Below are 120,992 nucleotides of genomic sequence, written 5' to 3'. Positions count from 1 at the left end.
TAATCTTAAATTATGAATTTATATTTTAAAAAATTGAAGAAAATAAAAATATGTGTCATTTATCAATTTTAATGAAAACAATTTAGAATTTTTCACTGATACAGAGTGTATAAATAAATGTGTCCTCTTTTCTATTAAAGTATCAATATAGTACCGAAATATAATGTTTTGACTCTGATTGTTTCCTTATGTTATGGGCCACTGTCTGCATAGTAGGGTAACTCCGGGTCAGATGGCCAATAGCTCTCGTTTTCACAATAGTCAATACACTATACACTATGAGATAAGTCCTAGGAAATATCTTAGGATTTATCTGATGAAAATGTTGCGACATATCTTGTAGAAAATCCTACGTTTTGTGTCATACACTACACTACACATCCTGCTGATATTGATACCAGGCGCTATATTGCTAAATTGCACACCTCTAGAAAGCATAAAAATTAGCATCTAAATTAGGAAAACATATCTCATCAGTCCCTGCATCACTCTTCATTTTGTCGAGTATTTTTGCTCTTTCACCCAGATATGGCTGGCGGGGAGAAAACAAATTTGTTTCTGCTTTCTCTCACATGATGTCGCTTAAATCGAAATTTTACGAATTTCCTTTTTGAAATAGAGCGTCCTCTAAACAAGAGAAATCTCATAGGTTCAGAACATAGGAAATGACATGCGATCTGATGCCATACACGTTTAGATTTTGACTAGGAAAAATCGTAAGAGATTTTCTAGGATCTATACTATAATGTACAGTATAGCAGGCCTTCATGAAAAAAAAAAACAGCGTTGTTCTTTTCAAAAGCTGTCAATTATCCTGTGCTTGGAGAGGGACGTAAGCAAAAGTGCGACGTTTTTGCGAGACGATTATAGGAAATCTATTGTTCAAGGTAAGAGATTACATCATGTTCTATATATACATATGTAACCTATGTAACCTCTTCTAACTTACTCCTGCTTTTGTCACGTAATATGACAATGTGACTTTTAGATTTGGGTCACATTTTACGGGGAGAGTTGGCCAATACATTTTCAAGACATACGTATACCTTGACAATACGTTTATATATATATATATATATAGTAAATTTTACGAAAGGTATTCCAAAATATACTTACCAAAATTAAAAGAAAAATATGAAATGTATATGCGGAAAGTAATCATAGCATCGTGGTCAATATTTGTAGACAGTTCATTTGTAATTGTATTTGAAGGGTTCCTTTAATAGGAAATACCTTGATTTCATTATATTTAACACATTCTGGTAAAGAGTTAAGATTATATAGGACCTGTAACGGAACGAAATTTAATTTTGAAGAAAAAAGTCTTTGAAGCAAGGACTATTAAGTTCCAGAAAGAGTTCGAGTAGTAACTTCAACAAAAGGAGAAACTATAACAGTCGTTGAATGCTTAAGGGAGGACCCAGCATCGCTAAGATTTGCAGCAAATTGTAATCAATTTTAACTTAGTTTTGAATGAATACATTTTCACTCATAGAAATAGACTCCTATTTTTGCTTCTTTTAAGCCTTTTTCCCGACTAGCTGAGGTCGGCTTTTCGGATGACACCTTTTTCTATCATCTGTCATATCCACTGTGGCACCACACTACACCATATCGTTTTTAACACACTCTTTGGCCAGTCTCGCGCTCATTTCTCATTCAGTTTTATAGCATCCATTTGAAGAGCTACATATTCCAAAGGTGGTGCTTGTGGTCCTTACATGTTCAAACCATCGAAATCTACTTTTTAAATATAGCTTTTCTACTAATCGTCTTTCTTTTACTACTCCTCGCTTCACTTCACTCTAAATATTGTCACTCAGCTTCAGTTCACACATTCACTGCAGCATCTTCATCTTCACAACATCCAACTTCTGTTCCTGTCTCTCTTCTTCATCGTCCAACATTCCGCTCCGTATAATATAACAGGTCTCATTACTGTTTTGTAAACTTTTCTTTTAAATTACCCTACAGTTACACAAAACTTCTGCTGCTTCTCTCCATGTGGTACAACTGCTACTAATTGTGCTATTTATATCTTCTTGTATTACTACATTTTCCTGCAGTGTTGATCCCAAGTACTTGAATTTCCTCGTCATTACCATTTCTTCGTCCATTAATATATGTTTATTATTAGTTACATTTTTCCTGAAAGGACAATGTAAATATTCTGTCCTGATTTTACTAATTCTAAGCCTTTTACTCTCCAAGTATTTAATTTCTCTTGCAGTGCTGCCTTGGTTTCACACATTAGCACGATATCGTCCGCAAACAGCACAATTCAGGTTGCTAACTCTTGGTTATCTATGTAAGCTCATTCATCACAATTGTAAAAAGGTATGGGCTGAAACTAGATCCCTGATGAAGTTCAATTTTAACTGTGAACTCTTCTATTATTCCACACGCACTCTTCACTCCTGTTCTACATTCATACCTTGAATTATACTTGTTGTAAGTGTTCGGAACACACTTCTTTTTCATTGGTCACCAAATAAGACGCAGTGGCTGTGGCACTCTCATACACTTCCTCTAGGTTGATGAAAACCTAAAGAATCAGTATTCTCTGTACTTTTCCATTAGCACCTAAGTACAAATATTGCATCCGTTGTCGACCGTCCTGACATGAAACCAAAGTAATTCTGTGTTGTTTCGGTCTCTTCCCTTAATCTTCCTTCTTTCTGTCTCTCCCAGAGCTTCTGCATGGCTCTTAAGTTTTATTTTCCTATAGTTACCACATTCTTACACATTTGCTTTGTTTAAAGGCACAACGTAGCTACTTCTCCAGTCTTTTGGCTTATTTCATGTTTCCAATATCCTGTTAAAAATTCGAATAAACCACTACATTTCTTCTTTATCTATATTTTTTCACTCTTCAATAGACATATTATCCAGTCCCCTGCTTAACCACTTTTCATCTTTTTTCATTGCATTTTCTACCTCTACCATGGTCACAGGGCGAACCAGTTCCTGATTTGTGCGATGTTCCTGTAGAGTTTTACACTTTCCCTCGGGTTTTATTCATTAAGAAATTTCTGGAAATACCGCATCTACCTCTTCTTTAGATAGAATTGAATTTTTCCTGGCGACAAGAGACGTAACTCTTCTTTATCTTCTCCTCACTTGTCAGAATCTCGTTATCATCCTCCTTGATGCAACTCACATGAAAAATAGCTTTCTCACATGAGAAATAGCAGCTCTTATCTTCGAAAATTTATATATAATCTTTTCTCTCTTTCGTTTCCAGGTTGTTGTACAATTTATCATAAGCCTTGCCTTTTGATACACTTACTATGTTCTTGGCGTTCTTCTCTGCTTTCTTGTGATTCTTTAGGTCTTATTGATTGCGAGAATTTTGCGTTTATTTCACTACCTCGTTTCCTTATCAATGAAGCATCTTTCTTTGTTTTTCTCCCAACCATCAAGCTTTTTGTCAGAGTTCTCTGGTCCACTTCTCTTCCACATGTATCTCTTTTTCCTTCATTTGCAGTACTTGTGATATGATAATTTCCTTTCAAATCTTTTCGTCACTTCTCTCATCTATTTTCCACTCTTTCTAATAGGAACACATTGTCGCCTTCTTCCTACTTTTGTCTTGATGCAGATATCGTCTACTACGAGGCGGTGTTGTTCCGTTAGACCCTTACTTGATACTACTTTGGAATCTTTTGCATCATGTAAGGAGCCTCTATAAGATAAAATTGATCTTAGATCTTGATACGCTACTCTTATGTGTAACAGAGATGGAGTGGGTCAGTGGGTCAAGTTTTCTGAGTGGGTCAGTGAGTCGTGGGTCAACATGTGACCCACTGTGATCCACCACCTACCGTGACCCACTGTGACCCACCGACTCAGTATGATCTACCGACCCTCTCTGTTCACTGCATTGTTGGCAGTATCTTCTGAAGACTGGTAAATTTGTCTCCGTTTTACTTTCAAGACCTTCATTTCCCTTCCTTTTCCACTTGTTTCTGTCTACTTACCTGAGGTGAGTATATCTAACCAAGTGAAAAAAGAACTTCAGGCACTTTTGGATATTGATATTTTTAATAGTAATAATAGCTATAGGACTTACACTACAACTTGGCTTTCGAGACCTGTGAGTTTTTAGAGCTAACTACTGGAAAAAATACATTTTTGAATCACTGTAATATATAAATTATTTATAAACAATTGAATGTAACTATGTGTGCCTGATCATCACGGTCAAATTGCAAAGTCAAATGAAATTACTTTTGGTATATAGTTAGGTCTTAATCCAAATTGGGATGTTATATTGCTTTTATTATAATGCGTAACATCCTAAGGAGGTAGTGAGGATCCAAATTTTTGCGAAAAAAAAAATGAGTAGGTATCTCGCAAGCCTTTAAACTTATGGAGCTGAAATTCTGTGTATTAACTCTTTATTGAAAATAAACAGAATGTGTCCTAGCATTTTTTTAAATTCTCCTTTATGTGGGGGGGGGGGCACTTTCTATATATGGAAAATTGGTAATGAGTTGGTTTGTAAAAATGATCGAAAACGATCGATGTTATTTAAGAAAAAAAATCAGAAACAAAAAATACAGTGCTTGGCTTCATATATCCATTGCTTTCTGCTATAATAATTGCTGAAGCTTATATTTCTTATATGGAGCGCTCACAGCACAGGGCAATCAACACATAAAGTTGTGAGAAAAGTAGGCATAAAATTTGTACTGGAAGCTTAATTACACGGAAATTTTAAGTTTGGATTGTACGCATAATTGTATGGAAAATTTTACACTTTTTTTTCCCTTTACGTTGGTCTACTTACTTTGATTTGGAACTTTGAAATTTCATCCTTTTTTCCACTGAAAAGTATTGATAATTCAACAAGGAAATAATTACACTATGATAATTTAATTGAAATTCATCGTAATTTGGCACATGGCAAACAGCAGTGTGGTAATTGAAGTTGAAGAAGGAGGGAAATTCCCGTTCACCTCTGAACACTTTCCAGGAACCTCATTCCCATTCGCTTTCTAGACGGGGGAGGGAACTTGGTAATGGTATCAAACCTTCATGGTAACTACAAAAATTAAATTTATAAACAAATAATAAATCATCAGTTTATCAGGCTTTAATTGATAATTTATTCACAAGATTCCCTATCAAAGGCGTGGTAGATGAAATTTCTGTTCTACATGGGTCGACATTGCCAACTGACATGGTCGATATGGAAAAGATGTTGTATGGTAATAGAGAGATGATACTTCTTGCTGAGTATTTCAAACCTGACCAAGAAAAATCGTTATCAGACTTAAGTCTAACAAGTAGATTGTCGATGAGAAGTTGCAGAAATCGGGTAGAAGTATTATCAATTTCCACGACAGAGTACGAACGGGGATTTCCCCTTATGAATTTACAGATGACTGATATTAGAAATAGACTAAGTGCTCAAACATTGTCTAACTTGTTGTTCATCAATATTAATAGCCCACCGCTAGACAAGCTCAAAGTAGACGAGCTAGTTATTTCTTGGCTGAAGGATGGACATTATTCCACTGCGGATGATTTACCGCCAAAAAGTTACCAGCAGCAAATAAATCCGATTTCAGATTTGTTTTAAAGTGGAAAATTACGAGTTACGGAAAATGTATACTTGTATTACTAATGACTTATTTGTGTTATTCAACTTTGTACCTAATTTTTAGTAAGTTTCTTCTTTGCTTTAGGTAAACTACTTTTGTATAAATATTCATAATTGCAATTATGCATATTCGTAACTTAAATTTAACATGGTGTTTTAGTGATTACACAAATTACAATTATGAGCATACTTTATGGAGATGCTTTCACATAGGGTACCCGAGCACCTTTATACCCTATGAACAACTGCTTTTTCAAGTCTTTTGTGAGAAAAATACTGTGAACTGAGAAACCATAACCTTTTCCATATTGTACAGGGGTATTTTCCTGCGAATAGAAGTTTCTTGTGGAATGCGTTCAGAAATTAACACTTGCAAGAATACTCTCTTAGTACAAGTATATTTTAAGCACACACTAATTTCCCCCCATCTCGAACTGTTTCGATTTCCTCACTGACAAACACTTTACCATTTTATATCGTAAAGGTCAGATCCACCGTTATTGTAACTGAGTGGTGCTTGAGCGATTGACTAGAAATCCAAACTCCGATTAGTGACAATTTCACAGTCTTGTTTTATTACAAGTGTAAACTCTTTAGTCAGTTCAGAAGAAGCCGTGTATCGTGTTCAGAGTTGATGACGATGGATTTTGGTGAGTCAGAGTAGGTCAAAGTGGATGAGAGTGGTTCATGCTGGGTGGTGGGTCAGAGTGGGTCATCGTATGTGGTGGGTCACAGTGGGTGGTGGGTCGTGGGTCATGGTGGGTGGTGGGTCACGGTGGGTCGTGGGTCAAGTTTTCATGACCCACGCGAACTCTGATATGTAATATTGCTTCCTTTATTCTTCTTGTACACGGTATTCAGACTAGTAAGATTGTATGCTTCCTTCACTTGTAGGATACTCATCTTCCTTATTTTTGTCATCCAATGTATTCTTACATATCCTGATCTTGGTCATCCTACATACCCACTTAGATCTTCTGCTATCGCAAGCTTTTCACATAGCAAACAATTCTGCCGAGTACTATCTAACTCCATCCAAAATCCTTGCTTTGTCTCTTCATCATACCCAATTTGAGGGCAATGGCACTGAATATATTCAAGGTTTCTCTTTCTCTGAACTACGAACTTGACTATAATAATTCTGGCGATTATTCTCTTAAGGTCCACCAATTTATCCTTCATATTCTTATCCAAGACAAATTCAACGCCGCTGTTTCTGTTTTTATTCCCGCTATATATAAACTTGTATCCATTTCCTATGTCCTTTAGTCGTGAATCTTCAATTTATTCTCCTGGATGCGTGCTATGCTTACTCTTCTTGCCAGCGTCTAAGATAACTCGTAGTTCTTATCTGTCAAAGTCACAACATTCCACGTTTCTATTCTGATCTTTTGCTGTTTCTGGTCCATTGTTAATTCGTAAATCTTGCTTACTTCTCACGGCCTTAAGGCGATCGGTCTGCGGTTCGCTTCTGGGATACCATCTATCATTTCTCTCACTCACATTCCTTTCTCGAACTAATTTGAGTTTTAAACCGACTGTCTGCCTGACGTCAACCTCCAACCTGGATGACCAGAGTTTGGGCTTTCTCTCATAATTTAAAAATACTACTACTGCTAAAATTAATCAAATTACTGGTAAAATTGTAAAAATTACAATTAAAAGTTACAGACCTGTTACTAAATGTACTAATTATCACTGTAAGTTACCAAATGATACTGAAAGTTAGGAAATTGCCTACTGATTGTACAATGTACATCATTTTCTGTTTCCCGTAATTAGGTTAGAAACTATAAAATTTATCTTAAAATATGTATTTTTTTCACCACCTTTTCTAACACCTCTCATTCGTTTTCTGTTCGACTTAAACAGTTTTTTTTTTTTAAATAAAGGCTTTTGAAGATAAGTCAAATCCCCTGCAACCTTTTTTTTATCCATCGAAATCCATCACACGATCGTCACCTTCACACACATACATGTATAAAATCTGTACATATTATGATCTGGTAGGTGTGAAATGTGCCACCAAAGGGTATAGACGGATGCGGGGGTGAAAAGTGTCCTTACACGAATTTCTGTGATATTTGTACCAAAGGTACGTCATATCCAGAAACAACTTTGAACAGAAAATTAACTTCAAATTTTTTCGAATTTAAAAGTTCTTGTTGAAAATTAGAAAATCAAAATTGTTCATATCTCGGAAACGGCTCAAGTTATGAGGGTGAAACAAAATATGAATATACTCTGCTCGAAGGGACTTTGTTTTTTCTCATTTTACACCAAATTGCACCGCAGGTATCAAACCATGGTCAAATTATATTATAGGTGGGTTAGTGCTGCTCTTATAGTTGAAAATAGAAGGTGGTCACTTAATCATAAAGCAAAAAGACTTGAATTCGAATATTTTCGACGCTCTTTTCGCTAGGACTTTGATTGGCGAAATACAGTGTTTCTTGTTTTCTGTGAGGCCCTTCGAGCAAAGTATATTCATATTTTGTTTCACCCTCGTAACTCAAATATGTTGTACCTTTGGTATAAATATCACAGTAATCAGTATAAGGGCACTTTTCATCCCATTATCCGGCTATACTCTTTGGAGGGCTCGGCAGTAGTTCCAAAATTATCCAAGTTCTAAAGTACATAAGTCCTGATCTATATTGAACCTCACATGCACTAATCCTAAAATGCAAAAATCGCAATATCTTTTTACTGTAGTGCGCTAGTCCAAAAATGCACAAGTCCGAAATTGATTTTCCGTAGCTAACCAACAGGTTGCAGAAGATAAGCGCACATCTCTATATATATTGTGAATAATATTTCAACGTATTTAATATGAAATTGAAAGTAGAAGAAACTACAGATATAGACTATTATTTTAATTTATTACAGAATTACATTTAAAAATATAATATTTTACAATGTTGTGAATGTTGTAACTTCAATTCAAGAAAGTTATCAATTTCTTGTGAAATGTTTAACATTATCCTGGAGAATCTATTTTCAATAAGATACAACTTCATTCGCCAGGTTTGGATCATACTTGAGTCGTCCAGTTCCGAAATGGCTCTTGTCCATTTACAGCAAATCCCAGAAAACTTAGAAAAATGTAGAATCTGCATGTTTTGTAGAATTAGGAATACTTCAATGTGTTCATATGAAAAACTTGAACGTCCTCAAATATTCCCAGTTCTACAAAACGTATCGATCCTAGTCTTTTCCTAGGTTTTCTGGGATTTGATATAAATGAACAAGAGCCATTTGAGAACTGGACGACTCACTTGAGTTGAATAACAATAAACAGAAAATCTTAGAAAAGGAAAAGATAAGGGAAACTTCTTAGTAATAATGGTTTTATTCAGTTTCTCAGAAAGAATAATTTTGCGATAAAATAAACTCCCATATGTGAAACAGTGTGATATGGCATATAATAGAGATGTATGGTATTTACGAAGTGACCAGCAACTCATGATGTTTACAAACTATTTCTCGTTTTACATATTGAATATTGATAAGGATCCTTTTTGCGAGTCACTATAAGAATAGTGATACCAGCAAAGTATAGAGAAAGGAGATGTATTAACTACCTTAACTAACTATCTACCTTTTATGATATTTGAGTCATTTTGCCGGAGAAATTCCTGATATATATCCTAATTTTCACAGGACTTTTTCATAGATACATTTGTGTTTTAAATTTTTTGTACAATGGTTTGTTTTCCAATTCGGAAAAGTTTTAGCTGTAGTATTGCTAAACATTTCGTAAAATATTTAACTATTTGCATGCGTTACTACTTTGACTCAAAGTAACCTGTCAATTATTTTGCAGGTATCATTATTTTGCAAGTATGCATCAAATCAAATAACAAATATTTTAAACAAAAAATAACAAATGAAATGTTTTAATAACACATGTCTTATAAACCTAGAATTAATTAATTAAAATAAGTAAATTGGGGAAATAAATAACTGCAATTATCAACAATCCTAACTAGATAATGGTATTTCGTATCTAGTTCAAATTAAGTTCATCATCATCCCTACGATAATTGAGAAATCAAAATATAAAACATTTAAATACATTTGAACTCAAAATATACAACACAAATGTTATAGCATAAATATATTTAACAAAAGCATAAATATGTTAAATAGCGATGCAATCAAATACATTTAGTTTGTATGCATCGATTAAAACAGATTAAACATATGTAACATATAAATAATTTAAATTCTCCTCGCCTGTCTTGAGTGTGTGTGCTCAGTTTTTATGTTTACTATTTTATGCTTTTGAATCCCTAAGTGAATTTTAAACAAATGAAATAGGACTATTATATAGAAATAGGATTATTATATGAGAATTATAATATTCATAAATAACTCTTCTCAGAAGTAACGTAATGTGAATAAACGGAAACAGTTAAATTCATTGTCTTGGTCTTTGATGATCTATTATTCCATAATATTGCCTTTTGTGTATAAAAGTATAGTTCATCTGACACATTATATCATTAAATGGACGTTTTTTAGAAACATCATAAGCTATCTGTTTGGATATTTTTGTCTGTAAATAGAACTTAGTTAAGCAACAAAGAGTACTGGAATGATGGGAGCAACTGCTTGATAAATATGTTAAAATTACCTATTGTTTGATAATTATGTACTAATTCATTATTCATATAACTATGCTAAATATTGACGTACAATACTGACTAACTTTTATGCACAACTTGAAATAATTACAAATAAGCATAACAATATTACGACTTACAATTACAATACTGTACTGGGCAAGAAAATAAGAACAGTACATCATAAAACATAAGAAAATAATTCTTATTTAGCTTATCGCATTCCCTTTAAGCTTCTTCATCCTCCATTTCACCTTCATATGGAGTTTCTTCAGCAGTAGCTTCTTGGTATTGCTGATATTCAGATATAAGATCATTCATATTCGATTCTGCTTCGGTGAATTCTATTTCGTCCATACCCTCATCAATATACCAATGTAAGAAAGCTTTCCTACGAAACATGGCTGAGAACTGTTCTGATATACGCTTGAAAATTATCTGAATTGCAGTAGAATTACCAATGAAGGTAGCAGACATGCGAAGACCTCTAGGTGGAATATCGCAAACAGCCGTTTTCACATTATTAGGAATCCACTCCACAAAATACTCGCTATTTTTATTTTGAATATTACACATCTGTTCATCAACATCTTTCATGGACATTCGACCTCTGAAAACAACAGCAACTGTTAGATAACGACCGCTTCGTGGATCACAAGCAGCCATCATGTTTTTAGCGTCAAACATCTGTTGGGTAAGTTCGGCTACTGTAAGAGCACGGAATTGCTGAGAACTACGTGAGGTCAGAGGAGTAAATCCAGGAATAAAGAAATGAAGACGAGGAAATGGAACCATATTTACAGCTAATTTACGAAGATCAGCATTAAGCTGACCTGGAAACCGGAGGCACGTGGTAACACCAGACATTGCAAGAGATATCAGGTGATTCAAATCCCCATAAGTAGGCTGTGAAAGTTTAAGAGTTCTTGTACAAATATCATACAGAGCTTCATTATCAATACAATATGTGCAATCAGTGTTTTCTACCAACTGGTGAACAGTAAGAGTGGCATTGTAAGGTTCAACAACAGTGTCTGATATTTTTGGAGAGGGTACTACAGAAAATGTAGAGAGGATTCTATCAGGGTATTCTTCTCGAATTTGAGAAATAGCAAGGGAACCTAAACCAGCACCTGTTCCACCACCAAGCGAGTGAGTCATCTGAAATCCTTGGAGACAGTCACAAGCTTCAGATTCTCTTCTCACGGCATCTATTATTCCATCCAAAACTTCGGCACCTTCTGAGTAATGCCCCTTGGCCCAGTTGTTTGCTGCTCCAGAAAACCCAAAGACAAAATTATCAGGTCTAAAAATACTTCCAAATGGTCCAGATCTCACCATATCCATAGTACCAGGTTCCAGATCTACTAGTATTGCACGAGGTACGTATTTACCAGCACGGGCTTCATTGTAAAATACATTGATCCTCTCCAACTGTAAGTCAGAATCACCTTGGTATGCTCCATTTGGATCGATGCCATGTTCATCGGAAATAACCTCCCAGAACTGAAAATAACAAATATGAATATATTATAGGTATTGAGGATTGCATATGAAACATTAGAGACAACACAGATAATTAAGTATACGGCTCATTGTGTAAATAACCAGAAATATGTTTTTGCAGAATATTTAATACGAGCAGCAAAATTACTATGGGCTACTATTTCTGCAACACACGCAGCTGGTGTGTGTTTGGATCAGTGGAATCAACCCGAAAGTTATACAAAATTTAATATATATATATATATATATATATATATATATATATATATATATATATATATATATATAGGGAGAGAGAGAGAGAGAGAGAGAGAGAAAGTGAAACAGATATAGACATGAAACCATTGTATGCCACACTTTCTTCAATACTATATCAGTGAATTATTCGTAAATTTCCATCTTCTGCGTTTACCAAATAGTAACAAAAACAAATATATTTTGTTGTCAGGATGCAGTATTTGCATTATGCCTTTGAGTCATCATATTCTAATGAACATAACGACACTATATGAACTTTATTCTCCGATTATTTTCTAAGGAACATTTTCCAAGTTGATTGTTTCTCACTTCGTATTCTATTTTTTCCCAAATATTTTTTTAAATACCAGAGCACGATTTCCATGTTTTGGATACCTTTTTTTAAATCACAAGTTTCTTTTTCTGCTCTAGCATGCAGACAATTTCTGGTATCAAAATTTGAAAATTGGCATTGATTTCAAGATAATTGAGAACTTATTGGTCTATCTCACGTCCATAGAGAATTTTCTTCCTGTCAATAAAGTATATATATAGGGTGGCCCAAAAGTAGATATATATACAGTACCGTACTGATCAGCTCATTGCATTTTATATCAATGTTATATCAATTTTATATCAATATTTATTGTTATCCATCAGTTAGACTTAATTTATTATTTGTCTTTAATGCCTTTTTACTTATACAATAAGCTCGGAACAGCCGAAGCAAACAAACACATAAACTAGAATGTTATACTTGATCAATGCAAGGGTGTATACCCACTTTTCGGCCACCCTGTATATCGAAATGCTTCTAATTATGACAAAAATTCCCTTTATCTTTTTTTTCAAAAAAGTGTCAAAAATCCCACAAATGGGACTTTTTCCCACGACTTGGCATCCTTGGTTTGGATTTCATTCAACAATAAATATCGCGTTGGGGAAACATGCTTTCAAGTGCAAATTAAACCTGAAACCACCGAGAATCCGTGGCATGCCCAGAGGGCTGACCGAGCTCAAGCCCTTCCCCCTTAGGGCAGTGATATTGAAAGTGGAGTCTGCTTATATAGACTATGCTCCATTTGTGATCCAGATGTTACGTCTTACTTATTTATTTTATTTATAGCTTTCAGTGTAAGCATATGCGAACTTATAATTTCACTTCAGGTGCATGCATAGGATATTTTATTTGTTGATAACTACTGATCGGATCTACATCAAATTTGGTGGGCAGGTAATCCATCGTCTAAGGGATATTTGGTGGCCGAGCTCGGCTAGGCACGGGCTCATTTCGTAGTAACTAATTTCCTTCTCGGTAATAACAAAGCCGGATCTGAAGAAAATTTAGTGGGCAAGTTGACCATCGTCTCAAAAGTACAGATCGCTATATATGGAGGCCAGACTCGGCGAGGGTGAGGCTCCACTGTGCTTTTAGGTTGTACTTTGTCGATAACTACTGGCCAAATCTGAACGAATTTTTTGGACAAATAGCCCATTGTCTAAGCAATGAAAATCACTATATTTGGCGGCCGAGCTGGGCCAGAGACAAGTTTGACTCGGCAACAGAGGCTTTGTTCCATAGCTTTGTATACCGATAGATTCTGAATTCGGTTCATCGACTATGTTGCCATTTTTATAATTTATCAAAGAAAAACATTGCATAAATAGTTTAAAAAAAATACTTCCCGGAAGCTCCATATACGTATTTAACCCTGCATAAGATTGGAACATTTTAGTTGTGTACAGTATTCTTAATACTATTTTTCGATCTCTTTCTCTGTGGCATATACAGGGTCTCAAAAGTCCCTGACATAAGGTAACTCTGTTATTATCAGAGTTACAACAAACCGTAAGAGAAAAACCGTCTCCAAATATGATGTTTTCAACCTAAAGTGAAGTTTTTTTTTTTTTTTTTTTTTTAATCGAACGAGACGTTTGGGCTGTACCCTCTATGTATCCAATGTAAAATGAAAATGCAACGTTGCCATTTACCTGGACCCACAACATAAGTGAATAAAATTACTGTCTTTTACGCTAACGTGTCGATGGCAGGCCCCATTTCAAACATGCCCCTATTCTAGAGATGCAAGGGCTCGGAAAAAAACCGGCTTTTTTGGAAAAAAACTCGGTTTTTTCTGCTTTGCTTTTTTGCTTGGGAAATTTTGGGCTTTTTTCAAAATACTGCTTTAAATTGATAAAACATACTTTGTATCGCTTCTCTATAACACAAAAAATCATTTAATTAGTGGTTGATGCTGATAATAATATAAAACATCGAAAATAAACTATGAATTTCGAAAAAATATTTCAAACAATTTTTCTTCAACATATTTACATTATGAATTCCACAGGATTAACCAATGTATATAATAAGAATTTTTTAACCTCCTATATACAAAAGTAAGCAGAGTTGGCAAGAACCGTGGTTGTTTTTGAAAATGCCAAAAACCCGTTTTTGGGGGGATGTTTAAACCAGGCTTTTTTGGTTTAAACCAGGCTTTTTTGGTTTAAACCAGGCTTTTTTGAATTAGATTTTTTGCTTTATGTATTTATATTACATATCCACAGAAATAAGTTTTTCGCCTTGATGTTATTATGCAACAGCGGGGTTATGCCGGAAGAACTCCTGTAAGCTTAAAGAAGTGCGGTCAGTAAATTTCTTAAGTTGAGAATCTCCCGCCCTAGCCATTGGGAAAATCCCGTCATTACTTGAAATGTAAGACAATAACGGGAAAATCCTGTTATTGCTTTGCATGTAAAATTTAAAGGTCAACGTACCATAATCAGTACGCTAAAACTGAGGTATTAAATTACAAATTTAGTACCGGTACGTAGATATCATTGAAAGTCCAATCCAAGCTAATGTTGGAAGCTACGTAGTCAATCGATAAATTTTGCCAATTTCTATCAATATATTTAAGCAATATTGGCTTCTTTATAAAACAACACGCATTTAGGCATGCAGAAATATACAATTTGGTTTGTTTCGTATATTTAGGCTTAACATCCTTACGGAATACCGAGGTTATCAAGGAGAAGACTTTCGCTTAAACTGACATCCGAACCGCTACTTGGGTTACGCATGAAAGAAGGTTTGTGGTTCGACCGAGAATTGAACATGGGACACCTTGATTAAAAGGTGAAAGAGAAATAAAACTATTGCAGGTGGTTTGATATCTGGAAACGTTACCATGAAGTTCACACGATTCGCATTTTTCATTCTTTTTATTTTTGTGGTTTAAACCAGTTATTTAAAAAAAAAGTTGGTGTAAACCAGCCAATCCTAAAAGTAAACACTTCTTTTTAAAGAATACACAAATAACTAGCAAAATAGTATGTAGTATTTTTACTTGAAAATATTCCATACCCTCTTTTTGAAACAAAATAAAATTAAAATAAAACGTAAGAGAAATACTTAGATTTATATGATACACTTAAAGGCTGCACATCTAGAGCTTTTGGTTCTGTATATTCTTGAAATTCTACAGTTAAGTTTTATAGAACCACCATCACAGTTTACCCAATCCTCAAGTTTTCTGAATTTTTAACAAGAGGGATTCAACATATCATTACGGAACTCCCCCCCCCAAAAAAAAGACTACGGAATATATTTAAGTTAAGCTAAATACAACTGCACAACAAACATGACTGAGTGATTAGCTTTTGCGCTTCTATCGGGAAGTCCGGGATTCAACCAGCATTCGACCATTCTGACAAAGCTTTTCTTCATTCCATCTGTGAATGTAGAAATAGTGCGTGTACTGTGAGTTGGGCGACTTCCTTTTTTATTGTTCTTAAATCGTTATTATTACTAATTACCAGCAGTGACGGTTTTGCGAAGGTTAGGGGGGCGGTCTTTCGGACTGAAGCCCGTTCCCCAAAGTTACGGAATGTCTGCAACAAACGAAATATCTATTATTTATGCCTTTACTCATAAACTTTAAGCTCCCGTCAAATAAAAATTACGAATGTTTAAAAAAACTAAACATTAGTAAGAAACCCTTCCCAAAATACTTTTCTAAATCCGCCACTGATTCTCAGTATAAAATGATTTTTAAAGTTGTATCCGGAAAATTATTGCTAAACATATAAACGAAATGAAATATTAGTTATGCCTGTACTCATAAACTTCAAGCACTTCCCAAATAAAATTAGGACTTTTTAGGAAACGAAACAATCAGAAAAAACCCTCCTAAAGTACTTTTCTAAACCCGCTACTGATTATTTGTATAAATTGGTATTCAAGGTTGTGTCCGGAAAATTATTGCTAAATCACTTCACAGATACAGTATAACAGAAATGTGGAAGTACGGTTTGACGGATATATTGAAAAACGTACGCTTTGACGGATAAATAGAAAAACGGGCAAGTTTAACTTTTGCGCTAGAAGCTAGAGTACTAAAAGCTCTTAGAAATGAAACACGGATGACAAACTAGAGAAGAAAAAAGATGTCGTTAAAATAAAGTTAAATAGCCTCTAAAATTACCCTTAAATACTACATTCTTCATGTTAGCTTTAATTCGTAAAACATGTGCTCCATCCATCTTGATGGTGAATTTCAGAGCGAAATATCACATTCAGGTCATGGAATTCTTATCTAACTATAGAATATACTATAAGAAAGCTATTTAGATAGAAAAATCATGAAGTTGAAAAAAGCCAAAATTTCCAAAATTCTCGTTTTTTTCCCAAAAAAAGCCGGCTTTTTATGTGAAAAAAACCATCGATTCAAAAAAGCCGGCTTTTTTGCATCTCTACCCTATTCACCATACTCTAACAAACTTTATCCACCTCCTGGTATATAACAACGTTGCATTTTCATTTAACGTTGGGCGCATAAAGAGTGTACAGCACAAACGGTTCGTCCTACTTAAAAACTTTCTTCACTTTAGATTGGAAACATCATATTTCGATACGGTTTTTCCCCTGACATTTTGTTGTAACTCTGATAACAGTTATCCTATGTTAGGGGACTTTCGAGACACCTTGTATATAAAAATTTACTACGTGCAGTTGCGTTAAGAATTAAGCAATAAAATGGATGTCTAAATTTTAAAATCTCTCTCTCTCTCTCTCTCTCTCTCTATATATATATATATATATATATATATATATATATATATATATATATATATATATATATATACGTAGTTCGTCCAGAAAGTAAGTTCCGTTTCAATTTACCTCCGCTGCAGCGCTGCGATCGCAGTTCCGCACATGCGCGGTAGACGCTCTGTATCAAGAAGAAACGTGCGCCATTTGGAGATCGCTTTCAGTCACGTACGCTTTGTTGTGCTTGTTTACAATGTCGGTGTTGATTGAAAATCCCGCCGCTTGTGAAATCAGAGCGGTGATTCTGAATGCGAGGAAAGTGAAACCAAATGAAATTTATCGGCAAATTTGCGATGTTTACTCGCTCTCGGTATGGAATATGGTATGCTTGGCGGTCAACACTTCGACAATGACGACGAGCTGAAAGAAACTGTTTCCAACTGGTTGAAGACACAGGCGGCAAACTTCTATGAAGAAGGTATACAAAACCTTGTGCCACACTATTGCAAATGCCTGCAAAATTTCGGCAGTTATGTGGAAAAGTAGTTTAAGAGTTGTAGAATTTTGTGCAATAAATAATTTTTCTGTGTTTGTACACAATTTAATTTTATTACCAAACGGAACTTATTTTCTGGACGTGTCTCGTATATATATATCATTAAGTTCCTGCTTATCCTCGGGAATTTCGCTTGCAAGGCCACTTACTTCCGGTAGGACCACTAAAATTATTCTGCGTTGATCGATCTGCATTAAAAAGAGATCGAATCATAAAACTTCAAAAAGAAAAAAAATTCAAAATACAGTAGTAAATGAATTCAAGTATTTAGAAGTGTGGATTGATAAACAGTTAATTTAAAAAAAAAAGAAAAGAAGAAACAACATAAAAATCGAAGAACAGTTGCTAATAAATTGTTGACAATTGCAACAAGATATTTTAGATTAGACGAAAAGTTTTTTTTAAAAAAAAAAAAATTAAATAACAAAACAATTTTAATGGCAAATTTACAATATTGTGTAGACATATGGGACAGGATTTTTATGAATAAAAAATTAAAATAAACCATAATTAGGGTGCAAAGATTAATTTTAACAAGAAAATATAACATTAATTCCTCATAATCACCGTCTCCTTTAGCCTAGCCGACATAATCGTGGGACGTAAAACTCAAAAATTTCATTTTTTTTTCAAAACAATCCCAGCCGAAAATATAAATTTTAACATATGAAGAACCAATACATTCCAAATATTTAGAAAATGTATATAAACTTGCATCAAGAATGAATGAACAAAAAATAGTGGAAATTACAGGACAAATTCCACAAACAGATAACGACATTGAAAAAATAATATCAAAATGTCAAAATGAATGGAAAATTCCCATAAAGGGGAAAAAGGTAGGAATATCATTCCAAATCTAAAAGTACAGGGAAATATAATCACGGGATTGATAGAATATATTTCAGGTGATGAATCATTGAAAATGGACCTAAGACTAAACATAATTACGATAAAGCACATATGGTGGTTAACACAAGAGCACGTGTCTTGGAATGTGATATATACAAATTACAAACAATAAAATAAAATAACTAAGAAATAAATTAACACACGAAAAAACTAAAACAATAGATAATAATCAAAAACTCGAAAACCTTCATACAATATCGAGACATGTTTTAAGAAAACTGGAAAGAAGGACAAAATGAAAGAAGAAATAGATAAAACCAAATTTCTATACTCGAAAATGTTTCTAACATTTAACCCTTTAAAACAAAGAAATCTGGTAAAGAACATACAAGGTGCGTCTGAAAAGTTGGGCGTATTGTGCCATATGTTAAAAAATGCGCTGGTGAGGACTTGGTGCCTGTGTATACGTATTGAGAGACATGTCAACAAACGCTCCTGTCGTGCAAATAACCGAAGTGAAGCAATGGTGTACCTGCGATCAAGGTAACGGAGTCAGTGTGAGAAATCGTGTCATTGCAAAATGGAGCACAAAATTGAGCAATGCGTTACCATGATATTTTCCTACAAAATATGGAAAATGGCGATGGAGAGTGATGGAATGTTAGTGCAAGTGTTGAAGCAGTGACTAGAAATTGTGTTTGAGTGGTTTAAACATTTATAGACGAAAAGGAAAGTGGCGAGAATGAGCTGAGTTCAGGTTGTCCGTCAACAAGCACAGTCCGAGACAACATCGAACGAGTGCGACGGATGCTTGGAGATGATCGGCAGTTGTCTTTAAGAATGACAGCAGAATAGTTTATAAACAAAGACAGTGTAAGCGCTATTGTTCACGAAGATTTGAAAAAGCGGAAATTATGTGCCCAGCTTGTACGACATACACTGACAGACGAGAAGAAACAAACTAGGATGAAAAAGTTTGGAGATTTTATCGACATGTCTGACCAGAATCCAAGTTTTCGGAAACCATCATTACAGGAGATGAGATCTTGTGCTACCAATACGATCCGGTGATCAAGCGACAGTCAATTGTATGGTCTTCATCGTCTTCCCCGCCTCTCAAATAATGTCGGCTGATAAATTCCAAGATTAAGATGTTAATCGCCTTTTGCGATAACAAGGGCTTGATCCATCATGAATTTCTATCCGAGGGTCAAACTGTTAATGCGGTAGTTTACAAGGGAGTTTTGAAACGGCTAGCAGGTTCGGCCAGAACTGTATCGGAGTGGACAGTAGAGTTTTCTCTACGACAATGGCAGTCCGCACACTGCGATTCGCGTGCTCAACTATCTCGCTTAACGCAAGGTGACTGTTTTTCAACACAATTCTTATTCTCCAGATTTCGCGCTGGCAGACTTCTTTTTTGTTTCCCCGCCTTACGCTATCGTTGCGGATATCTAGCAACGTGTGATTACAGTGCTTCGAGCGTTTCCACAAGAAGCGTTTGCCGACAGTTTCCAACAGCTTCAAAACCAATGTCAGAAGTATGTTGTAGCTAATGGTGATTACTTTGAAGGCCAGTAAGGGTAGTTTGTTTGTAACTCTTGTTTTCTTTATACTCTGAGTCCATTCAGAACAGCTTAATACTTCACGTTCTAGAGTGTAGTGTAATGTAGTGAGTGTAGTTTTAGTGTTTCGTTATGTCATTTTAATGTGTTTTGTTTTGTAAAGTGTAAGATGGAAAATAACAATAAAATACAAATAAATAAAATAGTTGTATAGGAAATAACAAATAGAACATCTGGTGGCCTGCTTGGTAGCAAGTAAATGCCGTGTAAGCCGTGTTCTTTTCATTGAAGTCTGTGTGTAGGTTGGTGTCGTCGATATTAGTCTAACAAGTCAAAAAATGTTCTGAGAAACATTTAAATAAAGTCTTATTTAGAATTACTTCAAAATACTATTCGAGCTGAATATTTTTTTTTTTTTTTTTACTAGAAGAGCAAATAATACACGGCCTAATTTTTAATTCAACCTCCATTAAGCCACCAGAGGTAAACAAACCACTTGAGTCGATGAAGCATGGTAAGACAAAGCTGTTCATTGAACATCGACCATGCCTCACACTGATAGACAGTTTGTGCCATTCAATCATATGAAGTAACAAGTTTGAAAACACGTAGAGTGTAATCGAAGCGCCCAAAAGTAAACTACATCTTTCTACATCTTTCACGAACCCACACGATACCTGTGTTCATCAAAATTGTCGACAAATTTTCACCTTAGCTACTCTTGTCGTGTGCATCGGTAAGTCATTTAAACTCTCTGCAGCATTTGTGCAAACAGCAATCACTTAAAAAGTTTCTACTGTAATCGTTACTCATTCGATGATGAATTGTGGCTGTATTACGTTCTTCTGCCCGGGGAAATGTGTATTACATTTCGTAGTTTACACTAGGCGTGCGTTTCAATTGCATTTGATGTGTTTTCAGTTGCTACTGTGCTCGTTATTTTACAATAATTGGATGGTAGAGTCTGTCTATTGATATGAGGGATGGGGACGTCCAATGAACAGCGTTGTCTCATTCCCATTTCGTCAACTTACGTTGTTCTCCTCTGGTGGTTTAGCGGAAGTTGAAGAAAAGAAGAGCCCTCGTACTTTATGATACGTTTTCTCCGAAACATTAATCTGGCCATATGCGTTTCTCGAAAGTATTCCTCGGAACAGTGAATTATTTTATGTAACTCCGGGACCAGGAATTTCTCCATTTACTCTTATTATGGGAACATCATTTCTCTAAGCCAATGCTTCAAGCCTCCTGATTGGCTGCAGTGCTCCTATTGAAAAGGAACCAGTAATAGTGAATGTGTGAATTGTGTGCTCTTTATTCTAATCAATAAAACTGCTTTTAATGATCTTGTTTATTACATAGAGCTTATATTAAGTGTTTTCCCTTGGCGACCTTTAGAGTGCGGCACATTATCTGCAAGTGCTGTGCGATTCGGTTCAGTGAACAACTTGATTAGAATTGGCAAAAGATAACATTAGAAATGGAATATATACAGATGGTGATCAGAAAAATGGAAACACCTGAACGAAATTGAAACTTACCACATTAATATGGTGTCGGGCCACCTTTCGCCTTCAGAACAGCCTTGATGCGATGTGGGATGGAGACATAGAGGTCGTGAATGGTAGCAAGTGGAATTTTACACCATTCCTCATGCAGGGCATAGGCCAATTCTGTGAGAGAGAATGGAGGTGGAAATCGTCCGCGGAGTCGTGTTTCCAAGACGGACCACAGATGTTCTGGGGATTAGGCGGGCCAGGGGAGGTGTTGAACTTCATCCCGATGTTCCTCAAACCACGCTGCAACAACGCCAGCTGTGTGAATGGGTGCATTATCATCCTGGAAGATGGCATCATTGTCCGGGAACAACATCCCGGACCATAGGATGCAAGTGGTCTCCTAAAATTTCGACATAATCGTTGGCAGTGATTTGTCCGCTAAGTGTGACCACAGGACCCAATGAAAACCATGGTATGGCGGCCCACAGCATCACCGAGCCACCGCCATGTTTCACAGTTGGGCGGAGACACTGCAGATCATAAGCTTCTTTGGGCGTTCTCCACATATAAACACGGCACGCTGGGAATAGAGTGAAGGATGACTCATCCGACCATATCACACGTTTCCAGTCCTCAACGGTCCAAGTTGCATGGTCGCGACACCATTTGCGGCGTGCGAAAGCGTTATGGTCCCTAATGAGCGGTTTGGCCCGTGCAACACGACCCCGCAAGTTCATGTCATGTAATTCGCGGCGGATTGTGATTGTCGAAACAGGGTGGGGTAGGTGCTGATTGAGTTCCTCCGTGGCACGACGGTTCTGCGGAACAATGCGCTTTAATACCCCGGCGGCACTCATGATTTTCTTCCGCCCACTGTTCCTCTTCCCCGATGTGGTTTTCCTGTTCGTTGTGTAGGCCGTCATCACCTTCGACACTGTCCCACACGACACACCTAACACAGTAGCCACTGCCGTCACACTCACTCCACATAACCGCGCACCAACAATTTGCCCTCTTTGAAAATCTGAGAGGTCTCCCATTTTATACTACCACCGTCTGCTGCAGCCACTGGACACTGCTGTTCCACTGCGCCTGACGTAGTATGGAGACCGACCTAACACACCACCACCAGCGGTCCGCCGCTGCGGGCGCCACGACACCACTGCCAACCCATACATCTGACGTGTTGCCAACTACAGGTGTTTCCATTTTTCTGATCACCATCTGTATATATATAATGTCTTTCTTAACTAAAAATTAAAACTAATGAATTATTCAGATATAAATATTAGCATTCTTTTTCTTAGAATCATTGAAAAATGTATCGTATCTTACAAGAGTGCCAATCCCATCTTCTTAAGAACTTAGATGAAAACTACCGTATTCTCTCCACCGTATTCACCATCCTGTCCCACAAATCTATAATTTTCCAAATTTATTGTATTAATAAAAATTGTCCCCCGAAATGATCTCATGGACGGAACCTGCGCCCTAAAACCCGCCTCCACGTTCTCTAGGCAATCTCATGCTACATACTTCCATCAGGGGCTAGGAATGTAGCCTTTATCGTATTCTCACTCAGCACGCAAAGTAGGCTTGTGTATGGTACAACACTTGTAGATTAACAATCTGGTGGCTTTATTGTCTAATAGCAAGAATGAAATAATAATTTTAATTTCGATTTATATTACATTAATATGGTTATTATTAAAAGTGTTTATGATTTCAATTCAAAGGAAAGGTGCTATTTAAGATGAAAAAAAGAAAAAACGGAACGCTAAACTCTAATTACCATTCAGTTGACGTTCTTTACAAACTGTACTACTTGCCTATCTAAGTCCCTACGTGCCGTAATCTCGGTCTCGACCGTAAGGAAAACACGGATGGTATATTGAGCGATATCTAACTGCTGGAAACAGCACGGTGGCTCATTGGTATAGCGTTTGTCTCTGGTGCGTGGAAGTCTTGTTTCGATCCCCGGCCAAGTAAGTTTGTCGTGGACAAGATCGTGCCCGTGGGTTTTCTCTGGGTACTCCTGTTACCTTCTACATTCTCATTTCACCAATTTCCCATAATCATTCTTTGCCTTAATCATCTGTCTCCTTTCTCGTAAAAGGTGTTCCTCTTCTTCAAGTGACCAAGTGGTGACGAGTATTCCTGTCTCTGCTTCATGTAGTAACTCGTAGTAGAAGAGCACGTGGGTTTGTTTATAAATAAAAATGAAAGAAAACATGATGTTTACGAACATACAATATGATATTACAATATTGTTGATTGCAAACTGTATGCTAATGATGATTAAGAACCTATTTGTAACTAAAAGTTAAGAAGAATATAGGCGTTCAGAACAGTAGCCAGAACACTTAAGGCAGAAGGGAGGCGAGATTAGGCCTACTTTCGGGAAAGATTGAGTTAACATTTACAGTTTATAACTACATAGAAATAAATGTTATTATACTGTATAAAATACAATTTTTCTTAATAAGTTACGGTACCGGTACGGATTGAAATACATTGAATGAAATAGGACAGTTTAATGTAATTTAGCGACTTCTGAAAATTGAACATTAACTACAAAATGAATATACAAGTCGATCAAATGAGTATGAGACTATCTGTCTTCAAAAGACCAAACCATCAGAAACTTTCATGAAAAGAAAAAAGGGGAAGTGGTGGAGCAGTCAGATGAACAATGCATAATGTAATGGTGCCTTCGCCAAAACACTTGAATTTCTGAAAACAAGTAATATTCGATTCCGTCCTGTCCATCCCTCCTTCAGGGAAGGACGGAATCGTTGTCAAGCCAATAATATCAAACACTTCTGACGTAACAGAGCCAGTTAAGTTTAATAATAATAATAATAATAATAATAATAATAATAATAATAATAATAATAATAATTATTATTATTATTATTATTATTATTATTATTATTATTATTATTATTATTATTATTATTATTATTATTATTATAGACTCTAATAATAAACTGTCTTGTCTTGTATAGAAGAAACGATACTTAACTATTGATTTAGGTTCTCTATTTTGACCAACAATTAAACAGGGACATTTTTCTTGGAATGAAATATTCGATTAGAATTTCCTGATTGCTTATTTTATATATATATATATATATATATATATATATATATATATATATATAACACGTTCCGAGGTTAAGGGAGACCATGATGAACTGAATGATAATGGTGGAATGATGAATGTGGGAGAACTCCGAGAAAACCTAAGCGCACTGTATCTGTACACCACAAAGTCACTTTGACGGAAGCTGGGATCGATACAGGGACGCAACGTGCCAGAGGTGTGCACTTGATCACCAAGTAACCGTGGCCCGAGGAGATATGAAGTATGCAAGATTTGCGAAAGGGACCGCCAGGTAAACAAGGGTGGGAACGACTTATAAACGAACAACTGAAATTTACAGAATGGCGGTAAACCACCCTGCCCGTCCCCTAACTGCAAATCTGGGACGTTATGCTTTTATTTCTATCTGCTTTTACACAGCGAAGACTTTTAATTCAAGTTACACTCATTTCCTTCATATTCTACCGAAAAATATGTAATTGTATCTTCAATTTTTTTTTTTTTTTTTTTTTTTTTTTTTTTTTAAAGCAACGGTCGATTCTGTTTTGGGACATCTAAAAATACAGTTTGAATCAGATTATTGATATTGGGGGATAAAATGAATTCCAATATGACATAGATATCGGAGTTCAATAATTTAAAATGAGACAATGATATCCCCATCTTCACCCCCCCCCCCACAACACACACAAATATGATTATCTGCCAATATTAATAAAGAAGGAATTTATCAAATCAATAAACTTGGCAACAATAACTAAATTAAGGATATAGCCTTGTCTGAGATATTTAATCTTTCCGAATGAGTTTCAGTATTCGGACAAAGTACAAAAAGTATTTTACCTTGTATATGTAGAATGTAAGACTCTGCCAGTTCATACATGACTTCGTTTACGTAGTTAGTATAATAACGTCTCCAAATTTATCTCTGACCAGAGGTAAAGTGAGGGGGAATGAGGGGGACGCCGTTACCCCAGTTCCAAAAAATATCTACAACGTCCTCCCACTTCCTAAAAAAATTACAATGGGCAAAGATAGGCACGGAGAACAGCGTGACGTCATGGGTTCCCCTACCTTTTCAGACCCATTTTTACTTCTGTCACTGACGACGAACTGAAGGGTATAAGGATACAACTGCAAGTGACAACTACAAGGACTATAAAATAGTCGAACTCGGCGACAGTGAAAACATGGAACAAGAGTTTTAGGAATGATCAAAAAATGGATCAAAAGCTTGCGATCTTGGCCAAAAATTCTATAAATGATCCAAAAAAAGGCATCAAAAGAATTTGATCTTGGCTAAAAACTGGGTTTTGGGTCAGGAGCCACAACATTTTTGAACGGACCCTAAGCCGAATTTTCGTTTTTCTTTGTTTCTTTCTTTACGGGATAAGCACAGTAAGTTAAGTGATAGAGTTCGGCTGCAGTGGTGTATTTAAGGGGGAAGCTTCTGGGCTTAATCCCCCCGAAATTTTATTTACTATTTTAAAGTAAATGAAATATCTTACAGAAGTTTCACATTTCCTGGAATATAGTTAGCAATCCCCCCCCCACACACACACACACGAAACAAAATCGTAAATACGCCACCGGCTACACTCTATCTAGTTCTCGAGATAGAGGGCGTACAAGAACATTTTTGTTTGAATGAAATATATTGGACTTTTTGGATCAGGGGCTACAAAATTTTGGAACGCCCCTAAATAGAGTTTTTTTTTTTTTTTTTTTTTTTCAGAATAAGCACATCATACTGAGTTAAGTGATAGTTTGGGTTTTGCTAAAATGTATATAGTTCTCGTAGCTGGAGGAGTAGGAGTTATAAAATAGGCTATGATACACTTAATACTGAATTACATTACTTTAGATTAATATAATCTTTATCAATTACTGTATCATATCGTCGCATGAGAACCAGAGGAACGTAGCTCCATTTTCGTAGGTTTACAGGAGAGAGGACAAAAATATTATTTTCTTAGAAAGATGTGTTTTTAATAAGATGATAATTGAGCTGCATTACAACTGATGATCGACAAGGAGAACAGATGGCGTTATGTTCCATTTACACCAAGTTGGGCTTTCAAAATTATGTCCAAACACGAAGAAAACGAAAACTACATTTTTGGAGTTACGTTCCTCTGTTTCTCATGAGACAATATGTTACATTATTCTTTATCACTTTATGCAAATCGTTTGTAAGTCAGGTAAGGTACTAATTCAATCAAAATCAGGACTGGTAAAAAAATCCAATATATTTCATTCAATCAAAAATGTTTCTTTTGTTTGTTTTCTTTTATGTAATTTACAAGCAGAGAGAGCACCATACCAATTTGTCGGAGAAGAGGTATTATGTTATTTATATATATCTTTTTTGTTTAACGTCCTACGATTAACCTAAGGGAGATGTGATAACGATAGTGAACGAAATGGTGGAATGAAGAAAGTAAAAAAAAAGGGAGAATTCAGAGAAAATCCACACACGCCGTGTTTGCTCACTACAAAGCTCACTTGACTTATACAAGGGAGGATCATAAACTAAGTTATAAGGCAGATATTAATGGAATTTCGTCTGTTATAAAGGAACGAGGAGTGTGCGGTAAATTTACTAAATGGAGTTGATAAATGTGTAGAGTTTCAGCCATCGTCAACTACGGCGCTAGTTGGAGGTAAAGACACATGACAACTCGTTTGGGAAACTGGTCTCGCGAAGGAGTCCTCTCAGTTATTCGATTTGTGTGGGCGAAACATGTAATATGTCACCGGCAGCCGGTAGAGATTTACGAACAGACTGTAATATCACATCAACATGTCGCAGAATTGTGTCAAAAGTTTGCGACTGGTAGAGAAAACGTCACAGACGAAGAGCGCAAATGGCCGACCCAGCACGACATCTGATGGCAGAGTTGTGAATCTTGTTCGGATGCGTTAATCACATTGTGTACGATATTCTGCTTCAGACGAGGAGATGAAACACTTCGTGACAACGTGGCTGAACATGCAATGACAGGATTTTTACTCAGAGCGCATCTTCAAACTTATTCCACGATGAGATATGTGCCTCAACTCATATGGAGACTATGTCGAAAAATAATGCAATGCATGTACTATCTGTTTGCTGTATTGGTTGCATGAAATAATACACACACGTTTCACTGCAGGCTTTGTAACCTTAGTTTCTGATCACTCCTCGCAGATATCTGTTGCTATAGACGTGTACGTGTATATGACCACGATTTCCACTATAGTATAAGCCAGCGTTTCCCAATCTTTTTCAACTTGCGGCACACTACGGGTGTAACTTGAATTTTCGCGACACTCATAGATATTATTATTATTATTAATAATATTATTATTATTTGCAAATATAAAATACCATGGTCATTTTTTCTGTGATTACTGATTTCCTTCTCACAGAGATGAAAGCTCGATCACTGGTTTTCCCCTATGCTAATTCATTATGCTTATTTTTTATTCTAATTTTAAAATAGGAAACAATTGCAATGAAATATACGAGTCAGATTTTTAAAAATACGCTTTCTTTTTCGAAAACTGTATCCAACCTTTCACTAAGAACGAAGATTACTAAATAACGAACGAACAAACAAATGTCTTGTACATTTAACTTTGCTGTTTTAACCAAAACCGGTGCATATTATTGCAACCACACAGCTTGCGATGCGTCGAAGTCAAAACACAGCTGTTGAACAAAGTGTTGTTCTGTCATTTACTTGCGAATGAATGTTCTATGAACGTTCATTTGACGCGTACCGTACAAGAGCTTCCATTTCTCGGTGTTAGTGTGACTCTCAATTGAAGCGTAACATAGCAGCTAACCGTGGAAATGTGTACGAGCCGAAATACTGTCTGCTACACAGTAATAGATGTAGAATAATATATTACAATTACAGTATTTTTTTTCCGTGGTAGAAATTCATAGTAATGTGAAATACAAAAATATACATTTTTTCCTGTCTTGCAATTTGGTTACTATAGAATTAATAATTTTGTTTCGATTTTCTCGCGGCACACCGGTTGGCAAACGCTGGCATAAGCCATTATTTTAAAATAAAGATGCTTTAAACAAAACTTGTTTTAGTTTGTTATTTGATTACAGAAGAGAGCCGCTGCGCCCATGCAGTGTAGCTGTAGTTTAGCGAACCTTATACGCGCCTTCCCACAAGAGTATTCTGAGTATTGGTCCAGAAAAATAACGAAAGTATTTTACGAAAATTTATTCATTTTCGTCATTAAATATATTTTTGTTCACTCAATAAATGGAGCAATGCATCGAGCAATTTAGCTGGCAAGTCATTCCGCCTCTGCTTGCAACATATCTCTAGATCTCTAGATCAATTTAAGAATGAATCACCGATAGATTTCTATGGCAGAACATTTACAACATTCGTCTGTCATTGCTCAGGTTTCGAACTACTTGGAGGAAGGTAAATACGAGGCGCATCCAGAAAGTAAGTTTCCCACGCGTCCCATAGCTAGGAAATGGTATGTTGCGCGAAGCGACTACCTGTACGTGAGAGAGTAAGGCCCTAGCATGGCACATGCACTAGTGGAACTTCCCTAGTACTCTCAGTAGCGTCGCGGCAGTTGTTGAAGATGAACGTTCCTATTTCAGCTCCCGCCGCGTGTGAAGTGCTAGCAGTGATAAAGGTTTTGAATGCACAGGGCATAGCACCAATCGAAATCTATCGTTAGCTGTGGCAGGTCCATGGGCTTAACGGCATGAGCAAGCAGTTCCTGCCAAGAAGTTTTGTGTTGAAGCAACTGACTCTAGAGCACAAAGCAAGGCGCACAGGGTCAGCATTGACAATTTTGCAACGATACAGCTGACAATGGATTTCAATCGGTGCTATGCCCTGTAAATTCAAAAACTTTATCACTGCTCGCACTTCACACGCGGCGGGAGCTGGAATAGGAACGCCAATCTTCAATCACTGCCACGACACTACTGAGAGAATTAGGGAAGTTCTGCTGGCGCATGCGCCATGTTAGGACCTTACTCTCTCACGTACACGCAGTAGCTTCGCGCAACATTTGGTTTCCTACCTATGGGACGCGCGGGAAACTTACTTTCTGGATGCGCGTCGTATTTTAAATATTAATATAAAGGTTAGAAATTCAATTTTCAATGATCAAGTACACATCTCTCCTACGAAGTGCTTGGGCTCAATCCTCCTCAAATCGACTATTCATCCCTAAAACAGGAGAAGAAACTGGAGTTCGATGTGACAAGACCAGATAATGTGCGGCTCAATGGAAACTTTACTCATGACCCTCTACCCACCGTGACCCACCCTGATCCATTCTGAACCACCTTGACCGACCAGCCACACTGATTCACAACCCACCAAAGCCCATCGTCATCAACCCTGGCCCATGACCCTATTCTCCACTGAGTAGAGTTTAAACTTGTAATAAAACAAGGCTGAAATTATCACTAATCGGAGTTTGAATTTTTACGGTCAACCGTTCAAGCACCGCTCTGTTACAATACCGGTGGTTTGACCTGGAAAAGGCCTTGAAAGTAAAACGTAGACAAATTCACCAGTGTTCAGAAGATGCTACTATGCACTGAGCAGAGTGGGTCGTAGTTGATCGGAGTAGATCGGTGGTTCAGAGTAGATCATGGTGAGTGGTGGATCGCAGTGGGTCACGTCCTGTTGACTCACAACTCACTGTCCACTCACAAATCTTGACCCACGACCCACTCCATCTTTGGACAAAACCAAGAGAGCTGATTTGCTTTGCAGACTAGATTTTTATCAATTTCGGAACTCTCTTAGAGTTCTTAAAAACATCATTATGGTGTAAGTAATGTCCGATTATAAGATTTTAATGAAAAATTGTCACTCCCACCCCCACAAAAACTCATAGGCAGAAGCTACCCCCCAAACAAGCATGTTGGCATCTCTCCATGAATAGACTGAAAACAATATGTATGATCTAATTATATAATATTCCTTCTTTAAACTATGAAATTATTGGGTTAAGTTTAGAGTTACCCCTCCGCTTTTTATAAAAATCAGGAAAATTTACAGGAGAAATGAGGTAAGAAATGATAATTTGAAGTTTTTATTTGATGTTTAGGAATGTAAGTTCAGCATGAGAGTTATGTTTAATACGAGAAAAGATATGTGGAAGTTAGTACTATTTGCCGGATGCGGAAGGTTTCAAGATGTGAAATAAATAATCATTACGAAACATCTTTGTCTAAAGTTTAATGTGAGTTAATTTTGTATACTAGATTACTTGAAGGATTTTACATCGAAGTACCAGAAAATAGTTTTTGTTATCGTGAACGTATCTAACAGAAGTAAAAGTAATTAATTTGGTGAAATACGAGATACATTTAATGAACTTTTGTAATGTTATTAATGAATAAACTTACAATTGAATTTCTGCTTCGATGCTAGTATTTTTTTAAAAATAAAATATGATAAATGAATGGATTCGAAATTTTGACTAAGATATAGCAAAAAACATTATAGATTTGTTTTACTCGGAACAAGCTTTTTTTTTTCTTATCGAAACATTAATTAGGTTGATTACAACACAAGCTTATCACATAGACATTACCATGATTTTTGGAAGTTACGCTTAGGTTGGGTTGGCTTACTTTTGTTTTCGATCTACACTGTTCGAAAAAAAAAAAAAAAAAAAAAGAATTAATGAGGATATGCAATGTTTATAAATTTACAGCTAGTAGATAATTATAGGTAATTGTCTATTGGAACATGTTATTCCCCATTTACTGCTCGGATTTTTATGATTTGTTTCCATGATTCACCACGTAGTGAAATTTTTGGGTAAGAGTGCATTTTGTGCAGAACATTCATAGAAACCGATACAATAAATTGCCTTACAAGCAATTACACTTTGTTCATTTTAACAAAATGGGTACAACTTCATGAATCCTAAGCTAACCCGACCCTACCTTACTTATTCCTTATTGTTGCGTCATGTCAACAACGTGGCAAAAGCATTTGCTGTGTATAAAATCCACTCTTGCTCATTTTTGTAATCCGAACAATGAACCGGAACATTGAATCATGTTTGCCATAAACTATAACTGTTCCATGTCATAGTAAGAACATTATATGCCCGCAGTAAATACTTTTTGATTATATTGTTTTCCCAGCACAATATTCCGTACTGTATAAATGGCAGAATATTTCATGTAGTTTTTTAAAATTATATTATTTATTTCATGAGATTATAGATGCCATATTTAATTTGCAAATCTCTTTCGTCAAATGGGTATGCTAATATTCAGTTGTGATTGTTTTCTCATTTTGTGCAGAAAGCTCAGTAACAATGTCATAATTTGTTTTGAGATCTTATGAAATAACTATTGTTTAATATAATACCAAAAACAAATTTATTATTTTCGTATAAAGCATTATTATAGACTACTAAATTAGACATCATAATAGTAGAAAGAACAGTTCGTTAACAACGACCTAGATATTTAATAATTATTCAACAATTAAAATAATACACTAACCTTTGCTCCGACTTGATTTCCACATTGTCCGAACTGAATATGAACTATTTCACGCATGATAAAGTATAATATACAATATTTACTCGTTACACTATATCGAGTACTTGCTAAAGTAGTTTATAACCTGAAAACAGTGTTACCAGCTGCTTCTTTCATTTCACCTCCCATTCTGAAATAAAGATTCCACAACTTTGGATAACTATAATTGTTTAAGCTCGTATTTAATATTTTATAGCTGCTTTTAAAATTAAAAAGAAGTGCTGAATTAGTTACTTCTCTCCATAAAACAAGATATCAGTCTGAAAACCACACCTTGCAAAGTTTATATGAATACCGTATATCTTTCTAAATGAACTCCACTTATATGTTTAAGTTATTCAAACATTTTTTTACAAGTATAAATAAATAATCTGAGCTCATTTCTTTTGTTTCCAAATTAAAATGTTTTAAATGTAGATTGAGATTAGGTGTACCATTAGAGATACTATTACAGAATAGACCGCCATAAGCATAGTAATTTTACGATTAAAATGAGTGAGTGCATATGAAAGAGAATTGTCTAGGATATTAATTTTCAATGTCAGAATATTTCTGTACGTTATAATAAATCAATATGTTTACTAGTGTAATAATAGTGTCAAACCATTACAAAGGAGACCACGGTGGATGAGTTAGAGTGTGTTCACATCTGGTGCCTGTGGTCCCGGGTTTTCTCAGCTCGCGGTATGTGAGTTTGTGGTAGACAAACACTGTGTGCGTCAATTTTCTCAGGGTTCTTCCGTTTCCACCCACTTTCTTCATTCCACCATTTTCTACCTGCTCGTCATCATCGTCACATGTAGGTTACACGGCATAACTATCCGAAGTAAAATAACACCACAACGGACTGTATTAGTGTTAATGTAAAGGGTTAGGTTAATATCTATAAGCCCCGCAGCGAAAACTAAATAGTATTTTCAAATCTTAATGGGAAGAATCAGTGAGTGTGGTTGTTGTAGAGTGTGATAGAATAAGAAAACGGTAGTAAATTAGTCATACATAATCATAAATATTAACTCGAGAATGTAAGCCTAAGACTATATGCTGGAGGTAAGATCAGTTGAATTTTCTGGAATTCCTGGAGTCTATGCTCGTTCGCAGTACCGTCTCGTGAGGGGGGGGGGCAGCGAAGCGATGGCCGCAGGCACCGAAGGGGCGCAAAATTCGGGAGATAAAAGGAAAAAGGAGAGGGAAAATCACTTGGAATATGTGTATGGCGGCGCCGTCGTATGCTCTCGCCCCGGGCACTGATTTTCCACGACACGGCACTGCTGGGTAGTTTGAGAGACATGAGGTTTCTCGTTGTCTTGCTGTGTAAGAACATGCTTTCTGTTCATTAATACTTCGTAATTTTGGTGGCAAGCAGCATGCATCCGCTCGAATTATTCCTAGTACAGATTGGAATTTGTGGTTCAAGTTCAACAATCCCGAACGTATTCCTAGTGAATTATTATGTTGGAATTCCTTCAGGTGCAGAGCATCACCTTGTGTTCGAGATACCCAGGTTTTGTGATAAGGACATGCACCTAGCCCTTGGTTAAGCACTACTTGTATGTACTTCTAAAAAAAAGAAAAAAAAGAAAAGAAAAAAGACCTCATAGCACTTTATTATTCTCTTCAGAGAAAGTAGATCACACTGGTTTCTGATTCTCAGTAGTTTCTCTCACACATCCACTCACCTCTGTGCTTGAAATAACGATTAGAAAAATTCGAAGACTCTGGATTTTTTTTTTTTTTTTTAACCGAGGTCGTCATGACAACGAATCACTGGACTGCGAGATGCTAAGCTCATCTGATGATTTACCTTATTTGTCTCTACGGACTGGCGCACGAACTCGAAATCCACTGTTTTCGAGCCCAAACTCACTTTAACTGATCAGCGAGGAGGTTCTTCTAATTCAAGCGAAATTCCTTGAATCATATAACTGTTGTTCTGTAATGAACTGCCTATTCGTCTTTCGTATAGCAAAATCTTTTTATGTTTTAAACTTTTACGTCCCACGATTATGCCGGTTAGGCTAAAGGAGACGGTGAAGATTAGAGATGATTGGAATGGTGGAATGAAGAAAGTGGGAGGAAACGGGAGAACCCCGAGAAAACCCACGAGCACGGTTAGCAACATTTGAGTTGCTTTCCTAGTATTATGGCTTAATTTCAACTAGTAAAGCAAAATATTCCAAATTAAGCTTTACTGAGCCTTCATCTTTGCTATATCTAAGCATACACGGGTAACAATACTGCATATTTTTCAGGGCATAAACCACCACCATATAGGCTATATACCCATGCTAGCGAGCGCTTTCGATACCCTGAATTGCTTCGATCTCGTGACATACAAAGATAAACATATGCCAATACAAGGTAATTTATGACAGCGTTGCATGGTATCCAAAACGCTACAACTATATGTAGAATTTCAAAAGTTGTCGAACGGCTTGTCCGAACCTACTAACCTCCAATTCAGGGGCGTTTTTTGAAGGAATTGCAACTGCTTCCCCTGAGTTACAGATTTATAACTAACTAACTAACTCTATGGCCTATGGAGCTCGGAGGTTCAATGCCGCGTTCATAAAAACTCTCCATTGACTTCTATACTTAGCCAACTGGATCCAGTTTCTACTTTGTATTCCTATTTCTGCGAGATCCATCTTAAAATTGTTCTCCCATCTGCGCCTAGGTCTTCCTAATGGTTCTTCCACTCTGGCTACATGACCTGCCCACCTGAGACTCCTAGATTTGAAGACAATAACAATGTGTGGTAAACGGTATAAACTATGTAGTTCATCGTTATGAAGTTTTCCCGTTCCCGTTACTCTTGGGCCCGAATATTCGTCTCTAGATCTTATTCCCAAATACTTCCAATCTACGTCTTTTTCTCTCAGAGTAAGCAACCATGTTTCGCAACCATACAGAACAACAGGCATGATTATCGTTTTATATATATTTTAAGCTATATATTCCTCGACAGAATTCGCGACGATAAGAGATTTTGAACTGAATAATAACGAAATCATTGCTTTTAATTGACATCAGCTTCTTTTCGTGAATATAGTTTTCACCTGTTAATATTGACCCTAGATATTTGAAAGTATCTACAGTTTTATATGCATTTTAATTAATAGAATAATAATATAAGCATGAAAACCGTGAAACTCTACTTTATGTTGTATGATCTTGTTCTACCCCTCTGAAATTATCCTGCTGTTCTAATCGTAATTACGTCCCCCTAAGGGCAATTAAGTTAGCTGCGCTATATACTTCTTATGCAAATCACTTGATCATTTATGTACTAAAAGTATTTTAAGTTGTATGTACTTGTTGTGTGTACAAAAGCGACGACGCCAACTTTATTTTTTTGGGGGGGGGGGACGGAGGCAGCAAAAATTTTGGGGGATAGCTCTGTTATACACTGAAAATAATAATTTCATATTACTTCAGCTACATTACAATACAAAATGTGTAGGGAGGAGTTGGGGGCCGATGTAGTCACCATGAGGTGGCCCTCCCCCTGTCCTTTCTAGCGTCATCACTAGTCAACTAAGTTTTATTATTTGAAGATATATATATATATATATATATATATATATATATATATATATATATATATATATATATATATATATATATATATCGGGTGTTTCAAAACAACACCGACAACGTTTGGGAGGTGATTCGTGACAGCAAGATAAGACAAAAGGTATTGACCAACCTGGGTGCACAAATGCTTTCTTTCGGAGTTATAGGCTGCCGAAAACATGTAAAAATGAACTTTAAAGGTCCATAACTCAAAAACAACGGGACCTAACGTAGTCGGGTCAAGACTTCACTTAAGAACTAATATGTGCCGTATCCAAAAATATGTTTCAGAATCGTGAGGTACTCATGCAACAATTTTTAAAGAGGGAGTTTGGCTAAGGGCATATAATTTGAAGTACTCACCAACTATCTCTATAAAAATTGTTGCGGAAGTACCGCAGGATTCTGAAACATGGATATTTGAATAGGGCACATACTAGTTCTTAAGTGAAGTCTTGACCCAACTAGGAAAGGTCCCATAGTATTGGAGGTATGGACCTTTAAAATTGATTTTTCATGTTTTCGACAGCCTGTAACACCGAAAGGAAGCATTTGTGCACCCAGGTTGATCTATACTTTTTGTCTTATCTTGACGTCAGGAATCACCTCCCAAACGTTGTCGATGTTGTTTTCAAACATCCTATATATATATATTCCATATTTGTTGAAATATATATACATCACGCTTAAAAATCCATAGAGTATGTATCCTATCTGTTAATGAAGTATATTTCATTTCACTTTGTAAAACGCAGTGGAATCGATTCGGGGAAGCTTTAATTAAAATTATGATAGCGAAAATAGGTGATTTTCCCATAACAGCCAACTGGAAGGTCAGGGAATTATTATTTTTTTTAAAATTTTATTTTATTTTATTTTATTTATTTATTTATTTATTTATTTGTGTGTGTCTATGCATGTGTTTAGCTGTGCTGCTGATCGCAAGTGCACGAAGAACAAAAAGAGGAAATGCTTTAGTTTATTTTTTTAAAAGAATTTTACCAAGATTAGTAGACGCATTGTCGTGATTCAAAATTTGAATTATCTTATTTTATACATCAGTTTCAAATCCGCATTCCTATGTTGATTATACTTGTATTTTCCATATTTGTTGAAAAATGAAGGAAAATTTTCCATCTTATCAAATAAATAAGTAAAAGAAGAGACACGACATTCATATAAAACAAACTAAAGATTTCTTTGTATTTTTCTTAAATTAACTTTTCGTGGTTACTTTAATGTTTTATTATTTGTTTCTTCTTAAGTTTATGGCGGTGCAGTGCCTCAACGGGGGGTCGTAATCTTCAATGGTGGCATCAACCGGTTTGGCAACCACATAAAACGGCTATTACACGCCAGACAAATTTCTTGGGAAACAAATCAATCTCAAAGGAAATGTTAATGATAGACTAAAGAAGATGCCGACATTGTTTTTTAATGAACTTCCGTTTTATACGCCAGGATATTTAGTCTAGAATTGGTGAATTATTAATTATTTTTCAGCTTTAAAATATTATAGCTGACTATTCTTATCACATCATAACTATTTTTTTTTCTGAAAATAAATTATCAAGTGCTTATTAATATATATTCTGAGGAACGGAAAAGGTAATTGTAGTGAAAGTAACCTGTCTGAACAGAACAAAGACTTAACGTCAGTGGACAGAGCCCGCTTCTGATGTCAGGAGTTCTTGATAGAGCTCAGTGATATAGCGCTCACCTCTCATACCTATCTCTGGTTCGATCCCAGCTCCTGGCAAGTGGACTTTCTGGTGGTCAAACATGGGTTTTATCGGGATTCTTCCGTTTCCTCCCACTTTCTCCATTCCACCATTTCATTCATGATCATCAAAAAATCTCCTATAGCATCAATAATTGTGAGACGTTAAACTATTAATTTCCTTCAAAAAGTCGATGAAACATCAAACACTTAATATTTATAATTTGTCTCATTTGGATCACTGAGCATAATCAAGGAATATTAGAGCTCTTCTATCTCAACTGTGCCCCTCCTGGCGCTGGTGTCGATCTCGATACGTTATTTCCCGTACCTCCCTCGAAAGAGGAGGGACAAGTTGCGGCCGGGATCTTTCAATTGTTGAATGCGGAAGCGTTGCCACAATGAATTAATTCACTGACTTCGGTGTGCTCTGGCTTATTTAGCCACTAGAAGTAGCCTATGATCTTCACTCATCAAGACCAAACGACTGAATGACAAATTGACAACATAGCTGAGGTCATTCACTTCTTTTCCCTAACCAAAAAGATGGTTTCATCCGCCAGAGGGTTGGCGGGGGTGGGGCCGAAGTCGAGTTTGCATAGCTTACGAGGGCACAGGTGGAATATACAGGCTCTAGATATTTTATTTCATTTCTATTCAATGTTGTTCATGGAAATTACATACGAATTACCCACTGGTTCATATTAGTTTACTATCCTAAATAACCTAAACTAAAATACAAATAACTGAAAAGTAACTTTAAGAAAATAATAACTGTAACAATTTCCCCAATTAAGTGAACATATTGGCTTGATCAGACACTGCCGGACAAAGAAAGTGAATCTTGTGCAAAATCTGTATACACAAAGAAAATGAAATGAAATGAAATCTTTAAATTTTACGTCCTACGTTATGCCGGTTAGGCTAAATGAGACAGTGATGATGAGAAATGAGTGAAATTGTGGAACGGAAAAGGTGGGAGGAAACGAAAGAACCCCGAGAAAACACATGCACACGGTGTTTGTTCATCACAAAGCTCACTTGGTGCGAGCTGGGATCAAACCAAAAAGCCTATGCAACAGAAGTGAACACTTTACTAGTGAGGCACCGCGGTCCCTTGTACACAAAGAGTCTGCTAGCAATATTATTATCTACCTCGAAGGTAAATTCGAAAAAATAAAAAAAAAATAAAAAATCTCGGACTACGAGAGTGTGGTAACACAGTGCAAAGGTAAAATCTTTCAGAACAAAATGTGGAAGTATTAACAAATTTGTCCTTCGAGAAGAGACGACAGAAAAGAAACTGGATGTTCAGTACGAAGTGAAGCGTATAAAAATGTATATTGAAGCATTTTTTTTTTTTAATTACAATTTGCGCTTGTGAATTTTCTTTGTGGAATTGTGGATAAGGAAGGAAATATAATTTTTTTCTATTTTTAAGTAAGCTGCACAAAATTAATACAAATTATATTCTGTGTAAAGTAATTTCGTACCAAGCATTTGCCCATATTTTCCTCAGAATTTATGTGAAAATTCGTGATGAAGTACGTACACATTGGTCGGATACCTGTGATGATGATTTTTTAAGGTACAGTAAGTCTAAGGTTATTGTATATATATATATATACAATATATATATATATATATATATATATATATATATATATATATATATATATATATATATATGTGTGTGTGTGTGTGTGTGTGTGTGTAAATAAGAACCACGAATAATTTTATTTCTTCGCGAAAAATAGCACCGAATTCCGGTAAAGAAAAAATTAAACCAAGAAAACTTCAGACCACTCGTAATGTTTCTGTACGTACATTTCATAAATTTCTACTCTACAACAATTCGTAAAGTTTATAGTCTTCGAATTAAATGCCAGACATTCCTAACACTCCCCTAAACTCTCTCATTCATTTTTCTAAAAACTAGATTTATTAAGTTGACTATCTTATTCATTATTTCATTTTGTTGATTTTTACATTCTACGCTTCAGCCCTCTAGGCAAAAGAAGTCGATGAGAAATGACTGATCATAATGAAACGAACGACAAGAAGATAATTCATAAAGTCCATGCTCATACTGAGATTTGAACCACAGATAGCCTTAGATTGCTTAGTTTATTCAAGGACTTGTAAACCTATGATTCACTTAAACTAAATTACGTTTGAGTCATTATTCCGATCGTATAACATAAAGTTTCAGGGATGTAGGCTTTGAGCACAGTTTTTTCTTCTTCTTCATAAGCGTGAGATGAGGTTTCTACTTAATGATTGAACCGTTTGATCAAACGGTTCGGTCATATAGCACCTTAGTATGGCGATGATATATATCCAAGCTCTCAAACTTTGTAAGATACGTTGGTGTCAGAGTCAAATTTGGCAAACACACTCCTCCCATCTTGCTGATCATATTACTCGCTTCCAGCATAAACTAAAGTGCCTACGACCTTGCAAAACTCGTCTGGAGGTGATTTCTTTATAGATTAAAAAAGGGTTGGGTCATTGATCAGATCAGGAATACTTTACGCAATCAAGATTCAAAGGGAGGAGGTAAATCAAGATTCATCAGCAAATATCAACATCCTGTTTTCATAGGTGAAGCAACTAAAGAAAATCCATTAGAATGTATGATACAAAGCTAAGATAAGAAACTTATCCCTTTGAGGATGCTCTGATCCTCTAAAATATCTGTCTGGAAGACCAAAAAACGAACATTAAATGGTGGTGCAGAAGAAAGAAGATGAATTAGCTTAACCATGAATAGAAATAGCTAGATATACTTCTCTGTTACATCTTGCCGTATATCATCCACCCACCAGCTGTTTTGCCAAAAACCGGTTTCACTCATGGAAAGTACAGATATACCCCTGAAGACAAGCGTTGTTGCCATAGGGTATATAAAGGTTCAACAGTCAGTCTTACCTTGAATACGTTTTGTTTCTGATTTTTTTTTTTTTTTTTTAAATTTTATAAATGTTTTGTCTGTTTGTCTGGAGATGTTTGTGTGTACTTTTCCTTGTTTTGTTTGCTTTCTTGTGAGTGGTTCATAGGTGCAACGCTTTAAGCATTACTTTAAGCTTTAAGCTTTTTAAACAAGGAAAACATTTCTAATTATTAGCTGGACGAATGAACCTACTTTGTAATCAAAACCCAACAATGATGTTTTGATCAAATTGAACAACAGCAATAAGAAAAAGAAGAAAACATTGTTGCGTGCGTATACATGTGGCTAACTGGCTATTTTGTATTCGGCAATTCACTTCCGACACTTTACACTCCAAATGCTTAAGAAAGAAGATTGAAGCAAACGAAGAAGAAAAAGACCAACGAAAGAGTGAGTGAGAGGCTCATCTCATTAAAAACAAAACACGAACGAGGGGCCTCAAAAAAAGAAGTGTAGTATGTATAGATGTGTGTATATGTATGTGTGAGTAAGTGTGTTTGAAAGAAAATATCAAGTCCCTCAGGAAAGTGACGTCACAGAAAACATACCCAAAGACCACGAAGAGAGAGAAAGAAAGAGGAACCTACCAAAGACCAAGAGGGCGTTCTTTGGAGAATCTTTTCCAGCAAAGCCAGCTGGAAAGCCTAATCAACTTTTGGTCGGCATATACTACTGGTACCAGTATCCATCTACCACCACTAACACCAACGTCATTGCAAAGCAGCACCAAGACGAGATAGTTTAAGGACATCATCCATCGGTGTTTTTAGTGTTATTGGTTGGTTGGTGCGTTGACTTCTTTCCGTTTGGGGACTGTCCTTGTGCAACAGAAGAAGTCTCATCTTAAAATCTTCAGCATTCGTGCAAGGGCTTGTGTTGACGACCTCTCTAATTCTTCTTCTTTTTCTTCTTCTATTATCTTCCAACTACTACAACAAAACGCACACTGTTTTAGCTGACAAGTTAAAAAGCTGAAGAACGACAAGCGTTCCTCACCATTGCAGCCTCCGGGTTCTTCTCCTCTCTTCCAGGATATTCGAAAATGCATTTACAGGTAAGAAAAGTAAATTCTTTTAATAGTCATTTATAATAATTCCACATCTTACGTTTCACTTCCTATTTGTTGCGTCAACATTCGTTTGATTGTTTATTCTATACGAATGGTTCGAATTGCCCAATCGACGATAAGAGCGGACATTGTCCAGCACATATAGAAGAGCGCAAAATGCATACCAAATAAGAATAATCGAGTCTGTTTTGGCAACCTCAACGGGTTTCACAGTAGCATACGACTCGTAAGCAATGCTAATGGTTTTGCAGACGACATTTACACTTTAGGGAAGGAAGAAGAAAAATCCTTGACAATTTACAACTTCAAGTTTTCAAGGTAGCTCATTGACTTTTGAAACATTAAAAATACTTCATTCATTGTGCTATTACATACTTTTTTTCCCTAGCATATGTATGATTTGTTTATTTTTAACATTAGTGTATACAAAAATGACTGTTAAACTTAATGAGTAAAGAATGTTAATTGCATTCTTTTTGTTTACCACTTATACCATTACCTACAGTTTGCAACACATGTTTTTTTTTTTTAAGTACCGCGCTCGGTTTAAAAACATATATTGCAAAGAGGGAATAGTTTGTTGAACTTAGTATTACGTTGTTGTTGGGTTTTCCATAAACACCTGTTACAATGGAAACAAAAACTCTCGTTTGTCATCTGAGAGTTACCTTCAAAAGGCAAAACCATTTCTCACCAAGATCAGTTCTCCGAATATAATCATTAGTGTGTCTTATTTCAAATTGCACCATAACAATTTTCTATTGCCTGCAAGCTGTTGCTTAAAACTATTTCTGCCTCTGGTTATTGACAAGTCTTTGGTTTAGAGGATTCAATGTATACTGAACATGTATGTATGTATTTCGTGTTATTACTTAAGAAAATATCAACATCATTTAAACAATTATTGGTATGATCATTTGTACTTCGTTGCTAACATTATTATTGTATTTATTCATTTAATTAATTTTGCATTTATTTATTTATTTATTTATTTATTGTTAATGATTGCGATTGAGGTTAGTTTAGAAGTCGTATTCAAAGCCAGTTCTAGATCATCTTCAAGCCTACGTTTTAAATATTTCGATTTCAAAACATACTATATACGTATTATTTATAGAATTACATTAATCTATACTTATCGTTGTATTATCAAAAATTTGTCTATACTAAGTTCGTTGAAATATTATTCACCTAAATCAAGAAAATTCTAGCCTATCATTAACTTTGATATGGTGTTCTTACGTCATTTTTGTTTATTTGTTTGTTTGTTTAATATATTTTTTAAGCCCATTGACTTACATGAGGATTTTTTTTCTGAAATGAAATTTTAATGAAAGTATTTTTTTACGTTGAGTTGAGTTGATTTTGAGTTTAACGTCCCGTTCAGCAGCGAGACTATATGAGACTTGGACCTACTGATTAACGTGGAACCCGAACCAGATGAGCTCCCGCCGGGAATCGAACCCGGGTCCCCCTGCCAAAGGCGCGTACGCTAGCCGCTTAGCCACGAAGAATCTCAAGTGATTTTACGTATTTTATTCTTCATGTCTAGTTAATATCGCTTGCTTTTTTCAAACCCATTTCCATTATTTAAAATTTTATTAGCTGAAGAAAAGAAAATAATTGTTAATATATGTGAAACTTAGATCCCATTTCCCAAGAACACTAGCGTTAGCCATGATCTGTGTTTGGGGAGAAAGAAAGCCAATAAAGAGAAATTTATTTAAATCTATCAACATCTAGTTTAAATAATCATCAACTGTAGAATAAGATCCCTTAGGCTTGGAACGGGAATTGGAGTCGATGTTTGTGAGCCCTAGTTATATCAGCTATAAGCATATAGCTTAATGTGAACCCCAGTTACACTGAGAATCGAACAACAATTGTATTTCATAAACCAGTGGTTCTCATACGGTGTGTCGCAGTCTCGTGGGGATAATATAAAAATGATCGAAAATGACCGATATCAGAGAGCGCTTTAGTAATAGTAAACAGTAACTGACTAACGGAACATATTACTATATTTTTTCTTATTATTTAACCCAGCGAAGCTTAGACATTAGTATGTACTAAAATCACACTTATCCTGAAAGGATATAGAATTGAGTGCTTGATCACCCTTGATAAAATTCTGCATACGTCAATGAATCTCACACTATTATAATTTATATTATTAATAATAAAAGTTAAAAGTGTAGCGATGTCGTAGGCAATTAATAAAGTGTGTTCTCAGTTAAAAAAAAAAGCTTTGGAAACACTATCTTAATAAATAAATTAATAAATAAATACGTGATAAAAATAAATAAGTAAATATACTCATGTGGTGATACAACGATATTGTTTATCTACGAGATAAATTACTTCCATTTTCTTGTAATTATTTTGGGCAACGGTGCTTAAAAGTACACAATCTGTTGAATAGAAGAAGAAGAAAAAAGAAAATATATGTTGTTGATTCAAAATAAGATTTAATCTTAGTAGTTAAAAATAGTATATGTTGATTTTATATGTATAAACTGTACTAGTTATGTACAGTTTATATGTATAAACTGTAAAAGTTGCTATGACAACCAAAAGAAAAAAATATTATTATTAATGGAGATGTAAAAGAGAATAAAAGGGGAATTCGACAGTGGCCGTCACGGCGAGTGTCTCGTGTGTGGTGTGCTCTGAGGAAGAGAGAGAAGTGGGAATTCCTATACACCTACGCTACACTTACACTTTTTTTTTCATTTACACGTACATACATCCCCTTCTTTTTTTTCTGCTCTTCGTTCTTTTTTCGTTTTACACTTCCCACTTTCCTCTAACTTTTTGCCCTGTTCAACTTGGCTTTCAGCCCCCTTTCACTATCTGAACTTCTGTCCCGATTTTGATCTGTTCCTGACTTTGACCTTTTTCCTGATTGTGTCCTTTCTTCCCAATTGTGTCCTGTATTTTATTCTATTTCGTTTCTGAATCATAAATCCTCCGTGTGAGGTACACATTTGACCATTTTGCAATTGTAGCATACATGACTAGCGAGCTGGTGCACCTACCTATTTGACCAGTTATGGTCTAAGACAAGACAAGAATAAAAAGTAATGGTGTTACAAGATGACGTGTCTGATTCTTGTAGTATTGAACGTGTTGACATATTTTAAAAATTACGCAAACTGTGGGCTAATAACATATAAGCATATTAAGTTAATCGTTACAGTGAAAAGTCCGCGGCCTACCAGAAAAATAATTTTGCTTATAAAATAATGTTATTCATCAACATAATCTCCTTGAAGCCAAATGTACTTCTTCCAGTGGTCCTGTAACATTTTGATACCCCTGAAACAATACAATTCATTAAACTCTGCAAAATAGGCATCCGTTTCCGAAATTAACTTCTCCTTAGCGAGAATTCTCTATCCCTAGAGCCATCTTTTCAAGTTAGAAAACAAATAATAGTCGCTGGGGGCCAGATTTGTAGAATGCGATGAGTAGGGAAGCAATTCGTAACCAAAATAATCCAATTTCACCATCGCTTTCATGGATGATTGCTCAGATGCTTTGTCAGTAGGGAACAAGATTTTTCTTGTTTGAATTTGGTCGTTTTTTCTTGGTTGCCTGGTTCAGTTTGTCCAAAATGTAACAATACTTGCCAGTTGTTGGTTTAGCTTTCTCCGTATAGTTTATGAATATTATGCCATGCTCCTCCCAAAATACACTGGTCTTGCCGAACAAATATTGTGTCTTTGGGCAATTCGGTCATCTTTACCTCACTTGCAACCATTCTGCAAAATATCTGTTGGATTCCTGTATGAAAATAAATCCATTTTTCATCAGCTGTCACGATTCGGTACAAAAATTCCGTTCGATTACGCTGAAACTACGCCAAAGCATGCTCCCAATCAACACGCTAGTGCATCTGTTTGATAGAGTTGAGTTTAGCGTCCCTTTCAGCAGCGAGGCTATATGAGATGGGACTTACTGCTTTTCGTGGAGTCTGAACCACATGAGCTCCCACCGAGAATCGAACCCGGGTCTCCCACGCCAAAGGCACGTGCGCTAACCGCGTAGCCACGAAGGAGCTCGTTTGATAGAAAACGCTGCACTCTTCTCGCAGACATCTTTTTCATACCTAAACCTTCATTTATATTTTTGCGCACATCTCTTTGTGTTGATATCATTATGATGTCAGCTCTCTTAATCACTTTAATGTTTTGATCAAACCAATACGATGCATTATATATATAAAGGTAACCAAAAAAGTTCTGTCGCTTTTTATGGAGGTCTGTGTTCAATTGGCCCTCACACATTAAGTTGAATGCGAATAGATATAAGGTGAAGGTCAATTGTTGGTATAGATACGTGCGTATATCCAACATACTACCTGGTTGTGGCAACTCAGTTACTTCGTGAAGCGTGAGGACTGACTAAACATAGAACGTCCAGAGAACGTCATAAGGGCGTGTATGCTGTACGAGTTCAAATGGGCTCAAACACCGCTGCAGCAGGGCGTAAGATATGTCAGGCCTATGATGAAAGTGTCGTGACTGCACGGACAGTGCAGCGATGGTTTAACAAGTTTAAGGACGACGACGAAACACTCGAAGACGCACCACGTGCCGGAAGACCAACATATTTACGAAATGAAGATCTTTAGGCAGCAATTGAGGCGAACAGTGGCCAGACAGGTGAGGAATTGAGACTACAATTCAATGTGAGTGGAGAAACCATTCAGCAGCACCTCCACCAACTTGGAAGCACTACAGGTTGGTTCGATGGATTTGACTCTGGGCTAGAAGGCAACGAGAGCATACACGCGTGTTTCTTTGCTGTCTTGTCTGACGAAGAAGCCTTTTCTGGACAGGGTGTTGACATGTGATGAGAAGTGCGTCCTGTACGAATCTCCATGGCGCAGTCATCATTGGTTAGCACCCCAGAAACCGGTTCCAAAACAGCCGAAACCAGCACTCCACCAGAAGAAGGTAATCCTACGTGTTTGATGTATTGGTTTTGGCACTATTGTATCCGCCATACTCCCCGGACGTTGCATTGTCCGATTATCACCTGTTCCACACTTTGGACAATCACCTTAGAAGACGCCAGTTCTAATCCCTAAAGGTGCAAAATCCCTAGAGGAGCAAAATTCACTTGAAACCTTTTTCGCTGCACGGCCCACCAAATTCTACAGCGATGGAATCCATGGTCTTTCAGAACTTGGCAGAAGGTCTTGGTATTTTTGATCTTCTAGGTACGTCTTGTGTGATATATCTATGTTCGAATGTTTTGGGTGAAAAAACGATTGAACTTTCTTGGTTACCTTTATATATATATATATATATATATATATATATATATATATATATATATATATATTGCAGTAGCTGCCCCATTTCGACAAAGTGAACGTCCAGCATCAAAGATATACGTACAGTCAGGAACAAAAGTTCTTTCCGTTTTGGCAAAATTTATTTTGAGGATAACGGTTGAATATACACCGTTTCAACGAGTTTCAAGGCTGGAACGTACAGAAAACTACATTCTTTTTAATTTACCGAAAACTGTATTCAAATTGTCCTTCCATTTGGAAGATATTTACGAAACTAATTTCATCAAACGGAAAGGACTATATATTTCGTGTGATTTTCTTTACTGTCTTTAGTAGAGTTTATTTAAGTAGTTGGACCGTTATTAATTGTTAAGAGGTTGGTTCTGCATTTCTGTTTAACAGGTCACATAAAGACCATGTTATTTTCATAGACCTCTGAACGAGTTTGGGCTACATTTTTGTATCCATCCAGGTTCCATCGCAGGAGACCCAGATGAGGTTTCCGGTGGAAACTCTATCCTTAGTTCTCTAGTCCAGCTCTTGATTTCCAGGTTTGACAAAGGAAAGAAACTGATCATCTAAGCTTTAATCTACAGGCTTATTGTTACTGCTTAGCTAAGTTAATATACATGTGCTAGACTCTCCGACAGAACACTTACTAGACATAGACATATTTTCGCATTCTAAACAAGAATACGTACAATTATGATCTTATGATCTAATTCCGTACTTTTAAAATAATTTTATTTCATTACTTCAATATTTATTGTGTAATTGTTTCTCTTTTCAAAGTTTACTGTAAATCTGCTGTAAGGAGACATTTTACCTAGTTATGTTAACTAAAATACAACAGCAAGTACATCTGCCATCAGAAGAAACGACAGTAGAACATGGTAATTATTGCTTCCTCAAATAGTTCGCGATTTTGATAGTTTTCAATGTGGCATATTAAACTCCACAGGAATTAATAACTAAATAATATACAGTGAAACCAACCTCAACTAGCATCTTTTAATAGCGAACATCTTAATATGACGTACAACGTTTTTCGTATCGTCAAAAGTGCAGGGTGTCTCAAAAGTCCCCTGACATACGGTAACTCGGTTATTATCAGAGTTACAACAAAATGTAAGAGGGAAAACCGTCTCCAAATATGATGTTTGCAATCTAAAATAAAGGATTTTTTTAATCGGACGAGCCGTTTAGTTTGTACACTTTTTATGCTACCAACATTAAAAGAAAATGCAACGTTACCATTTACCTGGATCCACAACATAAATGCATGAAGTGACTGTTTGAAATGGGGCTGGCCATCGACACGATAGTGAAAATGACAACAACTTTATTCACTTATATTGTGGGTCAGGTAAATGGCAACGTTGCATTTTCATTTAACATTGGGAGCATAAAGAGTGTACAGCTCAAACAGCTCGTCCGATTTAAGAAATTCCTTCACTTTAGATTTAAAACACAATATTTGGAAACGGTTTTTCATCTTTCATTTTATTAACTCTAATAATAACAGAGTTGCCATATGTTAGGGGACTTTTGAAACACTCTGTATATGTATTATTGTAGGAGAGAAGCTTTCCTTTCACGGACACTCTCAAATACGGACAAGGACCGTCTTCTTTTATTTCCAACGTTGTAGTAACCTTTACATAACAAACAACAATTATTCTCAGCCTAAAAACCATAATCGTTTTTACCACAGAAAATGCATTCTGCAATCAGAAAATAAATCTTTAATTGGTTCCTGTTGTGCTGTACGGTTGCGAAATATGATCGCTTACTCGGAGAGAAGAACGCAGAGTGAAAGTTTTGATAATAAAATCTTGAGACGAATACTCAAGGACCCAAGAGGAACCGGAATGGGGATGGCGGAAACTTCATAACGAGGAACTGTATAATTTATACGGTTTACATTATTAGGGCCTTCAAGTCTAGGAGGAAGCTGAAGTGGGCAGGTCATGTAGTTAAAATGGAAGAAAGTAGGAACGCTTTCAAAGTTTTAACTGGAATCCAATCAGAAAACGACCATTAGGAAGATTTAGGCGCAGATGCGAGGACTATATTAAGATGGATCTCGCAGAAATAAGAATACAATGTAGAAACTGGATCCAGTTTGGCTAAGAACAGAAGTCAATGGAGAACTTTTGTGAACGCGACATTGAACCTCCGGGATCCTTAGGCCATAGAATTAGTTAGTTTGTTAATTGGTTCCTTCAACTGGTCCACGAGTTACAACCAAATTGAGACCAAAAACTAATAACCACTAGATTACAAGTCAGACAACTATAAAACTACTGTAGATTTATCCCAATGAATTCATAAACCGTCATGATTGGTTAGTTTCGTCTACATTTTCAGTATTTGGTAATAATTAGAGACCGGATGACAAAATGCCTATTCTTTAATATTAAAGATATGATCAAAGATAACATTTTAAAGTTTATATGGGGGGTTATAGTTTCGATTTAAGCCAATTTTATTTTGCCTATTTCGACCTTTACTGCCTAAATAATTGCTTTAGTGCCTAATGTTGCCTATTCTATACATTTTCTTCAAATTAAGCCTTCATTGGAAAAATGTAATTTATAGAACATAAATAATAACACATATATATTAGGTGTTTGTAAATACAAGCCCGTGGTACGTTGCAATATATATACAGAGTGAACTTCAAAGATGTGCACATACTTCGGGAAGTGATTAGTGATATCAAAAGAAGACAAACAGTCCTCGTGTATTTTGTCTAATTCCGTGTCATGTACAAGTGATAGAGTGCCAACTTGGAATCGAAAATCGAATCCTGACAATTGGAACGAAACCGAAAGATGTGCGCATACTTCGAGAGGTGATTCGTGACATCAAAAGTAGACAAAACGTCCTCTTGAATGTCACCAATCACCTCCCGAAGTATCTGCACACCTTTATGTCTCGTTCCAATTGTCAGGATTTGATTTTGGATTCCAAGTTCGCCCCCTTGTCACTCCTATACGACGTGGAATTCGACAACATGCAAAAGGACTTTTTGTCTTCTTTTGATGTCATGAATCACCTCTTGATGTATGTGCACATCTTTCAGGTTCTCCCAGTATATATGAAAGGCATAACAAGCTTCGTTTTTATATATACAATAAAAGAAGATATTAACAAAGAAGTATGTTTCTATATTCTTTGAACATTATCTATGACTTGAATCTAGTTTTTAATTATATTGAATATTTATCTTCATTATTTCCAGTTACATTTTAGTGCCGGTGTCTTCCCACTTGCGACAGTCCTATTAGCGACAGGAACTGTTAACTGTCCTATGAGCGACCGATTCGATCTGTTAACTGTCCTATGAGTCACCGATTCGTTCATACTAAGATAATGGAAGAAGATAAATATTGAAGTTTTCTTCTTTGACTTGTTTTATTCTTAATGTGATGTAGAACCTAACAAAATGTACTATGAAAAATTTCGCTCTACCTGAATTTAATACGTGAGAATGCTCTCATTACATTAACAATCTTTTATACGTTTGTCCTAATATTATATTTTTGAATTAATTTATATTAATATATTGGCTCTATCAAGGGGAAAACTGACTAAATAATTAGAGTAGCTCCGCCTTTGTCTATGATTCTAATATAATTAAAACGGGCCTGGACGGGTCGCGGACAGTAAAGTTTTAACCATACAATCATATTTCTCGGGCCTTTCGAGCCTAACTTTGTAAATATACTGTACAACGAAATTTATTGGACCGTTCTTTCTGGAGAAATTTTAAAGCACAACTGCAAAATTAAACCTCTAATTACTGTAAATAAAAACACAATTTTACCGTAATTATTAAGTTTCTGCAATTCGGGCTTATTTCGGGCTCATTTGATTATCACACGAGCTCGGGCGTAAATGCTAAAACATATTTCGGCCTCGGTTCGGACCTCATATCATAAATTCACGGGCCGGGCCGGGCCCGGACTAAAAATTCCGGCCCATGCAGACCTCTACCTCGAATTCTCATAGGTTTACGAATTGCTACTATGTAAACTTATTTGTGTAAATTCAAGAAAGGCGTTGAAAACACTTACTTTCTTAGCTTAGTCCATGATATATCCCTAACAAAGATCGTGTTGTCCTTGTATAGCCCCTTATACAAGAGACAATGCCTTGCCGTCTTGGATTATTGTTATGCTAAACAACTCCCCTTCAGCGCACGAAATACATATCTCACAAGAGACGAAATGTTGCGTGTTGAATAAAAAATGGTTTTCCACAAAATTAGTATATTGAAGTATTTCTTAAAGGTTTTGACAAACATGTTTCTTTTGGAGAAGAAAAAAAAACTTAGAAAACCATTTATTTCAAGTGTACTGATACACTTTGTCTTCCTTCTGAAATATGTTCTCTTCTTTTATGACGGTAAAATATTTCATGCTGGTATTCTGTCAAAACGTGCAGAAAATAAGCTAAATTTTGGATTCCGCAAGGTAAGTAGTCTACTTAAAATTAACACATTAAAATTAGTCGATATTTCTTTTAATATTTCAAAAGACGCAATTCCTCGGATTTTAATTAGCAAATAAACTAATAGTAGGACAGAATATCTATTTGTGTTTTTCTAGTAGGATATCTTTGGGTATTAGCAGAATGGTCGCTTTACGCACGGGGAAAATAAAGTTTGAGATAAGATAAATAAAAAGAAAAATGTATAATACCTAATACGTAGAACGTGCAACCATTTGTTACAAATATGTCGTGTGAGTCATCTACCATTCCAGGGGGTTTACGTATTTCATTATCGTATTCAATGGAACTTCGATAATCAAATGAAATAAAATGGAAATTTAGTTTAACGTTCCACAACTGTGGCTTTTAGGCTAAAGCAGACCGATGGATGATTAAAGGAAATGAATTTTTGTGAAATTAAAATGTTGTGTTTCTCCACTGGGGATTTGATAATCAATTGTTGTGTTTAAGTTTAGCGTTTCTTTTCCAGTACAGAGTCTATGTGAGACATGGATCTACAGTATGAGAGATGATACGAACTACCGTAATATTTTCAATACATTCCTATCGAGAATCGAACTCGAGACCTTATGAACCAAAAGTGCGCGTGCTATCCACTAGGCTAGCAAGGAAAGCTTTGTTGACAAATTATATTTAAAAAACTATATTATAAAATTATATTTATTATTATATTTAATTTTGCGTCCCAGGTTTATGCCGGCCAGGCTAAAAGAGACGGTAATGATGAGAAATGAATGGAATAGTGGAACCAATAATGTAAGAAGAAACGGGAGACCCTGAGTAAAACCACGCGCACGGTGTTTGTTCACCACAAAATTCACTTGGTTCCAACTGGGCTCGAACTAGGGAACCCCACTCACCAGAGGTGAACGCTCTACCACTGAGTCACCGCGACCCCAATTATATAATCTTACCGACAGTTGATTACACTAGTTAACAAATTTAAACTTTTTGTTTGTTACATGAGAAAAATCAACTGATCTTAAAGGAACTTTTTGCGCTGAATTCGAATATGCACTCGGTTTCTCTCCATCACGTACAGTTTTCCCGTAACAGAGGGATTTTCGGGAAATTCCCTCAAAAATTTCCCTTTTTCAGATATTTTATTCCCTAGCTCCTGTCCCCTTACATATAGTAACATAGAAATTATACCTAAGTATACCTTGATTTATATTTAATAAACCCTAAAAGTTTCGTAAAAATCGCTTTGTTCTTTCTAGAGAAATAAATATATTTGTATGTATACTGTGTGCACTGTTTATTGCACCTGATAGTAATGCTTTCAGATCTCCTGAGTTGGGGTAAAAACGATTTGCTTTATTACTACAAACACAGACATATAAATGAATATTTACAATAGTCAACAACACACTTGTATTGCTCTCTGTAAATTAAAAAAGTGTATAAAAATAGAATGTACTTCCAACGTATATTTTTTTAAACTACAGTATATGTATATCTTAATACATATATATACAATTCTCCAAGTTTTTTCGTTTTGTTCATGAAATGGTTATCAATATTTGTTATCAAATGTAACAGAATGCAAAAGAAAGAAAGAATGGAATACAGACTCATTGTTGACAACAATGAACTAATGCAGTCTGAATTTTCCACTACGGTATCGTTTCCCCCCTCCCCCCGCGCATTTCTTTCTTTCTTGTGTTCTTGACACCTGGTGAGGGAGTTTTGTACATTTTTATATTGACGTGTGGTTTAACACTACTTCACTTTCAAAGTTGTCTTTGCTGCTAAGAGTGCTTTCATGTTTGATCTTAACGGCATTATACCCAACTAAGACCAGAAGTTTAGTTTGGGATCAGTACAATGGCGTCAAGAGGACAGCGTTCGTGTGTTAACTCACCAAATAGTTTTTGTTATGTGTGTGGCCAGTTTGTAGTTAAAGGACAGTGTAGATCCATTACGCCATCGGTGAAACTAGCCTATTATATATATTTCGGATGTCGTGTGGGAGATCAGGACAAAACTTGGGCACCCAACATTATTTGTGCGTCGTGCTACGTCACTTTACTTGCATGGGCCAAAGAGAAACGGAGGTTCATGAAATTTGCTGTACCAATGGTGTGGAGAGAACCCACCAACCATCTGGATGATTGTTATTTTTGTCTCACAGTAGTTAAGGGACATTCTAAAAAAAGCAAATACACAATAAGTTATCCCAACGTTAAATCCGCAATTAGACCTATTCCGCACGGGGATGAACTTCCACTTCCCGAGCCCCCTACCAACTGGGAAGAGATATGGCCAAAAGACTCTGATGATGATCATGACCTTGATGAACCATCGACATCAACATGTACATCCAAGGATCCAACGTTCATCCCTGACTGTGTTCGCGAGCCACATTTCATCCGGCAATGTGAACTTAATGACCTAGTCCGTGATTTGCACCTGACAAAACAAGAGGCGGAACTTCTGGGATCAAGGCTCCAGCAGTGGAACTTATTGGATGCAGAAACGAACATATCAGTGTACAGGAAAAGGCATGTTCAATTTTCAAGCTATTTCTCAATGCAAGATAATGTGTGCGTATGTACGGATATAAATGGGTTGATGGCGGAGCTAGGAATTCCTTACGTTCCAGAAGAATGGAGGTTATTTATCGACGCGTCAAAGGTCAGCCTTAAAGCTGTCCTTTTACATAATGGAAATAAAAAACCTTCTATACCACTTGCGCACTCAGTGAAGATTAAGGAATCCTATGACACCATGTCAACTTTGCTAAATCTTATAAATTACAAGGACCATTGTTGGCAAATATGTTGTGATCTCAAGGTAGTTGGTATTTTATTAGGACTACAGTGCGGTTACACGAAGTACCAATGTTTTTTATGTTTATGGGATAGCCGAGCTGATGACAAACATTATGAAGTGAAGGAATGGGAACCTAGAGTGAATTACGTACCTGGAGAATGCAACGTCAAATACGCTCCTTTGGTAGATTCTAATAAGATATTACTACCGCCACTTCATATCAAGTTAGGACTTATGAAAAATTTTGTCAAAGCCATGGACACATCTGGTGAAGGTTTCAAGTGTTTGCGAGATAAGTTCCCTAACCTGAGTGATGCTAAGATTTCAGCGGGAGTGTTTATTGGTCCCCAAATTAGGAAATTAATGCTTGATGATAGCTTTGACAGCAAGTTAAACAGTGCTGAGCTAGCTGCCTGGACAGCATTTAAGTGTGTTGTGCGCAACTTTCTGGGCAATAACAAAGCTGAGAGTTACACAGAAATCGTACAGGACATGATACAGAAATACAAAGAGTTGGGTTGTAGGATGTCTTTAAAAATCCACTTTTTGCACTCCCACCTCAGCTTCTTTCCTGCTAACCTAGGTGCTCTCAGCGACGAACAGGGGGAAAGATTCCACCAAGATATAATGGCAATGGAGAAAATTTACCAGGGACGATGGGATCCTTCAATGATGGGGGACTATTGTTGGTGTCTTGTTAGAGAATGCAACATTTCTTACAAAAGAAGGAAGTAGTGTACGTTTTTGTAACCCAATGGAAGTTTCATATATTGTGATAGTTTTGATTGTCTTTTCATGACCTTTTGGTACATTTGTATTATTGTTTATTGTAAATTGTCACACTTGTAAATTATATTGTATTATATTTTATATATGTGTTCGTGGTAATAAAGTAAAACGTTTTACCTGAACTTAAGAGATCTGAAAGCATTACTATAAGGTGCAATAAACAGTACACACAGTATACATACAAACATATTTATTTCTCTAGAAAGAATAAAGCGATTATTACGAAACTTGGAGGGTTTGTTAAATATGAATCAAAGTATACTTAGGTATAATTTCTATGTTAGTATATGCAAGGGGACAAGATCTCTGGGTGTAAAATAAACGAAAAGGGAAATTTTTGAGGGATTTTCCCGAAAATCCCTCTGTTAGGGAAAATCGTACGTGATGGAGAAAAACCGAGTGCATATTCGAATTCAGCGCAAAAAGTTCCTTTAAGAACAGGTATTTCCTTTTATGTAACAAAACCTTTGTTAACTAGTGTTATCAAAGGAAAATAATAAAAAAAAGTACATTTCAACTCAAGTGCTGACTGGGGCATGGTAGCTGAGGGAGAGAGCGCTTGTGGGGTGTGGTGTCGCTGTTTCGATCCCAGGCTAAGGTGTCCTTGGGTTATCTCCGAGTACTCCGTTTTCCTTCCACATTATCATTCCACAAATTATTCCATCATCGTTCACATGCCTTAATCATCGCCTCCCTTAGCTTAAAGGACATAACGTGGGGCGTTAAACTGATAGATTTACTTTCATTTTCAGGTACTGACTTCGTTCAAGAATTCATTTCAAACAGTTCAGTCATTTTGTCGTAATAATGTGAGATATATAACATCGATTTCATTTTTATTTTTACGTACAAACAGATTTGGAAATTGAATTGTAAAGAACAATTACAGTATTATGAATCCAAGTGCAAGGCATCTTAAATTTAACTTAATAAGTAAACCAGGATGAATCTAGAATTGCAATATGAAGAGTACAGTGGAAAGAAAAGCCCAAAGTCCAAAAAGTTAAAGAATTGATTTAGTTGATTTTGAGTTTAACGTCCCTTTCAGCAACGATACTATATGAGACGGGATCTACTAATTAACATGGCATCCGAACTACAAGAGCTTCCACAGGGAATCAAACTCGGGTCTCCCACGCCAAAGGCTCCGCTAACCCCTTAGCCATAAAGGAGCTCCAAAAGGTTAAAGAATATAAATATTGAATCAGTTATTTGATTTGTGTTTAACTTAGAGTCTAGTAATATTTTAAATAATCAATTGCTTCAAAGTCAGCCAACTAGTAATACAGTGAAACCTCTGAATAACGGACACCAATGGGACATGAATTTTTGTCCGTTACTGAGAGGTGTCCGTTACAGAGAGGTTACAGAAATTTAATTTCTCACAACGTTAATCGTATGCAGTAAGATAAAAAAATACATTATTTTTGAGCGTAAATACGTAAAATTCAATATGAAAATGCTCTATTTAGTATGTATTTGAGTTACTGGGAAGGACGATGGAGAAATTCATTTCTGTTAACTTATATCATTGCTGGGGGATGTATTAATATATTCGTATACTGCAAAGGATAATGTATGTATGATAATTTTCTTAAGTACATGTCATCACATTGTAAGCAATTTTCATTTATTTCAAATTGTCAGAACCTCTCAAAAGATGCGTTAGGAACCAACTAATCGGCCAAACTCTTTTGTTTAGCGAAAAATGCATGTTTTTCTTCTACAAGGGTAATAAAACTCTTTAGCAAGTGTCCACTGAGAATCCTCAGTACGGTTGCATAACAAACATGTGTGTGTGTGTGTGTCGCAGAACCGAGAGTAATTTCTGTCCGTTATGAAGAGGTTATTAAAGTGTTTGGGGGAAAAAAGGACTGTCCGCATCCGTATCTGAGAGTGTCCGTAAAAGGGAGGGTTTTGTTCCGTAAGAGAACATATATTTTTGCCGGGACAGAAAAATCTGTCCGTATTATAGAGGCGGCCGTTATTGAGAGGTGTCCGTTAAGGGAGGTTTCACTGTAGTAGTTTCCTGGTACTTTTTATACGTGTATTAGAAACACTTCACAACTGTATTAATTTCATTTAATTTGTTTCCGGAAAGAGATTAATAGATCTAATGGATTTAAGACTATGATGGTTTGGCGTAGATTTTTCCAGAGATTGACTAGAATAAGGATATTTTAACCTTTTGATTTTGGCCTAGCCACAGATGGTACGAAAAACATTCACAGGTTTAAATAGTTGAAAAAAATCAAATTACTTTTGAATTTATTAAAAGGAATTATTTTCTTAAACGATCTCATACTTTAGCTAATATAATTCTTCCATAATGGAAGTAGTCTAGTCGGAGAAATCAAAGAGAAACACCAACTTAGAATACAAAACCATAAGCCATCGGTTATAGCATACAAATAGCATACATACATACAATAAATACATGACTGGAATGTTAGTTATGTTACACCGAAAATTTGTTATTCAGAACTAACTTAGAAAACCTTCTCGATAGAACTATGAGAAGGGGCACGGTGGCTTTGTGGTTGAGCGTCTATCTCTGGTGTACAGGGTCCCTTGTTCGATTCCCGTCCAAGTAAGTTTGTCGTAGACAACATCGTGTTCGTGGGTTTTCTGGGAGTGCTGCCTTTTCCTCCCATATTCTCATTCCACCAATTCTTCCATCATCATTCACTTGCCAAAAATCATGCGTCTCTTTTATCCTAATAAGCATAACCGTGGGAAGTTAAACTGAAAAAAAGTACTATGAAACGACAACTAAAGAAATATTAAGCATGTGAAAGTTCCAGTGTCTCATGGAGAGAAGGAATTTTTGAGGTTTTACCCCTTTCAACAAAATTTATGAGAAAAAAAAAGATTAAAATGTTAAGATGTGTATACAAAAATCACCTGTGTCCTGAAACGATATGAACATGGGAAATTAAATCTCCGGTTTGGTTAACAAAGCACAACACACAACACAACTACAATCTTCCAACAACGACTGCTTAGTTTCGATTGAACCAGTAATGAATTACTACGACAGGAATATTTGTCGATATTGTCGGTACAGTCGAAAGGTAATCCTTCTCTACTTATCCTGAAATCGCTTTTGCAGAACTTTTGGCACCACTGCAACAAATAAGGAGGCCTATGTGACTTTCCGATTTCAAAAATGGCTTAGGTTCGAATAACATCAAATACAATAAAAAGAAATAAATTTTGTCAAACCAGCATCCTTACAAAATTCAGAATCGTAAAAAGCTGACACGTTTCTGTCTTTGTTCGGAACGAGAAAGACCATGAAACAATGGTCAGTTACTGATGAAATTGCCATTAAGAGAAGTTGTTCTTCTATAATAGAAGTTTTATACATAGATATGCCCACCAGCACCCGGAATGAAATCTGAAACATTGATCACGATTCAGGGGCAGATCCAGGGGGGCCGATCGGAGCGATCGCCCCCTCCCCAGAAGAGGAAACTTTCTTATTTTATATATAAACAAAATCCATCCCAGAGTTTGGAGCTCTTAAAAGTAGAAGTATTACACACACACACCCAGAAGTCCGTCCTGGATCCGCTCCTGTCCCGATTAATACTTTGACATTGTATTTAAATCTGGAACAATATCACAAAATAATTAAACTTGAATCTATTGAAAAATGGAAATGAAAGCTGTTTGTAAGAATCATTAAAAAAAATTAAGTTTATGTATTCTTGTAGAATGTCCTGTGTAGAATGGTCCTCATTTAAAATAATAAACGCTAGTATACATTTCGAAGGCAAATAATTTATTCCGAGTTAATAAATTTTTAAACAAATTCAAAAACTGCATTAGTATTTTTGAGACACGAGACGAGACGAGACATTTCACGATACGTCTAGTCTCGTCTCACCTCAAATAGTTCAGTCTCATCTCGTGGCAACACTAGGAAATTTAACCGTACTCCTTGACAAAGTTTTGTGTACTCCACTGGTAAGTTGCGTTGGTGCCAGTTAAGTTTCATCTGAAGGCTGTATTCGAGAAAGCAAATTTATATTAACAACAGTTGTAAGTCCACCTTTTGTTTCCTAACTCAGAATACACTTTGTAACAGTGTATCTAAACAGAGTTTGAGGCAAATTTTCAAATTCTTGCAGTAAAATTACTACAGACAGGTTAAGTTTAAAACTCATTAGAATGTTCAAAACATCATCGAAAACTTCACATATGGATGTAATCATGTGTTTCGGACAGAAATTATGTGTTTTACATATATGAATAACTTTCCACCTTTCATAATAAAATCAAAATTACATCTACCATAAATCATATAGCATTCCAAAGGTCGTGACCATCTCTTGCAATGTTCACTTGCAGTTTTATTTTTTAGTTTACGGTGTAGTTTATGACACTGTACACATTAAACAATATTTATCCACGCATGATTCAAAGATTATCACTTCATTTGCATAAAGCATTTTTCATGTTTGAAAAGTTGATTGCAACATAAAGTGCTTGTTAGGTCTATAACAACCGTTACCTGTCCCAGCTTTATAAAGCATGGTTTGAAAGCAGGAACTACTCAGTTATGTATGGAACCATTACCTGTGGTTGCAATTTTAATTCTTACGATTGTCTTTTATTAATATTTATTTATAATATTTATAATATTAATAATATATTAATAATATCGAAAACGACTCACTTAAGTATTTTGTTATTGCTAAAGCTTATATATTTGCCCCCTAGGTCGTTTTCGACCCAGTATCATTATTAGCCAATTGGAGATCAGGTAAAACGAAATGACACTAAATTCACCAAGAATAGTTCGAAAATGATCTATTTTCCAAAATAAATCAAAATACAAAACAAAAAAGATAAGGCCATATATATGAGTTAATGGAAATCCGCATATGAAAATATTAAACTACAGGAGACGAAAGCAGTTACAATAGTGAGTAGAAACTTTCTGAAGGATGTGGGAGGCATGGTGGCTCAATATTGACCTCTGGTGTGAGACGTCCCTGATGTAATCCAAGCCAAGTGAGTTTGTATTGGAAAATATTGAATTTCTGGTTGTTCTACTTTTTACCGTTTCCTCCCACATTCTCATTGTACCAATTCTATCATAATCATTCACATTCGCTATTCATCCTTCTACCTTAAGAGTCTTCATCCCGGCGAAATTAAAATACCGCTAATTTTACAGTAATTATGTGATATCTTCAAATAGATAAAAGATAATCGAAATGTGGAACAAGAGCGCCCTAGACAATATTATTTTACATGAGAAACCGTTATCACGACTCACTTATCTGCTTTCGATTTCGAGCCATTTTGAAAATCGGCATTTATTTTCGCGTTTCTAAACAGCTGAAAACGGAAAAAAGCTACTAGGTGACTTGTGATAACGGTACCTCACGCAAAATAATATTATCTAGGGCGCTCTTGTTCCATATTTCAATTATCTTTTATCTATTTGAAGATATCACATAATTACTGTAAAATTAGCGGTATTTTAATTTCGCCGGGATGAAGACTGTTAACCTAGAGAACATAACTATGGAACTTTTCTTTTCTTTATTTCTCTCTTTTTCTTTTTCTTTTTTCTTTTCTTTTTCATTCTTTCTTTTTTTGTTAAGAATGTCGACGAGGATTTTTGGCTTAAAGAAATTATCTAAACATTTACTTGCGAAATAATGAACATACATTTTATGGATGATCTAAAAATGGGACAAAAGGTTGCGATCTTGGCCAAGAATTTTAGGAATGATTCAAAAAATGCATCTAAATATTGCGATCTTGGCCATAGTTTTTGGATCAGGGAACACAAAATTTTTGAACGGTCCCTAAATCGAGTTTTTTTTTTTTTTTTTTTTTTTTTTACGGAATAAGCACAACATACTGAATTAAGTGATAATTTGGATTTGGCTATACTATATGTAGTTCTCCAAATATAAGGCCTACAAGAAAATTTTTTATTGAAATACATTGGATCTTCTGATGTATTTTTAGATCAGAAGCCACAATTTTTTTTAACGATCCCTAAAATGAGTTTTCGTTTTCGTCTTTTTTCTTTATTCTTTCTTCTTCTTCTTCTTCTTCTTCTTCTTCTTATTATTATTATTATTATTATTATTATTATTATTATTATTATTATTATTATTATTATTATTATTATTATTATTATTACGGAATAAGCACACCATACTGAGTAAGTGATAGTTAGGGTTTTACCACACTATAATTAGTCCTCCAGATATAAGGCCTACAACAAAATTTTTGCCTGAAATATATAATTTTCTTTTGGTAGCAAAACTTAAAAGCAAGATGACTGAGTAAAAATACGAACCCGAAAATTTCCGTGGTTGATTGGTTGAATTAGAATTCAGTTTCCCTTTCACCAATGTGGACTACATGAGATGTGGACTTACAGCCTGCATAAGCTTTCACCCGAAATCAAGGCCAGGTCTGTAGCGACAAAGGCACGTAGGATAACCGTATATCTACGAGGGAACTCTCCATCAATTTCAAGATACAGGGTAAAATGCCAGTATGTTACTTTAATAAGTGGAAACATCATACTCACATATCGTCACTGCGCCTCGAAGAACCGCTATGTAACATTTTTGTCGAAAAATGAGTTATGACGTGCAAATAAACCTGAAAGCTGTCAGGCAGCGTCCCTTATATGTGATAAGTAAATATTCAATTGTTTCGCCACAATTACGAAAAAAACAACACTAGTTAACAAAGGTTTTGTTACATAAAAGGAAATACCTGTTCTTAAAGGAACTTTTTGCGCTGAATTCGAATATGCACTCGGTTTTTCTCCATCACGTACGATTTTCCCGTAACAGAGGGATTTTCGGGAAAATCCCTCAAAAATTTACACCCCAAATTTTCGTTTATTTTACACCCCAAGATTTTGTCCCCTTGCATATACTAACATCGAAATTATACCTAAGTATACTTTGATTCATATTTAACAAACCCTCCAAGTTTCGTAATAATCGCTTTATTCTTCCTACAGAAATAAATATGTTTGTATGTATACTGTGTGTACTGTTTATTGCACCTTATAGTAATGCTTTCAGATCTCTTAAGTTGAGGTAAAGTTGAGATCTCTTTGTATTTCTGTATCATGTCCTGTACGATTTCTGTGTAACTCTCAGCTTTGTTATTGCCCAAGAAGTTGCGCAAAACACACTTAAATGCTGTCCAGGCAGCTAGCTCAGCACTGTTTAACTTGCTGTCAAAGCTATCATCAAGCATTAATTTCCTAATTTTGGGACCAATAAACACTCCCGCTGAAATCTTAGCATCACTCAGGTTAGGGAACTTATCTCGCAAATACTTGAAACCTTCACCAGATGTATCCATGGCTTTGACAAAGTTTTTCATAAGTCCTAACTTGATATGAAGTGGCGGTAGTAATATCTTATTAGGATCTACCAAAGGAGCGTATTTGACGTTGCATTCTCCAGGTATGTAATTCACTCTAGGTTCCCATTCCTTCACTTCATAATCTTTGTCATCAGCTCGGCTATCCCATAAACATAAAAAACATTGGTACTTCGTGTAACCGCACTGCAGTCCTAATAAAATACCAACTACCTTGAGATCACAACATATTTGCCAACAATGGTCCTTGTAATGTATAAGATTTAGCAAAGTTGACATGGTGTCATAGGATTCCTTAATCTTCACTGAGTGCGCAAGTGGTATAGAAGGTTTTTTATTTCCATTATGTAAAAGGACAGCTTTAAGGCTGACCTTTGACGCGTCGATAAATAACCTCCATTCTTCTGGAACGTAAGGAATTCCTAGCTCCGCCATCAACCCATTTATATCCGTACATACGCACACATTATCTTGCATTGAGAAATAGCTTGAAAATTGAACATGCCTTTTCCTGTACACTGATATGTTCGTTTCTGCATCCAATAAGTTCCACTGCTGGAGCCTTGATCCCAGAAGTTCCGCCTCTTGTTTTGTCAGGTGCAAATCACGGACTAGGTCATTAAGTTCACATTGCCGGATGAAATGTGGCTCGCGAACACAGTCAGGGATGAACGTTGGATCCTTGGATGTACATGTTGATGTCGATGGTTCATCAAGGTCATGATCATCATCAGAGTCTTTTGGCCATATCTCTTCCCAGTTGGTAGAGGGCTAGGGAAGTGGAAGTTCATCCCCGTGCGGAATAGGTCTAATTGCGGATTTAACGTTGGGATAACTTATTGTGTATTTGCTTTTTTTTTTTTAAGAATGTCCCTTAACTACTGTGAGACAAAAATAACAATCATCCAGATGGTTGGTGGGTTCTCTCCACACCATTGGTACAGCAAATTTCATGAACCTCCGTTTCCCTTTGGCCCATGCAAGTAAAGTGACGTAGCACGACGCACAAATTATGTTGGGTGCCCAAGTTTTGTCCTGATCTCCCACACGACATCCGAAATATATATAATAGGCTAGTTTCACCGATGGCATAATGGATCTACACTGTCCTTTCACTACAAACTGGCCACACACATAACAAAAACTATTTGGTGAGTTAACACACGAACGCCGTCCTCTTGACGCCATTGTACTGATCCCAAACTAAACTTCTGGTCTTAGTTGGATATAATGCCGTTAAGATCAAACATGAAAGCACTCTTAGCAGCAAAGACAACTTTGAAAGTGAAGTAGTGTTAAACCACACGTCAATATAAAAATGTACAAAACTCCCTCACCAGGTGTCAAGAACACAAGAAAGAAAGAAATGCGCGGGGGGAGGGGGAAACGATACCGTAGTGGAAAATTCAGACTGCATTAGTTCATTGTTGTCAACAATGAGTCTGTATTCCATTCTTTCTTTCTTTTGCATTCTGTTACATTTGATAACAAATATTGATAACCATTTAATGAACAAAACGGAAAAAATTTGGAGAATTGTATATATACGTATTAAGATATACCTATACTGTACGTTTAAAAAAAATATACGTTGGAAGTACATTCTATTTGTATACACGTTTCTAATTTACAGAGAGCAATACAAGTGTGTTGTTGACTATTGTAAATATTCATTTTTATATCTGTGTGTGTAGTAATAAAGCAAATCGTTTTTACCCCAACTCAGGAGATATGAAAGCATTACTATCAGGTGCAATAAACAGTGCACACAGTATACATACAAATATATTTATTTCTCTAGAAAGAACAAAGCGATTTTTACGAAACTTTTAGGGTTTATTAAATATAAATCAAGGTATACTTAGGTATAATTTCTATGTTACTATATGTAAGGGGACAGGAGTTAGGGGAATAAAATATCTGAAAAAGGGAAAATTTTGAGGGAATTTCCCGAAAATCCCTCTGTTACGGGAAAACTGTACGGGATGGAGAGAAACCGAGTGTATATTCGAATTCAGCGCAAAAAGTTCCTTTAAGATCAGGTGAATTTTCTCATGTAACAAACAAAAAGTTTAAATTTGTTAACTAGTGTAATACTGTATATTGAAATTAAAGGCTTCTAGTTCTCATCACGTACACATTGATCCTCTATAATATTGTTGGAGAAAGCTACAACACTCTCCCGTGCATAATAGATATAGCAGAACCAATTTTATTGTGTTTTTCAAGTACTTCCTTGTATTTGACAGTAAGAGTTTGGAATGTTTTTTACTTCTTCTGAAGTTGTAGTTTTAACACATAGCGATTCTTCGAAGCGTATCGGTGTCATTATTAAGGAGAAAAGAGCTTCCGCATTGCCAAGTGGTTAGCGTTTTGAATGGAAAACCTGGGTTCAATTCCCGGTGACAGCTCATGTGGTTCGGATCCTCCTGCGTTAAGCTCTAGATCCTTGCTGTTGAAAAGGTAGTTAAACTCAAAATCAAATAATATCAAAATAAAATTAACTCTTTCAGTTTAAAGTTCCATAATTATGCTCATTAGGGTCAGGGAGACAGATGTTTAAGGTAAATGTATGATGATGGAAGATCTAGTGAAATGAGAAAGTGGGAGGAAATTGTAGTTATCGTACCCCGAAAACACATACGGACACGATGTTACCAAATCAAAATTAAGGAGAAAAGTTTCATTATTTATTTGAAGTCTTCATTCCAGATATTTTTCAATCGCTAATTTTGACTTAAATACCTATAGCTGAGACCATAGTTTCAAATTCAACAGTAATTCAAGTTATATTTCTTTTATATTGAAATTGAATACAATTTCTGAAGATTTAAGAAACGGCGATAATTTGGCGCATTCAGTGCTTAGTGGAATCAAGACCACTATAGGTCATTTTGGACATGTTTCAACCTTAAGATATCTATCTGAAACTCTTTACACAGCTTAAAAGATTTTGTCTCCAGATACTGTAAATACTTCTTAATCTGTGTTTTTAGTTGAAGCGGAACGCCGTTCCCGAAAATATGTCACGGGTGGGGGGTGGATTTTTGTGACTTTCGCATCAAATTTACTGACTAACACGTGCTGTTATAGGACAAAGGCTGAAGTTGAAGGCAATTAATAAGTGCAAATATTTTTATTTTCTTCCAAATCGCCATTATAAGGAAGTAAAATCTAGATATTTTTTTCCAAGAGTCAAAAGTATTTAATATCTAAATATTTCTATTATGTAGTGTTTCTTCATTTGATTTTACTGGAAAAAGGAAATAAATTAAAAGAACAGTATAGGAGGAAAAGGAAAAATAATGTCCGCACTTTTGCCAAAACTCTTTCTACTGTATGTATTACGTTCTGCCCTCGCATGTTTTAAGATTATGCTTTTGTGGTAGTGGTACGAAAGTTTGATCTTCATTGCTCCAATTTCATTCTTCTGTTGGAGGTAGAACAAGACCGCTAAGCTGGGATTGTGCATCAAGGATCAACGGAGGACATCGATTTGATTTTTCTGGTTTGAAAGTGTCAGTGACCAAAATTCATCAGACACTCAATATATTACGATGATTGTGGGCTCCTCTTAATAGCGTCATTTCAGATTTTGTTAGGAGAGGAAGGGAGAAGACTTCCATTCGACAGAAGAGTTTCACGTTTCTTGTTAGTATAGTTTAATAAAAAGTATGCGTTTCTCAAATTCAGAAGAGCAATTGCCTTCCCTGTCCTCTCAAATCACGCCCCTGGTTCCTTTTTATGTGCCAGAATCCAAAGAAGAAGTATAGAGTGAAAATACTATGAATCACTAATGAAAAATAAATTGAAGACTCATACTTTCTTAGGAAAATGATACTAACCATGTTTGTGGATTAAAAAAGATGTAGGGGCCGCTGTGACTCAGTTGTAAAGCGTTCACCTCTGGTGCATGGGGTCCCAGCTCGCGCCAAGTGAACTTTGTGGTATACAAACACCGTGCGTGTGGGTTCTCCCATTTTCTCCCACTTTCTTCATTCCACAACCGTAAGCATTAAAGGTTTTCAAAAAGTGTATATTGGGGGACTAACTGAACGAAGAGCGTAAACTGAATAGTGCAAGACACAATGATTTACTTGCCAACACTTTGAAGCCAGCAATTCACACCAAACGGCAAATCTATTGTTGAAGAGATTGCTTTTGTCGCATTTATAACTACTCTCTGTTCTTCCTTCGTGCACGCTGCCAGCGGAGCGGCCATATTCGTTTAGCAATAGTAAAAAGAAAAATGGAGCAATTAAGATCAAATTTCTGTGGCATTGCCATAACAGCATAACCATATAATATGCGATGGCAGTTGGCAGTTACATAAAGAGAGTTATTGCGAAAGTATGGGTAATTATTGACTTTCTTCTCTTATTGTACTTATCTATGAAATTCAACTTACCTTGCCCAAATTTAGAATCGTGGTAGACCTTTACTTCCTTAACACGTATGTATTATAAAGTACTTTGTGTCCACACATTTGGTTACCGAATTAAGAACAATTAGAATTAGAGTATGGATTTTTAGGGGGGAAATCACTAATTGTTAGACCTTAATAGGAAAGTTATTGAAATCAATGAAGGACGATTTTTTCTGCATCGGTAAACTCACTAGTTTAAATTGTTTACAATTGTTCCTATAATTGGAACTTTAATTCATATTTGTGCCTATCGTCCTTTGCCTTCTATGAATGGTGATACATACACTTCTAACAACGTTTCTCATACTACTTGCGACGCGCTCTTCAATTCGAAAGCGGCATACATCGTTCCTGTAACAGCAATTACATTGACAGTTTAATGTTCTCTTGGTAAATGCATTCGATTTGCTAGATATAGTACGTTAGTGATTGCTGGGAATAATTATGAATTAAAATAAAACCTTATAAATTGCTCATAGCAGTTGTGTAATTACGGTATAAAAAATAACATACAAAAATCGTGAAATTCGCAATTAAGATCGATTAATACGTCCCAGAATGGCATTAAAATCATATTAACATCATTCCCGCTTGCATATTCGCGGATCCCAAACGTTTCAGATATCCTCTGTTCTTATTGGCCAATACTGATAGGACATCAAGAATCATGACCTAAAATATAGCAGAAAGTAAACGCTAAGTACTATCGGCCCTCATAGCCGAGCATGCTAGCGCAACACGTTATTATAATTAAAGTCGTTTTTGGTGTGGGTTCAAACCCGGCCCAAGGGAATTTTTTTAAATTTTCGTAACACTTTTTTCATTAAAATAAGTTTGCAGTTTTACTACACGGATCCATAGTAAAAGAAGTAGTACTAGTAGTAGTAATAGTAGTAGTATTAGTAGTGGCAGTAGTACCGGTAATAATAATAATAATAATAATAATAATAATAATAATAATAATAGTAGTAGTAGTAGTAGTAGTAGTAGGAACGGATTAGAAGCATTAACGGGTTAATAGTAGTAGGAAGGGCTTGTTTGGGCTCTGTTTTCGACATCAAATGGGCAAATTAAAGACTTGCCCAAATTTTTTTGTACACTTTATATGATCAACTTAAAACAGCTGGCTAGGTAGCGTGCGAAAATAATACACTGAAACGTTTGGGATCGGCAAAAATGCTTCCCGCTTTTAAGTATTGTGTGTATTTTGTAACTTTAACATTTGAAATTACAATCTGCTTATTATTTTTTCAGATTTGTTTGGTGATAGCGCTCATCATTTGCTTATCTGAGGCCAGATATTTTAGGTATCCTTATTATCCGTTCAATTATGGACCTAATGTAATCACTGCGACAGACTTACAAAGGTAAGAAAATCATTATGCAAATTACTTAATATTCTCGAAATAAAAATTCAAGTATTTAATTCTGCTGTGCAATCAATTTTTCTATATTGAAAAGAATACATTGAAAGAAACAGCCGCGGTCACTCAGTGGCAGCGGCATAATAGTCCAGTCATTTTAGGTGAAAACATCAAACTAATTGTAAAAGAAATAAAGTAAGTTTTTTTTAAAGACTTGGAATAATATTTCCAATAACATATCAAAAGTCTAGAAAAATCCAAGTAGGGGAAAGCCGCCATATTGGTCACCATATTGAATTCACTCTCAAAATCTAGAAATTTTTTATTTTGCTCCAATTTATATGAAATATATATCAAATAGATAGCTTTTTGAACCAGGAATCATCTAATTGTGTTTCTATTAATATTCCATTTATTACAAGAACATTATAAGGATACGGTATTAGTGTTTGCAAGAGATGGTTAAACTTGTACAGACTCGTTTAAATTACTAGACACTCTTTGAAAATACTAACAAAACAGAAGAAAGTAACACAAGTAAGACTCTGCTGCCATTTCCAACATTATCACTCTCCATCAGAAACACCATCGTCGTATACACTATCTTCTGTACTGTTGTTACTGCAGAGTATACTATGACATTCACTGCGAACTGATGAACATACCAAACCATGCTTTCTGCATGAGCACCTTGAAGTACTGCAATTTGTCTTGCATTTACATCTGTCTAGCATTCCAGAGCTAGTCGTGCTGGTGGATAATCAGTTAGTACTGAAAGAAGTTGCTCACTTTGAAACTGCTCCTCATGTTGAAGAGATGTATTCCCTTTCCAATCCTGAACTTGGTAGTAGATCCGTAAGCTATGCAATTTAGAAGCAGCTAAAGTCAGTGGTAGTGACTGGGCTTGAACAACTTGAACCATATTTTTGTTAACTGTTGTACTGAAACATCTGTATCTGAGTTCATCTAAGGTATCAGATGTCTTTCGTCCACACATGGCACAAATAGCATGTTCCCCGATAACAATTACGTCTTCTTTCAGACTGTTTGCATTTTGAATACTTCAGCATACTCCATAAATGACGTATTTTTCATTATCCCCGTTAAACCTTTGCCTTTGCCAATCTCAAACAACTGTGACGTGGTATCACATCTCAAAATCGCAAGAATAAAAAGCAAGCCACTGCAGACATTTAATCCTAATAACGACTTTGCAGATTAAATATTCCATTCTCGGATGTTGGTTGCAAAACACTTTGGTTCTGGTTTGAAGAATAATTTTTACTTTCCATTTTAACATAGAAACATAGGAGTATCAGGACATCAATGTCGTCTGCAATAACATCACTTTGTTCAGACGCATGAACTGCTGTCTAGGCGATCAGAATGTCTGCGCCTCCTCTTGCATGTATTGTCTGACATCCAACACTTTTAAAGCTTTCACTAAGCATAATCATCATCATCAATAAAAGAAACGAAATTGTTTCGTTTTGTTTGACAGAAATAAATCTTTCTTCATTGTCAGTTTCATGTCCAAAGAAAATAAAACATTAGAGAAACTTTTACTTTCGCTACTCCTAATACGAGTTGCATCCTTAATGGAAAAACCATCCAAATATCCATCAAACACAATCACAACGATTTGCCATACCTTTCAGAACATACTTTGTATAGCTATTACAGATGTTTGAGAACAGCATATCAGCAGACAATGATAATCGATGTAGTAAAGCACCTTGGTGTTTCTGCTGTAGACATTTGACATTTCTCCACCTTGGCCCAAGGTCATGGCCAGAACCTATTTGTTTACTTTCCGTGGAAGAATCGAATCAACAAAGATGCTGAATAGCTGCGAAGTTCATACTTGAATGTACTCCTCTTGTCTATGTTCTGTTTTTCAGAAACAAAAGCAAGTCTTTGGAATAGCAATTGTGGGTCAATATTGACGACATCTTGACCTACTTTAACATTATTCATCCCATAGTAACAGCCTGTAAATTTCGTTTGAATGAAAAATTTCAAATGTTCTGACCTTGCACGGACTGGACAATTAGATCACCAGCTTCTTTTGCTTTGTCAATGTTGACATTATTATGAGCAACGACTCCTGATCCCAAACTACACAAGGGTTCATCAGGAATAAATGGGCTTCGATCTAATAGAAGATGTCAAGATTTTCTTGGTAACTAAGGAGTCTCTTGTCTGATGTATGAAGTTTCTTTGTGTTGTTCACTGGTATTATACAAGACAGTAGTGAACTATTGCATGGCATTGTTGAGCTCTGTACAAGAAATCAAGGAATGAACCCATACCTCTCACAAAGGCATATTTCACAATTAAATTCTCATTCATGATAATTAAACAGCTCAACAGCTCAAAATAATCAACATCTGAAACAAAAAGAAAACGAATGTATGTTAACAGCGGTAACAAATAAAAAAAAACTGTGAGGTACTATAATGAAGAAAAAGACCTCAACAAACATATCAAATACCTTTCTCAAATACCTCTCTTGTTACTGGTTAAAATGTTTGAAAATGGATTAAAATAACGATCTTAGTTCCAAAAACTTTCTATTCGATACAAACTTGAAATTAATTTGAGCAATAATTGCATTTTATAGATTTGGAGAGTAAATCCAATATGGCGGCTTTCCCATGCTTGGATTTCTCTAGATTTTTGATATGTTTTTGATGACATTATTCCAAGTCTAAAACACCTTACTTTATTTCTTTTACAACTGGTTTGATGTTTAGCACTTTTTTCACCTAAATTGACTGGACTATAACTATAGTCTTTTCAGCCTTAGAACAAAGTAGATGTAAACAAAGCGAAATGTATTACTCCGCGGCTCACACGTGCTTCGGCAGCGAGAGACGTAAACAGCAAGATCTGCTGCTAGCTTATTGTCGTCGCATAATTTCCAAAGTGTAAGGCTCTGTTGGTTTGTATATAATTAACGCACTGACACTGACTACTGTTATGTTGGAAATACATATTTTCTTAAATCGTTATATAAACGAGATTGCCTATGTTCCTGTTGTTATTTTTCGTGTTTTACAACACGAGAGAAAGGTGGATTATTGTAACACTTTTTCGCCATGGAACTCTCTGTATTCTACAATTTCAAATAAGTCGGATCGGCGCGCGAACGCATACGCATGCGCAGTAAATACTATATGTCCAAGGACGGGTGAGGTTGAAATAAAGCTACATCTGTTGTTAAATATTATATATATTGCGCTTATTATCACAAAATACAGGATAAATTCGGTTATTTTCATTTGAAATTATTGTTTTAGTAGGGATTATATTGCGGTAGGATATTAGTGCAGTGAGACCAACAATTAATCAGTGGTCATCGATCCACTGGTAGTCAGGTGGGTTTGTTTACATCCACTTTTTTCTAAGGCTGGAAAGAGATTAGTTTTACTACGCCTTGGATCGATCGATCATCGATTTACTCATACCAGCCCCATGGATCACGCAATTCAGTTGCTGCGTTATATATATACAAAGTTATTTTTATTAAGAAACCTAAAGATTATACTTATCTCTTTCCTAAGTTATCACTACATACGTTCTTAATATGAATATTGTTCATGTAAACTAAGAATGGTTTACTGTACTTAATAGAATTTAATAAAAAACAATGATAATAATAAAATAAAATAATACAATAATGAAAAGGTGGTTATAAAAACTGAGTTTTCAAAGGTAATCCTGGGTTCTCTCGTGTTGAACAACATGGCTTTGCTCAATGCTGCCGCCAGAAGGGCAAAGATAAATGCGTATTATGAAGCACTGGAGTCCCCATTTTCAGTTAGCGAACTAAATATCTAAAAATGTCTCTAGTTTATTTTTGAGACCTCCTCCCCTCAAAAATCCTGGATCAGCCCCCGATGTTAGCTGTTGCGAATTCACTGCTAATAGTTAGTCAAAGCGTACCTTTTGAAATGTTTTCAAACGTTCTTTGCATAAGGTACAATTTTCCGTAATCTTTTTTTCTTTTTTTCGCCCTTGCTCCCTGGAGCAACTGCTCCATTCGCTCCGTTGTAGTTACGCCACTGCTCAGTGGAAGAACGCTCAACTCTGGTGCCTGGGATACCTGGTTTGATAACAGCTCCAGCCAAGTAGGCTTTGTGGTAGACAAAAACCAGTGCCTGGGTTTTATCGGAATTGTCTCGTTTCCTCCCACTTTCGTCATTCCATCATTATTATTTATCTCATTACCTATTCCTTTAACCTCGGTGCACAATTGTGAGACATTTTTTTTTTAAATGCAGAAATCAAAAATAAATGCAGAATTAGCATTAAATTCCACGATTTTCAGAAGACATACTAGAATGTAACTATATTGAAATATTCTTAGAAATTGGTGGCTACAGCGCATTAAGTCATAAGTTTCAGTTGGCATACTTCATGTGCGTTCTTTATTATCATATTCTGTTATTTTGCAAACATCGATACGATGATTTAGCTCGTACCAGACAGATTAGCGTATCGTGATCGAGTTTGAAGTTCATTCGTGGTTGCTGCTTTCCCTCAGCTCATACAGGGTTGCTGGTAATTGAGATACATCTACTCTATCCTCACGTTCTCACAAAAGGGAAAAAAAGCACAAACATCTACGTCCGGTGACTTATGGGCCACTACCAGAACAACAGGTAATTTTCTCCAGCATGATTAATTTGTCTGTTCGCAAGTGACCATCAAGATATTTGCTGACAATGCAGCAGTGCCTTATTTTGCTGAAATTGGAAGTCACAACTCTCAACTGCAAATTGGATTGCACTCTCACGTGACTTTGAACGCTTAATTCTTCAATGAAAGAGACACACTCTCTGTAACGGCACGATACAAATTAATTTACCGAGAGTCTCATTCAAATTTCCATGGATTCTTATTTCTCCATATCCTTATATTAGACCTATGCCTGTTATTTCAGTGAAAAATCACCTCACTGTTGAGCATGATCTTGTTCAATCATGTTATTTGGAGATTTTCCCAAAACTCAAGTTAACTTTCGGACCACCAATTGCAGATTGTGAGGGTGAAAACGGAAACATTTCAAGAACTTTCTTCCCGTGATTTGCTGGTCTTGTAGTTCTTAGCTAACTCTGCTAGGGATGCACACGAGACAAGATTTGTGGCTATCTCGTCTCGAAAATGTGCTGTAAAAGTGATGTCTCGACTCGAAAAATGTATATTTCTCTATTGGAAGAGTCGTGTCTCGGCTCGAATTTTGTCAGGAAAATCCTGGCTCAACTTGTTTCGTGCGCATCCCTAAACTCTGCGCCTTAATTTCTTGGGGTAAATGGTTGTCTAAATCTCTTTTCTCTTATCACTGATGAATAATTTTTAGTTTGACGTCTCACGATTATTCTCTGCAGACTAAGGGAGAGAAATGATTAATGAAAGGTTTTTTTTTTTTTTTTTTTTTTTTTTTTTTTTTTTTTTTTTAGATAATTGGCAAACAGGAATGCACCAGGAAACGGAAGAATCTCTTGAAAACACATGGACACGATATTGTTCACCACAAACTTACATGGGGTAGGATCGAAACAGAGTCCCCTTGGACTAGAGTTAGGCATATTCTCTTTCAATAAAATTGGATGAAAGCGAAATAAAATTTTAGTTTAACGTTTCGGGGTTATGTTCTTCAGGCTAAAGGAGATTAATGGCAGTGAATGATTGGAAATTATTTTTTTCTGTGCTCTTCCACTGAGGATCGAAGCTGGAAGCACATGGACCAAAAAGCCCACGCGCTAGCCACTAGATCAGCGGGGAAGGATTTCTATAAAAGTGTTGCCCTACTTCAAAGTAAAGTCGGTAAGGATCTAAATTAAATTTTGCGATTGAAAGCATGCTTTACAGTCACAATTCGGTTTGTTTTCTCCAAATTCCGATACTCACCAGCTACGTTGTTGTTGGGTGAGCGTTATCTAGAATCCCATTGTACTCTGACAGTGGAAGAAATTCACAAATATTATGTGAAAAAGATTATTACTATTATTATATTTTTTACATTTTGAATCAATGCACATACGATATGATCTTGGAACTGCCTGAAATCAAGCAAAGCATTCCTTCTGAGACTGCACCAAAATTTCCCTGAGTAATTATTTATTTAGTACTTGGAAAATGAAATGTGTACTATCCATAAAATGATTATTGTCAAAGAACTTTTTCAAAATAATTATGGCGTCGGTACGCTTAGACAAAGAAATAGAAAAGAATTAAGACCATTTCGAAAGTATTAACTAATTTACCTAATAGAATTTTACAATTACTAGAGAATTAGACAGAAAAAATTTACTGTTATTTTTAATTATGCATTATTTTGGAACAAAAAAGTGAAAAAAAATAATGAACATCTTTTACTAACTATTATTACTAATTCAACTGATAGTGTAGTATTCAATTTCATACAAGATGAGTTCCAAAAAGTATGTGCCATTTACATATAACTTTGGTTATGTTCAATGTTTGGGTGCAACCTTTCTATCACATTTCAACACAATCGTCGTTTACATTTACATACCACTGGAATCTTGCTATCACATTGTTGTATCTTATTTAAAGCCTCTGAGAAATCCTTTTCGTGGGGGTATGTTCTAGACGCTGGAAAATGAAACTTCTGGACTCAAAACATCTTCCTTGCAACGAATTCTTCAGTTTAGATAGCAGGAAGTGATAATTACGGATAGTTCAAGAGAGCAGGGTTGATGAGAAATCTCTAAGATGTTTTTATACTTAAAAAAAAAAAATCTTATCGAAGAGACCTTCTCTTCTTCCAGCTGTCAAGGTTCCCAATGTGAAACTAGGAATAACTAACAACTTCAAGTGGTAGTGGTGCGTCAAAATTCTTTCTATGATGCTATAAGAGAATCCTGTAAGGTCACAGGTATTTTCAACAATTATCCTTCTGTTTCCCATGACCAGGACCTGAACAGGGGCAATGTTTTCTGTGGTGGTTACACAAACTAGACTTCCGGACCTTAGCAAATCTCTGGTTACTCACTCTCCCTTCATAAATTCACTCACCTAATACCGTTAGCATGGGAATGTCTCCACAAACATTGTGTTATTCATGGCTTACGCCCCCTTCCTAAATTCACTCACGTAATACCGTCAGAATGGGAATGTCGCCAGCAAGTCTAAGGTTAATTTCTTTGTAATTATCATATGCTAGTCTATCCTTATTAATTTATAAGCAGTTTGCTTATAAATTTACCACATCTGCCTATCTGTCCTTCCGGAAAATACAAAATTTTAAGAACTACTTGACCAATTACTATTAAATTTGCTAAAATTGTAGAGGGTCGAAAGTTAGGAAAAAAGTTCTTTTCTTTTTCAGAGCCGATACTCTAAACAGAAGTGATAGAAATTAACAATTTCTGGTATTATAATGTCTGCTTTAGAGCAAAAATGGTAATGTATAGAGTGAGTGATGTTTTTTTTTTTTTCAATTGTCTAAGCATGTAAAGATTACGGTAAATCTCCATCTTTAACTTTATATTAAAACTGGAACCGGTAGAAAATCACTACTACTGCTGGTTTCAATATTAATTTACATAGAGCAAAAACGATAAAAGATTGCGACAAGAGTTGTTTTTTTTTTTTTTTTTTTTTTAATCGATTTAACATTCTAAGGATAGGTGCCATCTTCTCTCTTAACTCTGTATTCACCGAAAGTGGAAGAAATCAACAACTCTTCTTATAATATAAACCTTAATAGATAGCTAAAGCGATTTCAATTAAGTTTCCAGTAAACTTATCCCATTTCTAATCTATCCTCTATACTGAAACCGGAAGTGACACAATCAACCACTTCCGATTATAACTTAATCTTTCTAGAGTTAAAACGGTAACAGGCAGCAAAAAGCGGCTTTCTGCAAACAATTAAGTGTCCCAAGAAAATATTCTTCCATCTCCACGCTAATCTCTATTAAAACCAGTAGTGGCAGAAACAAGCCACTTCCGTTTTTGACTGTGATCGCTGTAGAGTGGCAGAAACAAGGTACTTCCGGTTTTAATGTTGATTGCTATATAGTACAAACGGTAATAGGTTGAAGCAGTTTCCTGAGATCGATTCAGCATCTCAACAATACTTTTCATTTCGGTCCAAGTTTCTATTATGCTGGAAATGGTTGAAATCCCTTCGACTTCCGGTTTCAATATTGATCTACATAGAGCAAAAATACTAAGCGGTTATATGAAATCAATTCAGTGTTCTAACAGTAAGAATAGGTACTATTTTCCCTCGTAATCTTTTATTCAAACCGAGAAAGTGTGTAGCGGGAAGCGGTTTTCTGCAGTCAGTTACGTACTGTAGGAATATATTTCACCATATAATCTCCCTCTTAAAACCGGAACTGGACAAAACTAACCACTTCTGGTTTTTACGTTGATTGTTATAGTAGAACGGAAACGGAAACAGGGCGAGAAGAGGTTAACTCCAATCAATTAAGCGTCCTGAAGTAGGTCTAAGGAATCAGCCACTTTCGCTTTTAACGACTGCTGTAGTGTAAAAACTGTAATAGATAGAGAGAAACTATTTCCTGAAATCGATTAAACCTCTCAACAATACATTTCATTTCCCTTCTTAGGTTTCTATTAAACCGGAAATCCACTACGATTTATGTTTTCAATATTGATTTACACAGAGAAAAAACGCTAAAATATCTCTGGAAGCTGTTTTATGAAATCAATTCTGTGTTCTAAAAAATACTTACCATCTTTTTCCCTAACCCACTATTCAAACCGGAAGTAGTTTATATCGCATGGTATTGACGATACTATTCCGATCTGGACTAAACTTGGTATTGTGAATGATCTTGTCAAACTACGTACACAAACGAAATTTTAAGTTATATAGATCTTGATTTCTTCTGTAACTGCCAATCAAATTTAGGCGTGAACTTAGAGAAATCAAGGGAATTCAATAAACTGCGATCGGTAAAACTCCTCTTTTGTTGATCAAACTTGGTACAGTGGCAGACGTCGAGATCTTGGTACATTTGCTAACTCAATGCGAAATATTATAGTGTATAGGTAGACCTTTGGTTTTCGAGTTATTGGCCATTAAAATGGAGTTTAATCTTAGTAAAATCAAGAAATTTCACGCAATTGATGAAACTCATCTATGTAATTTTGATCAAATTTGGTATGGCGGTAGATTATAAGCTGAGAAAGCATACGATATATTATGGGCAGTAGATATTTGATTTTCAAGTTATAGACAATCGAAATTGGGATTTGGACTTACTTTTTGTCGTTTGGACTTACCTTTCTGTAAGTCCAAATCTTAAATTTGGTGACCAATAACTGCAGGACCAAAATACTGCACAACATAATAATTCATATGGCCATTAAGCTTGTTAAAGCCAACCATGACACAAATGATTATGTAGGGTCCTTTGGCTCTCGAGTTATTGGCCTACAAGTTAATGTTTGGACATACTTTTGGCGTTTGGACTTAATTTTCTCTAAGTCCAAATCTTAAAGTTGATGGCCAATAACTGCAGAACCAAAATCCTGCATAACATAATAATTAAAATGCCCATTAAACTCATCAAAGTCAACCATATGACAAATGATTATATAGGATCCTTTGATTTTCGAGTTATTGGCCAACAAAGTTAGGGTTTGAACTTAGTTTTGGCGTTTGGACTTACTTTTCTCTAAGACCAAATTCTAAATTCGGTGGCTAAAAACTGCAGAACCAAAATCCTGCACAGCAGAATAATTCATATGCCCACTGTCATCGAAGTCAACCATGTCACAAATGGTTATGTAAGTTCATTTGGTTCTCGAATTATTGGCCAACAAAATTAGGATTAGAATTTACTTTTCTATGAGTCCAAATCTTAATTTGATGGCTAATAACCGCAGAACCAAAATCCAGCCCAATATAATAATTAAAATGCCCATTAAGCTAATCAGATACGTATGACCATGTAGTGTCCTTTGGTTCTCTAATTATTGGCCATCAAAGTTAGAATTTGGACGTAACCAAATTTTACAAGGAAAATATTCACTACACGCAATGATGGAACTCAGCTGGTCTGTATTATTTTTGGCATAGTGGAAGACCTTTGTGAGCTTAGTACACAAATGAAATACTATAAAAGTTCAAATTTTTGGCTATCGAATTATTTCCCATCGAAGTTTGGGTTTCGACTTGTTTGAGTTCAAATTACAAGTTTTTAGCAAATAACTCAAGAGCCAAAGGCCTGTACACCGTAGCAATGTTGCATACGTATTATGGTTCCACATAAGTTTATTAAGGTGTGCTAGCATTTCAAATTTGATCAAGCGGAGACCTTTGGTTCCCGATTTATTGACCACAAAATTTTGAGCTTGACCACAAACTGTTAGGGAAAGTAAGTGGAGTGTGCATTTATAATCAAAATTTCCCCAAAATCAATGAAGAACAATTTTCCCGTTACACTGAGTTTTTTTAGTTAATATATAAAACTTTGCAATGTGTGTATGTTCAGGGGATGGAGAAAATATGAAAACACCTGAAAAATTGCACATTACCTTTATTAATAGTGAATAGGACAATATAAGACATGCAGAACGGCCTGCAGTTAACAGGGAATGGAGAAATACAGATCGCGTATGGTGTCAAAGAGATGTACCATTCTCCCATCAAAGCAGCTGAAAGTTGTAGTAGAGATGACAGTGGTGGGTAGCGGACTCGCATCTTGGTCTCTAACACTGACCACAAGGACTCAATGATATTAAGATCTGGCGATTGTGGAGGCCATGACAGATGTGACACTTTATCTTCGTGCTAATCAAAGCAGTTCTGGACTATGTGAGTTGTATGAATAGGGCCCTGTTATCTTGAAACACGACATTACCATTTGGGAACAAAGTTTGCACCATGGGTTGCAGCTGGTCACTCAAAATGGTTACGTAGTCCTTGGCAGTGACATGTCCATGCAGAGTGATAATGCGTTCTTCAGAATACCAGGTCATAGCTGCCCTAATCATCACTGAACCACTGCCATGCTTTACTCTCGGTAACAGACAGTCTGTATCATACGATTGTATTGACGTTCTCCACACATAAACTCGGTTAGCAGTTGGAAACAATGTAAAGGAAGATTCATCCGATCAGATGATAGTCTTCCACTACTCCATTGTCGAGTTTTTATGGGCGTTGCAAAACTGTCTCCGTATAACGGCATGATCAGCAGTCACGAGTAATTGGGAATAATTATACCCTGCTCGTGGAGTTCTCTTCTGACTGTTTCGACGCTAACAGGGGTTGTAAGCACTGTATTCAGCTCACCTGTGACTTTTGGCGCCCTGGTGATCATATGTTTGGTCAAAATCCTACCTAATGCACACAACACACGCAACACACACTTGCATCCACGCCAGTGCTTCACTGAGGTGTTTTTTTTTTTTTTCGAAACACCCGTAGACAGTCATGATCTTCGAGATTGTACCTCTTGATGCACTAAACATTTCCGATATTTTCGTCACGGAAGCTCCCACCATACGCGCACCCTCTGAAACTCTCTCAACCCAGACATGATTCAATATAACCTGCACAGACCGGTCGCTGAACTGTAACTGACACATCTACAGTTCACAGCTTCACAGCGACACCTACCATTCAGACGCAAATCATGTTTGAAAGGGTGTTATACTAGGTGTTTCCATATTTTTGACTATCTCCTATATATAGTTGTTTTTCGTTTAAGTGTGACAACTTTCGATGAAAGAATAAAACTACACTATTACACATGTAGCTTTGTATTACAGTTATAAACCAAAGGCTTTTAATTTAATTATCTTGTTTAATTGTTATGTTTGATAGGACCTGCTTATTTTTGGAAAATATTAATAAGCATTGATTATTTATGAAATGGTCCTTTGAGTTACGAATTAACACACAAATAGCCAAAAGTTCTTACTCTGTGGTGATAAAGGGTAAATATTCACTGAATAGTAAAATTTGATGTTACAGTACTAGTTCTGTATTACTAGTGTAATTCATACTTTACTTTAAGATACGCTTTATCCAAGGGCTATATCATCTGCATTCCTTAAGAGTTCTTCTGAATGTGTGTTGATGATCTACAGGTACATAGATGTTTTTTTTAATATGATTTTTTTTTTATATATTTGCAGGTATTACTATTACAGACAACATTTACCATATGGAGCTTTAGCTGCTGCTGCTCCATTTATGAGCCCAGGCCCTATGGTTCCGCAGCCTTATTACACAGATCCGTACGCCCCACCACAGTATGCTGTAACAACTACACCCGATGGACAGATTAAGATTTTTATGTTACCTCCGTTCCCGCCCTTCATAGAAGCCATAGTTCAAAGAATACAGAATTATTTCTCAACGTTTAATGAATATCCAGAGCTTCAGAAACCTCCCCCATCATCATCTACAGGACCAGATTCTATTGTAGAAGAACTAGAAACACATGAAGAAGATGACCAAGATCCTCCAGCTGAGGAACAAGGTGGCAGCACCAGTGGTCCTCCACAAGAAGCCCCAGCACCCACCAACGTACCCTACGACGACCCCAGCGCAGGGAATCCCCACAAGACAACCTACTATCAACAGAAACAACCTCCGAAACAACAAGAGCACTATCAACAAAAATTTCCAACGTTTGACCAAGCTATAAGAATACCAGAAGCTTATAAACCATTTCTTGCATACCATCCTGGTCTAAGATATGGACCATACGTAGATCCAGATCGTGATTCGGTAGTTGTGGAAGCAGAGCCCTCTCCATCTATACCATATTTTGATTATAGGTTTTATCCAAATCCGTCACCTTATAATCCATACAATATCCATCCAGCATATTATCGGGTACCTGAACCTAATTACTACTATTAAAGTGATGGTCTTATCAAAGTGCAAGCAAGTTAAAAGACTTATTTATACAATTCAAACAAACATTCTATTAAAAATTATATCGGATTTGCCAGTAAATGAAGAACATTGAAGTTAATTTATGTGGTTTATACCGTATAATATCCACCAACTCCAATTTGTTTTGTATCATTAGATTGTAAATATATATAGTGTTTTTTATATTCAAATGATTTTTCATTAATTTTTTCTTCCAATCAAATGTGAGTTTAATTGTGTATATTGTTAGAGAAAAATCTTGCTTCCATTGACAGGACGTGAACATCTATCTAAAAGTATTTAATTTGCCAATTTAACAACAACGGCAATAAAATGATAGTTTCCTACGTAAAACGTCTTGTCTTAGACCAAAGAGGAACGACACCAGTTACTTCAGCTCATTTTCACTAATAATTCAAACAAGTTAGTGTTTTCTAAACAAGTTAGTATATACACCAATCTATACTATACCATCACTTAGATTCTTCCTAACCTAAGACATACGAACTCTATATAATCATGGCTGTACGACAAACATCCCGAATAAAGTTCTTCCTGCATTTTCTTCATTTACACTAGTCAAATGCCGGGGTGGTACTTAACACACAGGACTTAGGCCACTTCTTTTCTTCCTCATTTCCCCAGATAGTGTGCTCGCCTAGTGGCATCATTCATCATACGTAGTGGGCTTAAGCTTATACCGGTAATGCTTAGAAATATGTGTGAATAAATAAAATAAAATCCATATAGTTTTCTCTTCTAGATATATTTTATATTTTTGTCAATTAATTTTAATTGCAACCTTCCTAATATGATTTCTCCATTGTATCTCATTATGTAACCAATCATCCTATTTCTACTCTTCAAAACAATCTTCAGTACATCTTTTATCTTTTCTTCTATAATTTCTATTACTCTTCCATTTCCTACGTTGTTCATTCACCTAGTTTTCAGTATTCTTCTATAACATCACATTTCTAAGGTTTCTATTCTTCGTTTTTCTGTTCGTTCTATTATCTCTACTTACATCCATGTAGGTGTGACGACACAATATACATACAACGGATCAAAACAGTTTCCATACAGGAGATTTCATGTTATGTATTATAATATAACTTACAAAGCACAGGAAGAAAACGACGATTTCCATTCGTCACATTGTGCGTTTTTCAGACTGTCTTTTGTTTCTGATGACGTGTTTTCTAATGTTTCTTTCTAATTCATACCACAAACGCTCAATGAAATTGCAGTAAAGAGATTATGGAGAGTATGAATCTGTTTCAACATATTATACACAGTGACGGATATAGAAGGTAAAACTGAGGGGCAGCCAGAACCCAGACTATGGGGTATATTAATGAGTTCACTATAAACTTTTAGAAATATATAAATAACAATTACATTATTTTTGGCACTCAAAAACTGGGTGTTTAGGCCTCCGGCTAGATCTGACACTTTCACTTTTTGTGCAGTATGTTTATGGTCTTTATCTTTCTGGAGTATAAAAAAGGCACTTATATTCAGTTTCTTTACACTGTTGGCGATATTCTGTTTCAGAATGTTTAGATAAACATATTGGTTCATTATTTTCGATAAATGCAAATTTCCTACTCCAGATGTATCCTCGAACGAGAACACCAGCACCTCTAGGCTTTATACTAGGACACAAGTGTTACGGTTCCCTGTGCGTATTTGGTTTCCTCTTCACAATAACTCTCCCGTCGGGTTGAGGTTGCTCTCATTACTACAAAACAGTAGTTTAGAAGCTTGTTGGCTTGTCCACATGAACTCTTGCAACTCCAGACTTTCTTGGCGTTTGCTTTACTAACATATGGTTTTTGGCTACGCAACTGTTGTGGTCTGATTTTCTGAAGACAATATGAGCTGTTTTAGATATCGCTTGTGTACCACAGTCAGTTTCAATTTATACTAGCTAGTTTTGGAGGATTTGTTTTGGGTTCATTTCTGCTTGTTCTTGAAATAGTGTGTTTATGATGGGTAGTTTAGTTAAGGCGATTCCTGTTCAAACGATTTCAAAAGTTAAATAGTCACATTTTTTTACATATAGACTATTTGAAACTAGAAGAAGTTAAAAAAAGAAGTAATGATCATAAAACTTAAAAATTTGAATATTATAAAAATTGCATCCGTTTCCTCCTTGAGAAGCGGCATTTTGAAAAGCACTGAAACATGTGTTCCCTATAGGTATAAAGGTAGGGAGCTTTAAATATTTTAAAATGTTCCCCTTCTCACTTAGGAACAGTATTTTCGTAAATACTAACACACGCATTCTCTTATTTTCAATTAAGAATTTACACCAAATTACAAACCTCGAGCTTAAGTAAAACCTCAAATTCAGTACTTACTCAATAAATAACGAGAAGTTTCAACATTGTAGAAATAACTTTGAGAGGAATTTTAGAAAACCTTAAAAAATGTATTCCCAAATGTTTAATTAATCTGTATATGAAATAAGAAGTTCTGAGTAAATGAGTGACTAACAGACTAATCAACGCCAAATTACTTAAGCTACGAACTTAAAAGTTTTAGAGTGCATAGAATTTGTAACGAAAGGATTTTGGGAATTTCAGCTTGGAAGAGAGGGGAAATTAGGTTTGCAATTATTGTATTAACATGCCCATATCCCATAATCTCTGAAGTATACAAATATGAAATTTAGTATATATGGACTTACTTGTTTCCCCGTTTTTTTTATATATATATATATCCCCCTAAAAGAGAAGAAAAACACGTGAATAAAAAAGAATAAGGTTACAACTGTTATAACAGGATAACCATATCTCGAAAGCCTTTAAGGTTAGAAACATGAAATTTTGTATTTTGCTTTTTATTTAAAGTCTATTTAAAGGTGTGTTTCGGTGTTTTTTTTTTTTTTTTTTTTTTAATTTTCCCACAAGGGAAAAAAAGTGTGGTTGCAAATGTTAAAATAAGATGGCCCAAGTTACGGATATGAAGCTTGGTATACAGACTCCTTATTCATAATAAGTGGGTGGCGACACGTCTGATACGTGGGGCCCTTGGTTCGATCTCAGCTTGCACCATATGAGCTTTATAGTAGAAATACACCATACGCGTGCATTTTCTTGGGGTTCTCCCAGTTTTTTCATTGTCATTTATTTCTCATCATCACCGTCTCCTTTAGCCTACATGGCATAACCAAGGGACGTAAAACTGAAATATTTCATTAAAAAACAAATGGAAATATGCCACAGTGCTTCTAGAAATTCTGACACAGCGTTTCAAGAAATTTCGCTTTTAACGAGAGAAAAGAGGAAATTTCTAATTATTTCTCTCAATCTATATTACAAAATTGAAAGTGACTATGTTTGTCACTCTTTCTTAATCTCTTGAACCACCCCACGATCTCAATCAAATTTTCCTCATAGATGAGTTTCGTGCCTGTGTTGATTTTTATTATTTTACTTTGACGGTGCAACTTAGGGGAGGAAGAGGAGAGAGATACACAAAATATAAAAATGAAAGTAACTGTCTTTCTGAGTTCATCACTCTTCAACCACCCTACCAATCTCGATGAAATTTTCATCATAGATGGGGTTCAGACTTGAGATGGTTTTCTCGTATCAGTTTGATGGTACAATTTAGGGGAGGAAGGAGGGGGAAGAACATTTACGAATAATCCAAAATGACCAATATTAGTGTCAAATATGTAGTTTTCGGGGTCGCTGAGATGAACGGTCACACTTCCTATCCCGTTCAAAATTAAATTCAGACCTGTAACTTGGAGGAGGGGGAGATATATAAAAATGATCGAAAATGACCAATATCAGTATCGAATCCCTAGTTGCCGGGTTCGCTGAGATGAACGGTGACACTTCTGATCTCGTTTACATCCAAATTCAGCACCATATCTTAGGGGAGAGGGAAAGGAAAATACATAAACTGATTTAAAAAATAACCCATATTAGTATCGAATCCATAGTTTTCGGAGTTGCTGAGATGAACGGTGGCACTTCTGATGCCGTGCCCAGCAACATGGAGGAGAGGAGGGGGAGATATCATAATATAAAAATGTTCAAAATGACCGATATTAGTATCTAATTCATAATTTTTGGGGTCGCTGAGATGAGCAGTGACACTTCCGACATGTTTAAAACCAAATTTGGCCGCGCAACTTTTGAGAAGGAAAAATTATGGACCACCCTAAAATATATATATATATATATATATATATATATATATATATATATATATATATATATATATATATATATATATATATATATATATATATATATAATATATATAAATTATCGAAAATGACAGATATTAATGTCGAATCCATAGTTTACGGGGTCGAGATGAATACTTATCTTTCCGATGCCGTTTAAATCAATGCTACTAAAAACGGAAACAGCATATTTCATGATTACCAAACATATGGGATACGGAGGTGTGCATTTAAATATTCATTTTAAACCAGTCGATGCACCTCCGACCCATCGAATCCTAAATCAATGCCACTAAAAACGTAAACAGCATATTTGACGGGTACCAAACATATCGTCACATGAGAACCAGAGGAACGTAACCCCATTTTCGTTGGTTTACAAGCGAGAGGACAAAAATATTATTTTCTTAGAAAAATGTGTTTTTAATAAGATGATAATTGAGATACATTAGAACATACGAACGACAAGGAGAACATATGGCGTTACCTTCCATTTACCAAGTGGGGCTTTCATTGTATCCAAACATGAAGAAAACGAAAACCGCATTTTTGGAGTTAGGTTCCTCTGGTTTTCATGTGACGATATGAGATACCGAGTTGTGCATTTAAATGTTCATTTTAATCCAGCGGAGCTTGTAATCGATGCTAGTATACATATAGAAATGATTTCAAGGTTGTCAATCTCTCATTAGGGGAAAACGGGTGAAGCGTTTGAAATGGATTCTTGAACACAGCACATGGGACTTCATAGGTTCTTGTCGTGTGAAGAACGGAAGCAAAGGTTGAAAAATGAGGTGCGAGACAGTAGGCGGAGCAAATATAGGTGTCCGTCAGCGAAGTCCTCAACTAGCCAAGGCTGGTTGTTTGTGTCAAATTTTACACATCCATATCCACACATTGGGTACTTTCTGAATAAAAACAAAGGAAATTTCAATATTTTTAGAAACAAGCACCAGTCTCCCTTAGAGGAGTTTTTCCTAACTGGAATATTCTTCTTTTCTTAATTTAGAGATTCCATACTGAATTTTACACTTGCAACTTGGGCGAATTCATTAATGACCACCGTCTGAATAAAGGGAAACTTCAATATTTTAAAAATCATCCCCAGTCTCACTAAAGGGATTTTCGAAAACTGTGAAATGCGTATTACCTTGTTTTATTCAAGAATCGGCATGTAAATTTCAGACTTTTAACTAAAATGAATTCTCATAGTCAGTACTTTCTGAATAAAGATATTCTAATTATAAATATTATGGAAATGACGCCTCTTTCTCCCTCAGGTGAGATATTTTAAACTTGAAATATTTTTTGTTCCCTTATTTTTAATAAAAATCCCGCATATAAAATGAATTTCACATCCTCAACTTAACTGAATCCTCACATTCGGCACTTTCTGATTAAACAAAGGGAGATTTGAATATTATACAAAGGCCATTCGTCTGAAGTATACACTAGGTGACAAAGAATCTTTTAGTTTAGCGTCTCATAATTATGCCCTCTAAGATAAAGGAGACAGGTGATTTAGGTGATTGATGATGGAAAAATTGAGGAATGAAAATGTTGGAGGAAACGGGAAAATCCCGAGAAAACCCATAGACACGATGTTGTCACCACAAACTTACTTAGTCGGGGATCGAGCCAGGGACCCCACGCATAAGAGATAAGCGTTCTACAGCTGAGCCATCGTGCTCCCAAATTGTGCCATACTGCAATTTATGGAGAGTCTGCACTATCCTTTGAGCGACATGTAACTTATGTATGCTCTGTCAAGCGACATGAGAACACCACACTGTAACGATCCACATTAATGGTTTCACCTCAACAGAGAAGAACATGATGGTCGTCCCCCCCCCCCCCAAAAAAAAGGCCACTGAACCTGCAACAATATCTTCTTCATTGGGTGGTAAGTTTGGAAACATTCTGCACATTGTCTTGAAAGTTCATGATTGTCGTACCAGATCCATTTTTCGTCAGAAGTGGTAATCCGAATCTTTTCGGTTATTCCGCAAGTTAGAGAACATCGTACATCTAGAGCGAACTTTGTTGGTCACTATCAACTGATATGTTACTCTTGAGTCCAGCTATTTCACTGAGCCGTCAATCAACAATGTTGTGGTATAAGCCTAACTCATGGGCTAGGGCATGAAAATTTCTCAGAGGGACCCTTCCAGAGTATTCTACAGGAGCAAATCAGAACATATTGTTAGTTGGGGACCGCGAGACTTGGTTTAAAACTTTTGTCACTAGCACGAAATTTCAAGAACTATCGGAATATGATGCATTCATTCACTACTTCTAGCACAAATGTACTGTTGGTAATTTTCAAGGCTAGATTATCAGAATATCTTACTTTTAATTCGTAAAAGAAAACCGATTACAATTGGCGTGATCTTAATGGTGTAAGGTCATCCGAATGCGCGCCCCAGTTTTTCCTTGGAGCATGTACGGAGTTTGTAACGTCGTATGTGTGAATTTGATCTGTCCATTATTTGTGTCACAAAAGATGATTTCAGACTAAAAAAATTGACATTTCAATCACATCAATCCTACAGTATCAAATATATATATATATATATATATATATATATATATATATATATATATATATATATATATGGTGCATTGGTAATAACATTCGACTTCAGCACTTATAAAAGAATAATTTCCTTCAGATGATCTAAGTCCACACGCATTCCAGATTAAAATTTTTACACGAAAAAAGTACAGACACCAGTGCAATACAGTGGTGTGCAAAACTTAAGGTCAAAAGTAACTTTCGCACGTTGTGTCACTTTAGTGGCATAGATCAGTAAAACTTGAACCATACATAGAAATTAGTGTTACAGAAACACGTGATTAGAGGAACAAAAATTGTACTTTTATACAGAGAAAATAACTTACACTGAAGGTACTGAGAATCATGATGGCTCCCCTAACATTACAAAGAGAGTAAATGGTCTTTAGAAAGTCATGTAATCACCACAAACAGTAATGCATACTCTGTTAAGTGCCCATGCTACTCGCAAGGCTGGTAATACGTTGCGGCACGGAGTTTCATTAATCCACCTGCGCTGTTGACAACTTTTGCATGATCCCTGGTGCATCGAGACGTGTTGTAAAACGTATCCTCAAAGCATTCCACATTTTCTTTACAGGATTCAAGTCGGGTAAACTGACAAACAAGTGTATCTCGCGAATATTTCTCGTTCCAAGAGCTCCACCAACTGTGCTGATCGATGAGGTAGCATATTATTATCCATAAAAATATGAAGTCGGGTTCGACTGTGCTTCTGAAAAGACGCACATGAGAAAGGAGTACCTGTCACAACAAAGTCGAACTGTGAGTGTTACGCGTTCAAAGATTGGAAGGTCAGTATGCCGATACAACGTTACACGCGTCCCACATAAGAACAACTGGACCGCCAAATTGATCATGTTTGACAATATTTCTTGGTTCATTGCTTATTACTACCTCCGGTCCTGAGTGTACGTCCAGAATAACTACTCAGAATGATTCTGCTCTGATCTGAGAAAATAATATGAACAAACTCCTCGTCGGCACAGTCTAGTTGTTCTTGGTACCACCGCGAATAGTATCTTCAATTTTCGGGTGACAACAAAACACAACGTAATGCAAATTGCCCAAAGAGACCACCGCTATTCAGTAGATCTGTCAATGTGGTGCGTGAGATTGGGCTACTTGCAGTCCTGTTAAATGTGTTTGTAATTGCACCAGCTGTTTGATGCCTGTCCCTTCTAGCCTGTGATTTGGAATGTTCTTAAGACATGTGCAATAGGATGGGTCGAAAAAAACGATTTCTTTCAAATCGAATTCTAATAGTGCGGAAAAGTTGGACCTTCTATCGAAACGTGTAAGTGTAAATTTTTTTTTGAAATCGCGTAATATCTTCAGTTCGCGCATCCAGATTAAAGTTTTACCAAATTGTCAAAAATCGTACTTTTTTGGAACACCCTGTATAGAACACAGGTTGCTTCTGATAGTTGTGGTAGAGCGCTAATTCTCAAGTAGGCATGTAACAATACACAGAAGAAAAGAAAATCAACATCGGATAATATCTTCAGTTCTTGCTCTAAGGTCAAAATCTCCTGAAATTGTAAAAAAAAAAAAAAAAAAAAAAAAAATCGTACTTTTTGGAAGACCCTGTATAAAATAGTTTATGTTGTTATAGTTTTAATATGGCTGTTATATTTTTCCCAACCATGCGGGAATATTCAGAAAAAAGAAAATAGAAATTGGATAGTATCTTCAGTTCGTGTATTGGAACTTAAAAATCGAAAATTTTACGAAAGGAATCATTTTCTGTTTTCGATCTGAGCGTGCAGCTCTTCGCTCATTTCTGATCTTAGAAATGACCCAGAACTCACCACGAGGAGGTGGCTGTGTTTCGAGTTCCACCCAAACCTTTCCCAACCATTGTAGAAGTTTCAAATGTATTTCTTTTGTATTTCGGGCATAACTTTAAAATCAGACTTCTTACTAAAATCTGGTATTATAGAGCGTGACAAAAGTGTGGTCCGAATAAAACCATCTCTGTTTAAGGAGCCACACACTTTTGTAGCAGCCTGTGTTACAAGTTTAACACATCTTTCTACGGACTGCGTGTGACATGGAAATTTTATGTAGTCAAACTCTGGTAGTACTTTTATCTTTAGAAATGACAAAATACTCGCTGTTGTTACATGGGCCATTATTGGTGGTGATGAAAGTTTACACGTTGACCAATTTATCAATTCGGTATAGTCAGTTGCTTCAAAATTGAGATCAGGTGGTAAAAAATTTCTCACACTTTTACCTGATGGTGGTTGATTCCTCGATTTCCACAATCTTCTGAAAGCTAATTCTCTTATGTGTTTCCGTTCATTACATTTTAATGAGTTACCTTTCAGACATCTTTTCGAGTATCTAGATGGTGACACGTCAGGCCCCAAATCATTTTCTGGAACTATCGCCAAACAATTGAAACACTGTGAGCAGCTTCCTGTTGTTGGTTATGAGAATAGTCAGACCGAAGATATCTCCGTAAAAGAAAATGACCTGAGCAAAGACCAAAAATATCTTCTTCATGTTGTTAGAGCTATAAACAGCGGCGAGTGTCCAAGTGATATTGCAGTAGAGGATCCAGGCCCAATAAGTCATTCAAGGTGGCTTACTATAGCGAATCGTATTTTAAGGTTATATATTTCGACGGAATATCCTTCATTTGAGCTGAAGACATTGGCGACTTACATTGTAAAAACATATGCGCCAGCTTGGTTTGCTATTAAACAAAATTCGTCTGTAAAAGATGGTGCAAAACATGTGTTTAAATTGATTCAGACATCACGATATCTACCGGAAAGTTTATTAAAAATTATCGATCCTGTAATACAGCGAAACGCTTTTTTTTTTTGTGCGCACCCTGAAAACCTTATTTTGGGCATGGCGATGGATGAACGCAAAGACATAAGAAAATTAGCTTCCAGAAGATTGTTGAAATCGAGGAACCAATCACCATCAGGTAAAAGTGTGAGAAATTTTTTACCACCTGATCTCAATTTTGAAGCAACTGACTATACCGAATTGATAAATTGGTCAACGTGTAAACTTTCATCACCACCAATAATGGCCCATGTAACAACAGCGAGTATTTTGTCATGCTAAAGACAAAAGAACTACCAGAGTTTGACTACATAAAATTTCCATGTCACACGCAGTCCGTAGAAAGATGTGTTAAACTTGTAACACAGGCTGCTACAAAAGTGTGTGGCTCCTTAAACAGAGATGGTTTTATTCGGACCACACTTTTGTCACGCTCTATAATACCAGATTTTAGTAAGAAGTCTGATTTTAAAGTTATGCCCAAAATACAAAAGAAATACATTTGAAACTTTTACAATGGTTAGGAAGGGTTTGGGTGGAACTCGAAGCGCAGCCACCTCCTCGTGGTGAGTTCTGGGTCATTTCTAAGATCAGAAATGAGCGAAGAGCTGCACGCTCAGATCGAAAACAGAAAATGATTCCTTTCGTAAAATTTTCGATTTTTAAGTTCCAATACACGAACTGAAGATACTATCCAATTTCTATTTTCTTTTTTCTGAATATTCCCGCATGGTTGGGAAAAATATAACAGCCATATTAAAACTATAACAACATAAACTATTTTATACAGGGTCTTCCAAAAAGTACGATTTTTTTTTTTTTTTTTTTTTACAATTTCAGGAGATTTTGACCTTAGAGCAAGAACTGAAGATATTATCCGATGTTGATTTTCTTTTCTTCTGTGTATTGTTATATGCCTACTTGAGAACTAGCGCTCTACCACAACTATCAGAAGCAACCTGTGTTCTGTACAGGGTGTTCCAAAAAATTACGATTTTTGACAATTTGGTAAAACTTTAATCTGGATGCGCGAACTGAAGATATTACGCGATTTAAAAAAAAAAAATACACTTACACGTTTCGATAGATGGTCCAACTTTTCCGCACTATTAGAATTCGATTTGAAAGAAGTCGTGTTTTTCGACCCACTCTAATGTGCAACGATGCTATAGGCAATAGCAAACTCCTGGACGACACTTGTCACACTGCGTCCTTCTTCCAGTTTTCCGCCGATTCTTCCCCGTATGAAGTCATAAAAATGTCTCCGGGCTATGTTGTGAGTAAGACCATCATAATGCACCTTAACAGCTCTTTCACTGACATACATTGTTTAATCCCTTTTATTCAACTTCCTCGTTTTGACGGAGCAAATACATGCAACGTCTTGCTTCCTGTGCAACTGTGGAAAACCTCTAATAAAATACTACGGGGCTTTCACACATGTCCAACAACTACATAATATTTTTATGTTACTTTATTGCACACCAGTGTATTTACATATGAATATTTAGTTAATTAGTAAAATTGAGTTGGTGTATAAACTGATGAGTAAACCGACTATTTTTTTTAAAAAAAAATACTATTTTCCTTAATATTAAAACAACTACTAGTTTTGGTAGTATGTATCAAACATCGATCCATGTTAAAACAAAATGTTAAAAAGAAGTTCGAAAATACAATGTTCTTGCACTGTTTTCAGAATGGCAATGTTTTGTCTAACGCCCCTCAATCAGTCTGATGTGTTCTTTTTTTTTTTTTTTTTTTTTTTTTTTTTTTTTTTTTTTTTTATATACAACACCTAACTTATTGCAGCATTTTAAATTACTTTTCATTTGAAAAGAGTCAATGACAAGATTACTTCTTATCACTTTTGAACGGCGCAAGGAGAGAAGAAAGTAGGGCGGTCGTGAAAAATACGAATTCGAGATTCCAACGGATTTACACGTTTCATGGCCAGTACATACCATAAAACAAAAAAGTCATTAATTCACCTAGAGGCCATATCGTTCAACGTGTAAGAGACCAAATGTTAAACTTAAGGTTTTTATGTGATTTTCTAGGCTTTTTTTCTCGAACTTTGTTCTTACTCCTAATATTAAGGGTAAAAAAAAGTGCGATTTTCTCGAAAACGGCTCTAACGATTTAGTTCATGTTCGATAAATCAAATTTTTAATAACAGCCCTATACTATAGCATAAGGAGTAGGTTTCTCTTGGAAATGTATTTCCTGAACGATTTTCTCAAAATTAACCCAGGCTATTTCGTTCATAATTCACATCTAAAAATTTCATCAATAACCTGACAATATGGCATAACTCACTTTTCCTTTTTTGAAAATATAGACAGGTTTCGCATGAAGGCTGCAATACCTCAGATTGCAATTTCTGCTTTCAAAAGAAAGTGGAATATATCCATTCAACCATACAATAGTAATTCCGGACACAGTTTTCGTTTCAAGTACCATGTCTTCAGAAATTTGTTCACAAGGAGTTGATAGGAGACAAATGAATATTGCATTGGAGACGAACAAGGAAGCAGAAAATACAAAATCAAACACAAAATTGTCAGCATCACAAAATTGCTTTCAAGATCCTGAAGCTGGAACATCTTCTCGCTCCTCAACTTTTTATAAGCTTATTTCATCTCCATGAGTCTAAACGAACTATTGTTGACAGGTCCAAAAACGTACAAGCAGTAAATAGAAACCAATTTACAGATTGTCATTGTACCAAGGATACAACTCGAAAACCCAAAGGACAGGATATTCATTGTAACGGAAAGAGAAGAAATAATTGTGTTATTGTTCAGACAACTCCAACTAAAGTGTTTTGAGTAAGTGATACAACTACGAAAATGATGATGCAAACATGGATCGGTTGTATTGCACAACACATAAGAGTTTGTTTCATGAATCTTAAGGTTAAGATTGGGTTTCAGACCCCGCAATTCGAACATCTCTTTCATCTCTTATTCCCTAGGAACAGAAACTATGCTCATAGAGGCTATCTTCATTTCAATAATGGGGGCACGCTGGCTCAGTGGTAGAGCGTTTAGCTCTGATGTATGGGGTCTCTGGTTCGATCCCTAGCCAAATAAGGTGTGATCCGGTTGTAATGATGTGAACAGACCTTGGGGGAGGCTGAAGTTCAGCTTAAATGTAAAAGAAACTATGTAGATTATATATTCGAAAAACAAATTGTCCTAAAATGTCAAGGAAAGCACGAAACATCAACATTAATGTTAATAGAAAATCAATGAAAAACAAATAATTCCTCCACTTACCTCAAAAACAAAAAGAGAGTGATGGCTGAAATTCAGCTCAAACGTAGAAGAGTCTATGTAGATTTCGAAAGCAAATTGTCCTAAAAATGGACGGAACATAGTCAAAAAGCACGAAACATTAACATTAGTGTCAATCAATGGAAAACAAATAATTCCTCCACTTATCTCCAAAACAAAAGCAGGGAGATTTTCTGAAATTCAGCTTGAATATGGAAGAGACTATGTAAACTCTATATTCCGAAAGAAAATTGTCCTAAAATGGATGAAACATAGTCAAGAAGAACGAAACATTAACAATAATGTCAATGGAAAATTAATGAAAAACAAATAGTTTCTCCACGTTTCTCAGAAACCAAAAGAAGGAGATGGCTGAAATTTAGCCCAAATGTAGAAAAGGCTATGTAGAATCTACATTCAGAAAAGAACTTATCCTAAAATGGATGGGACATAGTCAAAACATTAACATTAATACCAATGGAAAATCAATGAAAAACAAATAATCCCTCCTCTTATCTCAAAGACCTAAAGAAAGAGATGGCTGAAAATCAGCTTAAATATAGAACAGACAATGTAGATTCTACATTCAGAACAGACGTTTTCCTAAAATGGATGGAACATGGTAAAAAAAAAATCACGAAACATGAAAGTCAATGGAAAATCAGTGAATAAAAATAAAGTAATTCACATATCTCAAAAACTGTAATGAGGATACGGCTAATTGAAAGCTTATTGCAAAGACATAATGAAAAGATTGAAAACGATGTAAATAAATATGCACGTAAAGTAAATATGGATAGAACATTGCCAAAAGCCAAGTTGTTTGAGTAAAATCAATAATAATGATAAGTACATACATCTTCTTCAAATTACCCAGCGCTCCCCACGCGGAGGTTAGTGCTTGAAGTATCTTACACCTTGATTTGGGATCTCCATACACGATTTAGCACGCAACGTGACTTTTAAACTTATCACATAAGACAGTCTTGTGCTTATGGCAAACCTGATAGGCCCTTTGTGGTGGGCACATATGTCCGTCCGTTTTCTCGGGGGTACTCACGTTTCGTCCCATTTTAAAATTCCACTAATTTTCCATCATCGATCATTTACTTTGATAGTCTCCCTTAGCCAAAAGAGCATAATCATGGGACGTTAAACGAAAAGATATCATTTCGCTTCATTTTATCTCAATAACTCAGCAAAACCGAGAAACAACCGATCACCAGTAAATCTGATTAGCTTTCTTCTGCCATTAGTATTACCTCAAAACATTAGTCTATATTTGAACATGTAGTGTATCTTGTGTTTATTTTTATTTATTTATTTATTTTTTTCTTTAACGTTCAAAATGGTTGCGGGTGTAACTTTAAAGTGTACAACCAAATCTGAGAAGAAATCACCAGAAATAACATTTCACAGATGAGAAAGTCATTAACTATAGGACACACATTGTAGCACTATTGTTATTTTAATATCTACATCAACTGTTCTTTCTTTTATGATTTTTTCAATGCTTTAGTGGTAATGATACAATCAAACATGGAATTGTACTTCTAATTATGTGTGGTCCCTCATAGGTGATTATATGTCCCAAGTTTGAAGAAAATCGGATAAAGAGAAACCATTGTGAACGTACCCCTTTTCACTTTCACTTTTTGGACTTGATGAGTTTTTGCCCCAAAGTCAAATGACAAGAGAATGCAATTGGAAGGGAAGTTCCATAGGGATGTTGTTTCTCGTCTACATTATTTAACATCTATCTACAAGAGATAGTGAAAAAGAGCCTGCAAAATGAAGACGGCATTTCAGTAGGAGATAGAATGATTAGGTGCATTCGGTTTGCACATGATATGGCGCTTGTTGCAGAACCTGAAGAGAAAATCAATAGGATGTTAGAAAACTTGAGGAAGGGCTGTGAAGAATATGGGATGAAAATAAATGTTAGGAAGACAAAAGCCATGGTGATTGGAACGAAGGGGTTGGTGTCGAATATACAAGTAGGAGGGGAGAAAATAGAAAAGGTGACTAGTTTTCCATACCTGAGTAATATTATTAGTGATGATATGAAGTGTGAACATGAAATGAAAGCAAGGATAGGAATGGTGAAAGAAGCCTTTAGGAGAAAGAACAAACTATTTTGTGACCTTGAATAAAGAGTTGAGAAAAGGACTTAAAAAAATGCTTCGTGTGGAGTCTTGTGCTGTATGAAGTAGAAACATAGACACTGCGCAAAAATGATGAAAAATGACTGAAAGCTATCGAAATGTAAATGTAGAGAAGAATAAAGAGAATTAGCTGGGTCGAGCGGAAAACGAACAAGTGGGTGTTAGAAATGGTGAGGGAGAAAAGAACAATTTTAGATATTATTAAGAAGAAGAGAAACTGGTTTTGACATTAAGTAAGAAGAAACTGTATCATGAGAGACTTGCTAGAAAATATGGTGGCAGGAAAGAGACGGATCGGGGAAGGAGATTACAATTAATGGATGATATCAAAACACAGAAACAATATGTGACGATGAAGAGGTTAGCAGAAGACCGTGGAGCATGGAAGGTTCTCAGTTGTAGCAAGTGATTTACAAATAATGGCAGAATACCTATGATTATTATTATTATTAGTATTTTAAAACAAATATAACTAGTTGCTGCACGGTATTGATACATTTACTTTAACAGAAAAGTAGAATTATAATATTCGGTATTAGCTACACAAGAAAAGAAAAAAAGAATTGAATTCGTAACACAAACAAGATGTAAACAAGTATATTTTGGCAAAGTGTACATGCTTTCGTGATGGAATTTTGCTGTCCTGATTAGCATAGTCTTGTCTAGGTTGTCCACTTGTGTATTGCCCATCCTTTAATAAGGGTATTGCAAATGTACTTGATGTTCTCATGCAATACAAGAAATTAAGAAACTGACAGAAACACACAAAAAATGCCAAAAATCATGATACACGACTTCCTTTTTTAAAAATAAATGTTTTTTTTTTCTTATAGTTAGACTTTGTCGTAACGCCATACCGGAAGCAGAACTGGAGGATCTGGTCATTTTAATTTCTAAGTCGTTAAAAACAGATGTTTAACTCTTTCTCTTTTCTTTATAATTTTCCATGGAGCAATAATAAAAAGAGTGTTATTTTTCTTCTCATTCTCTATACTCGACGTTATTAGTTTTTTTTTTCTTTCTTATTTGTGTATGCTTCCTGTGTTAGGTTATTGGAAGATGAGAAGTTCTTAAAAAGACATCTTCGGTCATTGTACTGCGTGAACTTGGTTCATTTGCTGGAGTCCATCTTTCGAAGTATTTGTTTACGTTTTCTTCTCATGAATCTTCGATTACCAGAGTGCAATTTCGTATGAAGGTACAAGATCGGGTTTCCATTTGGAATTTTGTTTTTAACCAGTGCCTTTTGCTTGCTCTACCTCTCAAAAAGGGACGTTTTATTAGTGGACCATGCATTGCATCTTCGGAACACAGGTACTTCAGGTGTGAATGTTTTGTTTGCAGTTTCATTCCATTTCTTTTTTCTTTCTTGTTCTTCTAGCTTTTCTCGTTCTTTTTGCATCTTTTTTTCTTGGTGATGGGTAATGATTATTTACTTAAAACATTGTTTATGGTTGCGGTTTATTAGTCGTATTACTCTGTAGCTTGATACTCTCCCGTAATCAATTCTTTTTCTAGCTAGGGATGAATTTAATAATGGGATATTAAATTACATACTGTATATGAAGATTAGCAAAGAAAAAAAAACAGAAGTTGCATTTACAGTTCAAATATTTTTCAATGATGTAAACAGGACTTGGTCATAATTGGGAATAATAGTTTATAATTCAGGTGTATAGAAGCAAAACATACTAAATTCAGTTTTCAATTTTGTCAAGAAACGAATAAAAAAGTGATGTTCTTATGTTTCAGAATTGTTGAACTTTTTTTTTTTTTTTTTTTTTTTTTTTTTTAGTAATCACTACTTAATGAAGATGAGTGAAATCTATCACTAAAGAAAGATGTTGTTCAACAATTCTGAAACATAAGAGCGTCACCTTTTCTTTGTTCCCTGATAAAATTGAAAAATGGATTTAGCAGGTTTTGCTTCTATATCCCTGAATTTTAAGATTCCTCAACTGCGATATGATCCGCATATATATCTAGAACGCAGTGGCAAAATTTTCAGGAAGATGTATTTTTACATATCAAATATGCCTCTTCAGAAGGAAGATAAACTGTTCTTCGTTTCGAAGACTTTCAATCGAAACGATACTTTTGAGTTTTGGCAGATAGAAAATTGTCCTTTTCTGGCAATTTAAGTGACACGAACTTGTGATATCTCACATTTAGAAATTTAAATATAAGTATTATGAGAAATAGATATGGTAAATTGTTTTACTTAATTAGTGCGAATGTTTCTCATATAGGCATGTGGTTTGTAGTTTTGGTTCCGGGTTCGATTCCCGCTGCAATAAATGGAAAACTGCTTCAATGTGAATAATGTGAAACGAGATGGGAAAGCACTGCGTAAATCCACTTAGAAAATGTTAACAAACAGAAGCAGGAAAACGCTTTTGAACACTGCACCACCTGATCCTAGACAAACCTCTTTCTACTTTCCAGTTCCCAATCTGTCTTTGGAACATGCGGGAATCGCGTGATATATTAGTTCTTGGCTCCTAGCACTCGTGAGAGGCTATCTATCGAGGTTCAGGAAGAAAGATTAAGGAACGGCGAATAATATCGTTAGCAAATACTTTAAAAAATTATTTCAGTAATCTAAACGTGTGAATTGATGTGAATCTTGCTGGGTAAAACTTTTTTTTTTTTTTTTTTTAGTTTTAATTACTTCATAGAGCTATCTGGATGAAATCTGTAGATAGCATACAGAAATACATGTCAATGAATTAACGGAGTAGGAGCACTTTGACTATAAAACTGTATTTACTAAACATACGCGCCTTTGGCGTGGGAGACCAGGCTTCGATTCTCGGTGGGAGCTCATGTGGTTCGGACTCCACGTTAATCAGTCATATAGCCTCGCTGCTGAAAGGGAGGTTAAACTCAAAATCAACTCAACTCAACTGTATTCACTAAAAATGCAGAAACAATTAGATTATAAGTAGTATTTGCGTCACTGTTAGCGTGTCACCATTAGGAAAAAACAAACAATGTATACACTATACTAGTTAACAGCGTATTTTTTACATACGCACATCATAAATAAATAAATAATTAATATTTCCAGCAAAATAAAAAAATACCAATTATCATTGACAATGAAATACATATACTTCTAGTAAAATCTTTGTTTTGGAAAATCAGCGTTGCCAATTTTGGGGAAAAGTCTCTAAATATTGGGGATTTAGCTTCTAGGACAACGACTTCCGATTCAATTTTCCGATTGGCGATTTTTTCGTAATTTTTAAATAACGACTTAGCAACTTACAATTCTATCAACGTTTATTGTTGCGAAGTTGTCCTTTGTAATCAAGCACTTTTATGTCGAAGTACTTTGATAGGGACAAATATACAACTTGAGTACCCCTCTACTTTGTTTTCTGTAAACTCTTGCCTTCTAACGAACAATAGTTCAAACCTTCTCTTTTGTTTAGTTCGCAAAACTTCCATTGAGAAGCATAAGTAGGGATGCGCACGAGACGAGTCGAGACAGGATTTTCCTGACAAAATTCGAGTCGAGACACGGCTCTTCCAATAGAAAAATATACATTTTTCGAGTCGAGACATCACTTTTACAGCACATTTTCGAGACGAGACAGCCACAAATCTTGTCTCGTGCGCATCCCTAAGCATAAGTAATACATCATTTTCGATAGCTGTGGAAGTGTGAGTTAGAATGGAGTGGGTGGTAGCATAATAAAATATTAATGAAAAATGTGAAACTGTATTTATATAGGTAAAGTCTCATAGCCCATCCAAGCAAATCCTAAACTGACGGTACTACCTCCATATACAAGCAAAAGTACAGAAAATAATGGGAAGTGATCCTTGAGTTAAGGATTGTTTGCATCCTGTCAACAAAGAGGTGAATAGAATATATTGTTTTGTGTGGTGGTAGTAGTACTAGTAATAGTAGACTTTGCCCTTGTTGAAAACATGATAAGCTATGTGAACCACGTATCAAAGTTTACAATAGTGAATATAAACTAGAGATTTCACGAATATTTTTTAAGGGACTTTCACACCAAAATGAAGCTTTTTCATCTCTCGTTTAACGACGTTTTGAGTCAACATTTTGGCAGCACTGTCGAAAACTACGGATTGGAATATACAGTACATTCAAGCATGTTAAGCCCGGTGTGATTTATTCATGCAAGTAATCTTATTTTTGGACAATATCAATAAACAGAACGCTATAATTAAGTTTTGGACTATCCTGTTGCTAATCCCTTAATAAAGTGATTAAAGATGATGATAATGATGTAGACCTATTTCAGTACCAATTTCGTATTAATAGGTGACGTAGTTATCGATCGGCATGAATTTTTAGGATTAACAAGAAATCCGTTTTTCTTTATTTTCTCGATTAATCGTCATTGTTAATCTCCTCGTCGTATTATATGTTGGTGACGTTCTTCAACGCATAAATTCATTGATTTCACGACTTGTATACTGTTCTTTATATAGATTATTTGAAAAAAATAGTATACCTATATAGCCTATGAGTGAAAATGAATAAGTATTTGTAATTGGAAGACAAATCAAAACTATTTATATTGAGTTTTTGTGCCAACAGTAGCCTTCTAACATAGTTTTGTTCCATGTACTTTCTTCATATAATTTGATAAATAGTGGCAGCTACAAAATAAAACTCACTACAAAGTGATTATTTAAGTTGTTTGTTTAGTTCAACAATTGCAGCATAAGATTATTTACGTAAATGTCTTAGTACAACGAAAGCTTTTATTTCGTTTTCAAACATAAAATATATAAAGTAAATTGATATCGCGAATGTTGTTGGAATGTCAATATTCTTGTTTTAGTAAATTTGGAATTTCAATGACAACGTTGTGAAGTTTCAGGTAGAGATCTTCAATATGAAATATGTTCAAAATAACCTGAAATTGCACTTAAAATATAAAATAAAATCAGCTTATACCAAACAAAATTTAAAAAAAATAAAAATCATTCTGTTATTCGTAAAATAAAAATCAAATGAAGGGTCTTTTTTTTCTTACGACTATGCGTTATACTGTTCTCAAATGGAATGAAAATGGCATCTCCTTAGATGAAGAAATGACAGTGTATTGACTATGGTAACAGTACGATCGTGAAAACAAAGTTAGCAAGTCTGTCAGTTTGTAAGAACACAAGTACTATTCATGAAGTTTTTTTTTTTTTTTTTGTGATTCATGAGCTTGTAAGTTTTTCGTTTCTTTTTGCTAAATTTTCCCAACAACGAAACTCCCAAATTACGTTATGAATACAACTTTTTAATCATATCACAGATATTGTGAATATTTTACTTATGTTTTTTGAGACTGAAGGAATTATCAATACTATCAATAGAGAAGCTGGTATACACCATTCCGGATTTCAAAAAGCACAAATAGGAGAATTTACTACAATAAAAAATAACCTTCCCTGCTGGTCTACTTGGTACACGTAATCCCGGGTTTGTTTCCCTATGGGAGAGCATTTAATTTTGAACCCATTATTGTTATTTGGTTTTCACCTTAAATTGTAGGGTCTGTCTCATATAGTCTCAGTGGTGAAAAAGGATTATTCTAAAATATAGGCATTTTGGATGTGTTTCACCCCTTTTAAACTTTACGAACCGCCACTGCCTAAATGTGGTCGAAATGTCAGCCACATATTATTCAGATATTGACATTTTATAGTTTCCTTTTTTGTTTTTCGAGTATCTGTTGTTACTATATTGGATAAAGTAATCATGTTGCTTTTCTTGTGCAAATAACCATAAATATCAGCTCAGCTCTTTTACTGAGTCTCACCTCTTTTACATCACATTTAACAAATTAAAATATTTTAAATTCTAAAAGTGTACCTTTTAAACACTGTGAATATTATTATTGTTGATGTTTAGTTTGAAATATGCATCAGGTTAATGAAGCCGACTGGCAAGTGAGGGAAAAAGCACTGATGTTTGATACTTGCTTTAGGATCCAATATACACGCTGAAAGCGTTACAGGTTTGATCAGTTACAAGTTGTTCGTTGATCGCCGTGGTAAAAATCCACAGGAAATTCCTTGATAATGAGCAACGAATACAAGTGATGAGTTGTACGTAAGTAACCGCTGGAGGTTAAAAGAAAAATATTTAACGACTTCCTTTGTTTAATTCTAATGATATCATCAATGGAGTATGAAAGAAGAATACCCTTCAATCTGATATGCATGTTAGATAAGTTGACAGAATGTTTATCCAATCTGAGATGGGCTGGTGAATCCCATTGAGAAAAACAAAGAAAATATGAAAGTGGTAAAACAAGCGTGACTTCTTTAACTAGTTTCGGGTAATATACGATGAACAACATTAGAGCAGTTCGTCAAAGGTTCTTACCTTCCACTAATTCTTTGTATCGTCTATTCTCTCTATAATATAATATACATGCACAAGAAAGTCGTGCTATCAAAACTGAAAAAGAAAACAAAAATGAGCATTAAACTACCTTGACTCTTGGTAGATGCTAAATGAAGATTCCGTGACAAATTGTGTACAAAAAAAGCAAAGATTGATGAATCAATCTTCGTGACTTTTAAAAGAGAATTTATATCCTAGTTGCAGTGTAAATGCCCTCTTATTTCTTTCGTTCACAAAAGTGCATTCATCATTCTGAATAATGCTGGCCTAACAAAATAATGACCTTCGAAGCACGTGGCGAATTTCCAAGGACATGGTACTTCCAACAGGTAGAACATGGGCTTAATGTTTATTAGATAAAAGAACCATGGTTGCTGAACATTCGTTTCTGGTCAATTTTATATTTTCTGAAATTAAGAATACATTTGTGAATTTCATTTCATGAAACATTTAATATGCAAACCTAAAGTATTCATTTACTAGGCCTAAGGCGAAAGTTATTTCCAGTTTTCGGAACTTTTCCCATTACTTATATCACAAATCCTACACTTGTGTCAAATTTCAAGTTTCCACGTTACAGGTTTTGAAGATTAAGTTCCAAAATATAATATTTTTTAAAAAGATTGAATTACCCCCTATCTTGTAAACGGTTAGAGATAAAACATTGAAATTTGAAAAGGGGTAAAAGGTAGGTAATCTGGTAAAAGTTAACCATAGAGCTAATTTTCGTCGCACTATCTTCATGAAAAGGAAAGTTAGGGATGTTCGAAAAATGCCTGAGTTGCTTCGTGTAATTAAGGCCGTGTGCCTTGATTAAGGATATGGCACATTTAGTGCTCAAGAAAATCAAGTCCATTTTTTGTCATTTTGGATGTATCACATCTTCAAGATATCTATCTGAAAATCCTTACGGAGCTTAAAAGACTAATGTCCAGCCGCATATTGTAAAAACTCTAATAATATTAAAAAAATGTTAACTTTTTCATGTACTTAAACGTAACATACAATACATTCTTTATATCTCTCATTATCAAAGCTTTGACACATGGACTTGATTGCCTTGTGCTCTTGAACGCCCCAATATAAGGGCCGCTTCTAACTTCTAAACTATGGTCAAGAATATTAATAGATGATTTTGCTTCAAAGACAGGAAGTCAGCGTACCTAAAATCATTTTTAAATGTATAATTGTATTCGAAATTTAAACTGATTTACACGTTTCATAATTCCTGTTTGAAGGCAAATTAAGTTTTGGATGTAGATTGGGGCGAAAGTACAGGATACATCTTTCAGCATATCGATACAAAATTTTAACTTGATGATTGTCAGAAGAATTCCCAAAATTGTGTTTTATGTTTTCTTGGTATATTCAAGAAGTCGGTTAAAAATAAAATACCTAAAAATAATTATCGGTTGAGATTCTCGAAAAGGAACAGTCTTGTGCCTTTAAAGAAAAGACACTAACAACCTTTTATATATCAATCTCTTGGAATTTTTCAGAATTGATTTAATGATGGGAATGAGTATTCTTAGTTGCTTATTTCTTTAGAAAACACCTCTAACGATTTTATTCATATATCATATATGAGTATAAATACTTCATTAACTATCAATGGCATAATTCATTCCTTTCGGAGAATGCATGTAAATAAATTTCTTATTTTCTTGGACATTTTGATCAGAAATTGCTAGATCGATATTGTGCATCTTTCGAAAGGAAACAATAAATTGATTGATTTTTTGAGTTTAACGTCCCTTTCAGCAGCGAGCCTATATGAGACGGGACGTAATGATTAACGTGGAATTCGGACCACATGAGCTCCCGCCGGGAATCGAACCCGGGTCACCCACATCAAAGGCGCGTACGCTAACTGTTTAGCCACGGAGGAGCTCCAGAAGGAAATAAAGCTTACAGCATTAGGCTACATAACAAAATAATTTCCTTCAGAAGCTATATAAATGTAATTTATTCGCGTCGAGAGTTTTTTTAAAACAATTTTCTGTCGAAAACGAACGTAACGATTACAGTTATTTAATAAATAAATAATTTCATCTACAATCCTACAGTATGCATAGTTTCCTCTACTAGCATTTACTAAGGGTGATTTACTAGTACGGTAAGTTTTACAATGATTTTCTAGTAAAGGTCTTAAGTGATGTCAATATTTCATAGATACATATTTCAAGCCAAGAACATTACATGTTTAAATCGTTAATTTGGAATGATTTTCTCGTAAACCATTGTAATGATGTAAACATTTTGTTAAGAAATTTCAATAACTTTACAATGTTGCATGATTAACTCAATTAAAAGAAAATAGGACTAGCAAATTTAATGGAATAGACCATGTTTTTCACTCTATTAATAGTTAGAAAATTAAAAAAAATATCCTAATATCTGCATTTCTAAGTTAAACTTTTATTTTTATTTATTTATTTATTTATTTATTTTGAACTTGAGATTGACAAGTAAGTGAAATTACATATACTTCTTGGAAAGTAGTTTGCCATTTTCCTTGTAGAATATTTTCCATTGATGGTGAGTATCAGAATGTCTATACACCTAAAAGAGTTCAGTTAGTGTCGATCAAGAAAATCAAAACACTGTTGAACGATTCAAACGATTTTACTTATTTTTCATAAACAAATATTTCATTAACTACCCTTTAATATGATATAAGACATTATTTCTCTGAAAAAAAAAATCCAGAAAGGATAGTTCAGTTTTAGGAGAAGGGGTTCTCACCGGATTGTTTTCTCAAGAATGACGCAGTCGATTTTGTTGATATTTCACAGATATCAACGAAAGTTTAATGTTGTCAGTAGGACGCATAGACAAAACAAACAAAATATGTAAATGTAACACAATATAACTTTATATTGCTTCACGTTTCTATTTTTTGATAATTTTATTTGATTTACAGGTCATAGCCATTGTTTTGGTCCTGATTCTAAGTATTGTAGAATCTGCTCCAACTGCATCGGCAAGTCTTTCCTCCAATATCCAGAATGAACAGCAGCTTGTAATACAACCTGCATATGTTATCAACCATAATCAATTTGCTACTCTGTGGGGATTGCCGTCTTTAAACAGGTATCTAGTATTGATGTTGAATAATTAGATTCTACTATAGAAGTGTTATCGTGGAGAAAGTGTTAGTATTCATAAAAGTAGAGTACAAGTACCTTACTCATGATTTGAACTAACTGAAGAAAGCCTAAGATAAATTATTTTAATGTCATTCTGTCTAATGGAACCTGAGCTACAGTCACCAAAGCTAAACTGCAGTGACGACATCAGAGAAGGGGAGGGGGACATGGTCCCGGAGGCTAACTCTGCCTATCCAACCTCCGGGACATTATGTGTTTTTAATGTAAGTCAAGTAATATAAAATTATCCTTTTCGGTACACAAAATAATAGCTGCCCTCACTTAAACTTTTCTGCTCGCCCCCTCCCCTCAAAACGAAAGCCTTCACTGCTAAGCTGTCCTACAGTAAACTTAACAATCTAAGCTAACATAAACCTAATTTACGTAACCATCAGGGCCATATTGGTCATGAAAGTTGGGGAAGCGCTAATTCCCCTGAGTAAACAGAGTAATGTATTAATATTAAAAATAGGTAATTGCATTAATATTTTTAAAAAAGTGATTTAAATAATTCAATAATGATTTAGGAACGATAGATTAAAAACAACAGCTTCATCGAAGCAAAACATCCTACACTACTGATAATTTTCTTTAAGGAACAAATATACCCCAAAAAATTTAACATTTATGGTCGCTTTCTTTATGTATCCCGAAAGTAAACCAAAATTAATGAATGAAATGTGTGCTTACCAAATTCTAATTCTTAAGGCATAAGCAGCATTTAGCACAACCAGAAAGACCACACGTAACATAATTTTCTGGTTGCAAATCATCAGTAAACATGCATTGAAATAGTTGAAATTTCATATAAACTGCAGTAGACAGTAAAAAAAGGATCACGCACTAGAAGTTTCAATTTCGTCCGGTCGGTGTCAGTCACTGTAGAATGCTTACTGTTGCTTAACGGCGAGCTGTTTAACTTGTACTATCTTTGTTATAATTGTAGAAAATGGAATATGGATAGATACCGTTAATTCACCGTTGCCTGTGAAGATGTTAACCGATTAACTCTATTAACGAACTTACCCTAGCTAATCGGAATTGTTTATCGCAAAGAAAATTAGAATTCAAAAATTTATTTTCGTTCAGGAGGTATCGTGTGGAGTAACGAATGAATGTGAGTCTCCAGGTGGATCACTAGGTGTTCTCCGTGCTATGCTAAACGCTGCTTGAATAGTGCTGAGTTACCATGTAGTGTCGAGTGCTTACTAGTGCCAGATAATAAAAGAAGTAATCATGGAATTATGTTTGAATACTTACTGGAAATTAGTTTTCGACCCTTATCGCAATTCACAGCTAAGTTCCGCTTCTCGAACTGCAACGCTAAAATTCAGGAATTAAACGTACAAACTTGGCAACAACGCATTATGGCGTTCTGCGCAAGTTCCCTCTCAAAATATATTTCCTTAAATGTATATTAATATTTAAATAAAATGTGAAACATGACATGATAAACGGTCAAACAACATATCTATTTCGGAATAAGATCCTTGCTTTAAAATACTTTACACCAGGGATGCAAATAAGCAACAAAATTTTACTCGCCCCAAGAAAAAGACTACTAGCCCACATCCCACAATAGAAATAATTTACTTACCTTCGGTAAAATATTAAGTACTCGCCCGCAACGATGAACCACTCACCCCGGGCGAGTGAGCGAGTGGTTATTTGCATCCCTGCTTTACACATATAAATAAATATTTCATAAAATTGAGCACTTCTAGTAAGGTCTACCAGCACTTCTAGTAAGTTTCTTGTGTGCTCATTGTAAAATGAATCAAATATTTTCTTTTATTTGTTCCCTTTTTCGATATCAGAAGATACAACCAAATAAATCAGTGTCTTGTGTTGTAGCTGAAACATAACTTTATCTTATAGTACAAAATTTATAATATGTAACGTTTCATTGCGCAGTAGTTAAGGGAATGAGCTCAAATATGTACTGACTTTCGGGTGATAATCCACCTTAACAAATTTACAATATTAACGAACCCGGCCAAGTTACCTGCACTAGCTGTATAATGGAAAAACAATTCAAAGATTCATATAAGGGAATAATGGAAAGTACTGTTAACCGTCAAGACCCCAAATTGACCCCACAAGCGAACCCTTCCTAGATAATTGCTCTATTAACCTATTGCAAAAAATAAATAAATAAATAAATAAATAAATAAATAAATAAATAAATAAAAAATCGCTTTCGCTCAAGAGTTATCACACGGAGTAACAAACGGATATAAATCACCGTTATCCGTTAAGATGTTAACGGATAGACTACATTAACGAACTCGGCCGAGATAATCACTCTAGCTATTGCAAAAAAAAACAAAAAAAAAAACAATTCAGTAATTCGTTTTCAATCAAGAGTTATCAGTGTAGTAACGGGTGGATGTAAAGTCGGGGCCATGGATAAGCGACTATTTTTCCTGGAAGAGGAAAGACTTTCCTGTACCCCCCGTGGCTTAGCAACCGCAAACTGCACTGGAGGTCGCGAAGGAGTCAATGCTGCCAGATTTCTAAACTGAATGAACTTGTTTCTCTCTGTTTTAAGGTTTTCAGTCCAGATTGTCATGTAAGGACAGCAAAAGTACGAACTGATATTTCAGCTTACCCTACACACCAACTTGCATAATGTTTTTGTTCGAGAGTTTTAGGTGAAGTGACATATTTATGTATTGCCCATAAAAGATCTATATGGAAAAATGAACTAACGAAGGCCTTACTTTTTAAAAGGACCCTCTTTCCTTCAGAATGACTTTAAAAAAAAAGGCAAAGCGAAGTGTGTAAATGTCTTTAAAAGGGTAAATATTTATTCTCAATTCCTGCAAGAAACTTTACTTTTGGTGCTATATTTTACAACAGTAGGGTTATTTTCACTTTTTTTTTTCCTCTTGAGTTTTATAGTTTTCCGGATTTTGCAAATCATAATAAAATGAATCACATCCTTGTAAATTTAAACATGAATTTTTTGAAGTTTATAAAGGAAAGAAAAAAAGAAAGACAATTTTGACTTAGGTTTTCTTCATCCATGGATGAGCAGTAGCATATAAAAAACGTTAAAAAGTTTTTTCTACTGTTTTGAAACTCAAAGAAACAAAAAGAAGGAAGGGAAAATCTTAGCTTAGAATGCTTTCTCTATAAACTTAGTTTCTTATAGAACGCTTCAATTTATTGTTTATGGCCAATTGTCAATAGTTGTCAGTTGGTAAATTTGAGTTCTCTAGTTTCCCTCGACACTTTGTTCAAAGTGATTGTAGTGTGCTGGTGTCTTAGTATTTTCTCGCTGAATGAAAATGTCCAATTTCTTTCTGCCGTGGATAAGTAGTTCTGAGGTACCAAATGATGTATTTTATTGCAAGTTTTTATTTTGTAATATCTTTGATAACACTCTCTCTTGTAGAAGAATTCATATACAGTTAGAACAGGGTTCTCAACCTAATTTCTATTACGACCCCCATTTTATCACATCCTCTTACCAACGACCTCTTGATAATTTCTGGTTTGTAATAAGCTTGTATGGGATTTTTAGTATACCTATTTCGAAGATCTCACGACATCCATCTCTTTCTATAATAGTGGAATCCATTTCTTGTATATAGTGGATACAGTAACTTTCCTAAAAGCGAATAGATTAAAACCGAATTTGGTCAGTTCATTCATATTACGAATATCGAATCCGACCCGTTATACTGTTTCAGAATGGAGACCTTTTAAAAATTTTAAAACTTTATAACTCCCTTAATTTTGGATGTATGATTAAAAAAAAAAAGAGTAATTTATAATTTTCGTGGAAAAAGCCTCAACACTTGTTAAAACAAGTTATTAAGTATTTTAAATGACTTGATTTTTTTGGTGTTTCAATATGCAGTTCTCATTAGTTTCATATCATACTTCTTTCATTTAAATTGATTTTTAAACAACTCTGCAACTGTTGAAAATATTTAGTAGACCTATTTGTTAGTGTTGTTAACAGTAAGGATAAAAATAAAAAAATATGCCTATCAGAAAAAATTCAAAATAACATTTAAAAATATTTTCCGATATTAGATTTTAATCATATTTATCTCTTCCGCTTATCTTAGCGACCCATATGAAACCCTGGGGGGTCACGACCCCGAGGTTGAGAAACCTTGAGTTAGAGTAATACTGGCAGTTTTATTTTATTACCACTGGTAGTTCAGTATATTTCTTATATCTTTTATGATTCATTACTCGAAGGCCGAAGTTATTTGATATACACATCAACAAATACGTGAAAGTTTCAGGAGGACTGAAGGTAGTCGAAGAGGAGGAAATCTCTCTGGCCATCCTAGCTACAGACCTGGTTTCGATATGAACATTGGTTAAAACACCTGGGCGATATGTATCTTTTTTAATTAATGCTAATTATTTAATACCTATCCCAGTAAAGCATTTAAATTTCTTATCGCTAAATCCAAAATTTCACCAAAATTACTTTTAAAAGAATATAAAATTACTGAACAAGTTGAATTTTTTTCGAGACGAGGTGGAAAAGAATTCTTTGAGAATCGAGACGATACTTCTTCAAACTTAACAAGACGTCTCTTCTCGTGAGCAACACTGAGTTAACTCGTTTTCGGACCTCCCAAACCAGTAGCCTTAAGTGAAAAGAGACCACATATCAGAATAATACACAATAAGTCTAAACAACATTTCTTTAATATCGCCCATTTATTGGCTTTAGTGATGAAAACCATAAATCTAGTCCAAGCCACTAACCTTAGGATACGTTTTCATGTAAGACATTTGATAGCCATTGAATTATATTAATTTCAATACAATAGTAGAGTATTTACATACATCATTTTCACAATAGCCCGTTTTAAATTTTAGGTTCGGTTTACTGACACCTTTATCAACCAACTGCTAATCAAATATGCAACTTTCTGATATTTTGCACTAACATTTGTTTTTAATTACCTGAGACTTTTTCTTTAATAAAACTAAAATTATACGTAAAATATTATAGAAAATGACCCTATTTCCCCTTCTCAGCAACAGAATTTAAAAAAAAAAATCTTCAAGGATTCGTGAGATCCCTACTTTATTCTTAGCAAAGAACTATTTGAATCCTCTTTTACTTCCCTATAGGACTCATTTCAAACAAATCTTTTCTTAGCTTTTGATTTTGTGACAAAGGAGCATTCTTACAAATTCATGTTTCTATCTATAATAGTTTGTCTTAGTTATTGATGAGTAAGCCACTTTAATCCTTTTTATATATAATAGTGTAGATAATAGAGTAGTGTAGTAAACATAGTAGTGTATATATCTTTTTAAAAACTCATGAATAATTCGTGTTCAGTTTTGGTATTTTTGCCCTATTTGAATTATGTTGTTGGCACTCGATTACTTAACATTTTTCTTAGATCACTTTTTATTACACAATTCACGAGTCAATACGTTTCTACTACGGTTTTCTCAGTGGCTTTCTCTAGAAGAAAGAATATATGGTGTCCAGACATTTTCAAGAAAAAATGTGACAACCTTGTCCCTCAGCACGTGCAGAAAACACTTTTCTGGTCACTTGTGGCCATGCTTGCGGAAGGGGCTGTTTCTTACGAAGGGTATGGGTAAGGGTCGCTTATCGGTGGCTGCGACTATAAGTCGCTGTTATCCGTTAAGATGTTAACGGTTAGATCCCGTTAACAAACCCGGCCTAGATAATCACTCTACCTATCTATTGCAAGAAAACATAATTCAAAAATTTGATTCCGTTTAAGAGTTATTATACTGAGTAACGGATGTACTGTGATAACATTACAATATTATAAGTCCTATTTGCGTGACCATAGTAAGCAGTTACATATTCAAAATAATAATTTTTTTTTTTTGTCCATCTTCTCAAATCGTGGGACTAACCCTGACACCGCAGCAACATCTTCTTCAGGCAGTCAAGAGAAGGGAGAGTAGTCTAGCCAGGGGCGCATCCACGCAGGGGTCCATTGAGTAAGGGCCCTCCCTAGAACTTCGTAGCTTGACATATAATTGAAGGGGTGGATTCCAAAAGAGCCTAAGTTATTTTTTTTGTCAATTTTGAGATGTTGGTTCTATTAAGGTAAATTTTAGCATTTACGTATGTTGAACTGGGTTTCATGCCAAAACTCCATAAATCAAATTAGTTGTAGGTAAAAGAAAACAGCGTTGTCTTCCAAAATGTCCTTAATCAACAATATTCTCTAAAGTTATTTTTTTAACTCATGCCTAAAAACACTTATAGAACTCTTGCTATAGATGATCATTTCATCGTTATCTTACGAAAAGTAGGCAATTACAATTTTCTTTTATGTAGATTACTTTTCTTTCATAGAAATAGAATGATGGAAACACACACAAAAGCATCGTCTCCTGAAAAACTTACTTTTTTGACTTAGGCACTTTTGGAATTGAGCTCTTTTATTGTACGTTTTCTTAATAGAACTATATTTGTTTAGCAGAGAAATGATTGATGTAGCATGAAGATTTAAAATACACTTCATCTATAGTTTTTTTTTCTTATAGAAACAATCTAGATCTATCATTTTTTGAGAATATAGGTAAAATAACTTAACAATTGTTTATAATCTTTTCGAGTGTAGAATAACACAGGTTCAATACTTCATAAACATAATGTATTGTAGTATTAGATCCCCTAAATTTCTTGTAGTATTAGGTCCCTTTGCAACAAAAATTTCTAGGTTCTTGCTTGAGTCTAACAAAGGTATTACTACATTGCCAGGAAATACCTTCCAGATCGTGTTTCTTTGTAGCTTGCATTATATTATATTTGGCTTTGACTAAATTGAAGTGAGAATTTAATTGTGCTTTCTGTTCTGTTTTACAGAGTGGAGACTCGGAAACCCCCTGCGTCCTCAATACGTTTTATTCCTCATCTTCGCCTCATCATATTACCATCTGGTGCTGTGATTCAAGTACTACAAAATGGTAGTGGCTATCTGTACCATGGAAATCAAAGGCAGCAATATTTTCCATCTTTATCTGATATCCTAGGCTTCATCCAGACACAAGTGGCTGTTACAACGTACGAGTTTTTCCATGAACTAATCATCAATTTCATAACAGGAGCAGCTTTCGGCTTACAAGGAGATGCACCACAGCATTCTCCAACTAAAATTTCAGAGACTAACTACAAACCAGTACCTCCTGCTTTGTATAAGATATACATGGAACACTTTCAAAACAATGTACATAACGAGCAACAGTTAGTATCACAACCCGTGTATTACAGTGCAAATCCAATGCTTTTACCCATAACTGCACAAAATCAAGGGTTAGTTGCATACAATAATAAATTACAAAGCATAGTTTTGTAGAGTATAAGGTATTTGTATGGACTATTACATCAAAATTCTCTATTAAGCCTCTTCTTAATTAAAGTACATAAAATTTGTAATGTTCTTGTTATTTATAGTGTAATTAATTGAAAGTGAAATAATGTTATAGTAATATTACGTTCTTACGTGTATATTTAAGATTTAAACCTGTTTTTGAAAGTAGAAAAGGTTGGTCACGGATTTAATTTTGTCCTTACGTTTTTTTAAACTTAACAAATTGTGAAGTGCATATGTTACTTGAATTATTATGCCCATCCGTTCGTCTTCTATTGACAGTTACCAGAGCAAAATCTGTAGAAGATAACGAAAAAAAAAACTATTGTTTCGTTTGGATTCATGTCCCGAAAATAGGATCCACCTCTTACCTTAACCGTCCATTCAAACTGAAAATTGTAGCTACATAGCATTTGAGGTTTCAACATTAGTCACCTTATAGTAAAAAAACGGTAATGGATAGAGAGAAGGTGTTTTTGGTATAGACTCAATGTTCCAAGAATAGGTTCCATCTCCTCCTTTAACTGACTATTCAAACCCGAAGAGGAAGTCTCTCAATTCCGGTTCCAACATTGATCATCATAGGTCAAAAAAATGGTAATAGATGAGAATAGTAATACACGATAATAGATTTTAACTTTGAGAAGTAGGTTCCTTAATATGGATTTAGCGTTTCAATACCGGTCCCATTTACACTCTTATCTCTATATTTAAACCTTTCTACTAAATCAACTATACTACTCCTGGTTTCAATATTGATTATCATGGAGCAAAAACCTAAAATATAGCAAGAAATTGTTTTGGTGTAGACTCAGTGTTCCAAGAGTAGTTTCCAGCTCCAATACTAATAGTCTATTGACACAGGAAGTGATAAATGCACTATTTCTACTTCAAATTTTAAATACTATATTTACAAAATATCCTGTAAGCTTTTTCTATATAATTGTATTTATTGAGCGGAGTCAGAGTCATATTAACAAATCTCATGTGCTACTATCTATAGATTATAATGAAATTATGTTTCTAATATTTTTAAAAAGGCAATGGTTAACATCGAGAAAAGTACGTCCCTTTAAAGTGGCTAACTTACGTAAATGATTTAGTGTATCTGTTATGTAACAATCCAAAAGCAACAAGTAGAAAATCAAAGAATAGCATATAGAGAGTATGGTTACAGCACTATGATATTCATTGCGGTCAGTTTCTGTTTTCGTTTCCAATTACGCCTCATGAAACTGAATTTGTTGTTCCCGTGTGTATGACCATGTATAAGTAGCATGGAGAAAAATTTGAATATGCAAAAAAAAAATTATGTTATTTTGATGTCACCCGAATGTAATATATTAGTAATTACACAGATAACTTAGTAAACTCATATATATTATGGATACTTTCATATCATTTTATTTTGTTAATACTCACTAGACAAGGTTTGAAGTTCGATGTGAGATAATAATGTTCAAAAAGAGGGTGAAATATTAATAATATATAGCAAACTGATATTACATAGTTTTAACATTGAAACGTAAACTTTATATTAAAACGTCTAAATATTAATGAATCATTTATAATCAAATGTTAACATATGAAAATAATTATATTTGTACCGTAGTTATATATACCCATTTAGTATATTAAATTAACTTCATATATGAAATAATAATTATTGTTAAACTTACTATGTTCGAATAATTTATTGTGTGATACTAATAATGCACTACTTTCTTACTACCACTGTCTAGTAATCATTTATATTTTTAAGGTGATAGATTTTAAACAAAATATAAGCCAATTATACGACATCAATTTGAAATTTCGTCAGTGTTCATTCAACTAACATTTACATTATGTATGTAGTACAATGAATAATGTTCAGATTAATATAGTATAGCATCCGTTCTAAAATTCTGTATTTATATTTAATGGAAAACATCGTTACTAAAATCAACAAGTAAAATATATTATTATTAACTAGCAGCGTTCACCCCGCTTCGCTGCGGTCACCCTGGAACGCAATAAACTTTGTTACTTAGATAATTTTTACTTTTTCGCTTTCAAGTGATATGATAAAAACCATAGAAGAATGTTAACATTATATCGCCTGTCATTTATGTTGATCCGCCGAGTGACACGGTCATGTGGGATGCATATAAATACGGTTAGATTTAGCTATGATGAGCTAACAAAGGATTTGTACGTTATGGACACTTGAATGGTCAATTATCTCAAGACACTGGTAATTAAAAATTAAAGTGATATGATAAAAACCATCTAGGGTCCAAATCCTAATAACCCCCCAAAAATAAAAGAAATTGGTTCAGCCGTATTAGCGTGATGAGGTAACAAAGGATTTGTGCGTTCTCTTTTATATATATAGATTATTTTTTTGTGAGTCAATATACAAAAAATATATGTAAACCTGGAAAGTGAATAAAGTATGAAAACTAAGTGAATGAAGTATGAAAGTATAATATACTAAAATAAACATATCAATAAGACTAAAATAATGTATTATGAGTTTCCCACATAGGGATACATAACATAAGTAGTTAAATTAGTTTCTATATATGCTAAAACATCTTCTATTCAATGAATCTTATATATGTTCATAACACTCTAAAATAATTACCTTAATCATATGCGAAATAAAATTACACTTATAACTAATACAATTATGATAATAGTTATCTTCAAGTCATAATGCAATAAATGTTCGATTATGAAATAAACTTATCAGCAAATATCACTTCACTAAAAGATACATATTCAAGTGAATTGTAAAATAAAATATTCTGAGAGTACCTTTCGAAACTAAAATTGTTAATGATGTAAGTTACTTCACTAAATACCAACGTTTACAACATATAGGGTGGCCTAAAAGTAGGTATACAGTACCGTACTGATCAATTCATTGCATTTTATATTATTTCTTATTGTTATCCATCAGGTAGACTTAGTTTCTTTATTATTTGTTCTTAATGTCCTTTTACTTATACCTTAAGTTCGGAACAGACGAAACAAATAAACCCATTAACTAGAATGTTATACCAGATCAATGCAGGGGTGTATACCTACTTTTGGGCCATCCTGTATGGAGTTTTGAGATTAATGACATATTAAATAGTAATGGTAACCATATGCTTTCCACTAGGCCTTAAAATAATAAAAGAAATTGGTGGTAAACAGGGCCGTATTTACATATGGGTCAAGATGAGTAATGGAATGGGGCTGCAAATTTTCCTAGATCAAATACGACCCGAGAAAAATATTTTTTCTATTGCTATGTTATATTATTATATGGTATATTGTATTATCTATTTATTCCTTTATTTATTGTCTATATTTTTATTTTTTCCATTTACACTTAAATTTGATTATTCACTTACTCTCTAAAAACTTTCTACACCGATCTTTATTAATAACAAAGGGTTGGTAAACTTTTAATGGCCCGGAACGGTAAAACTGTTAAATGTGACCCTGGTCGTAAGTAAAGAAATATAAAAATTCACCATTAAAATATATGTTAATGAAGTTAACTCTCTTTATTATTAATAATAAAATGCTAAAATACTAAAATTCAAAATACTGTTTCTAATCTGAATTAGGGATAAACTATGATCACTTAACACGAAAATTATGTAAACCAAATTAATGAGCTATAACAAAATAGTAACATTGAAACAATTGGGGCTCAAGTCAATTACTTAAGAAACTACAATATAGTTTTTAACCTTGTATTTATGAACTTTATGATACTAACATACTGGAATCAATGATTAATGATAGAAAGTGAGAGACTCTAAAACTAAGCAAAAATTTTCTAATCAGGTATATATTGGAAAATTAATAATCCTTAGTTACTAAATAATTGTATTAATGAACTCAAGTAGCTATTGCTAAGTACTAATATGGTAAACCACAGACCTGTTTTAAAAATACATTTTTTTCTGGTATGAAATAGAATACTAGAACTTCTAGTGGAGCTATCCACAATTTGACGTGTAGAATATGATGGTATACAATACACAATATACTGTAACACATTATTCGTCTATTAATAATGATAATATGTCCATCTGTCTATTAATAATGAGTCTGATGAAGACAATGATATATTGCCGAAACTGTAACACATTATAATTCTATTAATAATGATAATTTGACAAATCTATTAAGATATGTCTGATGAAGATAGTGCTATATTGGTGAAACTGTAACATATTATTCTATTATTGATAATGTTAATGTGTCTGTCTATTGATAATGTGTCTCATGAAGACAATGATATATTGCCGAAAATGTAACACATTATTCTTCTATTGATAATGATAATTTGATCATATGTCTGATGAGTAGACGATGTAGCACATTATTTGCCTATTGATAATGCATCTCATGAAGACAACGCCAAAACTGTAACACAGATTATTAACAATAAATATTTATTTTGTTCAGAGTTTATTTTTTTAAGTCATACATGATTTCAAAGCTAGAATGAACAGTATTTACATTAATTATTTACTTCTTAACTACATCCTTTTTATTTCTATAAAATGTATGATACAAGTATATTAAAGGAATACACTTTAACAAATTACACTGTTCAACAAATTTTGATCGAAAGTATGTAAATTCTTTGAAATTGCGATTTTTACATTCATTTAAGCATAATATGAAAGGAAATGATAATAGAAAAATTTTCTTAGCTCAGGCTGTGAAAAAAACGCTCTTGTACAACAGTAGCTGTATATATACAAATGTATTAATATTTATAACAAATTTAAGCAAAATCCTTGTAAAAACCTACATTTCACTTTTTTTATCTTTTCACTGTGATGTGATAAGCTGGGGAGTTAAGAAGTACCCTAACTTATAGCTTTCTATACCCTTGTACTTCCTTTTTCAAAATTGCGCAAATACCAGTTTCACAGCGATACAGAAAATAAATTAACGGTGGTCAAGTTAAACATTAACAATTCCGTAATAAAAATCAGTATTAACATCAAAACATGAAAAATATGTACAAATACCTTTTTGTGCAAGAACTACACTGCAATTTAGACAAAAGTTTCAAGTGATCCCTTGTACAGGATTATGTTTATTTTATTTTGAGCGTCTTTGCTTGGCTTGCCTTTTGTAGGTTACATCTGGAGTATCCCTTGCAATAGTCCAACAGTAGTCGGCCAATATGTTAGAACTCCACTTTCTCTCATATCTCTTCTCCATGGCTGCAATATCTTGATGGAAACGCTCACCATGTTCCTCACTTACTGCTCCACAATCTTCGGGAAAGAAGTCTAGATGTGAATGAAGAAAGTGGAGTTTCAGAGACATATTGAGACATATTGCAACCAAGATTTTCGTAGCACAATAACAACTTTGCTACCAGTTGTTTGTAATGTGTTGCTCGGTGTCTTCCCAAGAACTTTGAACAAACACTCTTCAAGCTTTCCCACGCAGCTTTCTCCTCACCTTGGAGAATTTCGTCGAACTTGTGATCTTTGAATAGTTGCCTAATCTGTGACCCTATGAAAACACCCTCTTTAACTTTGGCATCACTTAATCGAGGGAATTGTCCTCTTAGGTACTTATAGACCTCATCTTCTTGGTTCATGCTCTTAACAAAACTTTTCATAAGACCTAATTTAATATGTAGAGGGGGAAGCAAAATTCGGTTACGATCTACCAGTGGTTCATGCTGCACATTTTTCACTCCTGGCTGAAGAGTTTCTCTGGTACTCCAATCACTTTTGCGGTAATGAGATCCACGATCTCTACTGTCCCATTCACATATAAAGCAACAATACTTTGTATACCCTAACTGCATACCTAGCAACAGTGCTATTACTTTAAGGTCACCACAAATGAGCCACTGAAAATCGTAATATTTAATGGCTTGAAGTAAACGTTTCAAGTTTTCATAAGATTCCTTCATATGAACTGCGTAACCTACAGGGATTGAAGGAAGTTCATTTCCAATATGTAAAAGCACTGCCTTTAAACTCACCTTGGACGAATCTATAAAGAGCCTCCACTCCGTAGGTTCGTAATTAATTTTAAGTGCCCTCATGAGACCATTTACATCTGTACATGCCACAAGTGTGTCTTCCATAGTAAAAAATGAAGTGAACATCTTCTCCCTATTCCGATACACTGAAATATTTACTTTTTCCTGCAATAAATTCCATTGCTTTAAGCGTGACGCTAAAATTTCAGCGTTGCTTTTCGAGAGGTCCAAGTCTCTGATTAGATCACTTAGTTCCTCTTGAGTAAGTCTATGTGGTTCACATGGAGGTTCTTCTACAACAAACGAAGGGTCCTTCGAAGTACTTGATTCAGGAGCTTCAACTTTTTGATCATCATCAGAAAAAAGATCGTATTCTCTGCGTGGGTCAGGAACAGGTAGTCCTTCTCCATGTGGAACAGGGCGCATTGCAGAAGGAATGTTAGGATAGATCAAGGCCCGCTTCTTCTTCGTGGTAATTCCCTTCTTGACGGAAGGAACCATACAAAAATAACAGTCTCTGATGTGGTCGCTTGGCTCCCTCCAAATCATGGGCACTGTAAAAGGCATTGAGCGCCCCTTCTCATTAATCCAATTTCTTAGATTGCTGGCACAAGTGTTACACACAATGTGGGGTGCCCAAGATTTATCTTGGTCTCCAATTTTACAACCAAAGTAATATTGATAGGCTTTTCTTATTAGTGGCGTTATAGTCTGCTTTTGTGAGGAAAATGTCACTTCCCCACACACGTAGCAGAAGCTATCCGCACTGTTTACACAATTTCGCGGCATTTTTGTTTATTGAAATTCTCAAAATGTCACTTGAAATAGTTCCGACAACTATTTAAAAATATACATTCGAAATACCAGTATTTTTGCGTACTTGTAGTTGTATTTTTATGTCCTGCACTACACAAACGTCACACCCAAAACGCTGATAACTGCACTAAACCTGTCTTTTCTAACAATAGCAGAACACTACTGAGATAAGGAACACAATGAAACCAAGCGTTCATATAGTTTCTCCAGTGTTGCCAGATCAGTGCCATATGAAAGGGGAGATTCGTTTCATATTATATCAACAGCGACGGACCGAAGCAACTCTCAGTTATACCTACTAATGGATGGAAATGCCATAGCAAATGGGACTCTACCAGCATCTCTAGTGCGACGCTGGTATTTTATGAGGTAAGCTTACACCCTTTTTGAAGTTAGAAGACATCTTGGCAACACAAGATATCGAATCCCATAGTAGAGTCACAATCCGCGAACTCCAACCTCTGAACTGGGAGACTCAATAAAACTAGAAGGGCACTACAACCAAAGCCCTGCCTACCTCAGATTAGGGCAGTACCAGGTGCATTATCAGAACCAATTACTCGCTCAATCGTCCCATTTGAAGTGAGACACGTCTCTCCTCTCCCGACTTTAAATACTTGGTTCACCTCAATTTTATGAGAAAGAAAGGCGATGCCAGCGTAGGTTTTCGATATAGATCCGATTTTTATATAGCCTCGGTACTGAAAGGGATGCTAAACCCCTATCGAACATTAAAAAATACTCCACCTTGTGACATAAGTGTAAAATTAAGGAAACTGAGATAGTGACAAATTGAAAAAGTATTTGCCATACTCCATGGTGGATTCACAGTTGCTCTTCTTAAAGAAGATCCTATAGAAGATCTGTAGATTCGTAAGTATGTAGTAATCGTGCATTTAAAAGTACCTGCTCCGCACCTAAAACCCTTCCGAGGAAGAGTAATGGAATACGCTCATTAGCGCGATAAACTAAAGTCAATCTCCAAGTTACTCTTGCTTATGGGAGTCTACTGGCATCTCCAGTATCTGTGCCTCAGCCTTAAGACAAGCTAACTTCCTTTTTTTGTGACGAAGCGCTTCAAAGTTCCAAATCTCACTGTTAGGTATGGCTATAGCCCAGGAAAGTCCAACCCATTTCTGGGAACCCCTACCTACCTCAACTTTATATGCTGAGGTATCACGCACACTTGCGGTCCCAATGCTGCCTGTTAGTCGCTTCTTTGAGAGATGGAACATGTTCTTTCTCCCCCGATATGGCCAGCAGAGGCCAACCAATTTCTGCCTGCTTCAATTTAAATTGA

General features: G+C 35.3%; 3 protein-coding genes across 5 annotated transcripts; 2 read left to right on the top strand and 1 right to left on the bottom strand.

Moving 5' to 3' along the window:
* Positions 1-8,471: 8,471 nt before the first annotated feature.
* On the bottom strand, positions 8,472-32,261 carry LOC145686560 (tubulin beta-4B chain-like). Its single transcript, XM_081759999.1, has 2 exons — positions 32,127-32,261; positions 8,472-11,742 (listed from the first exon to the last, which is right to left on the bottom strand). Exons 1-2 carry the CDS (start codon positions 32,181-32,183, stop codon positions 10,465-10,467), a joined length of 1,335 nt encoding a protein of 444 aa, XP_081616125.1. The 5' UTR covers positions 32,184-32,261; the 3' UTR covers positions 8,472-10,464.
* Positions 32,262-40,964: 8,703 nt separating this feature from the next.
* On the top strand, positions 40,965-81,141 carry LOC145684825 (uncharacterized). The gene is made up of 3 exons (XM_081757192.1): positions 40,965-41,468; positions 67,937-68,049; positions 80,203-81,141. Exons 1-3 carry the CDS (start codon positions 41,457-41,459, stop codon positions 80,933-80,935), a joined length of 858 nt encoding a protein of 285 aa, XP_081613318.1. The 5' UTR covers positions 40,965-41,456; the 3' UTR covers positions 80,936-81,141.
* A 15,909-nt stretch (positions 81,142-97,050) lies between these two features.
* On the top strand, positions 97,051-117,320 carry LOC145686559 (uncharacterized). Of its 3 annotated transcripts, none has more exons than XM_081759998.1 (3): positions 97,051-97,181; positions 105,295-105,464; positions 112,365-117,320. In XM_081759998.1, the coding sequence occupies exons 1-3, from the start codon at positions 97,176-97,178 to the stop codon at positions 112,852-112,854; spliced, it is 666 nt and encodes a 221-aa protein (XP_081616124.1). In that variant the 5' UTR covers positions 97,051-97,175; the 3' UTR covers positions 112,855-117,320. The 3 variants fall into 3 exon arrangements, with proteins under 3 accessions (XP_081616124.1, XP_081616123.1, XP_081616122.1); XM_081759997.1 differs by having other exon boundaries at positions 97,051-97,297; XM_081759996.1 differs by having other exon boundaries at positions 97,051-97,306.
* Positions 117,321-120,992: the final 3,672 nt, after the last annotated feature.

Source organism: Thermobia domestica, chromosome 5 (genome assembly GCF_964235325.1).
Source record: "Thermobia domestica chromosome 5, izTheDome1.hap1.1, whole genome shotgun sequence".
NCBI classification, from domain to species: domain Eukaryota; kingdom Metazoa; phylum Arthropoda; class Insecta; order Zygentoma; family Lepismatidae; genus Thermobia; species Thermobia domestica.
Note: the sequence above shows the minus strand (reverse complement) of the source record. Positions and strands in the feature narration are given on the sequence as shown.

What these genes read in the sequence shown, in the direction of transcription:
- LOC145686559 (XM_081759996.1), top strand. Translation starts at nt 97,274, where the DNA reads ATGCATTGCATCTTCGGAACACAGGTACTTCAG. An exon ending in TCGGAACACAGGTACTTCAG is followed by an intron (nt 97,307 to 105,294) that starts GTGTGAATGTTT and finishes TTTGATTTACAG; the next exon opens with GTCATAGCCATTGTTTTGGT. An exon ending in GGATTGCCGTCTTTAAACAG is followed by an intron (nt 105,465 to 112,364) that starts GTATCTAGTATT and finishes TCTGTTTTACAG; the next exon opens with AGTGGAGACTCGGAAACCCC.
- LOC145684825 (XM_081757192.1), top strand. An exon ending in ACTGCGACAGACTTACAAAG is followed by an intron (nt 68,050 to 80,202) that starts GTAAGAAAATCA and finishes ATATATTTGCAG; the next exon opens with GTATTACTATTACAGACAAC.
- LOC145686560 (XM_081759999.1), bottom strand. Translation starts at nt 32,183, where the DNA reads ATGCGTGAAATAGTTCATATTCAGTTCGGACAATGTGGAAATCAAGTC. An exon ending in GAAATCAAGTCGGAGCAAAG is followed by an intron (nt 11,743 to 32,126) that starts GTTAGTGTATTA and finishes TGTTATTTTCAG; the next exon opens with TTCTGGGAGGTTATTTCCGA.